The sequence below is a fragment of the Leptodactylus fuscus genome, chromosome 9 (assembly GCF_031893055.1).
Source record: "Leptodactylus fuscus isolate aLepFus1 chromosome 9, aLepFus1.hap2, whole genome shotgun sequence".
In the NCBI taxonomy this organism is placed as follows: domain Eukaryota; kingdom Metazoa; phylum Chordata; class Amphibia; order Anura; family Leptodactylidae; genus Leptodactylus; species Leptodactylus fuscus.
In genome coordinates this window covers 42,286,075-42,405,188 of record NC_134273.1, presented here as the reverse complement: position 1 = coordinate 42,405,188, position 119,114 = coordinate 42,286,075, and the positions used below count along the sequence as shown (strand labels likewise).

The following is a 119,114-nucleotide window of genomic DNA, read 5'->3' as shown; positions in this document are numbered from 1 at the left end:
TGAATGGTTCTCTGTAAAGGGTCATATTTGGTTAAATTGAAAGTTGTCCTCCTTGATATAAAAGAGGACCTTTCGCCAACTACAAAAAGTCCAGCTCTTTACATCACTTTATCAGCACTACTCCACTAATTCTGGCACAGTTAGAGTTTTCTCTCTAGTCTTTACCATTCCCGAGCAACAAGTGCTGTTAGTTTTGGGGCTTGATATGCTATTTAGTCTCTGGTTATAAGGAGGGCAGTATCAGGCAGGGGCATACCAGGGGTGTGATTTTGAGCTCTGACATTGGCTGCCTCTGGTTCGAGCTCTAAATCTCTAAATCACTATCATAAATCCTGAACAAACTGGGTACACGTATGTAGAAGAGAAAATAGACAGCGGGAGACCCTCAAATTCTGTCAGACTAGCTTATGGGCTCCTTAAATATAGATTTGTCCCAAAGACTTATTTGCATAGATATACGTGCGGAGTTCCCAGATGTATGGATAACAGGTCAGTAGACTTTAGTACTTGCAGACTTGGAGCTTCAGAGGAAAACACTCTCTGAGGAGAATCTTGAGCACAGAGGAAAAGACATCTCTGGTTGAAGTGCCCTGATGCTTGTCTCCCATTTTCAACTCCACATGTGTAGATCTTTTCACACAGTGAACAACAGGGTTTCCAACACTCTCCAGAGAGGGCTGTAACTCCCCTCCTCCTCCAGGCCAATCAAGGGAGCTTGATTGGTTCTGAAGGTCACCTGATCATACTGGACACTCCTTTACATTAGCACACTAGGATGATGGAATCACAGACATAAATTACAATGGAAAGTATGGGCAGGTGCAGTTCACAAAACATCCACAAGATGGTGCATTAATAGACCCCCATGTGTGCTGGCTCTTGTGAAATTGAAATATATGTTAACTATATAGGAAGGAATGGGGAGATACCTCTTTACCTTATGTGCAAATGTCCATACCATCTCGGTCTGGAAGGACTATTAAAGGGAATGGGATGAGCAGTACCGGGACATTACACTGTCAATATGAGCAACTAACCTGCCCAATTGGGGAACAGTTTAGAAAAGAAAATTACTGAGCCTCATGCCATATACTTTAATCTTTGCCCAACTGACGGACACGCTACATGGCAAATATTTTTGCAGGTATTATAAACGTGTTTCATACGATCATTGTAAAATGGAAAAAAAATTGTCCATTATGGCTAATTATTGTCTGAAGTCAGCTTTAGAGCAATTGTACCTGGTAGTGCAGCTCAGCCCATTCACATGAGCCCCTGTATTGAGATGATCATTGGCTGGCCTAGTCAAAAGATAGGCCTTTAAATTTTCAAGATTTGTCCGGACTGTACACACTCTCCTCAATCTTCATCACCCAGTAGTTACACTTTTTATATAACATGAGCAAAATAACAGGATAACTACCTGTGATACATGCACAGCTTCATGAGGCCCTGCACTAGCTATAACCATATAACATGCATCTACATGCGGTATACCTTGCTTGTTAATCCCTAGCACATTACATTATATTACTATACAATTCAGCTGTGACCTAATGGCCATTACATTGAAAGCCTCTAGTTTCGTAATAAAATTTTTTTTTTTATTACTCTATTTTTTTTTAATAAGACTAATACCATGAACAGTGAAGTGAGGCTATGACATGCCCTCAAAAAAGGGAAATTGAAATGGCAATAGCTACAGAGAATAGTAACAATAAATAATGTATTCCTCCCCATGTCGCTACCTGTATTCACAGTATGAATGAATTACATCAAAGGAATAGGATGTCGGCCATGTAATAATTACAGAGAGTCCCTCGCTATGTAATGGAAACAATCATATTGCAACGTTTGAACAGTCAAAGGTCTCATAGAAATGAACAAGCTCTGGCCATCTTTCAATTTATTTCGAATGGTAAGCGTCACCGCATTCCTCGCTCTGCTATGCTAGCTGGTAAGGTGGAGGGGGTCTGGCGGTCCCACATTTGCTCCACTATTATTGGTCAGCCCACTTACGCTGTATTCCGTTTTGGGTGTCGGCCTATACTAAGTGGTGGAGATAGAAAAGCTCTGTCTAGCTCCTATCCATTCTAACACATTTTTGTGGGTCCTTCCACCCCCTTATCCCTTGGCCTTCCACCCTTCTTTTAGGACCTATTTGTTTCACTAGAGCTCTCTGGATTACCTGTCACAAACTTTTTCCACTTGCTTCTCGCCACTCCTCCATGGCCTTCTTTCTCTATAACCCTCTCCTCCTGGGGAGTCTGGGGCCTGATATGGTATGGCCCTGGAGCAGACTGGGTTTGTTTCGACCTGATTGACCCATCAACCTTGGAGCTCATGCCCTTTGACTTCTCCACATCTAATTTGCAGTTGCCGACCTCTGAATAGCTTCACCATAGGCAGATATCTCTCTTCATTACCACTCTGTTTGGGGCCTCAAGGGCTTCATTTCTGACATTTACCGTATTCTTTCCTCCCAATAGAGATGGGCACACCTTGTCCACAGATACATGGTCTGGTGGACTGAGGCTTTGGGTCGGTAAATTTCCCTAGCACTTGGTAGATCATATGGTCCCGAGTAGCCAAGTCCTTGACATGCATAATGTCCCGGGAGACTCAGTACAAGTTACTTATGTTTCGGTACCATAGCCCAGTCTTATTACACACTCTGAATCCTATCCCTAGGACCTGCTTGGGATGCCTCACCAAGGAGGGTACATTGTTTCACATTTTATGGATCTGCTCTTTGATTCAGCCTTTTTAGGCAGAAGTTAAAGCACTAATACATAGTAAAAACCTTTTTCTAAATTCATCACTCCAGAGCCTCAGTCTCTAAGCTTTTCTTAGAGAAGGTTCTACAAAAAAATGTACTTAGGCCAGCAGCCATTTGTAGCAGCTGTGTGGCTGGAGAGAGCCGATGTGTGCAGCACAGTGCCATTTTGGCCCACAATTTTGCATGAGGTTGCTCATATGTGAAATCCTCAAAGATCAGCGCAGGATAAAAGACTATGACTGACCACTGCAGCTGCAACATCCTTGGAGAAAGTCCTGACCCTTAGGGAAATAAGAGCATATTGAACAGGTGTCCTCACAGCATAGCCACCACTTACAGGTACAGGCCCCTTCCCATGCATTTTGGGAAAAAGGTAAGTGAATAAGTGGGTATTCTAATCTATAGCAAAGTTGGTCCCACCTCTGCGACTTGTCTATTTTCAAAACAGGGGATCTAGACCCTTGTCTTGTGACAATGACGTCCCAGATGTGCTCGAGTGGAGAAAAATCCGAAGACAGGCCATGGCAGTACATTTAGGCCACACAGGCTGCTCACAGTAGCATAAGTAACATGCAGACTCATGTTGTCCTGTTGAAATGGTCATACCACTGGTTCTACAACCAAATCAAGGCAATGCCAAGCTGTTAGTTTACCAGAAATGAAGACTAGAGATGTCCAGCTACAGTACATTATGCCACTATACCATAATCATTGTAGGACTGATGTGACGTTCCCTTTTCAAGTCCTCTTCATGGCAATGGCCACGTGGTCTCAATACCAATTTCTAGCTATCATTGTGTTCGAGACGAAAATGGGACTCATCACTGAAGAAGATAGACCTCCATTGCCACCTTGTTGTGCTCCATGATAGCCTATAAGAGCGGTAACGTAAGGCCAATGGAACATCTATGGTTAAACATCTGGCTTGTTGCTGTGAACACGCTCTCTGATGGTTTGTCTCTTTTGAACTCAAGGTTTTTATTGAAGATTTTACAATGGGAAAATAAAACAGACAAATACAAGCAACAGGGCGAGCACATGACCTGTGAGCATAAAGACACACAATGCAACACCAGAATAGAACAATCATAACACATAACCAACAGAGAGAGCAGTATAAAGCCTGATGGTTTGTCTTGATGCTATTTGCACCTTTCTCTTGGGATGTCCATTTTCACTTGCAGTGCAGAATTAATTACTATGCGCCATTCTTCCAATCAGATGATCCGTTCTGCACAGGTTCACCTCTATGTATCTTTCACTGTCACTCTAGCTCATTTTTGTTCTTTTAACCACGAGGAAATGCAACATTGAACATTGCTGAAATTTCAGCCTAGGTGTGTAGTGATCTGCCAGAGTGATAAACCAAGGCCTTCCAGTTCAAGGATTCTGCCTGTCTCTGTTTTTGACAAGCAGTGATAACTGACCTGTTGACAAATAGGAGGAATCACGCAATCACCCAATCTGCAAATGAGCAGTATGAAACATAGGCAGCTCCTTTTCTCCAAACCCTTACACCCCTCCTTCATCCCTTCTTTGAGTGAGGGCCATGGAACTAAGAGCGGGTTCACACCTACGCCCGGTCTCTGCTTTGCAGGTTTCCGTCTTCAGCCCGAGAAACTGGATAGGAGATTGAAACCGGCAGTCAGTTTTCAAACCCATTCAGGGCTCGTTCACATCTGCGCCCGGGACTCCATTCTGCAGGTTTCCGTTTCCTGCACAAAACAGGGGCAGGAGACGGAAACCTGCTGGCATCTTTCAATCCCATTCTTTTGAATGGGATTGAAAAGTCTCCGGCTGTGTGTGCTGGTGAGCGTTTTATGCGCTCCACGGCGAAACCGTTTTTTTTTTAAACCGCACACAGAGTCGGCCATGCAGTACTCTGTGTCCAGTTTTTTTAAAAAAAAACGTTTTTGCTGCGGAGAGCATAAAACACTTGCCGGCACTCATGGCCAGACTTGGCATGACAGGTTTCCGTCTTCTGCATGCATAAGACATAAACCTGAAAATGGAGTTCAGGCGCTGGTGTGAACGCAACGTCACTTGAATGCCCCCTCCACGGTTAAAGTTTTTTTTTTTTTTAACTAGATACAAAGTCAGACATGCAGGACTTGTGTCCGGTTTAAAAAAAAAAAAAAAACGCTTTCGCCGCAGAGACCAGAAGACGCTCACGGGCAGACACTGAGTGCCGGTTTCTATTTCCTGTCCAGTTTCTCGGGCAGAAGATGGAAACCCACAAAGTGGAGGCCGGGCGCTGGTGTGAACCCGCCCTAAGCTGAAATCTTGCTTGGTCCTGTTGTTGAGAGAAGCCGAGAGGGTAGGGAAGGTATGTTACTAGTATGAAACATCGCAATTTGGAGCAACAGAGACACTCGGCGCTCCAGGCTGCTCATCTGCATATTGTAAAAGTTCTCTAGCCTCAGTCAAGCGAATCTGCATGCGGTTTAGAGCAGATGTCGGTGTTACATATAGTTATGGAAACATCAGCTGTATGATACCTTGTTGCAGCTTGTGTGCACTATGTTTGAGACCGTCTCACGGCTTTGCCCTGCCTATACACAGTCACACACAAGAATGACAACTGTTGTTACGGCGTGGTGATGTGGGCAGACGTTTCCGCGTGGTAAAATGACGTCATCAAAGTGAGTCCAGAACCCTGAAGGCGGCGCATGCGCTCTTACTCTGCCTACCCTGCGATATTCCATACATGTGAGTACTGAAGGCTGAGTGTTCTCTGCGATTCTTCAGAGCCGTGTAATGTGTGTATGAGACCGAAAGGCTCTGCGACTGGCCGGACTCGTGTAATTTTATACCGAGGACTGTGAGACATGAGGTGTATGGAGAGATATGAGGTGTATGGAGGGATACGAGCTGCTGGGGTTACTAGGGGATGTTACAGCTCCTCATAGTCTCCAATGTGCGGCTTTCTTTTTCCTATAGAGCTGGACTCTGGTTGCAATAAACAACTTCAGAGTGTTCATAAATCTCCCAAAATGTTCTTTTCACAGCCTATAGATTTATATATAAAGCCATGGGGGATCCATCCCTATAGGGCCGCTGTATACAAGTGCCATACAAGGAAACACATCTGGCGTTTTCACCTGAAGAAAGCAATAGAAGTGAATGGGAGGCAAAAACTGCGTGTTTTTTTCAGCTCATTCACATTACGGGAGGGGAAAACAGCCTGGCTTCTTTTTTTTTTTAAAGCTGTTTTTATAAAAAAAAAAAAAAAGCTTGGCAAAATCCAAAAAAAACTTACTAATTAGGAACCTTTTTTTTTTCTGGTCCCAAAATAAGCCACACGTTATTTACGTGTGAACTAACCCTTATTGTTTTAGTATTATTATTATATTTTTTTTTTCTTCATCTCCTTTTTCTTTTTTTCTGTGTGCATAGCTGTGGGCTTGTTTCTTGCAGGACATGTTGTATTTTGAATGTTGCATTTTAATGAACCAAATGGAGAAATAGGAATTTTTAATTTATGGCCAGTCCTTTGGATAGACAATAAATATCTGATTGATGGAGGCCGGTAGGCAGCACCAATACGGATCAGCTCTATGGAGTCATGTATGACACTCCTACTATGCAATGCATGGAGCCAGGAGTAGTTGGCTACATACCCTGCATAGTGGGTGGGTGCCATTACTGTATCTCAGATCCCATTGAAGTCAATGGACTATTTTACTCTTTCCTATGGGAGTATTGGTACATTGAAATTAAACATTTGTCATATCTATTTCTTCTCCTGACATTTGCTGTAGGGAGACAGTTGGATGTAAACAGATGCATTAGATTGTTGGCTAGTCCAGCGGAAATAGTAGGCTCTTCCAACTTTATTTCAATGTGTGTGTCAAGCCTCAGCGTATACCAACTTCCAATGGAAAACTGAGTGATGAGACATGTAAAGGTCCTCCTTGGTGTCTGAGCCAGGGTAGAAGCCATTCTGCAAACAGTTTCATTCCTTATGGATTTAGGACATCTATGTATTCTACGTGGTGGCCAATGAGATGCTGTGGCTGTTCAGGGGATAATATTATCCCCTGAGAATAATCATCTGTTTTATAGGGTTAACAACTGGACCCTCTGTGGCTGCAGTTTGAAAGGAGTTTACTCTAATAATACTATTGTCCGTTGGGCTGAGGCCCAACATTGCAGAAACGGGGTTTGGGTTTTTTTTTGTGGATTTTGTTGCAGTTTTTTGAGTCAAAGCCAGGAGTGGATCGAGCAGAAGGTGTAAGTATTTTTTATAGACTTCCCATTCCTTTTGTAGCCATTATTGGCTTTGGCTCAAGCTCAGCCTTAAAGGGAGTCTGCCAGCTGCAAAATGGTTATAAATCTAGCCCCAGTACCTACTAGAGGTAATTGTGAAGTTTCCAAATATGTCTGTTATTCACCTTTTATTCATATGCAGATGAGAGAAAAGTGCTTTAGGGAAGTGCCTTAGTTCACCTGCGCTTTGGTCTCCGCTCTAGATTCCTGGGCAAAACGCATTTCTCCACATTCATATATTTAATAAAGTTGTGATGTACATGAAAAAAGCTGAATAACAGAAGCGTATTTTTCCTTTTTTTTGTTTTTCTGTGTATTTTTATGTATATGTTTTGCTTTTGTAGTTGGTCTGACGAAGCAATAAAAGTTCCTTAAAAAATACAATGGGGAAGAGGAAACAGAAGAAATCTGTGCTTGCCAAAAGAGAGCTTGTATTTGATGAGGAGAAGAGAAAGTGAGTGGCACCAACACACAACAGGGGGAATTTATGTGTACTTTTTTTTTTTTTTTTCTGGAGGCAATATATCAGAACCAATCATATGTTACCTATAATGGTATAAAGAAAAATTACAACCCTGCCCTGCATGAGCAAATAATTTACACAGCACACATAAATAACGTTGTGGATGTCAAAATTTAGCAACAGAAAGATTTTTTTTAAAATTTTAAAGTTTCAAAATTCTGTGGTGTTAAGAGGAAAAAAATGTATATAATTTTGGTGTGACCATAATTTTACTGACCCACAGAACATAGCTAAAATGTTATTTACCGTATATACTCGAGTATAAGCCGAGTTTTTCAGCACAGTTTTTGTGCTGAAAAAGTGCTCCTCGGCTTATACTCGGGTCATTACGGTAATTTTCTGCTAGCAGGCCAGGATAGCAGACCCCGCCCCCCCCCCCCCTCCATCACACGCCGGGTGACGTGGCCACGTAAGCTCAGGCCCGCACCGACGTGTGACTGCTTCCCGGCGTGCTAGCAGAAGTACTGCAGAGCGGTTGCCATAGAAACCAGCACCTCCGCTGTAATGCTTACAACAGAGATGCTGAAGCTTATGCCTGCGATCTCTGATTGTAGGCATAAGCTTCGGCATCTCCGCTGTAAGCGTTACAGCGGAGGTGCCCTCCGGAGATGTCCTCCCCCCTTAGGCCTGCCCCATACCTTTAAAGATGCAGGCCGGCTCCTGCGCAGCGAGCTCGCAGTAGCCGACCTGTTCCGACGACAGCCGGGAGCCTAATGAAGGTTCCCAGGCCTGTCATCGCTATATTACTATTACGGCTGGTCTATGATCAGCCGTAATAGTAATGTAGAGAATCTCCCATAGACGGCAATACACTTGTATTGCCGTCTATGGGACTTGCAATCAAATGACTGCAGGTTCAAATCCCCCAGGGGGGGCTAAAAAAATTGTAAAAAAAAAAAAGTTTAAAAAAAAATATATATAATAAAAAATTAAATAAATAAAAGTTCTAAATCACTCCTTTCCCTATAATTCATATAAAGGCGGGTTCACACCAGCACCTGATCTCAGTTATGCAGGTTTCCGTTTTCTGTCGGGAGAGGACAGAAACCGACATTCAGTGTCTGTTGGTGAGCGTCTTCTGCTGCCCATGGCGAAACCGTTATGCATAACGGAGATTGGGCACTAGTGTGAACCTGCCCTCAAAGTAGAAAATGACTGTGAAACACATACACATTAGATATCCCTGTGTCTGAAAGTGCCCGGTCTACTGAATATAGGGATCTGCAGTGCTTCTATTCCGTCGGGAAGGGGTTAATAGGAGCACTGCAGATACGCTATATTCAGCCAGGCTGAATTCCAACTGGGGGTAAAAAACCCAGTCCTCAAGCTCAGGGAAGGGGCAGACAGACAACCAAAACACCCCCTCCCCTTCCCCAGTATCTACTGCGCCCAAGAACTCGGCCATTTTAATTTTTTAAATTTTCCAGTAGCTGCTGCATTCCCCCCCCTAGGCTTATACTCGAGTCAATAAGTTTTCCCAGTTTTTTGTGGTAAAATTAGGGGGGTCGGCTTATATTCGGGTCGGCTTATACTCGAGTATATACGGTATACTACATGGTGAGTGCTGCATATACAAAGCCCACTATAAAATAGTGCAGGTGTTTGTTTTTTTATTTCCCATTTCCACACCATCCTAAATGGGTTTTTTTTCTAGTGTAATACATTGTACAGAACATTAAATTGTGCCATTAGGAATTACAATTTGTTTCTTGAAAAATAACTCTTCATATGATTTTGTGAACATGCTTATAGATGGCAGAGAGTATAAAATAAAACCATTGATGTCGTATTATTGATGTAGCAGGGAGGGGTTACATCGAGATGTTAATTTTTACACTATGAACCTTGTGAAGTGAGAGTGTACAAAAAAAATCATAATGTATCTTGCTGTCTGTCCGTTGTGAATCCGGCAAAATTGCAGAAAACCAGATTGGGAACGATTTGCAAATGATCCGTTTAAAAACCCATTCACTTCAATGGGTTTTTAAAGCAATCCGCAGGTGTTCGTTTGCAGCTTCTCCACCATGAATCCACTTTTTTTTTTTTTTTTTTTTTTTTTTTGACTAACACAAAGTCAGGCATGCAGTTTCGACGGATTCACGAAAGATGGACAGCAGGCGCATGTGTGAACGCCCCCTAAGCTGCAAGTCATGCCCACTTTTGACTCCACTATTACAAAGTGGTGTGGGTGGCGAATGGTGGTTAAAAGTTAAATGAATTCCATAGTATATAACACACAATTTGGAGATAAGAGTGTCAATATGTTGATAAATATGGGTCCATATGTTTACAAACCAGTAATGAACGATACATTGATGAGGATTTAATGGACATATCCATCAGGAGGATCCATGAGGGAGGAGATTCCTACTGGTTGGAAGAGGAGTGACACAGCCATGTGCTACTATAGATAGCAATGATTATCCCAATTGTACCATATGATAACAGTAATGATAGAATAAGACAATGCATATTTGCCTGTACTGTTCTCTATTATATGATAATATATTCTATAACTGGACAGTGAACGTGTTGCATTTTTTAACACGGTGAAGATAACATTGTCAGTAAAGCATGTGTGACTATATCAGGTAACCTTTACACATTTCATTTGTCTACTGTAGAGAATATTTGACTGGATTTCACAAACGCAAATTACAAAGGAGAAAAGCTGCCGTGGAAGAGATCAAACGCAAAATTAAAGAAGAGCAAAAGAAAATGAGAGACGAGGTACAAGGGGCACCAGCTCTATAACTGTTTATTATTGACTCACCACAATTCATTGTATCATGTCTACAGACCTGAAACTGGTCTAGGGTTTCCTGGAATACAGCAGCATAGCTTTCATACCAGGAAAGACAAATACATTTTAGCCTGCATTTTTTCACACTATGTTATGTTATCAGTTGTACATTTCTGAGAATTCCAGTCATCTGTCAGAAACCTGGGGAGTGACTTTCAAGTCACAAACATGCAACTGATTTACTAAAACAATCGATCATGTTTTAGTGCTTAACAGTCTTCAACATTTGATACATACTGGGGTTCTTCACTAGCTGTGCTTTATTCTTTTATATCCTAAGGGAATTATTGGGGGCTATGCAGCATACAATAATAAAGGTGGTGCACAGTGGAATGTTATACATTATCTAATAGGCCTCATTGTGTCCCTAAGGAAATGCTGGGAGGTCATCACTGGAGCCTGTAGACCTGTACATCAAAACCAGAAACGCATTTTTGTTCCAGAAATGTAAATTTCTTCCCCCATGAACATCAGTTCCTTTTTTATTTCCTTTTATAGAGGCACAAAGAATACATGAAAATGCTGAAGGAGAGAGAAGAGGCTTTAGGTAATGAGATTGTAAGATTGCAATGAAAGTCCGCCTGGTTGTATTTGCTCTGCAGCATGTAATAGAAACTTAGTAACAAGTAGACTCCCATCTTTCATCACAACGCATTGCCATGATGATATTGCGGAGTGGCAGCATTCCTGACCAACATAGTGGGGCCTATGGAGCACTGATTAGATTCCTAGGTCACATTTGAGTCATCTAAACAGTTAACAGCTATGATCAGTGCTGGCACCAATCACGACACTTGACATTGGGTGCCTGATGTATAACACAGCCAGCATGTGTCGGCCTCCTGAACCCTCTCCATACTACCTAAACAACACCATGATGTAATACACAGTCCAGTCATATTAATGTGACCACCGCCTACTTTTGACGTCAACAATAAATAGCCAATCGCAGAAGGCACGTGTCATCAGCCATCTGGGTACACTCATCATTGTGGAAGGCACGCTGAATCAACACAAGTATGCATCTATTCCTGCGGACCATGTTCACCCCTACATGTGAATTGTTTTTCCTCAGGATGATGGCATCTACCAGCAGGACATTACGACATGTCATAAAGCTCGCAGTGTACGTGCGTGGTTCGAGGAGCACCAGGATGAGTTTACCGTACTCCCTTGGCCAGCAGATTCCCAGAACTGGAACCCAATCGAGAATCTGTGGGACCACCTCGATTGGGTTGTCTACGCCATGGATGCTCAACTGCGTAACCTAGCGCAGCTGGCCACGGCACTGGAGCCAGCATGGCTCAACATCCCAGTGAACATCATTACAACATCCCCTCTCTTCCTGCACGTCTCACAGCGTTCCTCTCTGCGAAAGGTGGTTATTCTGGATTTTGACAGGTGGTCACATTAATGTGACTGGACTGTGTAGTACATCATGTGTCATTAATGTGACACAAAAAAATCCAATGAGAAAAGCTGCGTAAGCGTTCTGTTAACCCTTGGTGTGTCATTTGTTGTAGCTCACATTTTTTAAGTGTGCAGGTAATAGTACTGAGCTAATAGATTTAAATAAAAATAAAGATTTTTGTAAATTACCTCATTTTATTTATGTATTTTCATAGAGGAAGCAGATGAAATAGAGCGTCTCTGTACATCTACAACTGAATCCGTCATTTTTGATCATCCCAACCACACTGTAACTGTGACAACCATCAGTGACCTGGATCTTTCTGGAGTGGGACTCCTACCTCCTGGTACCTTTGAGGTATGGTTATATGAAGTTCAGTTCATGTCAATGCATTCAATCTATAAACATAAATAATGACAGCCCCACCTAAGGCCTTATTCACATGACTGTGAAAAATGGCCGTTTTAAAAACAGTGAGTAAGTGTTTCTATTCACCTGTCCATTTTTTGGACAGAATGTTTTTACAAGTCCATCAAAAAAACCTGACATGTTCTATCTTGAATTTCCACGTTTTATCATTTACCGTATATACTCGAGTATAAGCCGACCCGAATATAAGCCGACCCCCCTAATTTTAGAACAAAAAACTGGGAAATCTTATTGACTCGAGTATAAGCCTAGGGGGGAATTAGTAGGTTAAATGTTATATATATATATATATATATATATATATATATATATATATATATATATATATATATATATATTTCTTAGACCCCCTAGGGGTCTTGAAACCTAGGGGATCTGATCACGGGCACCGATGGGATGGGTAGGGTGGCCGGAGTTTTTGGTTGCTGGGGAAGGAAGAGGGGGTGTTTTGGTTGTCTGTCTGCCCCTTCCCTGAGCTTGAGGACTGGACTTTTTTTTCCCCCACTTGGAATTCAGCCTGGATGAATATAGGTGATCTGCAGTGCTCCTATTAACCCCTTCCTTACGGAATAGGAGTACTGCAGATCCCCTATATTCAGCCTGGCTGTAGTCAGGCTGAATGCCAATTGGGGAGAAAAAAAAAAAACAGTCTCAGGAAAGGGGTAGTTAGCAAACCCCACCCCCAAACCAACCTACCCCCCCAACACATACTGCACCCCAAAACCCCATCAACTTTTTTTTTTTCATTTTTCAAAAAGGAGAAGCGTGACGGTACTTACCGTTACTTCTCCTATCCGTCCAGTCAGTACAGTAACCCAAGCAACCACAAGCTCCTCCCACGCTTGGATGGGATCCTATCAGCGTGCGAGGGGTGTGGTTGCCTAGGTTGCACTGTCGGCCAGTGGCAGTCTGGAGCCGGCGGTGAGCGGAGGAGGAGCCAAGCAGCGGGCCAGGTAAGCCTGCATTCCCCACCCCCCCTCTCCCCCGTACACAGCTTACCGGTATGTATTCCGTCCGGGGGAGTCTGCATGAGGACCCCCCCGGACGGAACACAATTGCAGCGCTGCTTTAAAGCACACGCATCTCATAGACACTTAAAGTCTATGGGGTCTTTATGTGCTTTAACAGAACTGCGCGTGCAGCTGCCATTTCAGAGCAGCACGCGCAGTGAGTTGAAGCAGGCAGTGCGCTGCAAGCACAACGGGACCAGGTAAGCCTGCAATCCCCCCCCTTCCCCGCACACAGCTTACCGGTATGTATTCCGTCCGGGGGAGTCCGCATGAGGACCCCCCCCCCCCCCGGACGGAACACAATTGCAGCGCTGCTTTAAAGCACACAGACCTCATAGACACTTATAGTCTATGGGGTCCTTATGTGCTTCAACAAAACTGTGCGTGCAGCTGCCATTTTAGAGCAGCACGCGCACTGAGCTGAAGCGGGCTGTGCGCTGCAAGCACAACAGACCCCATTATAGTCTATGGGGTCCGTGAGCTTTAACTAAACAGCACGTCTGAAGTCACGGAGCGCCACCGGAGTCACGGAGCCATGTAGACACCACTTGGCGGCCCGGGAGACAGTCTCTCCTTGACTCCATGACTCCTGCTCCCTGACTCCTGCTCCTTGACCCGAGTATAAGCCGAGGTGGACTTTTTCAGCTCAAAAACCGGGCTGAAAAACTCGGCTTATACTCGAGTATATACGGTGTTCTCCAGCAGGGCACAAATTTCTGAAGAGCTTAGATTAGGTTTAAAAAAAGAAAAAAAAAAAAAGGATTCTTGACACACAGGTAACGCTAATTCAGCCAATCGGTGGCCACGTTGGTGACCCACCTGAGATAGTGGTTGGATTTACAGGCATTTCCTATGTGTTGAGATGGGAACAGACAGTAGAGACCACCATGGTCCCCATACGTTTTGGAACAAGAGTGACTAGGGATTGTTGGGTGACTGAATTTTTTTTATTTTTAACACACTCTGAGCTCTTTGGAAAAAGGTTTTCATCACTTTCCCTGTCAGTGCCAACGTAATTGGAGCAGATCTTAGCTGTATCTGACAGCTAAGACCCTGCTCCATAACCCCCCATTGGAGGGAGCTCCGATGGGGGAGGTTTAATCCCTTCAGTTCCGTGCATCGCTTGACTTCCTGTTACAGACTGGAGACACGTGCAGTGTGTCTCCAGGCTGTAACATTGATTCAGCAGTGAAATCATTGCTGATTGAAGTGTCACATATAAAAGTGAAAAAAAAGAAAGATAAATCAAGTGTTTGAAAAAAATGAATAAAGTTATAAAGCCCCAAAAATTCCCTTTTTTCTATCGAAAATGAATTATATAAAAAAAAAACCTAAAAATTAATAAAAACAATGCATATTTGGTATTGTCGCGTCCGTAACAATCTGTACAATGAAACTGAAATAATATTTAATGTACACGGTGAATGTCGGGGAAAAAAAATGGAAAATACCCGCCGGAAGTAGTGATTTTTCGCCATTTCACCTTAGAAAATATGCTATAAAAAGTGATCAAAACCTCATACCTACCCCACAACAGTGCCAATAAAAAGCACAGGTTGCCCCGCAAAAAATAAGCTCTTAACCAACACTTTCAACCAAAAAATAAAAATGTTACACCTCTCAGAAGATGGCAATGCAAAAATCACTGATTTATGTCCTCAAATGTGTTTTTGCTCTGCAGAATTAGTTACGCATAAAAAAATACTATAAATGAGGTATCGCCGTAATCGTACCGACCCGCAGAATAAAGGTCACATGTTACTTATACTGTACGCTGCATGGCGAAAAATTAAAAAGGTAAAACTCAATGCCAGGATTGATTTTTATTTTTTTTTTAAATCCAGCAAAAAAAGTTAATAAAATGTATTCAATAAGTTGTAGGCACCCAAAAATGGTATAATTACAAAATGCATCGCATTCCGCAAACAACAAGCCCTTATATGGCCGCGTCACCAGAAAAATAAAGAAAATATAGCACCTAGTATGTGAAGCCAAAAACCCAAAATCGCCAAATTATTAGAACACGACTAGCTGCGTCAGGAAGGGAATATATAAGCTGTGTGAGGGGATATCAGGGAACACCCCAAAGTTACAGCTTATGAGGGAACAGACACCAGTAGTGACCCCCAAAGTGACCCCCAGAGTGACTCCCCCAATCAAAGGAGCTACTGGGACATAGTGGGGAATTTGGTGTTTGCTATGTCCTCCGCACAGCTTATATATTCCCTCTTCACCATCCGCTGTGCAGTCACGTCTGGGATACTAATACTCACTACACCCCCTGATAAATTCTTTGAGGGGTGCAGTTTTCAAAATGGGGCCACTCTTTTGGGGAATCCACTTTTCTGGTACCTTACAGGCTCTACAAACATGACATGGTGTCCAGATACCAAACATCTGAATCTGTACTCCAAAGTCGCATTGCGCTCCTTCCCTTCTGCGCCCTGCTGTGTGCCCAAACTGCAGTTTATGACACATGTATGACACTGGTGTACCCGTTATATCGGACATAATGTCATATGTGGGTATAAACTGATATTAGGGCACAGCCGGACACAGAAGGGAAGAAGGTTATTTGGTTTTTGGAGCACAAACAGTTTGGTTTTTGGATGCCACGACGCCAGTAAAGTGGAATCCCCTGATATGTGACCTTATTTTGGAAAATACACCCCTGAAGGATTTATCCAGGGGTACAGAGAACATTTTTAACCCCCAAGTGTTGCTATAACTTATTATCCATAAATGAGTACAAAGCTGATTGTAGAAAGTGAAAATGACAATTTTTCCAGGAATACGTAATTTCAGTCTGTAATATGTTGTGCCCAACTTGTATGAGATGAAAGTTCTAAAAGCTGTTGTGCCCGGGAAACCCACTTAACAGTTTTTGGAGTCTCTGCTGACATAAGTTTGGCACAAGATATCGGACGCTGAAATGGCAAATCTCTGGAAAATTTTCATTTTTAAATTCTCATTATCAGCTGCGATTTCATTTCTGGAAACTAAATAAATGCAACACTCAAGGGTTAAAAATGCTCGCTAAGCCACTTGATAAATCCTATCAGCGGGCTTGTGTCCAAAATGGCGTGACATGTCTGCGGATTCCACATTATTGGCAATTCAAGGGTTTTGCAAAAGTGGCATGGTGTCCTAAAACCAAACTGTGCTCCAAAATAGCGCTCCTTCCCTTCTGTGTCTGGCTGTGCCCAAACACCCATTTCTACCCACATATGGCATTAAGTCTGTTATCAGCTTTTGGAGTGCAGATTTAGATTGTTGATGTTTGGACACCATGTCACATTTGCAGCGACCCTAAAATTGCCCTTACAAAATGGGGTCACTTCTTGGGGAATTCCAGTTTACTGTCAACTCCGGGCTCTGCAAAAACATCATGGCGCCCAGAAAGTCCCTGTAACTCTGTACCCCAAAAGCTAAAAAGCGCAGTGCTCCTTCCCTTCTGAGCCTTGCTGTGTGCCCAAGCAGCAGTTTACACCCACATCTATAATTTTTTGCCCCTCGGGATGGCCCCTTAATAGTTTTAGGAGTGCAGGTCTCTGACAACACAAAGTGGGGGCAATGTATTGGGCACCGAAATGGCAGATTTCTTTAAAAATTTCAATTTTCATTTTGTACATTAATTTTTGGGAAGCATTTTTAGGCTCAAAATGATAATACGCCTTGATAAATTCCTTGATGGGTGTAGCTTCTAAAATGGGGTCACTTTTGAGGGGTTTGCATTGTATTGATACTTTAGGGGCCCTGCAAATGTGACATGGCACCTGAAAACTATTCCAGCAACATCTGCCCTCCAAAATCCAAATAACACTCTTTCCATTCTGAGCCCCACCATGTCCCCATACAGCAGATTATGGCCACATATGGGGTATTGCCGTGTTCAGGTGAAATTGTGTAACAAACTGTGTGGTTTTGTTTTTTTTTTCTCCTTTAACCCCTTGTGAAAATGAAAACTTTGGGGATAAAGAGACATTTTAGTCATTTTTAACCTACACTTCCCAAGGTTATTAAAATCTGTGAAACGGCTATAGGGTCAAAATGCTCACTATACCCCTCAATGAATACCTCAAGGGTCTAGTTTATAAAATGGGGTCATTTATGGGGGGTTTCAAATGTTTTGGTAACTCAAATCTTGTTTCAATGTGCAATGGGCCTGACATATTTTGAAACAAAAATTGTGTCTTGAAATCCAGTTGGTGCTCCCATTTTTTTGGGCCCTACCGTGCGTCCGTACATAGGATTAAGGCCACAAAGTGTACATTTTTGAACACAGGAGAAATGGGGTCATCTATTTTGGGGTGTTTTTCTTCATTTTCATGCGTTATGGGGAAAAAAAACTGCCTATAAAATGACACTTTTGTATAAAAAATATGACATTTTTTTGTTTGACGCAATTTTTCTCAAAACCTATGGGGTCAAAATACTCTCTATATCCCTCAATGAATACCTTAAGGGGTCTAGTTTATAAAATGGTGTTATATTTGGGGGTTTTCAATTGCTTTGGCAACTCAAATCTTGTTTGAAATGGCAATGGGCCTAAAATATCTGCAAGCAAAATTTGTGTTTTGAAATTTTTGGCACTCCCTACCTCTTGGGCTGTAATGTATGTGCGTACATCGGACTAAGGCCACTAAGGTACTTTTTTAACACGGGAGAAGTGGGGTGATATATTTTGGGGTGTGTTTCTTCTTTTTGATGTGATGTGTGCAAAAAAACCTGCTTTTAAAATGACACATATTTGAAGAAAATGAAAAAAAAATGTTTTTTCGTAATTTGTAATAATTCTTGCAAAACAATATTTGTTTGATCAAAATGCTCACTAAACCCCTCAAAGATACCTGAAGGGGTCTAGTTTTCCAAAGTGGGTCATTTATTGGGAGGTTCTATCATTATACCACCTATTCATGTCTGCAAACATGGCTTGGTACAGGAAAAAATCACATACTCAAAATTTGGAAATTATTTTCTGATAAAGTCACACATGGCAAATTTCCAAAAATTTGGTTTGGTCATTAAGGTCCAAAGCAGGCCGGTCACTAAGGGGTTAAAACAGAAGGTGTTCAACACTGACTACTATCAGTTATCTTAACAGGACAATGAATCCTCATTTTAGAGTAGTTGGAAGAAATGTAAAAAATATTCTTTTCTGCTGCAAATGGCCCCCAGTATATCTGGTATATCTATATATCCAGAACTGCTAGTGCAGGGATACTCAGCTACATTGCGCTGATGGGCCAGAGCAATGGGAATGTGGAGATATGCGTCTCGGATATCGATTGATGCAAAGAATTAGCCTGGCTCCATAGAGGCGACCACAGAACGCAGAGACTCCATACGAAAATTTCGGACTCGAACAAACCTGTTGAGAGATTTCAGGTCCAGAATGGGATGGAGAGAACCATCCTTCTTTGGAACAGTAGACAGTTTGGAGTAAAACCCCTAGAAATGTTGAGAAAAAGGCACGGGCACAATCACCCCTTGCTGCAGAAGTCTGGAGATCGCTTCGAGAACAGCGGTCGTCCGAACGGGGGAAGAAGGTAAAGAAGAACGAAAAACCTTCCTTCTGGGAGAGCGGAAAACTATGGAGTAACCGGTCGAGACCACCTCCCAAACCCAGGTATCGCCGACCCAGGCGAGCTATATGTCCTGGAAAGCAAGCAAACCCCCCCCCACCCCCCCCCACCCAAGAATTCCCGGATGGGAGAAGACCTTCATGCAGAAGGGGCCTTGGCAACCCCAGACCTGGAAGGCTTAGAGCGGGGATGCCAGGCAGGTCTGGGCTTGAAGGAGGGCTTCTTGGAGCGTGACTCCCGAGGAGATTGCCCTCTGAAGCGGGACGAGGAGTCCTAAAAAAACGAAACCACTGGGAATGGCCAGAGGAAGAGGCAGGCTGACGCCTTGAACGCCTCTAAGGAAGCAGGAAACTTTTACCTCCCGTAGCCTCAGAAATAAGCTTCTCCAAATCTTTCCCAAAAAGATGGCCCTGCTCCCCATGAGAGAAAGGTAAGGCAACCACCACCTTCTTAGAAGCAGGTTCAGCGTTCCAGGAACGAATCCAAACTGTGCAACGCCTAGCCACAACATTACCAGCAGCCTTTGGCAAGCTGCTTCAAGGAAGCATCACATAGGTACTTAGAGGCATTAATTATCTGCTCCACCAGGAGCTAACTCATCAGCAAGACTAGCCCTCAGCTGTCCGCCCCAGGCGATGCAAGCCTTGCTAACCCAGGACAGAGCAAAAGAGGATCACTGGAATCTCCAGCCTCCGATGCAGCAAACAGACCAACAGGGGACTGGGTGACTGTGAGGCGCTCTGTAATAGAGCGCTTGTGGCCGCACGGGTTATGACTAGTGTGGCATATACACTGACAACCCCCTGCCCCTGAAAAAGAAAAGAAAAATGATGCAAGACAGAAAGACCTGACACAGGTCGTGACTGCCTCCTACGACAGGGTATAGGGTATAGCCTGTGTGGGCAGAGCCAACTACCTTCGTTTCCTAGTGTCCGCCTCCTAGTGACCAGGTCTATACCTAAGGTGCTGTGTCCCCCAGTGAAATAGGCGAGAAATATATTTTACAGGTTAGGAGACTCAATTCAGTTCACTTGCTGGGTTATTGAGCCTTTTCCTTTTAGTTTTTCTTCTGGATGTTATGTTTCATTTTTAATTTCCTTTATAATAGCCTACATATTTTCCAGATTTATAATTGTGTAATTTTAATCCCCATTTCAACTTTAACACTTCCATAAACATTGGTATACAATGCCTGGATTATTATTAATTGGAGATGCGCCTGAATTCCCATTTCCTGTAATATGGGAAATTCCAACCAGCGAGGCCCCAGCGTAAGAGCCAGGAAGTCCTCAAAATAGTCATTCCTTGTTACTTATGTATGGAAAAGTACTTCATGTATTACTCGGCTGTGTTAATGCATCCATGTCACCTGTGTTCAATTCAACATTTTAGTAGAGCAGATTAAGGCTGGAATCACACATGCAGTTTTTCTGCTACTTCAGATACTGTATTTTTTTGAACCAAGTCGAGGCATGGCTCTATAAGGAAAGAAAAGTATAGTGGTGTCCATACACATAGGATTAAAGTCAGCCATTGTTTGGTAAAATGATCCCATGTACGACTGATGCCTGCATTACTGCTGACAGTTATCTTAAGTGTATGGCTGACTTTAAAAGGGCCTTAGACCTTAAAGGGATTATCAACTTTCGAATACTGATGGCGTATCCTTAGGATAGATCTTCAATAATAGATGAATAGGTGAGGTTCTGACACCCAGAACCTTTGAAGATCAGCTGCTCCGTGAAAGTGCGGCTCCTGGTAATATTTACATACCAAGAGCTATACTGCCTACTTGCCACAAAGTAGCAACAACTTTAGGTACTACATAGATGTTAGTGGGGCAACTCTTTTAATCCACTGTTTTTGGGAAGCCGAAGTACAAAAACAAGTATTTGGCATGTGATTTTTTTTTTTTTTTTAATTTATATTTTTATCTTTCTGTTAAGGCAGAGAATAATAGGTACAGAAAGATGTAGAGCCTAGAAATGCCATTGGTCGCTGTGACAATAAGTCTGCACCCTGGTCCTCTTCCACTTTGTAACAGCTCAGGTGCCATGGTCACAAGTTACAATCTCCAGTGCCCTCTTCATACGTCTTTGAGCATTGTATCATTCATGTATGTCAAACATTGTTCATCAAAAACTGTATACATGATTCAAGTCGGGAAGTGATCTTTTTGTGGATGGAGAACTCTTGTTATATAATCCTAAAAACTTAAAAGAAAACATAGAGGGATGTTGTGTATTCTTATTTTTGATCAGTTCTTCTGTCTTACAGAAGGAAAATGAGGAAAAGAATGAAGAGGAAGAGTCTAAAACTATGTATTCTCTTCCAAAAAAAGCCAATGAACCACTGCTTTCAAAGAGGTAAATACTTTCCAAGGATGTAGATATGTCACATGTTTACATGTATCGGCCAATAAAACATATAGGATACTTGGGTATACTTGGGCCATTTCAAAGCAAGTAACCAATTGGTGTGAAATCTATGAGGATAATTCTTAATAATGTATTTGTGGCACCTAAAGCCATGCAGCCAATTGTTATGACTATACAGTTTTTGGGTGAAACAGCAGTTTTACATCATTTCCCTAATATATACTGTTGCCAGGCTTGCATTCTTTATGCGCATATGGGGTATACTTTAAAGAGGAGCTTCCACGTCCTCAAGCACATGCGGTTTTATATACCGCTAGAAAGCTGATAGTGTGCTGAATTCAGTGCACTGTTGGATTTCAAGTTATGCATCCCAGGGCTAGAGATAGCAGTGTCATTAAAACGGCACGATCTCTGCTCACTGTCAGAAGGGCGTTCCTGACAGTCCAGCTGGGATGTGCGTTACGCCCTCCTCCCAGACTGTAGTCTAACTGGGCTGTGAGGACACCCCGGCCTCCCGCCTTCCTGACCGTACTTGTCCATAGCCCTGTACTGTCAGAGGGGAGGAGCGCCCTTCCTGCCTGTACTCCATAGACTAGTACTGGGGGAGGGGCGTTCATCACAGATCAGTGTCATTCCTGGGTGGTAAGGAACACTCCCTCTGACAGTACAGGGCTGTAGATAAGTACTGTCAGGGGGTATTCATCACAGCCCAGCTAGACTGTCAGGAACGCCCTTCTGACAGTGGGCTGAGAACGGTAATGGCACAGAACGGGAAAGTCGACAGTGGAATTCAGCATACTATATGCTTTCTATCAGTATATAAAACCGCATGTGCCCGAGGACATGAAAGGTCCTTTTTAATAACTTCAGCAACACCAAATCCCACTTCCCTATCTTCACCAGAAGGTATTTTTTGTGCCTTTGTACAGACAAAATACCGCCTGCTGAAAATAGTTTTGTGTATTTTTCAGAAGAGTTTGGATTGTTGGCAGATCTTTCTGATGGAATTACTGGAATTCTTATGCTAAATGCTCCTAGTGTCTTATCAAGATGCATGACTGCCCTCTGTAGGCAGGAAGTTGTAATGATTTACTGTGCTAAGTTGGTTTGAATTCTATGTTAGGGTAAATTTAGACATGGTGACACTCTGGAGCACAGAATATTTTCAGACCCTATTAAAGTGAATATTAGAACCCAAGAAACTAGTAGGCCTTGGGCCAGCAACCATGATACTATCAAGAACAAAGAAAATGGCAGTAAAATGTGGTTAATATGTAGTCACAATTATTATTTACACTCAAGCTCTGCATAATCTACAAATTATATTACACATTATGTAATGACATTACATTTCACTTGGAGGTGCTATATGGGTATATAGGATGGAATCCAGAAGCTTTAGCTAGTTATCCAGGGAGTGTGTAAACACTTACTAACTCCGGGGTTATCTATGTAGCAATCCTAGGTGCCTCAGGCGGGTTACGACCCTGGGTCATGTGATCGGAACCAGCATCTGGTCTCGAAGTCGTTCCACTTTCTCTCCTGTGTTCACAAGTGGTTACCTGTACTGTAGGGCTGGCTCTACTATAATAATGGCCTAGTCTGCCAGCCCCCATAGCACAGCATACCTGTGATCATGCAAGCGCAGGTGGAGCAACTTGAGGGCCAAGGACTAATTCTGATCTGGCCCAAAGTTGGAACCAGCATGAAATCTATAGGTTCGGCACATAAAGGACCCTGGACATAGTAAGTATTGACACGCTCCCTAGATAACTCTTAGTAGTCTACGGCCCAGTTCACATCTGCGTTCGAGTTTCCATTTGGGGAGTCCGCTTGGGGACCTCCAAACGGATTCCTATACGCATTAAAAAAGCGGTTATCTTCAGGAAACCTGCGGACTTCATAGACTGTAATGGGGTCCGTATGGTTTTCGCAAGAAACATGCAGAGAGAAAAATGCTGCTTGCACTGCCGACTCCCCGAACAGAAACCCGTACGCAGATGTGAATAGGGCCTTAGGTAGCTAATAAAACACTGTAAAAATTTTATTTTATTTTTTCCTCAATGTTTTCAACTGAGTTTTTGCTGCATTTTCCTCTGCGTGTTTTCTTCCCCTATTAAATCTATAGGGGAAACACTCGGAAGCCTTTTCCTCAGATTTTTTTTTACCCCATGCACTATGTGGACGGGATGAAATCTCATTCACTTTGTTGGTACTGTTAAACAGAATTTTTTTTCTGTATTGTTGGGTTTCCACAATATGGAGCCTTAGTTAAGGGCCCATATTACAGAAAGGCAGAGTTTTTGTTGCAGATTTTGCTACTTTGGCTTTTTTTTAAAAAAAAAAAGTTAGGAGCGGCTTGAAAAGATATGGGAAATATAAAGGAAACTCTTAGACATTTCCCTTCTGTTAAGGCCATTCCTGATTTTGTCTCAAAAAAATGCAGCAAAATCTGCAACAAAAGATTCATCTGGGTAAGGGATCAGTGTCCGTTCACTTGAACGGGGGTCCCGGGTTTTTTTTTTGTCTCCATGGAGTGACTGTCGCTCTTGTGCTACATTCACCCCTATGGGACTGAAGAAATTGGCTGGGTACAACACTTGGCTACCTCTGGCAATCCATACCTTTATTCTAACTTATTAATAGAATTATTTTAACATACTTTGTCTCCACAGGATCTGTAGTCTTACCAAGTCACTCCACGCTCGCAATCAACAGAAATCCAAAAAGCGCCCACAAAAGGTACAAGACAAGAAGCAAACTGCAGTCAAAATAACTGGACGTACAAGCAAAGCTCAGCGTAGGCGGCAGACTGGCAGAACGGGAAGGAATAAAGAGTAGCCTGTATATCCAAATCAGCCACCTGCAGACTTTATACTACATGTGCCTTTATTGTGTCAGAATTTCCAGATGACTTGATAATATTGAATTTGAGACATTTTACATTGCAACCTGGACAACACTGCAATGATGTCAGTAATTTGTGGGGACATGATGGAATATGTGACTTATTTTAGTGTTTTGTATGTGCATCAGAGAATATAATGGTAAAGCTTTTATATACTGTTTAAGCTCTGCTGTTCCTTTCTTCTATTTCTTCGTCGCTGTTTTCAATGTGTTCGCTGTTCTGTAACCAATGATGGATAAGTGGGAGGTGACCTGTTGTTTAAAAGGCCCCCTGGGAGCTGGGAACAAAATGTGTATGACAGGAGAGGCCGCTCCAGACTCACTATGCAGGTAACCGATCAGGGAATATTATATCATAGAGTTATGTGTAGAGGTCAGGGAATGATGTATGTGCGCTCATGTTACATTATGTTCATATCTTTGGAGACATTTATATATTCAGGGATTGCATCTGGCACATACGGTGGAGATAACATTACTGGTGGCATGGATAATTCAATAGATGTAAACATGACCCTGGCTATGAATGCCTTCTGCTACTTTTTTACAGGGATGTCACCTTTGTCATTCATTTTATTGCCATTTGTATACAGGGAAAATTATTTATCAATTTCTACAGTTCATATAAGGAAAAGAATTTTAATCTTTTTTTTAATGGTTGGATATACATATGTAATTTTTTAGTTTTTTTTCATTTGCTTCTATACAGTCCAGTTGATGCATGAAGATAATACATTTATTTTGTGCATTTGTTTTCAGATTTCTTTTAGTTAAGTGATTTGACATTGCGCCTTTGTGCGGTTGAATGATGCCATTACACTTGTTCTTGGGGATTGTCGCATTGATCATGCTCTCAGATCTGCGGACACCATGTTGTAGTGCTAAGCAGATTGGTACATAGGATTGTGGGAAAAGATTTAGTATAACTTGCCTTTTTTCACCTAATTCCCTCCTCTTTCTACACTTAAGGCTTCATGCACAGGACTACACTCAGTATACGGGTCAGTAAGAACCGCACGGATGACACATTTTGGTATCTGTTATCATCCATGATTTTCCCTGACCCACACATTGAATTGAATGGACTGGGCCACTGCGACTTTTCAATACGGCCTGGATCCAGCCAGAAAACCTACAACAGTCTGTCTGGGCCCATAGGAATGAATGTGACCATACTTTGATCCGCAAAAAGGATGATTGTGTACATGAGGCCTTAGAATCAAGTCTATGGTCCTATTCATTGACTTATCGTCTCTGAATAAAACTGTTCTAGACTCCTAAACATAGAAAGGAGGAATCTTTTTCCATAAACCTTTATATCAATCCACTTGGCATGTCCTGCTCTACAACATGATGCCTGCAGGTTGCACTGCATTTCCAAAATAACAGATTCCTTTGTAAGATGTGTCCATACTTCGGAGAATTATCTTTATGATATGTATGTTGTCCTTGGAAATATACATTTATATCTCTAACCAAAGATTGTTCTGAGATATGAGGCTTTTAAAGGGATTTTCCCACGAATATAACCATACTAGCTGGTACCCGCGACTTCGTCTGCGGTGATTGTAGAAGTGGGTAAGCAGGTGCGGGTAAGGTTTTCGTACTGTGTATAAGGTATGGGATATGAAATGTAACTTTGTATCTTGTTTTTTCTGTAATTCTGAGAATACGTGAGACTTCTGTGTTGAACATAATTTGTATTTCTGCTGCTATACAGTGTTGGTATAATCTGTACATAGTGTCTTTGGGACAGATGTATTTCAAGTGAATATACTTCGATATACGACATTGTATGATTTGTTATTTTCCGCCAGTACATGTAAGTTTTGGGCACAGGATACTCTTGAGCAAGCAACATAAAGTCTGTCCCTGTGCATGACAGTTTAGTAACTCCATGTGCCTCTTATTAATAGCAATTAACCCCATCATGTTCCTCACATTAACCCCTTGTGTAAGAGGTACTGATATGTGAGAGACTTGGAGGTAATAATTAAGTATCTTCATTATTGAGGTCTTTTATTAGTAACCTTTATATGAGGCACACAGGGGTTAATATGAGGGACATGATGGGGTTTATTCCTATTAATGTGAGGCACACAGGGGTTAATATGAGGGACATGATGAGGTTTATTCCTATTAATGTGAGGCACACAGGGGTTAATATGAGGGACATGATGGGGTTTATTCCTATTAATATGAGGCACACAGGGGTTAATATGGGGTTTATTCCTATTAATATGAGGCACACAGGGGTTAATATGAGGGACATGATGGGGTTTATTCCTATTAATGTGAGGCACATGGAGTTACTAAGACTAAACTAATAACCCCAAATGCCTGACATTAATGAGAACAGTAATCCTATGTACCTGTGTGTTTTTCAGTTTCACTTTGCTAGCAGCTTTCTCTCCTCCTCGAGGAATCTTTGCAGGATGCAGACCACTATAGCAGGCAGGCAGAGACTTGAGCGATTAAGCTCCACCCCCTGGGTTTCCTGCACCCCTCTCAAAGGGGAGTGTCCTTATGCCTCAGCTCTAGCAGAGCACTGAAGGGACCTCATTCATTTAACTCTTGCAAGTCCTGTGCTGCTGGTGTGCCAGTGAAATATGGCAGGAGTGCCACTCTTGGCACGTGTGCCAAGGGTTGCAGACCTCTGCTGTAGAGGGTAATATGAATTTTGTGGCTTGCTATGGTCCAAAGTGTGTGAGATTGCAGAGATAGTGATGTGAGTTTGGGTTTTGTGGGGGTCCTGGGAAAAACGTATGTGCGCTATTGTGACGAAAAGTAGCCTATTGCGCTATCCAGTGTAGTAACTATGTTTATGGAAAATTTCAGCCAAATCGGTGGAGCGGGTTTTGCGTGATTGAGGAACAAACATCCAAACACACAAACCCACAAACATCACAAACTTTCACTATAATATTAATAGGATTTAAATCTGTACACAAAAACTTTAAACATTTTTAAAAGATACAAATAATTGAGAACATTTTGCAGAGTTTTTCTAGCTTTCGAGTGGGACTTCTAGCAATTGTCAAAACCCAGCGCTGATGTTAGTGTAGTATCCCTGTTTAATAATCTAGTCATAATAAGGACATTGGGGCTGATCATAGAAAGTTTCTGCATTCATAGTCCTATCCACTGGCAACTGATCAAGACAAAAGACTGTCACCACTAAGATGGTTAGAGAAAATCTTTAAAACTCTGCAAAATGTTTATTTTTGTCTACAGATTTAAAAATGGTAATGTCAATGGAGAAGCCCACTACTCGGCATTCATTGAAAGTGATTGTTGCCAAATTTTCTTGGAAAAATAAAATAGTATAGAAAAAAGGTTTTGTCAAGAATTTCTTGCCTGTCACTTGAGATAAAGCAGTACCACAGTATGCACAAGCTCCAGCAAATCTGCTGCCAGTGTAAATGGGCCTTAAGGGGTACCTAAACTCTTTCTCTCTCTCTCTCTCTCTCTCTCTCTCTCTCTCTCTCTCTCTCTCTCTCTCTCTCTCTCTCTCTCTCTCTCTCTCTCTCTCTCTCTCTCTCTCTCTCTCTCTCTCTCTCTCTCTCTCTCTCTCTCTCTATATATATATATATTCATGATTCACTGGTGCAGGTGATAATAGTAAACTTTAGTAATAGATTTTGTTCATTATAAATGAGATCAGTATTCTGGTGTTGACACACACAGATACACAGAGCTGGGGAGGGGAGCAGGAGAAGATGGCGGACAAGGCTGCAGCATGAATGTCAGGGTCTTACCTCTCCACAGAAATAGATGGTAATTCTGTTCATAACCCAGTTCTGTGAGGACTGACTTTCAAGCTATAGCCATGTCTGTTATCTGTCTGCTGTATTCCTTCCCCCTCCATCGTAGCTCCTTCAGACACCGGATTGGTGGTGGTGCTGACATTGCCCATCAATAGGCCACCTAGGCTAGCCATTAGGCTGGTTCTATACGTAGCTATTTTCACTGCAACTCCTCGGTAGACACATCCCTTATGTACGTTCTTTACTAAAGAAAATCCATTCATCAGCTACCAGAAAAAAAAGGAGTTCAAGTCCTAAATACTTCAGTTTCTTCATCAGATAGGTAACAACATGAGCAAACCATTTACAGCCAAAAACATCAGTGACTTCTTGGTGTTACTGCCTGGACACATACTAGCTGTATTGTACATACATGGAGTGTTTATAATATTGGGGAAGTTGAGAAATCTCTACATACTTTGCAGATGAGTACCTCTCACATTCTTCCTGTACATGAGGGTGCTTTGGCTTTGTGCAGCCTTCGAATTGTGAGAGGTGTAATATCATGTCTAATGACTTCTATGGAGAATGCCTTCAGTTTGACAGGGAGGTTTTTGTGTGGTGGATTTTGTATGACTATTAGACAAAATTGTGACATACTCCAGGAAATGCCTACAGAGCTATTGTACATAGAGGAGAGTAACAATACAGCACTGGGTGGGGCAGCATATGGAGGACCTATGGCTGTATAGGGACTTCACGTAAGGTGTTTGAAAATTCTATAGTTAATATTCAATCCTTCTAAATTATTGAAAGTGTTAGCCGTGGCAAACAACGTGAAGGCAGTCCTAATGTTTTGGAATATAAAAGCTGTGGTGGATTTGTCACTGATTCTAGTACAGGGGTCAGCACTCCAGTTGCTGTGAAACTACAACTCCCAGCATGCTCCATTCACTTTCATGGGACTAACAAGAACAGCAGAGCAAGTATGCATGCTGAGAGTTGTAGTTTTACAACAGCTGAAGTGCCAAAGGTTGCTTACCCCTGCTCTAGTAAGAGTGTACACTGTCAAAATGTTAGGATTAGATTGCGTTGCATGTAGATCTTGTAGTTTTGTAGACTGCAGTGACATCATTGAAGGGGTTGCCCACTTTCAGAAAATAAGTGTTATTGTTTGTATAAATAAAAGTTGTACAATTTTCCAATATTCTTATAATAATATACTATAACCAATTCCTCGAGGTTTTCTAGATCTCTGCTCACTGTACTTCTTTGTATACTTCCATTGATGGGCACACATGACAATGGAAAGTGTAGCAGGAAGACGGGACCTTCTAGTATCCTAGATAACTATACTGCTAGGAGTCCAGGTCAGATTTACCATCCTGCAGCGTATGCCAACACACGGTATGAATGCAACCGTAGGAATTGTTCTCTAGTATGTTTTTCTTCATGAAGGTAACTGGCCAGTATTGGACATACTGCTGATTCTTTCATCCCACAACATTCTCTAGACCCTCCTTGCTTTGTGCTCCGTTGTGTCACTGGTATCACTTGTTGCAGTGGGACGGCACTAAAAATACAGCTGAGCTCAGGATTTTTTCTTTTTTGGCAGTGCCTGACTAGACAATATAGGAAAGCGTATCCGGGTGCTTTTGCCGCGTATGTGTCCAGGAAATGGCGCTTTGGAACAGAAGAGTACAGATGACATCAGGCCACACTACAGGGATTTCCCAATGAATAATTTATTATGCAACTACACTAATTAATTGGGAAAAGCCAAACATCCACCTTCTTGACCCCCTTGCTGTTAGGATGGAGCCCAGCTTTATAGCGCACAACCTAATGCAGCATGTTCCTCTAAATATTCCTGGAATTACTAGAATGCTTTAGATTTTTGCAATGACTCGTTCAGAATGTTTGTATAAGAAAGGAGGGAGGGTTCTGTTCTGGGAAGCGTAAAATTTCACCTACAAGACTGCATATGATATATGGACATGTACAGCAAACAACGGACCACCATAGACCACGTCTCACCTTTTATGTTTTTGTATGAATAATTAAACTGAAATCAATGGGGAGAATTTATTAAGGCGGGCGATCCTTGTGCCAGTCTCAATTTATTCCCCACCAAGTAATTCTAGCACATGCAGATGGTTGCAGACTTACACAAGTCAGGGGTCAGATTTGTGGTATAAGCCATGCCAGTTTCATAACGTGAGCTATAGTAAGTTATGGTTGGGTATCCCTGCCGTGGCCCAACCAGACCCCACTTCACTCATGCCTTTAAAAAAAGCAGTGAGTGGCTCTCTTGTGCCACAGTGCGCCAAGCTGAAGCGCATATTTGGCCACTTTCAAGGCACAAATATGTCTATGCTCTTTATGGAAAGAACAGACACATTGAATTCAGTTTTAATTTCTCTACAGTGGCAACCAGGCTGTAAAATGGACAAAGTAACACTTTTTTAGGAACATTTTTGAGCAAACAGTTGTGCTCCATAAATACGCAACTTCTGTACTGTAAAAATTTCCTAGTAACTTTAATAAATCTCAATGCTTTCTTGCAAATACAGACTATAGTAACTTGTTCCCAGAGATAAAAATGATTCTGCAAATAAAAAGCCGACGGGTATTACTGACAGATCTGTCTGCCCTGCTCCAGTAAATATAGATTAGCACTGTATTACCGGTCAGATACAGGTTAATAATCCAGCGCCACCTCTTTAGCTGGCAATCCTCTCCCCCTTCTTAAGTTCATCTGTCTCTTTTCTGCCCTTTTATTTATTCATTAGTCTGCTTACAGTCACATTATCTGCCTGTCACCAAATCGGTCACATTACTGCTACCTGTTGTGTGCCTGCTGCTAATCCGAGGGGTCCATCTGTTATTGGAAGCATCAATAAGCGGTATGACAGGGGCTGGAGGCAGGTAGGGTGGGGGGAAGAGAGGTATTACTCGTACTGTATTGTCGTAATGATACCTAGGGTAATGCTAAGATATCAGAACTGTCAGATGGTAAAAGACAGGCTACAACCTAGGGTTAGTGTGGGAAACAGGTTAAAACTTTAAAACTGAAGATTCAACACTCGAAATGTCCAAAAATTAATGCGATGATGGAAAATATTGATGTTATATCAGAGTAGTTCTGTTATAGATAATAAGAATTGGTGCTAGATACATAATGCAGGAGCGTCACATATTACCCTATATACAGTATTATCCTCATGTATGTGTAGGTGCCAGCTCCAGTTATATCCATGTCCCATTATGTTTGGTTGGGGCCCCCTAGGGAATCGACTTTTATAGACTCCAATAAATATAGCTACATTACACGTTTGGTGGGGCGAGTTTATGACCGTGGTAAGCTATTTTATTGTACAACAGTCTTCAAATATGTCATTTTTCATATATTTCACAATTGAGTTATTTTAACCCATTACCGGACTATAGTAAAGTACATGTAGTGTGATGATCAATTTATTTCTATATGTCAGGGTCATATCAAAGTACATCAATTGAGGCGTCAATTACTCTTATTTGTACCCACTTCAAGAGTAAGGTTGGGTTCATACTTGCATTTTTTGCGGTATGTTTATATACTGTCTTTTATCATATCCAAAATGGAAAGCCGTGTAACCCCATCTGTAGACTATAACATTGTGAGCCCTCTATATAGGAGTGGTTAAAAAAATAGAAATATATTTCCTATATACTTTCACTCACTTTAAGATTCATCTCTGAAGTAAAGGCTCCAAAAAATGCATCAAGATGGCGTGTGAGAAAGAACCTGGAGATTAAGACTAAAGCCCCACGTTGCCAAAATGCAGCTTATATATTGCTGCAGTTTTTGGAGCCAAGAATGGCTGCAAAAGGAATGGGAAATATCTAGGAAGTTCTTACACGTCTACCTTCTGCTCAATCCACTATTGGCTTTGGCTAAAAAAAAAAAAAAAAATGCAGCACTTTTCTGCAACGTGCGTCCCCCACATTGTGCAGAGCATTTTTAGATGCGGTTCACTATGTGGGGCCTTAGCTTTAGGTTAAATTGACATGGGACACATATGCTGCTGATTATTTCCGCAGCAAATCCCTTTAATCAGCACAAAAATTTGCAGCAACAAACTAACAGCAAGGCTCCAAAGGCTGGGTTCACATCTGCGTCAGTGGAGAAAAAAAAAATTTGCACAGAGGACTTTTTTCTCCTCCACTTTCATTTTCAAAACAACGAACGGAACCCATTACAATCAATGGGGTCTGCTGGGCTCTGAGTGTAACTGCTGTTTTAGTGGTCCACCTCTCTGTTTTTTGGGGTCCCCGACAGATCCCCTGAGCTGGCGCCAGTGTGAACCCTAGCGTAAGAAGAATAAAAAAACAATTCCTGGATTGCAGATCTGCAGGTAATCCATGGCAATATCTGCAGTTCTACATTCCCTACAGATCTGATGGAACATTTTGTGTTCCCTTTGTGAATATTCTTCAACAGAATCCAACAAACAAATCTGCAGGTTGTGTTAGTGGGTAAAATCCCATCCGCTGGCCTTTATTATATTCTGCAAAAATCCCCAGAAAAAATCTGGGTCCTGTGTGAATTTACTCTTATTGACTTCAAGGTGAGGTCTTCTAGGTATTCTGTGTGAGGTAAAAAACAATTCAGCATTTCAAGGTAAATTATCATTATTATAGTAATTATATGATTATGGGATAATGTCATATTTGCAGAACACAATGGCGTAGAATTTGTGCTTACAAGTTAGCTGACAAACCACATATTTTACGGTTTCACATTGGGATACTGTTTTTTTTATAGTTAGGCTGCAGATCGGTGAGTTTTAGCCCTGTTTCTATGCACAGGGCACCTCTATTCATGTTCTTACATCAATGGAGCTTGGTTGGGGTAAAGCCATATAGGAATCCCTCTAGTGATTGGAGGGACCCAAGCGATGTAATATCATATACAATCTATCCTGTGGAAAGGTGATACATATACTTCATAGGAATATCCCTCTCATATATTTAGTCCTCAAAACTAGAACAAAATAGTTTGGCTTTATACAGGAACTTCTATATGAAGACCTATATAAGCAGATGGTCCTCATGGTCAGGGGACGCTACACCTCTCACTAAGAGCCACTGACTATCCCTGTACACTGTAACAGGTTATTAGATATGTAATGTATAAATATAATGTTCATTTTTCTTTATTTCATAACAAGTTCATAAACCAAATAATGCTGGTACTTGTAGCTCAGTAGAGACAGCATTCCTATAGATTGGGTTTATTAGACGTCAATATAGCTGGCGTCCTGGGACAAAAAGTAAGACATGGTGGTCCCAGTTTACTATTATGGTTATGACGAGACACTGGTATAAACATGGAGCAACTAGTTTGGACTGAAATTTTTCAACATGATAGATTTGTGGGTGTAGAGCTTGGCTTAAAGGGGTATTAGGAGCATTTGGCTATCTCTGGTGGTCCCATTTACATGAATAAAGCAGCGCTCGTCAGAACTGGGATGCGAAGCTCCCTGGTCCTCATGAAGAGTGGGGATCCCAGTAGTGGGACCTACCAATCATCAAGTTGCCCCTCAGTCAGGGCCAGTATTTTTAACAAAAAAAAAGATATTGTACGCCCTGAACATTTTCATTCATAAACCAAAAAATCTGCTGTAATAGAATGATGTGACTGATGTCGCCTTCTGCTTGTACACAGGGCCCTGCAGACCTCTCTGAGCTCCATGCTCTGTATTTTGATGTTATTGCTTCTTCAGACACTTGTGATCCCACCAACCCTTTGTGCATTGTATCACCTGAATGTGAACTATACACTTGGGAAGAGAACAGGAATGCAGAGGACAGGTGAGTAATAGCAGAGCAAGCTGCTCAGTACGGTCATTGTACAAGTCATTAAAAGGAGAAGCCCTCCTTATCATTTATGCATTAGTATATTATACCTGTATTATGTCCATGGATTCTGTGTGTGTTGTTCAGACTGCTGAAATATTCTACATACCTGGGGCATGTATTACATTTATGTAAGATAAAATAGGTTTACACCAAAGTCTGAAGACTTGGGATACCTGTGAGGTCAAACATCATGAGCCAGAAAATCCAAACTCAACTTTTTCCTGACATTCAATTATCTGAGATATGTAGCATCCAGATACAGATGTTAAATCACTGGAAACAATAGTGATGACTTTTGTAGGGGTTAGAGGTAACCTGGAAAGGACTGCTTTAAATTTGTAAAATAAGAAGCAAGATTTTCTTGGATTTTCATCATCTATACAATCTAGTTGGACATCACTTCCACAATTCCTAGACCAAGGGCTCATGCACATGAAGATAATACGCCTTACTATAGCTTTGGATTGTATGGAGCTGTATGAATAGTGAGGAGGCCTAATGCATTATGATAGTCTATGAAAATTCAAGTTATTGATCTCAACAATAACCAAGGTACTCTATAAGGTGAATTTCACAGACTATTATAGATTAGATGTCTTCCTTGTAAAGACAAATTCACAGACTCAAATCTTGAAGACACTAATATAGAATATGTATAAAACGTCACTTTTATTCATAACATTAAAAAATAATAAATATGAATGAAAGGAGTGGTCACAGTGAGATACGTCACACATCACCATCCACGGGAAAGCTGTATAAAGACCAAGTCAAGTCCCTTTGATTATTGCCAGTGGGAGGAGGAAGGGAATAAAGGGGTATTCAACCCTATGAGACTAGATGTCATATCCCTCAAACTGAAAGACCTCACTCCCTACACCACAAGGACATCTCAAAAACCACTCTAGGTGTGGAAGCCAGCATATGTATTCACCTGTATAATAATGTACTATAGAGAAACATAAGCACTTACCCTGAGGATACTGGCCTACTGCCACACCAACAGGGATCCGTATCTAATGTATCTCTAAGCAGGTGAAAACAAATCCAACACCTGAATGGTTCACAGAGACATGGCGCTAAATAGACTGTCCATGTAACTACACATAAACGCCCTACGCATTTTTTTCTCATAAAGCATCATCAGGGCCTTTTGTAGAAAGATACTTCCATTGGCATGAATTGCCCCAAATAACCAGATGTACAGAAAATCATGTAGTGTGACCCCAGCGCCACCGGTCTGGTGTTAGCAGTAAAGAGCACTGACTACTACCCACCCTATAAAGGACAGGCCTCTCCTACTCCCCAGTACAACAGCCAATCATCGTTATCTATCCATCGCTCATCCGAGCATGCCCATTAGATACCGCAACTTGTCTTTGACAGAACCAATAGCGCGGCTCCTACATGCAGCCAATGGCCTTGCATGTAGGAGCAGAGATTTCAGCTCTGGCTGCTTAATACACACATCACAGAGATTCCAACCGCGTCATCACGGTTAGAAAAACCAACCCAACCCAAGCAGAGAAGAGAGAGACGCCAAAAAGAAAGTCTCAGGGGTCAAGGCCAAACAGGACAGGGCCCGAGAGAGATGGTAAACAGAGGACCCTAAGGTGCCAGGATCTAGAGATACTTTTAATGTTGAATGATTACTAAAGCCTAGGCTAATGAGCGAATGGGAGGAAGTACAGGATCAAATATACCCTATGAAATCAAGCTGTTCTTTGAGGCCATGGGGCTGTAAGGTATCTAACCTATAAATTCATTGGACCTCTTTACGTAAAATAAAGTTCTCCTAGTACCCCCTCGCGGTGATGGTCTCACCCACTCAATGACCTGAAACTTAAGTCCTGAAATGTCACCTGCATGACAACGTGTGAAATGCCTGGCCACCGAGGTGTTGCATTCGTTCAGAATATCACAAACGTGATCTCTAACCCTCCTGGGATGCCTCCTCGCCTTGCCGACATAGCCCAAAGGGCATGGATAACTCAGGAAGTAAACCACCCCCATCATGGCACAGTTTGCAAAATCACAACACCGGTAAATTGCAGTAGAAGTGGTAGTAAAAGTTTTTGATAGATCAATGAATTCATATGCTTTACACCCCCACATTTGAAGGTACCAGCCATCTTCCCTTTGCCAAGCCATGTCTCAATAGCCACTGTTGGCTGTAAAAAGCTGTGAACCAAACGATCTTTTAAGTTCTTCCCCCTCCTATAAGTTACCAGGGGTTTATGGCCCCAAAACACAACCAAATTTTGTGTCTGGGCCATAGAAGAGGTCCACAAATTATGAAGCATGTCCTATTTTTGTTCGCACAGACAGGTCTTTTTGTGGATCGGTAATTGTTGATGACTCTGACACGTTTTTTGCAGATTTGTAGACAGTAAAGCCACTAGGCCCTTGTGCATGTAGCCTAACTCTGCCTCTGTAAGTCCTGTGCCCATGTAAAGCATTGTCATTTTCGTAGGGTGCATTCACACGGAGGAAAATGGCGCTGAATTTGGTGTGGAATCTGCATCAGATTCAGTGATGAAAAAAAAGCCTCCCATTGACCTCAATGGGTTCTGCTAGTACAACTGAAATTCTGCTAGCAGAAAAGGGAACTCAATGAAGTCAATGGGAGGCTATTTTTTCAGCACTGAATCTGATGCAGATTCCACACCAAATTCAGTGCCATTTTCCTCTGTGTGAATGCACCCTTAATCCACCTCTGTACATGACGCAGCCCTCGAGTCACACAGCCCTATAAGTCCATTTATGTCATATCCCTGTAGCTAACTCTGCAAATGAAGGAACAGTGTTAAATGTACATGATAGTGCAAAAACAAATGTAAATGCACATTATACATCCCAAGGTGTATGCTCTATTTACCCCTTGCAGTGATAGGGTATATACTCATTTAACCCCTTACAGAGTCATTATACAGTGCTCATAGTCTTCAGTGGGGCTTTATTGCTCCTCTCACATCACATGTGAATCATATAACATGTTCTAGAAATAATTGGATAACTCCATACAGTCCTTAGATAATATACTATATGAGAACAACATCTATGTATCAAATCTAATATTTATTTTTCAATTTCAGATGGAGGGAAAAAATTTCTGTTACTCATGTGACTTGCACAGACATCCGAGATGAAATCAGTTCTACGGTAAAATTTTCATTTCATAGATATATGTTATTTAATAATAAAATGTTTTAAATAAAAAAATTTAGAATTGTATGCCTTATCTGATTGGATGGAGTTGGGGACAACAGCCGGCCCACACCAATCAGGTGTACAGGGCCAATTCTGATTAATTGTGTACTATGTACAACAAGGGCTGGAAGCCATTGGCTCCATACCTTGTATAATGGCAGGGTGCAGGTACTGCAGCGCAGCTCCCATTGACATCAGTGTGAGCTGAGCTGTAGTATCGGCACTCAGAATACATTAGAATACCAAATAAGAATTGTTTTAGGGGTAAGGCCACATTGTCCATCAGACACACATAGCCAAAACCGTACTTACCTGGCTAATGGCAGCATAGTAATGCACATAATAACAACCAAAATTTTGAGGACAGTGAGCTCAGTTTTGGCTGTATGAAGCACTAAACCATGTGGTTTTTCCCTAATTGTCACAACTTACCTGTGTGTGTGCCCTACCTTCTAATGCAGGGTGACACACCATGTCCACAAGCCCATAGCAACTCAAGAAAGTTCCATAAATATAAAAATTGTCTAATGTATTCCAGTGGCCTAAAGACACCAAATCTCAAATCAACAGAATACATCTAGAATGGTAGTAGCTCTGTAGATTTGTAGAATGAATGAATGAATGAATATTATTACATGATGATATCCTGTAAACAATGGCCTGTATCTCTAAAGAAAGTACCTGGCATCTTGTTGAAAGCATTCCAATAATAAGTCAAGATGGAGTTAAAGTAAAGGACAGTTTCTAGCCACTTGAAAAAAAAAATATAATAAATAGTCCCCTGAGGATAAGCAGAAAAACTTGTAAGCCAATGGCTGGTCAGGTAATGGAGGGGTGTACATCTCACCCAGACTACTAAGGTGGGTGAAATGAGAAAACTCCAGAAAGAACATTTCTCAGCAGATAACTATTGTCTGCTGAGGGTTATTTCAGAGTTCCAGTTACTGGGCTGGATTTTTAGGAATGGCAGGTAGGTTGGTAGTGGGACCTGTCATTCCACCAACCTCCAGTCCACACTTTGGGGATGTTCCGGCAGTGACTCAGCTGCAGAGAGTCTGCTCATCAAGGGAGGCATAAGAAGTCAGCTCCAGCAGCAGACAGTGGCAGAGCTTGGCTGGAGAGCTAAAGAAAGAGGTCATATTTTTGGAGCTGTGTCCTGAATGATTCTACTGGCTTTTGGATTTCTGTAATTCTAGATGAGGTAACCTATTCTATGTTTAGTTAGAGCCTAGCCGGGCAGGTATTTATTTTTGTATTGTTTCCTTTTTTTGCTGCACTATATTTTTTGAGTGAAAATAAAACTCTACCGTTGTTTTGGACTAAAGAATCTGGACTTTTGTGTCTATGCCACCCCACCTAGCAACCCCAGACCCTGACAAACTATATGAGTAGTGTAGAAGATAGGGTTTGACTGGGACTAAAAAGTGGAGTTGGCACACCAAATACCTCAGGATTTAACCCCTTTTACCAACAGCAATTAAGCCCTTTCTACCTCTACCCCATTGGCAGAACCATTTGACCCCTTCCCACCCATCCCTCATGGGCGACAGCATTTAACCCTAAACCACTCTTCCCCACTGGCAGTAGAACTTTCTTTATTCCCACCCCACCCAGACCATCAGGAGTGATCTACAGTCTCTGACCATTAGTACAGACTTGGTAGATGCTAGAATAGCGTAGATAAAATACAACACTGTCTGGAATGCAATCCAGACATCAAATAGGTGGTTCTAGCTTATCTAGCTCACATTATGAAGGAGCTGTACATCATGTGACCATAATGTTATCACAGGTCCTTCAACCTGTGCACCTTGTCAGAAATCAGGCACATTCTCCAGCAGCGCAGGAGCACATACAAAATGCTAGTCTTGATATATCCCCCTGAGCGTTTTGACAGAAGATATGCCTCCATCGGTAATGTATGCTTTGATGGAAGATAAGCCTCCATCAGAGGTGTCTGGCAATGCTTGCTTCCCTCTCCCTGCTGAGAACAGACGTACATGCACTCATTCCAAGTCAAGAGGAATAGCACTTGGCCACATGAGAGTTTGGCTCTCTATCAATGTGTAGGGTCAGCTTTAATTATATCACAATGTACAATACAGTTTTATAATCATGACAAATATATATTTTTTTGTCTTCTTCAGGGTTGGGGACTGAAAAATATCTATGAAGAAGTGTCTGGAATTTTTGAAGCCGAAGGCGAGATGCAGTTTTCAGGAAATCATGGGATCCTCCCTACCAGGTCCCAGCAAAAAAGCAATGCTGCTGTCCAAAGAAGCTTCACACCTGTCACTGCTGTGAAAGAACCACATAAGAGTCCCTCCTCTGTAAAGTCCCAGCAAAGGAGTAATTCACCTGCAAGGTCCCAGCAAAGGAGTAATTCACCTGCAAGGTCTCAGCAGAGAAGTTCCTCTCCTGCAAACCTCCTGAGGAGAGGTTCCTCTCCTGTACCATCAGTACAAAGAAGTTTTTCCCCTGTAAGATGCCAGCAAAGAAGTTCTTCTCCTGGGAGACTCCATCAGAGAAGTTCTTCTCCTGTGTGGTCACAGCAAAGAAGTTCTTCTCCTGTACGATCCCAACTAAGAAGTTCTTCTCCTGCACGATCCCAGCTAAGAAGTTCTTCTCCTGTAAGACCCAATCAGAGAAGTTCTTCTCCTGTGTGGTCACAGCAGAGTTCTTCTCCTATACGATCCCAGCTAAGAAGTTCTTCTCCTGCACGATCCCAGCTAAGAAGTTCTTCTCCTGTAAGACCCAATCAGAGAAGTTCTTCTCCTGTGTGGTCGCAGCAGAGTTCTTCTCCTATACGATCCCAGCTAAGAAGCTCTTCTCCTGTAAGACTTAATCAGAGAAGTTCTTCGCCTGTACAATCCCAGCTAAGAAGTTCTTCTCCTGTAAGACTTCATCAAAGAAGTTCTTCCCCTGCAAGATCTCAGCAGAGCAGCTCTTCTACTGTACGGTCTTTGCAACGAAATTCTGTCCCATTAAAAACAGAGAACAAAGAATCTTTCCATTTAAGATCACTGCAGAAAAAAAATTCTCCCACTGAGTCTTATTCAAGGACCCCCACATATGTAAAGGAACAGCAAAAATTTGCTTCTCCTGTCAGAATACAGCAAAGAAACTCCTCTCCTGCAAGAACACAAAATGCCTCCAATTTGAGAACACAACAGAGGAGCATATCTCCTGCTAGAACACCACTTAGGTCTACCTCACCAGCTAGGACGCCACCAAGAAGCATATCACCTGCCAGGTCACAGCAAGGAATTTCCTCAACTTTCAGAGAGCATCAGAAAAATATGTCATCAGCAAATCTTAATCGAAACATCTCACCCTCCCAGCCACACCAAAGGAGTATAGCTGATATGGGCCACACTGGGAATGTCAGTAGACGATCTTCAGTACCAAGAACAGGTGATTTTGCATGTTTTTTGTTTTTTTTAACTTTTTAAAGAAATATTGTATTGCCAATAAGTGGCTGTTCACATCATGTTTTGATCATCCAGTTTAACTGATCAGCTTTACAAATGCTAAAAACTGATGACCATCCCCTTACAAGAGTCAAATTTAAATAAAAAGGGATCAACTTCTGTTGGACAGAAAAGCAGGATATAAAAACAGATAAAAACTTCTAGATCTCTAATGGGGTCCCTACCCAACTTGAGAATAGTGGTATATTTTATTAGCAGAGAGTCCTTTGGGGCCTCCTTAGGGTACATGGCCCAGTTACAACTGCTACTGCTGCACTCCCAATAACTACACTCATGCCTCTTACTAGTTTGGTTGTAAGGGACAACACAAAATATTTCTAAGGCTAAAGCTGGCCATACACTTTAAATAGCTGTCAGCCAAATTCCAGGCATCCCTCCCAACTCCCCCCCATACAAATGACAACTTGGCTGTGGCAGCAGCTTATCTCCTTTGAGAACAAAGTAGCAAGAAAGGGTCTTGTTGTACCCAACAGCCAGAGGAAAGTCACTACACGACCAACACATTGGATGGTCAACTACTCCTTCAAAAATCAGTGGTTTCAGTGAATACTCATCCAGTGTGTTTGGCTACCTTTCCTTATGATTTGTGGTTGTTGTCTATTAATAACTACAACAAGCCCATGACCTGTCGTAGAGTTCAAGATCCACACATCATTCTGGAAAGGGGCACTCTGCTCTCTATGTCCACTTTTGGGTTCAAGGAAGATGGAACCTGGCCCAAAAATTCTGTGTTTACATAGTGCAGATTGATGCAGTTGTTTTGTGTATTTTTTGCCAAATCGAGAATTGATTACCTAAAAGGGAAAATGTTTTCCCCTTTACATTCATCCTTCCTCTACCCTTTGTTCCTCATGTTGGCATATAAAAGTTGTAGCACATGGGTTTTTTGTGTTGGCCACATCCCTTCTGTGAACAAGACGGCTTGATGGGGTGTGTTGGTGGGAAGGCCATAAACAACCCCAAATTTATTACCATTTTTGGAAAAAAACTGGTGTAACTGATTCTGGAAATTTACCCAACTATGAGCTGGAATAGATTGTCAAAAATGAGGTGGTCCCTTCGTCAGAGCAGGGGATTTGAAGACTGGTGTCTTCATATATCTACCCCACTGTCTCCTATTTTTACAGAATTTTTGTGAAATTTGTGGAATACACAAGACAAAATGGGACCTACCAATGTTCCTATTTTCATGGGACTTCCTGACTGTCTCCAAAGACTTTTGTTGGAGGAAAAAAGATTTAAACATATTGGGGTAGATTTATTAAGACTGGCGTACCATACACCTGTCTTAATAGAGGGCCCAACAGGGGAGGGGACAAGTGATTTATGTAGGGGCTACAGCCTCTTCATAAATCAGTTTTATGCCCATGTGCCTATACCAGTGGTTCTCAACCTTTCTAATGTCGTGACCCCGCAATACAGTTCCTCATGTTGCGGTGACCCCAAACCAAAAAATAATTTTGGTGGCTACTTCATAACTGTAATTTAGCTACAGTTATGATTCAGAATGTAAATACCTGATATGCATTATGTATTCTCATTGCTACAAATCAAACATAATTTAAACATAGGCATACCTCCCAACTTTTGAAGACCAGAAAGAGGGACAGAATGTGCGGCGCGCTTAGCACGCCGGGGCAAATTTAGCTCTGCCCACTTTTATGTTGACTCCACCCATTCTCATTAATTTTTCATATGCTCCCACACAGTATACTCCTCCTACAGTCACCAGTAAATTATATGTCCCCCCTCCATCTCTCCCCCAGTTTCATATAACCTCTTCTGCCCCCAGTTTCATGTCCTCCCCCTACATCTTGGTCCCCAGTTTCATGTTCCCCCATCTCTGCCCCAAGTTTCATGTCCCCCCGTCTCTGCCCACAGTTTCATGCCGTTCTGCCCCACCTTCATCTGCCCCAGTGTCATGCCATTCTCCCCCCACTTTATCTGCCCCAGTGTCATGCCATTCTCCCCCACTTCATCTGCCCCAGTGTCATGCCATTCTCCCCCAATTTATCTGCCCCAGTGTCATGCCATTCTCCCCCACTTCATCTGCCCCAGTGTCATGCCGTTCTCCCCCCCTTCATCTGCATATGAGGCGGAGGCATCCCTGTCCCAGACTTTCCCCTTCCACTGTGCCCACGTTTTCACTTGTGGTGCCTGTTTGGCACAAGAAAGAGCCTTGTACCATGTGTGTGCTATGATATCATCCCTCTACACCAGAAAACTAGCATAGAGGGATTGATACATTTCCCCCACTGTATTTTAATAGGCCCCATCCTTGGTCACTGAGGAGATCAGTTGCCTTCTGACTTATTCTTCTCTTCCTATTGAAATAAACAAGCAGGCTGTGTCAAACAAGTCAGTAGAAATATCTGTCTGCCAAACCAATGTTGCAGTTGTATTAGTGTATAGTTATTGCATGTATGTGGCCAGGTTTACTGTAAGTTTAGATAGTTTCACACATCCTTTATCAGATTATTACTCCACCCATGTGCTGGAAACCGCTGCATTACTTGTGTACAGTGTTATCTTGTAAAATATTCTAACACGACCTCCAATGACAGTCATACTGAGAAGTAGCATATTGTATTCAGACTCTTATCATACTGAAGAAGCCCCTGAGCTAGAACAGCGATGGACCTCTTAAAAACGCCCCTTTATGTCTCTCTAATAGTTCACCAGTTATGGTTAGCTGTGAAGTTCCTTATCTTTTACTTTTAAATTTACGGACCTAGTACAATGCTATCCCACTATATGGATGTCTGTTTTCTCTCTTCCTTTTAACAGTGTGTTAAATCCATGCTACAACATAACAAGTTGTGGTTTAGCGGAATTGGTAGTGTCTAACCTGCTGCAAAATCCAGTAGCAGTGAAGTGTATGGGATTTAAAGTAATTCTATCATTGGAATCCTTTTTTAACTAAGCATATGTTGGAATAGCCTTAAGAAAGGCTATTGCTCTCTTACCTTTATTATTCTGATCCTTCCGCCATTCCTGAGAAATTTCTTCTTTCTTCCATATGTAAATGAGTTTTCAGACAGCACTGGGGGCATTCCCTGTGCTCAAACAGGGTCCCCTGAAAACTTTCCAATGCCACCTCCATCTTCTTCTCCATCTCTTAATCCAAAAGCACCGATTGCGCATGTCCGTCGGCCATTTTCTTGTGGCCTCTCCCGTTCTCCACAGGAAAAGATATGCGCAGTTGGCGCTTTTGGATGAAGATGCGACAGTGACACGGAAGCAGAAGCGGCGAAAAAGACAGAAGAGTCACTGGATAGAATCCCTTTAAACAAATCTCATCCACACACCGGGGGAAAGTTTGGAAACCACAGCATGTTACTTATTGCTACGGATTTGTAGTAGTTTTGAAGATTGTAAACCACTGTAGTTGCTCTAACCGCAGAGGTTAAACTCACGGCAAAAAACAGATGGATTTTGCTGCAGATGGGGCCGCTATAAGAAATACAATGTAGATATTCGCCCTTCCATAAAATGCATAACTATTCATTTATTTGACCTCTGCTTATTTAATAAGGATTTCTACCCAAAGAGCAAAAAGATAAACATAAATAATTTTTGCTCTAACTTTTTAGGTTTTAAATACTTGTGGGAGATCACAGTAAGCAATACCGCAACGCACAGATTGAGTTGAAGTCTTTTTATTGCAAAGAATTTTTAATGAGCCCCTAGTCATTCCCTTAGTGCTATGGTATTAATACTACATTTTATGCAGCTGCTTGAGGGCAACTGGTCTAATGAAAGCCTGAAATGGGATTTAATGAAGTCTTCAAAAACATTTCTGGGTTTCCACATTTCTGCCTTATGTCTCTTAATAAAACCAATGATAGAACAGATTGTTGTTTTCTGGTCTTCAGACACCATGATGAAAACCAGGAAGACCCCATTATAATCAGTATGACCCAATTTGAACCAATGTGGCCATGTGGTTACTTATATTTTCTGCCCTGGAACGGAAGTACCGTATATACTTGAGTATAAGCCAAGTTTTTCAGCACAGTTTCTGTGCTGAAAAAGCCCCCCTCGGGTTATACTCAAGTCTATGACCTGCTGCAATAATAATGTATGGAATCTCCCATAAAATGGTGAAAAAAAAAAAAAGAGGCTTTAAAAAAATATCATAAAAAATAAAATAAATAAAAGTTCTAAATCACTCCTTTCCCTAGAATATATATAAAAGTAGAAAATTACTGGTCTCCTGAATATAGGGTATCTGCAGTGCTCCTGTTCCGTCGGGAAGGGGTTAATAGGATCACCACAGATACGCTATATTCAGCCAGGCTGAATTCCAAGTGGGGGTTAAAAAACAGTCCTCAAGCTCAGGGAAGGGGCAGACAGACAACCAAAACACCCCCTCCCCTTCCCCACCACCCAGCAACTACTGCACCCAAAAACTCTGGCCATTTTAATTTTTTTAATTTTCCAGTAGATGCTACATTTCCCCCCGTCGGCTCGAGTCAATAAGTTTTCCCAGTTTTTTTGTGGTAAAATTAGGGGGGTCGGCTTATATTTGGGTCGAGTATATACGGTAAATCTTCATGAAAGTAGCTATCTATCCTTATGTCCTGCATCTATCTTTAAGCCCTGCACAGCCCGTGTTGGGTGGAGAATTAATAGAGTAGTAGCACATGTGCTGCTGTCTCTCTATATTTCTATTACAGTAATGGAAAGAGCCAAGCTATCATCCATTTTCATTAATGTTTTTAATTTACTGTATTTTCAGTTAGTGCAGAATCCATTGATAAACACTCTCCTCAGAAAGAATATGTGGACGTCTCTCGTTACGGTGCGAATAAAGTTGCTCAGTCATCTCGTGCAGGTCAAGATCCGCCAAACCTTGGCGTCAGTCGTAGGCTTACATCTTCCACTAGTTCAATTGATTCGGAATGTAGTCAACGAGCAAGTCGAGCCCACTATACCACACTTGCTGACATACCAAGAGCAAAGCGCCTGAAACCTGATTTGGCAACGCTTCATATGAAACTAAGGATGCGAAGTCCTGGGAAAGCAGAAGTTGAAAGGATATTTGGTCAGGAAAGGAGGTGGGTAAGACTTTATCAGCTAAGTGCAGCTATTGTTTTAGCTTTCATCTACTTTGGTCCAAAATTCTGTCCAAATTTATTTCATAACCTATTTCATACCTTTAAATTGATGAAGGTTCAGCTTTTTGAAGTAGAGCTTCAAATACCCTGCTTTCATTTAAACGTATAGAGTGAGCGATTTATGGGTGAAACACATGCAAGTATACCCTAAATTGTACATTGTTCTAGTCTTAAAAAGGGGTTGTCTAGGAATTCAGTGAGGAGGCCAGGGAAGGTGAAAACTAAAAAAAAAACCTAAAAAATCCATACTCACCTGTCCCCGATGCTGCAGTGTTCCCCACCATTGGTGCTCCAGACTTGTTCCAGCAGAAGTTTTCGCCACACGTGACTGCTAAGGCCAATCAACAGCCTAAGGAAAGTAGCCAAGACGTCACCGGTGACGTAGGTGAATAATGTCCCCGGTCCTACTGTTAGGGTAAGTTCAAGATGGGGTTTTTTGGACGTATCCGCCTCAAAATCCTGACCAAAAAGATGGCTCCCATTGAAATCAATGGGAGCCGGTCAGTTCTTTTTTTCCGGGAGCCGTTTGTTCTGGCTCCCGGAAAAAGAAGCGACATGCTAATTCTTTCAGGCGGATTCGCCTCGCAACATCTGCCTGAAGACACTCCCTCCCGACTAGGTCCATTCATTTGCATTACATCGGCATCCAGTCGCAGCTACCCGTAGTTTGGTCTGGAACCAGAGGCGGCCTCTGCCTCGGGTTCTGTACCAAAAAACTCTGTGTAAACTTACCCTTAGACTGCTGATTGTCCTCAGTGGTCATGTGCAGTAAGGACTTGGTAAGGACTTCTACCTGTAAGAACCATTAATGGATATTCTGGATTTTTAGATGGTCATAGCAAAGAGAGTGCGAAGAAGACTCACATCTGGCTCTGGTTTTCAAGATTATTAGCAAGTTCTGTATGAAATTCTTAGAATTTCTGAATTATAGAATGTCAGTTGAAAGGGATTTTACTGTAACAAAAATGTAGATAGCACTAATACCATTTCTAATGTTTTGCTGTGATTTTGGCATGGTTCTCAGGACAGCAGATGCCCTTGAAGCGTTTCAGGCACTGGAGGCCGGGCTAATAGATAGCCTTTCTGGAAAATATTCATTGATGGAGCAACGACGAGCTCGACGACAGTCAACTCCTTGCCTATATCCAGAGGTGAGAAATCTTTGGTCATAGTTACTAATACTATGACATTCATTGTAATATTTGACTAGACTAAACTTTGCAAGTTTATCAGTAACTACTTGACGATAAATTTGGCAAATCTTTAGATTTACTTAGCTTAGTTTTTAATTTTAAAAAAATGGACCAAAATTGTGGTGCACAATACTGCACTTTAAGCCACTTCTTTTTCTAGTAAGCTGCACCCTTTTCCGCTAAGCCACACCTCTTTTGGTCAAAACAACAAAAAACGTCTTAAAAATGAATAAATGTGGTGGGGGTCCCTGCAGTCAAATCCTCCTCTCCTTCCCCCATGACCACAGTTTGCCCCCAATCTTGTGGACCATGATGTTGATGACTGATCTTTAGAATAGTTCGTCAATATAAGATAATTGGGGATACGACTTCAGATGGGTGAGCAGTGCTTCATTTTTTTAGGCCAGTGACCTTATGTTTACTGGTCACATGGCCTTGCTGTAGTTCAGCCCCATTCAAGTAACGCTGGGTTCACACCTGCGTTCTTCTTTCCGTTCTATGGTTTCCGTCTTCTGCATGCCAGAAGACGGAAACCATAGACCGGGTCCGGCCGTGCGCGGCGGTGAGCGTTTTGCGCTCTCCGCCGCGAAACCGGATTTTTTTATCCGGACACAGAGTACTGCATGCCCGACTCTGTGTCCGGATTATAAAACCCGGTTTCGCGGCGGAGAGCGCAAAACGCTCACTGCTGCGCACGGCCGGACAGCTTTCTCACCCATTCAAATGAATGGGTGAGAAAGTCTCCTGCAGGCTTCCGTCTCCTGCATCTGTTTTATGCAGGAAACGGAAACCTGCAATAAGGACAGTGAACGCAGATGTGAACGAGCCCTAAATGAAACTGAGCTGCAATACTGAGGACAGTCATTACATAATGTATGGCACTGTGCTTGGTATGCAGCCAGTAGGAAGAAACGCTTATCTGAAAGGCATGTGCCTTCAAACAGTTGATCAATGGGGGTCGCAGATCTGACATTGATGCCCTATCCTAAGGATTAGTAGCATAGTGCCAGAAAACCCCCTTCCTGTTGAAAAATATAACTAATACACATTGGCTATTTACAGGAATCAGTACGTTTGCGCCAGGAATTACAAATGAGAAGAGCCAGTCTTCATCCACCGCCAAGGACTGATATGGTATGGAGCAACCATATTCATACAGAGGCATATGTTTTTTCTATTTTTTTGGCATACTTAATTCTTGTTTTGAAGTCATTTACTCTATACTAAGGAGTGATACGAGCGAGATTTTATACACTGCCATACAGACTCCATACACTTGTGAATAAGCCCACAGGTACAAGCCTGCAGGTACAATGTTTGCTTAGCGGCTTTTGGTCAGCAGAAAAAAAACTTCCCTGAAATACATCTAGCCCATGCTCCAGCATCTAAAAAATTTTACTATTATAGCAGAAATATAATAATACATTGCACATTACAGTTACATAATAAAGAATATGATGTCAAGTTTACTTCTGTAGCTAAAACAAAGTGCTCAAATAAAAATAAAAAATAATGCTAAAAAAAATTGTCATAAAGAGTAAAAGAAAATATACAAAATTGTTATGTGTACAAGTGTAACAAGATATCACACACAACAACACAATAATGGAAATTTAATATGAATTAACTGCATATGTACCCTACAATGTTTCCGAAAAACTTCAATGGATCTAGAAAAAACAAGGTCTCCTATAGAGATGAGCGAGTAGTATTCGATGGAGTAGGTATTCGTTCGAATACTACGGTATGGTATTCGAAATACTCGTACTCGGTCGAATACCACATGGTAAACGCAGTAAAGATTTGATTCCCCTCCCACCTTCGCTAGCGCTTTTTTTACACCAATAACTATGCAGGGGAGGTGGGACAGGAACTAGGACAACATAGGCTTTGGAAAAAAAAAATGTATACAGTCATTGGCTGGCTAAATCAGTAGCAGCAGTAATAATAATAATAATAATAATAATAATAAATAATACAGTGACTTGGGCATGTTAGATGCCCCCAGACATGCTTCCCCTGCTGTCCCAGTTGCATTCCAGAGGTGTTGGCATCATTTCCTGAGGTGTCATAGTGGACTTGGTGACTCCAATTGGTCGAATTTTGGTTTCCCTGAAACGAGCATGTTTTTCCAATAGACTATAATGGGATTCAATATTCGAATGATAAGTCGAATATTGAGGTCTACTTGAATCGAATTTCGAATATTTCACTACTCGCTCATCTCTAGTCTCCTATGGCAGAAGAAAGATATGGTAGACAATGCCAGGAGGCAAAAATGAGAAAAACACCCTCTGGTTCTTATCGCCAAACTAGGGGTTTATTAGTGTTATAGAGAACTGCTTAAAGGGACTTATTGTTGATATCAGGTCTAAACATTTTTTTTACAATTTTTTTTGGTGAAGTTGTTTGTTATTTTCCATATTATTACCGAAATAATGTTATTTAACAAAAATCTAAAAAGTCCTGCAATTTCAACTTTTGTCAGTAAGCGTATTGACTTTTATGGGAGAATGTTCTAGGTATGCTGTGTGACCTCTACAAAGGTCATTGCACAGAGGGGATAGTAGATAAGCTGTGAAATCACCTATACTTACTGTGGTGGGGGAGGGGGGGATTCTGTGTCTTGTCTACATACATATGATAAAAACTGAAAAAGAACAACCAAAATAACAAAAAATGGCCCCAGAACCAATTAGAACATCAACCAAAAATAACCCAGAGCACAAAAATATAATGGCTGCCATGAGTAAGGGACAAAGGTCCCGAAACGCGTAGGCCTTTGGGTCAGAATGCCGCATATACACACACTGTGAGTTTGTTTATTCATTTTTTGACTTCCCTTTTTGGTGCATTTTTTCAGTTTTTTTCACTGTTTTAAATAATGTGGAACATGTTTTCCTGAATAAAAGTTAAATTTTATGGATTCATACCCTCTGTGCTGAAACTTTTTTCTATTTCATATTATGTCATTGCACTGTCCCTTGTAGCGTCATATTCATTACTATAATTACATGAGTGGACACAGGGGGCGCTGTATTCACCCTCCTGTGATATACCAGTAGTCATCAGACTAGTTTTGTGTCACTGAGAACATGCTGATGATCTGGCTAAAGGTTGTTTAGTGACTTCAAAGACAGACAGACAGGAAATGAGTGACAGTGATAAGGATGTAGGTGCTCAGAGACTAGTACAAAGCACTCACAGACTGGAGACATCAGAGCTGTTTATGGAGCCACCTCAGACTAGAGGTCATCCATGACTATTGTCTCAAGGTATTAAGTGCAATAAACAGAATTTCTTCTCGCATAGCTCGTTGGTTTGGCCACAATCATTTCCCTTAACACAAATTGTAGTATAATACTTCAGCACATCAAAATTCAATGTATGAAAAACTTTATTCCATAATCTTCATATAAAAAAATTAAACACATAGCCAATCAAAATATAGAGCATCTGGATATTCGATGTCAAAGTCTGAACGTTTCGGTCTCAAGGAGCTTCATCTGCATGACATCCGATGTGACATATCATATGGAGCAAAAGCACGGTCAAAAACGTTCAGACTTTGACATTGAATATCCAGATGCTCTTCTGGCAGTTGGACATCCAGTCATCAAAATGCGATCCTATGTCTTCTGGTGACCATATACCTTCAATGTCTGTTAGTAGTTGACAGTTTGGCGACAGGTATTATTCTCAAATATCCCCACTCTGTCTTCCCCATAGACATACACAATGGGTTCAGCCATGTGTTGTTAAGGATGCTGATATTGTTAATGTGTCTCCTCACACAGGGTTTCAGTGGTTCAAAAGCAGCAGGTGTGAGGAGTCGGGACCCCTCCCCATTCCGTGCAGGTGCTCAGGTAAGCCTACACAAAGCTTGCCTCTATTATTGAGTAAAGTAATATGTACAGTATATATAGAACAAATAAAAATAACTACTATGATAATAAAAGTATCTGGCATTATAGGAATGTTTATCTACAAACAACATTCTGTCTCCTTTAGGGAAGAACTACATTCCAAGAGCCTGAGTGGATCAACCGGGATAAAATACTAAGACCTGTAGGAGCACAAGATAAGGTTTGTGAGTGCTCATGGGAAGAGGGGTGTCCCAAGGAGCTGAGGTTATTGCCAGGGAAAATATTCAGAGCGGGTTTGCTGGCTTTACCTTTTTATTCTTCTTCTGAGCCTTAATATGTCACATTGCTTGCTGCCATCCACTTCATTTCCAGGGATATGTACACTATACACTATACACGCTGCTTCTTCTTTTGCCTTACTGGCAGTCATCCTCCATGTAGCCTCTTCTCTCACTCTACTATATCAACCCAACTACTTCCTATCCTGAAACGATTTCCAAACATTAATAATACACAAGGTATTTGGAACAATCTTCCATAAAAGCTGCATATAGAATATAGCTATATAGAAGACAGAAACTACAAGGAAGACTTATGAAGACTGTCCGGTCTCCATATTTCCTGCACTGGCGGAGAATGTGTATAATTTCTGAGGAGTCGCATACACACTGAAATCCATACCAGCAGACAGATAGTGTAGATTTCAGGATCCATTTATATTCATAACCCCATAATCCCAGCAGACAGATAGTGTAGATTTCAGGATCCATTTATATTCATAACCCCATAATCCCACAATCCCACATGATATGATGCCATCTCAGACTAACTCTATATGTCCAAGCACCATCCACATGTTAAAGGACACGACTGTTGACGGCTCATAAAGTCTTGTTTGTGTAATGACAGTAACCTCTATTACAAAATTGTCTGATCTCTGCATAAGCAATGCCGCCCCTGCTACCTCTTGTGTCACCCCCTCTACCTCATAGATTGTAAGCTCTTGCGAGCAGGGCCCTCAGTCCCATTGTGTGAAATGACTTTCTTTGTAATGTATCTTTCTGTCTGTACTTGAACCCTACTAATTGTACAGCGCTGCGGAATATGTGGGCGCTATATAAATAAAATGTATTATTATTATTATTATTATTATTATTATTATTATAAACCTGCCCCTTACAGGAGAGTGGTGAGGGTGGTGCAGAGGAGAAGAAAGTTGCAATTCTTTGTGCATAGCCTCAGATTGCACAAAAATTGGGACTTTTGTAATGCCTTGTACACAGAGGCATAACGTGAAGCGCCTGGATCCCAATGGAAAGTTTGTAATGAGGCCTTCACTTACCATGAGCTATCTATAATATTGGAGTCATCTTATGTTGTAGAGAGGCCTTTCATCCCTTGAAACTCTCCAGGGCCCAATACCCATTGCACCCCCTATAGCTACACCTCTGCTTGCACACCATAAAACTGGCATACAACACAAAATACATTTCTCCCAATATGTTGCTGACCATAGGGCAGACAAGTTCAAATGAATGACCAACAACTATGGATCACTGGAATGATGTTTATGGATAGTGACCACATTGGAAGAAATGAGGAAAGAAGAATCTTACATGTAGTACATGTAGTATTAAAAAGAGAAGTAAAGATTTTATGTTCTCTGTTAATACACAGTAATACTCAAAGGTAGCCAGAGACCTGCCCTCTCCATGCAATCCATCTCAATGTGTCTGCTGCTTGAGACAGACTGCACTTAACAACAAGCAACAAACAGTATTTTAGGGTAAAAGTAGATGCTGAATGGCCAGCAATTTGAAGCAATATTTCGGGTAACCTGCATATTTATCATAACACTTGGAAACTTTGAGGTTTTAGTCTCCATATTCATTTTGAAAGACAAGATAATAAGGATCATTTAGAAAACAACACATGACACACAATAAGAGCTTTCATACAGGACACGGATTGCAGGCCTTCACACAATGTAGCTCTGTATTTGGTGATGTAGTAACTACTGTGAATCATAGCTACACTGTATGACTTACAGGTCCGTCGGCCTTCCCCAGTACATGTTTTCTGCTTGTGCTTATATGATTCAGCCCTGTTTATTGTATGTATGATGAATAGAACACTAAGAACAATTCCAGAAAATTATACAAATATTTTACATTTTTGGTATAGAAAGAAGAAAGGTTGGACAGAAACACCGAGCTAGCCTGGAAAAATCGTGAGACCTTCCTAAAATCGGTGAGACAATATAGGTGTGTATATGTGTAGAAGGCTCTCTTGGCTATAGTCATGTTTGTCTAACAATATGAGCTTGACATTACGCAGGGAATTCTGTATGCCAGTCTCAATAAAGTCTCTGGCTGGTGTGAGGTGTGCCAGAATTATACAGAGGCAGAGCCCTCTCTGTTGGCACACGCACTGTCACCCTGATCGCTGACTATGGGGAATCTGGTACAGGATTCCCTGTTAGTGAGCAATCGCTGCTTTCACCGCAGCATGTGACCTCTGTCTCGACGCAGGTGTACAGTGTTGGCATTTTGAAATAATTTAGTGGGTTTTTGGTTACAGTTTTGGCTCTCGGTCTCTTAAAGGTTCGCCATCATGTGATAGTGGTATAACCACTAAATCTAACTATGATGACTGCATGCAGCCTATGTCACTGGATGTTGTGTGAGAAGGATGAAACCTACTGAAACAATCATGAGGAAGACATTTTTTTTAACTAGTAGCTATTCTATAGAAGGCCCTTAGCATTATCAACCCCTGTAGCCTTGAATTCCTACTAACAGGGAACAATCAGGTATTTTGTATGGCAAATTGAATTCCCTCATTGCAGAGAAATACCTGCAGTAGAAATGCTGCAATTTCCAAAACTGTTGTGTTTTTGTAAATCATAGTCAATTATACCTACAGAAATTATGACGGTTTCCGTATAGGTGGAATAGAAGCAGAAAGTTTGCAGAGGAAAACTTGCTGCGGGGAAAAGTCGCCTTTTTTCCTGCAGGGCTTTTTGGCTGTGGCCCGCTACATGTGGGCTTAGCCTGAAGGTGTTGCCCCAGTGAAACCCCATAGATCACATACTCATCTACCATACTATTTTTCAGAGTAAAATCTCCAGGTAATTGGAAATTACCTGGAGATACAAGCAGGGCGGGCTCCAGGTTTTTATGGGCCCTTGGGCGACAGAGCCTCAGTGGGCCCCTTTGTGGAGGAGGCGGGGGAGTCGGGACACTGCACATCGCAGATGAAGCGAGTGACGTCACGCAGGAGTGTGGCGTCATCAACGCCATACCTCCCAACTTTTGAAGAGCAGAAAGAGGGATAAAATGTGCGGCTCTGTGGGCTCCGGCACTTGCCCGACTATGCCATGCGCTGACGCCGGCCCTGCATACAAGGACAGAGTCACAAGAATAGCGATCTCAGAGTCCTCTGTCTAAAAGGAGCAGTTGTGCACATGCCTGACCACCAGTCCATCTGTTTGTGCTAGACATATAGAGGGTTGTACTTGACAATCTCCAAAAGTGCGAAAGGAAGCTAGACTAGAGGGAGCTGACCACAAGCCGGTGTCTGCTGTTTGATTGGCAAAAATGGCATGGAAATGTGCAGTAGTTTGTAAAATAGGAAAAGATGTTTATATTGTTGTACATTTATACATTCTGTTTTGTGAATTTTCCTTTAACATGCAAACAGAAACCTACAATTTAAGAATATATACAATTTCCATTCCATTATAGACACCTTTACCGGTAGAAGCTTCACATGAGCATCCAAGTTCTACACACTTTGACCGTCGGAGCAGAGAGGTAAAAACATTTTTCTGCCAAATTCTGCACAGCGTGAATTTCTGGTATCAGCTGGAGACCAATTGTTTGCATGTAACTGATAACTGTCTGGATGATATGCAATTTTTAGCCAGCTTAGTAAGATCCATTACATGAAGACAGCAACTACAAGATTTTTGTCAAGTGATGTCATCTCTATGACAACTCAATTATTTTATTTAGGCTTAAAGTTTTTTTTCCAGGACTTTGTGTTACCTATAGAATTATCCATCAAAACATGAACACTGCAGATCGCACACACAGGACTTCCCGAGTAAACAGAATGAAGGGGTAGGGGCACCAGCTGGAGTGTCGTAGCCCCTCCACTGCATTACTGTCCCAGCAGTGCACATGAGCCTGAATGTCTTGAGCTGTAGCACCAGAAACAGCTGCACAAGCATGGAGGTCGCTGTGTTTGGAAATGTGGTAAAGGGACACCACTGATCACATCGTGATAATATCGTTCTATTTATAAGTGTAAAATCCTCAGGCAATTTGGAAAGTTGCACATATAAGAGCAGAAAGTTATAAAGCCTAAATAGAATGACATATATACATAAGTCAATCAGAGGTAGGACTAGTTTGGTACAGAAGGAAAGCATATTATCAAAATAAAGAAGGATAACATAGAAGTGACACTGTGCCTGCAGAAGAGGAAGGTCAAACTTGGTCTTTATTCTTTGCTGCAAGACCCCCTCGAGAAGTATGAACCTTACAAATCTGAGTAGAATGGAAGTTGGGCACCTTTGTTGGGCTGTTTTAATATACTGGTGGCCCATTGAAAAGAATTCATAAATCCCCCCCCCACTTAGAAATGCCCATTCATTTATTTTTGTGCCCCCCCCCCCATGCAGTATAATGTCCCTAAAGTCATCCTAATATAGTATGTCCCCGCATTATGTTCCCTCCAGTTGCACTCATAATGTCCTATCCATCGACCACCACAATATGTTCCCGTCCAAGTGCACTCACAGTGTAACGTCCATCTACAGCTACCCCCAGTTTAATGTCCCCCTCCTACTACTACCCTTAGCTTAATACACCCTTCCAGCTGCCCCCACAGTGTAATATCCCGTTTTAACTGCTCCCACAGTATAATGTTCACCACCAACTGCTCCCACAGTATAATTTCCTCCTCCAGTTGCCCCCACAGTATAACTTCCCCCTCCAGCTTCCACCTGTTTAATGTCCCCCACCAATTTTTACCACAGTATAATGTCCCCATCCAGCTGTCCCCCACAGTTTAAAGTCCCCCTGCTGTTGTCTCCAATATTCAATGTTCCTCTTCTACCAAAACCCCCCCACTAATACTCACCTCTCCTTGCTCCTCTGCTGTTTCTGGTCTAGAGTTTGCAGAGCAGAGCAGGCATGATGTAAGTGACATCATCACATAACGCCTGCAGCTCCCAGATGAGGGTTGAATGATGAAGCAGGGGGCGGATGGCCCAGGCCTCACCATTGTCCTCAACACATTGGTGTCCTCCACCGTTGTCACTGTGGTTAAAGTGGCCCAGGTCCAGGGCTGTGTATGTTTTCTTTTGACATAACCTCAAAATTCAGGGAAAACTCAGAAGTAATAAATGTGCAATTCCTGTCCCACTCTAATCTCTTGAGGCAGTCAGCGGGATGTGTATATTTGGACCAGCCAAGGAAGACAGATGGAAAGAGCAAGCCATAAAAGAAGCATGGAAGAGTACTGCAAAGGACATCCTTTCATGTACACTTAGTAACAACCCGTGACTCTTCTGAAACAGTTTCGTTTGTGTTTAGTTTGTGGTTTCATGGGTGTAACATAGCAGAAAACGTAGCAGCTGCTATACAATACAGCCCAACAGCTAAAGGATTTATTTTAGAGTCTAATGGCTGATTGTATATCTGTCACCTTATTGCACTGTCTAGTCTATATTAGTTTAGCTTACGCCAGAAAAACGGGGCAAATTTTGGCACGTTTGTCGCAAAGTGTTGCAATTTAGGCCATGCCCACTTTCCATTAAGCCACACCTCTTTAACACAAAGCCATGCTTCTTTTTATTACAAATAAAAACATCTAAAAAGTGTCTAAAATCACTTGACAAATGTGGCATGAAGCATGTTATACAGTGCGGAAGGTGCAGCACGAGACCTTCAGAGTACTATAGAAGTGATCAGACTGTTGCTGCTAGAGGGACAAATTAAAAAATGTCAGTCATGCTTAAAAAATATTTTTTCCATTATTTTATGTTTTAAGTTATTATTTGTTTTTTGTTATAAAAACCCCAAACAGATTACTGTAAATCTGTCTGGCCCAAAATGACTCCCAAGCCAATAATAGTGTTGTGTCCGGCTCTTTTAATAGGAGCAGAAGCATACCTTACCATACAAAATCCTGGGAAACCCCTTTAAATCCCTTTGGTTTTTTTGGTGACTTTTTTGTAAAACCAAAATTGTTCCAATAAAACAGCATATTTTATAAATAATTATATTATAATGTTTTCTTCACAGAGTCATCAAACGACTATCTCAAGAACATCTTCAGAGACAACATTCGGCCACTCAGGCAGCTCACAATATCCAAAGCTTGAGAGGTCACAGAAGTCAGAACAACAGAATAAACCATCAGCTACTACTAATCCAGAGTCATATTATACTGGATCTAACCACCATACACAGCAGCGCCCATCGTATGGCTCTCTTTTAGAGAATGAGCAGCTGTATACCCAAACCAACTCTATACAAGAGACAAGAAATGTAGGATGGTCCCAATACAAGCCTGCGGGGCCACTTTCTTGCCACACACCAGAACCACAGAAACAACAGTTTTTGGGTTTTTCCGAAATTGAAAGTTTACCTGTTAAAACTGAAACAAAAGCAAGTGCAACACAAACGGATCGGGAAATGTCAGTAAATAATGCTGTACCACGAGTAGAATACCCCCAGGAATTGAGTAATATAAAATCCCAGGATCAGTCCTCATTGTCAGATACAAAACTAAGTGTAAGAGAGCCTTCACTCCTTCTACAGGAACATGACAATAAGTCATATGCTCCACCAGAAACTATGAAAAGGGAACCCCAAAGGATACAAACACCCTCCTCAAATGCTGGCAGTTCCCCAAAACCATATGCTCATTCTGCGGAATCCAATCATTGCAATCTGAAGGACCTACAAAAATCCACCGCACCTGAAATCCCCCATAATGACCTTATAGGTTCACCTATTAAGACATCTTCTAGCACAGAATCTTTAGTATTTGACAAACCTGAATCTCAGCACGCTAACACTGAAAAATCACAGACAAAAGGAATTACAGAAGGAAACATTAGAGAGAGTCCCTATGAAGACAGTAAAGTACAACAATCACACCCACCAACAAGCTCTTCTCCAGACCAAGAACCAAAATACCATCCCGGTAGGTCTCTGTATAAGCCAGCAGGTCCTCTTTCTTGTTACAGGCCAGAGCCGAATAACCAGATACTTGTGGAATGGTACAGTGGTACTGAGAGTCCATTGTCCAAAGTCGTGCTGAAGCCAACCAGAAGCATCATGGATACATCAATGAATGTTACATCAGACACTGCACAACAAAGTGGAAACGATAACACACAAGGTGTGGAGACACAAAAAGAATCTAGATCTCCTAATATCTTAGGTGTGAATCAATGTCCACCAGAAACTAGAAGTAGGCCTCAAACTCCATCGCAACAAATGGAACCTGTAAATAGCTTTCAGAGAGGTGATTGGAGGCCTTCTTCCCCAGAACACATTTCAAATGGCCTGAAGGGGTTAAACTTAGAAGATGCTTCTGAGATGCTCCATAATCAACTTGTGATTCCACGTGCTAAGACACCCTATGTCAGTGATGACCCATCACTACTACAAAAGTCACCGACTAAAGGGATTACACACGTTCTGCACTGTGAATATTCCTCTGTTGGTAGTCATGCTGTAGAATATGAAGAGTCCTGTGACACTGACATGTACCTGACCACCATGGCAGATCACATAAAGGTATGTGTCACTGTTTTTGTAAGGGAGTCTATCACCCCCGCGTTAAACTACTGCCATAGTGCTGTAGAGGCTGTGAATACAATTCAGACCATACATCTGTAGCCTTTCTGATCCAGGGATGCATCTAAAAAGCAGCTTTATTCTTTATGTAAATGAGGTCCATGGAGTTTTGCAATCGCCGAATATTGTGATTCTAGTACTGAGCAGTGGAAGCTGAGCTAGCAAGGAAAGGCACAGTGTTGTGCAAGCGTGCGGCGCATGTGCAGGATTTCCACTCGGTTCTCCATGATGTCATCGTATGTGGAAAATCAACTTCCATTCCCCACCTTCCAAAAGCCATAACTTTTATATTTTTCTGTTCACAGAGATCTATGAGGGCTTATTTTTTTAGGGACAGATACTGCATAGTGGTGCCATATGATTTACTGAGAATGTGATTTACACATTCAGAATGTGGGTGAATCAGGAAAATATGCATTTGCTTTATTTTCCAAAGGCTTTTATTTTTTGGTGCAGCTAAAATGACATGACTTGTATTCTGCAGGTCGCTATTATTACAGCGATAACAAATATATATAATTTTTGTTATGATGTCATAATTTAACAAAAATCTAAAACTTAGAGAAAAAATTTGCCTTATTCTAACATCTGCAACTTTTTATGGGGCTGCATATTGCAGCAAGGCCAGATGTACTTATTATTTATAACGTTCTGGAGAATGTCTGAGGTTTCTGTTGCTTTTTATTCACGTTTTTGGAAGGCAAAACAGTGAAATTACCGAGGTGCGGCCATTTTGAGTCTTTCCTGCTATGTTCACCATATCAGAAAAAAAAGTTACTGCCCTGTAAGCTGATGCCGCCATCTACAACACATGACTACTGAGATCGTTAATGGTGATAGCAGTGATATGAACATTTTTTTTTTTTACTTTTTAGTTTATTTTTACCTTTTTTTCCTGTTAAACCTACTCCAGGAATAAAGGAAACTGTGACTGTGGTTCTTATACTGTGTACAGCCAGCTATACTTCTAGTGAGACTTGTCTTCTCTAAGTATCTGGGACAGGACGTACCTGTTTGACGGCTCCCAGTCAACCTCATCCCTCTCAGAACCATCCCTCTCCTATCATATCACTGTACAGACATGGGCTGGAGTGAATCTATCTATAGGCCATGATAATATGATTTTGTATTAGTGGCCAATTGTTTATCCATCTGTCTTCACAGTTATTTAGTTTTCTGACCTTTTAAAGTGCAGATCTACACTGAAACATCTGACAAGTCATTGAGACGCGAAAGAAGGTGTCTTCAGTGGGATTCTGTAGATCTTTGAGTCATCAGCCACCAACAACTATTAGAAATGTCTGGCTAGTTTTGTTCTAGCTGCTCCTCTGCCTTTATCGACATACGTAAAAGTGACACTAAAAGATCACTATTTATCTCGGCATTGTCTGCCATGTTTACGGTGGATTCCCACTACCATTATGCAATATCCATTGCTCTTTTCCATCACAGGATGAAAGCAACGTACATTAACTGACAGATGCATACAGCGCCCCCTCTGTCGGGTGTCCATCTGAACACACCCCAATGTAAACAACATGATGGGCGCTTTTACGTCAAGTTTTTTTTTACGGGTTTGTTTAACTTCTCTTACTGGTGGAAGACCTATGGGACACCTTCCTTAGACTACGTGCACAGCAACGTGTGTATGTGCGGGGTCCCTAGTAAAATGGCACCCGGGTGATATCCATGTACTGTCCGTGCCTCCATGGACCCATTGATTTCCTTCAGTAAGCTCAAGTTGAAAAATGGACAAATAGGAGCCATCCTGAGGAACAGTTGTGTGTGGGACATTTGTATGCATGTAGCCTTACCCCTTGCTCACATCTGCGTTGGTATTCCGTCTGGGGGAGTCCGCATGGGACCCCACCCCCCGAATGGAACACCAAACGCAATTGCAGGTACTGTGCAGTAAAAGCACACGAACCGCATAGACTATAATGGGGTCTGTGTGCTTGCCGCCAGATCTCATGCGGACAGGAAAGTAGTTCACCGTCTACTTTCCTGTCCGCATGATTCGTGCAGGCAGCGCGTGGCAAACACACGGACCCCATGATAGTCTATGGGGTCCGTGTGCTTTTACTGCACAGCGCTTGCAATTGCGTTTAGTATTCTGTTGGGGAGGGGGGGGGGGGTCACCATGCAGACTCCCCGAACGGATTACCAAATGAAACTAAGGGTTACCAAATGAATGAAGGGTTAGGCTCTAAGTTCACCAAGACAAGCAAATATTCTTACTTGACTTTAAAAAATGTGCAAATTACTTGAATAGTTGTGAGCCAGTGTGGACTACAACTCCCAGCATCTCCTGCTTCACTTGTGGCTAACCATGAGGTCTGGAGGCCATACTCTTAGACGAGGGCTAAACAGTAACTTTGGCCACGATTCCCATTGTGTGAACAAAGATCGCATGGTCACCCTGTAAGGCTGGGGTCACATCTGTGTCGGTGTCTCAGCACACAATCAGTTTCCGTGATCAGTAGAAAGATTATAAGGGGTCGTTTATAAATCCTATTGATTTCTTGGGCTTTTTATAATTATTTCAATGGGTTTTTGTGCGTTTTCACAGCGGAGAGGCTGCATACGGACACCAGCGGTTTGCTTTAAAAACCCATTGAAATGAATGAGTTATTAATATGATTCCGACAAGTGGACTCCAAGCTTATCGGTGGACTCACAGCAGGCAGACAACAGTGCAAGTGTGAACGCACCGCTAAATGGACACAGAGGCGTTTTTTAATGCATATGTAAAAAATATGGTTTATGGTATGCGTGGTGTAACCGTTTGGCTGGTCTTACACGACCATAGTTTTAGACTGCAAATGGTCCGCAAGTGTGGGTTTTAAATTGCGGACCCAGTGTTTTCTATGCGGCCTCTTACACCACCGTAGATTTTGTCCGTGGTGTGGGGTGCCCTAACCGTGGTCCGGACAGTATACTGCATGTCCATAATGGCTGTGTTTTTACGGCACGGTCTGTCCCATACAAGTGTATGGGCGCGTGCATTTTTACGGATATAAACTGAACATAGTTCAGTGTATATCCGCAATTGAGGTTGTCAACATTGCGATTGGCGGTGTGTGTTGTTTTTTGCGGATCCGCAAAACAATGCACTGCGGTTGGACACGGACGTCTGCGGAATGATTTTTTTTAGTGAAATTTGTGTTGCAGATCTGCAAATTGCGGACTGCAAACACCACTATGGTTGTGTAATACCAGCCTAAGTGTCCGTTTTTTTGCCTTGGATACGAACATAGAGTAATTTAAGTCACAGCATCTTTAGGGTCACAATTCAATTACATAGACCAAGAGTTGCAGGGCGATCTGGCGATCGTTGGTCGTGCGACAAGAGTTGTGACCACTTCGCCATCTAGCCTGTGTTACACCAAGCAATGCACTGCCACCTGCTGTAGATTGCTGGGAGTTGTAGTACCACAGAGCCCTGCTCTTCCTGTGCTACAGTATGAGGTGCAGCAGCCCCGGCACAGTGTGCTAGTTCCTGCAGTGTCAGTGTAAACTTCCTCTGTGACTTCTCCTCCCTCCTCCGCTTCCCCCGCCCTGCCGGGACCTCCTTCCTCACTCGGGTACTTTTCCTGTCCCCTCCCAGGAAGTTTGTGAAAAAAAAAAAAACGAAAAAAATTATAGGAAACCCAGAAGGGAAAAGGTTACAAAAAGTAAGAAGTTGGGAGTTTTCAGTGGAGCCATAAGAAGAGGCGGGAGTCGTGTCGGGAAGTGGCGGCTACAGGACGGAGACGCCGGGGAGTGAGGCGGAGACATGACGGTGAGGCGGCCGCAGCATTACCTGGGTGACACCGGCCATGTACCGGGGCATGGGGCAGGGCTGCGGGGGCTCCCGGCACTCAGGGCCGGTCTATGGGCGGGTGTGTCACCTACACTGGCCGCTGTATTACCGCACGTCCTGTCAGGAGGACATTTTACCTCTTGGCTTCTTAGTTTGTCCGAATCAAAGTCTTAAAACTTTGTCCTGTGTATGGGACAGCTGGGTGGCATGGCCTGCAGGTGTGTCAGTGTGCCACCCAGCTGCCTCACAGCTCTGACCAGCAAGTCCGGCTAGTTACATAGTAATGTGTGAGATGTTGTGTAAGCCTCTGTTCACACTTCCATCAGATTTGCAGAAAACATTGCAGCATGCCATGATGATCATGAGGGCCTCCATTATTAGACAATGGGATCTGGTGACACTGGTGAGATCTGCCGGATCATCAGTCTGACACTTCCTTATTTCTGCCTTTCTGCACCAGTTGAAAAACGTGATGGAAGTGTGAACAGAGCCTTACAGTCTGTAGCAGTAGTCGTGTCTCATGGTGGGACTATTTGTGGTCAGCCATCAATTTCAGAAACTCATCATATATGCGCTGGGTGTCCACCCGACGCACCGCCATCACAAACTGCCAGACAGGACAGTCCATGCTAGTCAGTGGGGCTCCTCGGGGTCCATTTGTGTCTGTCCTTCCCATCCATTGCTCTTATGTGTCCTGCACTGGACCAGAACAAGGGATGTGAATGTGGCGTCAGGTTATGATCGGGTTTCCTTCATGGAGTAGAGAAAGGAGGGAATAAACCGAGTGCGGTATGTGTCATGTCGCGGGTATCGGCAGCGCTTGATGGGTCCTTTGGCCTTATTGTGGGTCCGTCATTTTCTCAGTAAGCATAGGCTAGCATGGGGCTGGATATGGCAGGACTTCTAACCAAGTCGCAAATATGAGCACAAATAATGGCAACATGAACGTTGTAACAAGCCTTTGCCACTCAATGACCTTGTTCATACTGAATGGCTGTTCTGTTAGAGGACAGGAGAAATGGCGCTCGTGTACCTGCACTGACAGAACCTGATAGATTCCATTATAAGTCAGTGGGGTCCATTGAGCATCGGTGCCCATTTTCTAGTACATATAACAGTATATTGCAGTTACTTGACACCCAAACCACGATGTAGGTGTCGGTGTTTATTTTCAGAGGTTACATGTGTGGTCTGACACCACAGAAAGCTGAATAAACTTTCACTGTCGTGTTTCAGACCATTTTAGGTTTCTCTGGTGTCGCTCAGTGGTCTGTATCCTGTATCTTCAGCAGTTATGGAACTACAACTCCCAGCATATTGGAAAGTTACAATAGACACTACAGGTTGTAGGTACAGAAGATGTCAGTCATTCGGATGCATCCTGCTCTAGCACTGACAGTGTGCATTGGCCTCTAGCCTATAATATGTTGTGGAGATTGCTGTATTTTTATTTTTTACTTTATTTATTCCAAGTATGTTGGAGTAACAGGTCAACCTCCTTGGGGGGTCTTCAGCAGGACGTGACCAGGTGCTGGCCGCTTCCAATGCCAAAGCCAGCTCTTTGTTGTGGGTTTTGGGAGTCCTTGTATTAAAAGGGTTGTGTGCGATGAGGGAACCCCTGTACACAGACCTGAAAAGAACTGGCCACAAAGAGTCAGCTGGGCAGTCAGAGACCATGTCGGCATCCAACTTCTTGGGATTATAAAGCATTCTTTCATCGTTCTACCTCCTGAATTGTTATGAAGTTTATGCTACTGGCCTGAGACAATATTGGAGTCATTCTACTGAAGGAGCGCCTGATATCTTAAGAAGCCTCTGAAGTAGTGATCAGTCGGCATCCACCATGGATTGCTAGATCCCTATGACTCAAGTTCACTTCTTTGACTATAAGTTTAGCCACATGCTGCCTCTATGCTACCTTTGGTTCTGTCAGGAGCTGGAGGGGTTAACACTCAACTTCAGGCAGCTTTTCTTTTTTTTTGTCCAAACAATTGCAGATCTCTCACCACCTGGACCCCACTATAGTAATATAGTAGTAAACTTCTTCTAAGATATCTTGTCTTTGATATCTATCTAAGATATTGTGGCAGATCCTCTGAGCTGGCTATTGGTGTTCTTATAGAGTTATTAGGGGTAATTTACTAGTTCCTCTACGTCAGTAAGCTGTCATAGATGGGAGTCGTTGTGGTGCAAGTTTGGTCCTTTTTCTACAATATTATACAGCCTGATTCTACACGCTGATCAACCTAGATGGGCCAGAGCAACAAATTTACAGTAACAGGTGAAAATGGCGTTTGTTACGTTCCTGACTGGCGTAGATTTTATTTGTGACACATGGGACCTTCTGTAGTGTATCTGAGTTATTAAAGGGCTTGTCCAGGAATTACAGCTTTTTGGTGAAAATAAAACAAACCATACTCTCCTGTCCCAAGTAATCCAGTGTCTGAGGCCACTGTCTGGTCTAGCGACTTTCCAGGGCTTGTTCTGGCAGGCGTTCTCGCTGTATGTGCCTGCTGAAGCCTATGGGCAGTCTAAGGAAAAGACCCGGGATGTCACTCACATGTCCTCTGTGACGTCCCAGTTATTTAGGCCGCTGATTGGCCTCGGTGGTAACATGCAACAAGGACTTCCGTCTGAATAAGCCCTGGGTGGCCGCTGGACTAGACAGCGGCCTGGGACACCAGATTGCCAAGGACAGGTGAGTAAGGTTTTGTTTTTTTAAATCTTCTCAGGCCTTCTGGAAGAAGCTGTCATTCCTGGACAATCCCTTTAAGCTTCTTAATAATTTAGGTGCATTTTGCACCAGCAGGAGAATTAATAGAGTCTGGCATGTGAAGTGACTGATATAATGGGTAAGCATGTGCCCAATATTGGACCAATGGAGCAGCTGTTTATTAAATCGCTACCATAAATTTATATTTTTAGTGGCCTGGTGACACAAACTTCCATAGATAACGCGCCCTTACATGTTAGATGCATATTACAGTTGTATACCTGATGGGTTATAAGTCAGTGGAGTCCATTGGGCATCTGCTAATGTGCATTAGATCAGGGATAGGGAACCTTCGGCACTCCAGCTGCTGTGAAACTACAACTCCCAGCATGCTCCATTCACTTCCATGGGAGTTCCAAGAACAGCAGAGCAAGTATGCATGCTGGGAGTTGTAGTTTTGCAACAGCTGGAGAACCGTACGTTCCCTACCCCTGCATTAGATGATAATCGCCAGCACTGGATGGCCCTTTAACATGTATGGACACTTTCCCACTATCACAAAGAGCAAGTGAGGGACGGCTCGGGCTTTGCAAGATCAATCCTTTTGTTGTTGGGAAATATACAGCCACCAGAGGAGTTGTTATGTAGGAATACGTACCAAGCCCAGCGAGCATATGTATAAGTGGCTGGAAACGATGACGAGCGTTCGATCGACCACAACCTAATGTGTATAACTTTAGGCACCTGCACGGAAGTGTTAATGTTTTTGATGTTGTGTTTCTACCTGTAAGCCCAACAGGCGGTACATCAGTGTTTAGTGACATGAATTATTGATCTGAATAATTATGTGAAATTAGAAGATCATTAATAGTAAAGTGAGGTTTCCTGTGTACAGCTCCTATACAGACCACAATGTAATTCTCCAGTCCTGGACTCTTTCTTGCGTTTCTTCCCCAGTTTGTGTTGGCGAGAATCAGAGGATGGTTAGAAAGAAATCTGCCTGTAGGTTCAGACTACACATTTTGTTGTCTGTTACCATGGAGACGCATAGAAGCTGTAGAAACAAAACAGTAGGAATTTTTTAATCAAAAATTAAAGTTGAAAGAATTAAAATAAATTTGTGAGGCTGGACACGGCCTTTACTCCCCCACATCGTCCAGGACACAATGCCGTACACGTTACTACTTGTTCTGTAATCCCAGCCCATGTATTACAGAATAATTCTACCGTACATATGTCATTCTTGGTTTTCATGTCGGTTTTCCTATGTTGGCCCATCCTTCATGTTTTGTATTTGCTGTCACCCCGGGCGTCTTCCATTGTTTTTGGTTCTCATCTGTCCCTTTATAAGTAAGTTTCTTTTACTCCGTTCTTCTTTCTCTTCCTTCTCTCTACAGATGTTTCTTTGTGAATCACGCTTATCCTGTACAAGGTGTATGTTAGTGACTTGTTATATATAGTGTGTTATGTGGTCTATTTTGTTCCTATTGCTTGTTTTCCTGTTGTGGTACTTGGTGCTTATTCAGACATGGCTTTACTAACCTCTTCTGTGATTGTTGTACTGGGACTCAAGTGTCATTACTTTGGAACGCAAAGTACAACTCCTTATATTCATTAAAAGAGGTTGTATCATGAACAAGACTTATCCTTTATCTTTAGGATAGGGGCTTAAGTCTGACTGGCGGGGCGTGACTGCTGGAGTGATAATAAAGCTAGCGTCCCCGTGTGTGAATACAGTGTTAGTGCACATGTCCATTCATCCCTATGGGACTTCCAAAGAGAGGTGGAGAACAGCACACGTCTATCTCTGCCAGGCCCATAGGGAGGAATGGAGTGATAGAGCAAAGGTGTAACTGCTGGCTCAGTCAAAAGGGAGGGCTCTGACGCCCCTTTCATCAAAGTGGTTGGACCCCCACTGATCAGACATAGACATGTGTTCATGGTACAGCCCTGTACTGAAATTTTTTTTTATTTTGTATTACAATGTTATTTTTTCACTGCATATTTATCACTATAGACATCCCAGTTAAATCTTAGAAAAAATAGTTCTACATTTCTTATTACCATTGATACATGAGCCCTGTAGTATATAATGTTGTATTAACCAGCTGCATGCTGATATCTCCTTTTTTGCTATCGCCTCATTCAATGTCCCCCTGCATCCCAGTGGGGTATTGGGTTTCTGAAATCCTTATGCTCTCTATGGGGCAGTCTCACTTTACGCCAGTCTCTCATGTGGTATTCGCAGAGTGAAACAGAATCTGTCATATCCTTCGGATGTCACTCTGCCCCCCTTTGCCCTCGATCAACGGGACTGTGGCCAGGAGGCGGGTGTCACTCGCGTCTCTTCTCATTGAGACAACAGCTTTGTAACTGGAGAAGGAACGGGTTGGAGAGGGGGACAGAACTAAATGTCAGATAAGACTCTCGTGTCCTACAGATACGGTAGAAAAAAATAGAAAATTAGTCATCTGAATGTATAGATAGAACTCCTCAGGATGTTTAGGATATGGAGTAGTTACAAGAGACAGCCGGAGATGAGCAGCAGGAGAGCAATATAACCCAGAGAGATCGGAGACCTGTCCTTGGCATAGTGACAGATACCAGATTTCTTATAGTACACAGCTTGTGGCCTGATGCTACCATGACTGAAGAACTACGTCCCAAGGAGAACTAAGCATGAATTAAGACAATAAGGTGGTGAGCCGTGCCCATGTTGCCCAGTAATGCATCTTCTGCCTCCGCAGAGAGAGGTGCCAGCTCAGGCCTAGAGGTATGAAGTCTTTGTCAGGCATGGACACCTGTTATGTCCCCAGTGTTTATATGACTGTGTTATGCTACCCTGTTATGTTCGGTCTGTGCTGGTTGTATCTTTGCTTTATGGTGTTTTATCGCCTGTTCTGATCTTTGTGTGACTGAACGTTCACTTGTAGTCTCTCTGTTTTCTATCAACAGCCCGACCTGCTGAACTTCAAGAAGGGATGGATGTCCTTGCTCGATGGAAATGGAGAGGTGAGTCTTATATGTATGTGCTATGACTCTTATCATTTGGTCAATAGTAGTCTTGTGTATATATTGTTGTACATTTGGTAGAGTCCAGCCTCTGTAGACAGTAAGTGTATGTAAGCATTGTGTATACCGTACAGTTGGAGAATATTTATTGTTTGATGTTATGTTTGCTGTATCCCTGGAGCCACCATTTTCCATTAGCAGTTTACAAAGGCCTTGCCCGCAGCGATCGCCTGTGTTGTTCAGATGAATTGGTTATTAGTCCATAAAGAACCACATCAGTATTACAGCAGTGCTGTATAGAGTACTTGTCACTAGACTTGTTCAGACTGTCTGCTTTCTTGTTTAGAAAGGTGTATGAAGTGTAGAATAAATGAAAAGTTACTGAGGATGTTGATGTGTCTTTTTGCTTTTCTCATAGTGGAAAAAGCATTGGTTTGTTCTGACAGATTCCAGCCTCAGGTATTACAGAGACTCCAATGCTGAAGAGGTAAGGGTCAGAATGTTATTTTCCTTATATGATGTATGGTATGAATTTAAAGGGGTTCTCCTATCTCAACCTTGTGTGGATGTGATCAGAATACCCTTCTCTGTGTAGTATCAGGAGAACCTGATGGGCTGAGCGGGCTAATCTACAATGTTACTGTAACTCCCCTAGAAGTACAGAAAGCATGTATCACAGCAAACTACTGTTTATGTAAGTCCTGAGGTATGCAGAAAGAGCAAAACTCTCTGGTACTCTGTTTTTATGTTAGATTCACTTCTGTGGGAGTTACAGCAATAATGCAAGACAGGCAGTTTGGCTTTTCTGTACTTCCAGCCATCTCAGGTCATTGTAGGATTCCTATCATAGCCATGAAAGGCTGACATGAGAATATCCCTTTAATGAAATGGTCGCATTTCATATAATCTTTCTAGTTTATTCACTTGACATGCACTGTAGCATAGACTGTTACAAAGGAATATTTTTTTTATGTTAGACGGTTTACTAAATGTTTTAGATCGACCAATGTCTCCCAACCAGTGTTCCTGGAGACTCTGGGATTTCTTAACCTTTGATATGGGGTTCACCATAACACAGCCAGTATATGACCCAGAATATAGCTCAGCTGAACCATTTATGAATGGCGCCAGGCTGCAGTTTCCTGGAAACCAATTTGCCAGAAAAACCACGAAGGTGACTCTGTCTACTCGCCTTTTTTTTTTTTCTTTTTTTTTTTTTTTGCCCTCTCGGGGTGTTTGGAGGTCTGACCTCATGGCATATCCTAGCAGTGCCATCACTCCTTAAGATGGGAATACCTATTTAGGTGTTAAGAAAAACTTGTCAACTGATCAACTTTAGAGAGGCCTACATACTTAAGGCTCGTTCACATCTGTGCCTGGTCTCCGTTCTGCAGGTTTCCGTTTCCTGCACAAAACAGGGCAGGAGACGGAAACCTGCAGGCATCTTTCCAAACCCATTCATTTGAATGGATTTGAAAAGTGTTCGGCCGTGAGCACTGGTGAGCGTTTTATGCTCTCCGCGGCGAAACTGTGTTTGTTTTTTTTTTAAACCGGACACAGAGTCGGACATACAGTAATCTGTGTCCGATTTAAAAAAAAAAAAAAAAAAAAAAACTCTCACCGGCGCTCACAGCCGGACTTGGCATGACAGGTTTCCGTCTTCTGCATGGAGAAGACGGAAACCTGAGAACGGAGTCCAGAAGCTGGTGTGAACCCAGCATTAGTAGTTCTGCTGTTATGGGCAAGTTGCTAAACTGTATCTTTTTAGGAGAAAAAATTTTGGTCTGTACATACACACCTGCAGAAGGGTCCTGTGTGTGTGATATCACACACATATACATAAACATTTTATTCAAAATGTATTGATTTACAATATGTTTACTGGTAAAGGCTTCCTTTGTTATCTTACCACATAGTGAATGCTCATACATGGATCAGTTAGTGTGGCTGGCCCTGTACTACAAAATTTCATTTGTATATACTGCTGCCTTGCCTCCAGGTACTACAGATTCCTTCCACGCTCCAAAGACCTACGGTAATTTAGATTGTGAGCCCTACCTGGGATAGTGAATAATAACCGTGTATGTAAAGTGCTGCAGAATGTCTTGGCGCTATGTAAGCAAGCAAAATAATGACTAAATACAGTAAATGCTCTTTGTAGTATTATCTTTACAGCTTTATTTTCCAGCAGAATTACTGATAGGAATTTCACTTGCTTCCTACATTAGCATGTTCTTTGTCCTGAGGCTCTCTGGAGTTTGCCTCACCCATGAGAAATACTAATTATATTACATGCCAAGGAAAAACTACAAATAAAACTACTACAAAGCAGCCATACACTTAAATTGATGTTGGCCAAACACATGTTTAGTCAACAGCTGTCTTGCCCAATTTTCCTGTACACATGCACTCTCAGCTCAGCTAAGCACTGAATGTATTCTGAAAGAGGGGAGAAGGGTAAAAGCCTCTGCCGGACGCTTCTGGAAGTGGCTTCCTGATAACAAAAGGATTGGGGGAATTTGAGACCCATATGCCTGGTCCATATTTTCATGTACAGGAGGAGACCCCATACACATTAGTTGGTTGCTTGGGCCTGTTGAAATTGCCAAGATTGTCTGATATGAATCTGTTTGCATTACGTATGAGCCTATCATCGGTGGTATATGTTTAAAAGTTTCCCAGTATATACCTCCGACTGAAGGCTCTATGTATTTGGATAATTTGTTGGATGTGTGTTTTGTTTTTGTTTTTTTTGTTTTTTTCCTTATGATGGCCTTCTGTATAGTAAAGTGCTCTTTGATGTCATGGCATATTAGAGCATATAGATCTGCAGAATAGCATACACAATAGCTTGTACATTAGGCCCAAAGGCTAGAAATTCCTCCTCTGTCTGTGCTGGTAGCTAATACTGCCCTGGGAGTATTATGCTTGCTCAGCCGTTTTGTCAGCTAAGCTCTGATCCCATACAGCCATGTTCTCTAACCATCAGTTCGGGATACACATGTGCCTCTTAACACCCAATATGTAGGTTTTGTACCGTTAGTCACTGCCAATGCTAATTTTCTAAATATGTCAACACAATATTGGCAGAAGGCTAGAACTCTTATCACTGGCACTTATCTACAGGCTGCAGGGAAAAAGGTAAATACCCGGTGGGCCCCGTATCACCTCTCCTTGCGTGAATGAGGCACGGCACTGTCCATATAATACATTAGGTATAATATTTAAAAGGGTTATCTGTTTCCACAATTGATGGCTAGATCAGCAATATTTGATCTGTAGGGGTGAGCCGTGTTGCTCTCTCTACGTTGTTGCTCATTTGAGGGACATAATCTGCCTTGAAATCAGTGGCAGGTTCTGCATGTGAATGAGCCCTAAGACTTTAAAAAGGACAAACCGTGCACATTCCATAAGTAACTAAAAATAACACCTGTGCAGTGCAAAAAATGGTTGAAATTCACAAAAAAAAATAAGAAAAATAGCACATGCGGTTTTTTTTTCAGCTTTACAGACCTCAAACATTAAATGTAAATGCATCCACACTCAGGAATTCTTTGTTTATTAGGGCTGTGTGTCTATAAGGAGGATTATCTTTTGCGGTATTGCGTAAGTACGAAGACTTTGAGACTATGGGAATGAGGTGCTGCAGCAGATTCAGTGTCTTCCCCTGTACAATGATGCCCTTATTCAAGTAAATGAGGTTGGCTAGAGTTTCTGACATAGTTAGGAATACAGATGAGCAGGAAAAAACAGGATCCTTCCGACCCCCTCCCATCAGAAAATACTTGGCATGTTCTAGCCACCAATTTATGATATGGGCATACCTCTTTATTAGTATGTATATATAGTCTGCTGTATACTACAATGTTCTGAGTGAATGCATTTGAGGATTAGTAAGAGCAAGTTTGAATTTTTTTTCTTTTTCTTTTCTTCTCCTTAGGCAGATGAATTAGATGGGGAGATTGATCTCCGAACTTGTACCGACGTGCCTGAATATGCTGTTCAGAGGAATTATGGCTTCCAGATTCATGTGAGTTTACTAAGAATGATCTACAGGAGTCAGTTGTTCACATTATGTCATTGTTTTACATTACTTTGTCTTGCATTCAACTGTTGCTACGTTTTTCCATTTCCAGTCAGCAGTATCAACTATTGTATAGTGTCCTGCCCCTTTTACAGCAGTGATCCTGTAGGGCCCAATTCTCTAAGCTGTCATGACATTGTAAGAGAGCCTTCACACGGAGTTTACGCTCGCTCATTCTGAACGTAAAAATCGTTCAGAGTGAGTGGCGTAAAAAATAGATCCCATTGACTTCAATGGGTGCCGGCATACGCATGTATCACATTGAAAGCAATAGGTAAAAAAAAGCCTCCCATATAGTGCTGAGCTGAAACTAACATTTATATTATAGTCCCTGCCTTGCATCTTGCTGCTGATCACTCCAACCTCAATACAAACGGATCCTAAAATATCGCTCTCTCTTCACTCCCTCACTGCTAGCAACATAGGTTGGGCCAAGCTGTGCAGAGATAGGAGGTGTTCAAGCCGGCTGTAGTGAGCAATTTATCACTAAGTGGTTAGAAGGAAGGCAGGGACAGTAGAATCACTGTTAGTTAGGTGTACCTTTAAAGGGGTTGTCAGGGATAAAAACTAATCCCTACACTAATCTAAACACCCTCAACTCTGTCTACTTTATAAATAACATAACTTATCAAAAATGTATATTTACCCATATCCCTGGGGCAGTCACGAGACCGCCCCAGGGACATTTGCTGGTTATCTGGTGACGATCCGTTTCTGGAAATGGAACATCACTACTCTTCCCCCCCCCCCCCATCCATTTCATCATAGTTGCCTCTATTCCTTCCAGATGGCTCCTCCTTTTTTTTTTTTTTTTTGACTGTCGACACGCACTATAGCCCCAGTGCCGCTCGGTGCTCTGAAGCTGATGATCCACCTCTACTGTGCAGCTCCCACGCTTGCGCAGTAGAGGTGAATTGTCCGCTACAGAGCAGTGCTGGGTCAATAGCGTGCTGGCAGAATCGGAAAAGGAGGAGCTGTCCCGCAGGAGTGAGCCTGGAAGGAAGAGATGTAAGTATAATTGGGTCGGGGGTGAGTGTATATATGTGTGTATATAAACAGAAAACAAAATTACCTTTTTACTCTCCTAGACAAATGAAGGTGTGTTCACACTTTCCGCCATGACGTCTGGTATAAGGCGAAACTGGATCGAAGCACTGAGAAAAAATGTCCATCCGGTTTCCATCCCTGATGTGACCAAGTAAGTCTGTGTTGCATCAAATATATACGTGTGACTATAGGGACTGATGCAGAAGCTGTATCATTCCCGCCCCCCCCCCCCCCCCCCCGCCGCCCATCATCATTTGCCATTCACAGTACAGCTGGCATCTTATTTGGCATCTTAAGTACCTCAAATGATATGTAGTGTGTTGACTAACTGTGTTCTTATGATGAGTGTTGCTATCATCCTTCAAAAACTAAGGGGGCGTTCACACTACCGTCGGTGTCCGACATGTAGTGTCCGCTCAAAATCTGTCACGGACACTAGGAGCGGACACTAGATGTGTCCGTGACACCTGTCATTCACTTGAATGGGCATCTGGTGCGTTCTTTTGCACTCCGTGCCCGTCCTTCCCTGTCCGCAAGAGAAGATGTCCGACTTCTCAAGCGGACAGAAAAACCCTGCATGCAGGGTTCCTCTGTCCACTTGAGAAGTCGGACGTCTTCTCTTGCGGACAGAGAAGGACGGGCACGGAGTGCAAAAGAACGCACCCGATGCCCATTCAAGTGATTGACAGGTGTCACAGACACATCTAGTGTCCGCTCCTAGTGTCCGTGACAGATTTTGAGCGGACACTACATGTCGGACACCGACGGTAGTGTGAACGCTCCCTAACTCATCTTCCTTACACACGTTAAGTCCTTAAAAGGGTTGGCCACTTTCAGACCAATATTGAGAAACAAATGTTATTGTTTGTACAATAAAAAGATGTACAATTTTCCAATCTACTTTCTGTATCAATTCCTCACAGTTTTCTAGATCTCGGCTTGCTGTCATTCATTCTGTTATTTCTAGTGGATAAAACTCTGATCATGGTCATGTGATTTACGGTCCATAGTCATGTGATGAGCACACAGGTGCACTGCTGATTACCAGGCAGATGTCTGATTACTGTGCTGTGACTATAACGAGCGGCACCTGTGTACTCATCACATGACCATGGACCGTAAATCACATGACCATGGTCAGTTTTTTCCACTAGCGGTAACAGAATGAATGACAGTGAGCCGAAATCTGGAAAACTGTGAGGAATTTATACAGAAAGTATATTGGAAAATTGGAAACTTTTTATTATACAAACCATAACATCTTTCTCTCAATATTGGTCTGAAAGAGGACAGCCCCTTTAAGTCAAGGAATAGAGAGCTAATGGGGGAAAAAGTCAAGCTCTCTAAGTCCCAACCCGTCCCCTCAGTCTTGTTAACGTCACAGCAACTGCTGGACTAGGTCAGAGAGATTTCATTCACAGAGAAAGCGTGTTGAGACATGGAGCGTTTGACTTCTTCTGTTAGCTCTCCATCATCTTAAATTGAGTAAGAATTTATCTAAAGAAGTTTATTTTGTTGGAGGATGGCTGCAGCGCATGGGCATTATAAGGACGTAACTGAACAACATGTGACATGCTATATGAGGTACTGGTGGAGGTCTGGGAGGTTAAATCAAGCTGACAGGTTCCCTTTAAAACCTAACACACATTCTTTACTTGCCAAAGGGGTTGTTGCTGGTGGTCCTATTGCTAGGTCATCTAGTGATCAGGGGAATGGCGGACTGCAAGTTCTCCCGCTTTCTCCCTATGACTGAGCAGGTGGGTCATTTGTCTGACCAGCGTTCCATTCACTGTTATGGAGAGTCTGCCATTCTCCTGACCACTGGGTGACCCAGCAGTCGGACCCCTAGCAATGTAAGTGTCTGTAATGAGACAATCCCTTTAATGACCTACTTCCTGTTCAAGTTGAACTCAATGATGAAACGGTATACAGTAAGCTTCCATACTCCCTGTAGTGTCTGATGCCGGTATCTGACATATTTTATTTAAATTCTCATCTATGTAGAATATTCAGAGCTCTGAATGAAACAAAATGGAGCTTTGTTTAACTCCAGTCTCTGCTGTTTAAACCCCCCCAGGGAGTTCCCTCTGTCACCCAATCAGCCAATGATTTCCTCTGACAGCCTGGTGCCTAAAAGTGGCCCTCCGTTGTACCTGAATAAAGCTGTTAGGTATCCTATTAGGGCCCACCAGAGGCCCTTGGTCAGGCACCTGTACATAGCCCATCAATTAAGTGTGAATTATGCAGTAGCTTGAGTATTCCTCTTTTTTTTTTTTTTTTTTTTTTTTTTAGACTATCGGAGAGCAATAAGGAGAATGCATTTGTTCCCACACGGCAGAATCAGAGGCCAGATGAACTCCGGCTTAGTTCAGAAGTCAGAACGAGAAAAGTGGAGCTGGCAGGATCTCGACAAGGTTCGTTTGATTATGTGGAGTTGTCTCCATTGTCTCCAGGAGAGGAGAGGGATCAGAGATCGGAGGAGCGTAGACGCTGGTTTGAAGCTCCCCCTGGAGGAGACTCTTCTTCTACACGCCGTATCACACAGACCTCACTCACAGAGGAGCAAAAACAACGTCTCAGTGAGGACATTGAGGCAAAATGGAAGGAACTGGAGAGGTTACCCTTGCGAGAGACAAAACAGACATCCCTGACTTGTTTGCTTGGTGGAAGCAGAAGTAAAACAGGGGGAGAGAACACAGCAGCACTTGAGAAACAGGTATATACTGAGCGGTTATCTATTCTGTTTCTACATTTGTGGAATTTTGTAGGTTGCATTGGGTAACACAGTAACACATCACATTAAGGAAGTGACATGCTTAAAGAGGATATGTCACCAGTTCTGAAAAGCCTTATGACCTAAATCTTCTGATGGGCGCTGTCACCAATTTTGGTGTTTTGGTTATCCAAGTCTGTTGAGCCATTACAAAGATATAAGCACTTTTTTGTTTTGTGTAGATGCAAATTTGGGTCTACTAGCCAAGTGGGTGGTAACACTGCATGACATCTAGCACACACAGTGACCCTACCCCGGGGGAAACCACAGTGTTACCAATCACTTGGCTAGTGTTCCCTAACTTGTAGCAACACCAAAAGGTCTTATATCTTTGGAATGGCTGAACAGATTTGGATAAATAAGACCGTGCCTGTCACATGATGTATGTCATTGGGCTTTTCAAACCTGTTGACAGGTTCTCTTAAGATGAAACTGCTAAAAATTTACATTCTCAGGTCACCACTAATTTATTAAGTACACAACATATTAAAGTATTAGTTTTCTCTTGCTAGTTTCCTTGTGTATCTTTTACCTGCGCCTCCTCCAGGATTGCCTGCTAGTGTCTGATTTGTACCTGTCTGTATCCATAATCCTCTAATCTGTATCCTTTCTATGCATGGCAAGCGTGGCTAATAAATCTTGGAACAGGCAAAACCAACCTGAAGACTTGGTTGGACAAACTCTGGACTGTGCGTTTCTTACATGTAGGGATAGGGATCGGTTGCTACTTAGGGTACGAATGCAGACTGTGCAAGTAAAGGTATGAACAGGAGTGAAGTTGGAGCACTAGATTGTCTGTTTTAATCCAGGAGAACCCCATTGATCCTGAGGCACCTACAGGGCCAAATGAATGAAATGAACACGTGTGTCTGTATCCTGACAAGGCAAGAGTTTGATGGAATTTGCAGCAGATACAGAAGTCTGATTGTATTTTTACCTTGTATTTGCATCTATTTATGTGAACATTTTAATAATGTTATCAAGTTTGAAACTAAAATTTTCTTATCTGTGCTAGTTTAGGGATTTTGACTGTTTTGTCGCATTAAAAAGCTTTGTCCAATAGAATAAGTGATATATTTTGATCACTGGGGCTTCTCACTAGAACAGGGGTCCTGAGGAGTCTTCCTTTCTCCCTTAATGCTAAGGCCCCTAGCAGAAATGCAGCATTTTTTTTGTTGCAGATTTTGCTGTTTTTTTTTTTTTTTTTTTTTTAAGCCAAAGTCAAGAATAGATTTAAAAGAAGGGAAAAGTCTAAGAACATCCTTTATATTTCCATTTCTTACTAAGCCACTCCTGACTTTGGCTCAAAAAAGTGTGTTTTTGTAATGTTGGGCCTTTAACCCTTCAATGAGAGCATCGAGTCCCACCCACTCACCGCCTGGCTGCGGTCAAGCTGAAGTGGAGCGTGAGAGGTCCTGCTTACTTTACTTCATTGGAAAATCCCTTTAATATAGTTATGCAGTGGGGTGTAATAAGGGAGTTGTGATCTCCATTCTAGTGAATGCGGTGGGGAGGAGGGGGGGGCTCAGAGGTCTGGCCCAAGTAACCAGACATTTATCATCTACCCTTTGCACAATCTAAGGGTGCATTCACACTGAATAAACGCTAGCTTATTTTGTAGAGTAAAATTACACTTGTAAAAAAAATATAATTGAAGTCAATGGGATAGCAAAATTTACAAGTGTAATTTTACTCTACAAAATAAGCTAGCGTTTACTCAGTGTGAATGCACCCTAATGGCCTCATTTCACACATGTCAAATCCTGTTTTACAGTTACCATGAGGGATACTTTACATAGTGGGTCACTTATTACTTTTGGTGTGTGTAGTTTTTTATATCACTAGAATTAATGTCCCTGTATTGCTCATATTTAGATACAGAGTTTAAAGATGCAGCTGGAGAAGGCTAAGAAGGAAATAGAGTCTCAGAAGGGAGGAGGTGGGGGGGCTTTACCCCATGGTTATATATCTCAGGTAAGTTAAAAATGAATGTATCATAGTACTATAGCAATACTCGTTCTCTAAGAGTATTTTCAGAGTTTTTTGTAGGTGGTTTTTGAGGCAGAATTCGCCTAAAAGCAAAACTCCTTCCAACTCTCCCATTCATTTTAATGGGAGTCACTGGTAGATATTTTCCTTTTATTTGATTTTTCAGGGAAAAAAAAGAAACTTCATGACCTATATTCAGGCTTTGGTGTTTTTTACAAAAAAAAACACTAGTATGTGTTTTGTTTTTGTTTTTTTTCCTGCTCCTGATTTCAGTGGGCCTTTTAACGAGAATCTGCCTGAAGATGGGTCTTGACGCTTCTTCTTTTCTCTAGCCAAAAAAAAAAATCAGCTACAGAAGAAAAAAGAAAACTGCCTGACTCTCATTGAAATGGATGGGAAAGTTGGGAGTTTGTGAAAGAGACTTTTATTAATGCCCCAATAGATAACCATCACGTTATCAATATAGGACATGAGGTGTAACACTTTTTCTTTCTTACACCACATCCTGGCTGCTGTAATATACATTATTATTTTGGGCACATCCACGATGACTTGTCATAGTAAACACAATACAGTAGTTGATGAATTTGGTGCGTTATATTTTCCAGGTTTATTTGATCAATGTGCTGGCTTTTGAGATACCCATCAAAAAAGGTTTCTGACAAGTGGAGTCTAGTGAGAGTTTCCTTCCTATGTATATATAAAAAAAAAGTCTGCCAAAGGAAAAGAAACAAAGCGGGCACAGTACTCCCACTGATAACTGAGAAAGTGTTTTGACTTTTCTGGAATCCGTGTGAAAATAGAAGTGTAATATTGATGAACCTTTTTCCATCAACCATGCTGAACAGTTAGGGTGCAATCACACTGAGTATATGCTGACTGATTCTGAACGTTAAAACACGTTCAGAATCAGCGCGTACAAAGCAGATCTCATTCATTTCAATGGGAGCCGACATACGAGCACTCCCCATTGAAATTAATGGGCTGCTTTTTTCCCCCTATTGGTTTCAATGTGATTCGCGCGTAATACATTGAAACCAATAGGGAAAAAAGCAGCCCCTAAGCCGGCTCCCATTGAAATGAATGAGATCTGCTTTGTACGCGCTAATTCTGAATGCGTTTTAATGTTCAGAATTAGTCAGCGTATACTCAGTGTGAATGCACCCTTACACTGAGACTAGTCCTACTGATAATAGTGCCACCTGGTGGCTTAAATAAGAATAAAACTGTAAGAAATGTGTAGCGTGCATTTAACCGCTCACAAGAAACTAATCTATGTAGCTTACCTCTTTATTGCTTTGTTCTAGTTTCTAATAAAGCCCAGACTGACTGACTGAGTGTGTGTGCCTATAATAAATATACATTTCATTAATCTTACACTCATAGTTGCAATCTCTTTTTATCTATTGATCGATTATATTCTTGAAATATTATCAATTGTTAGCAATGAGGTTCAACAAGGTAGCTGCAGGCATATGTCCTATTTTATTATCTTTTATTCTGTATTACAGGAGGCGTGTGAGCTCAGTCTCTCTCAGATGGAGAGCTCGCACAAGCAGCTTTTGTCTGAACTCCAGAGACACCATGAATGGGAGATCCAGAGACTGCGGCAGGAGAAGGATCAGCTGTTAGCAGAGGAGGCTGCAGCTACAGCGTCTGGTAAGGGAGAAAGAGCCTTTACAAGGTTTATTCCCATCTGAGACCTTTTATGTTGCATCCAGAGGATATGTCCTAAATAACAGGTGTGGGGGCAATATCTAGGATCCACCCCTTGACCCCCACACCATTACCACATATGCATGGCTCTCCTCATTCACTTCTATGTAAGTGATAGAAGTAACTTAGCAAGGTTGCTGAAACCCTGAACTCACAACTGATGTCTTGTGTGTGTTGGTAAAATATTAAAGTGATGTTATTCTAAATTGTAATATTGACATGTGTATTTTTTCCTTTTGCTTTTCCACAGTGATTGAAGCCATACGTGCTGCTCACAAGGAAGAGTTACAAAGAGAAGTGGAGAAGGCCCGGACATTCCAACATGGTGGCTCCTCAGGGAACGAGATGCTAAGGCGGCAGCACCAGTAGGCGTCTTTTTTTGTTTTTGTTTTCCTAATACTCTTTGTTGCAAACATTTACATCATTCTTTATCAAAGTGGTAATAGTTCTGTTGTTGATAGGGAACCTGGGTGATGTGCTGCCAACAGTTGAGCATCTTTTATGCTGCATAAAGCTATGGTCACATCTGTTAGAGTTTCCCTTTGGAGACTCCATCGCAGTTTGTGTCGAAAAACGCCAGACGTAAAAAGTGCTGCAAGTCCAACTTTTTCAAACGGCCGTTCCAGTTTAAATTGAACAGAGTCCTGACAATCCTATGTTAGTTAATGGGGTTTGTCAGGCTCGGTATGTGGCCATTGGTTTAGTGGTCTGCCTATTCGTTGTTCTGATCCTCCTCCAGACCAGAACTTTAGGTAGGCCAATGCTAGTGTGAATCTAGTGTTGTTGTCGGTCAGTTAGTAGTATAGATACACAGCAAACTATAATCTGCCTGCAATATAAGGCTTTAACTCTTCCTCTTGCATAAAGCATACCAAGTATGCATGGTGATGTATCAAGATTGCATATGGGTTGCTAAGGGTTTTTTACTGTTGTTTTTCTGAGCAGATCTGATATGGAAGCTTTGAGAAGGGAGCTGCAGACTTTATCAGAACGTTACTCACAGAAGTGCTTAGAGATTGGAGCATTGAACCAGGGTGCAGCTGAGCGGGACAAAGAACTGCAAAGATATCAGCAAGAAGTAAAAGAACTGCTGAGGCAGAATCAGGCAAGCATAACCATTATTCAAAAGGAGCTCCTGGCCCATATAATACATGTACTTAGCTTAGCAAACACACTTCTGCTTTAATGGGTAGAAAGACCCCTGCTAGTGGCTTATCTCCCCTGAGAACAAAAAGCTTGAGCATGTCGAAGTATAACAATTCGATCCTTCTTTTCCCTTACAACTGCCAACTGATGAGAGCCTGAAGGCCCCCCATACACATCTGATGGTTGAGCACTTCCACTACACTTATTGGATTCATCTGATGTTAACCTAACTTACAAAATTGCTTTAGGCTCATTTAATGATTTATTATATAGGAGAAACATTTGTAATGTGAGAAAATGAGTATGAGAACATAAGTTTGTGTGCAGGCATAAGTATGTGCCCCTTGGACCCAGTACAGGTGGTGGGTGACAGAAGGACACTGTCCGTGGTGAGTTCCATGCTGGGGAATAACTCCCATCCCATGTATGAGACCATGATCGCACTGGGCAGTACTGTCAGTGACCAACTGCTTCACCCCAAGGGTGCATTCACACTACGGATACACTGACTGATTCTGAACGTTAAAACACGTTCAGAATCAGCGCATATAAAGCAGATCCCATTCATTTCAATGGGGAGCCAGCATACGAGCGCTCCCATTGAAGTGAATGAGAAGCGCTCGCGTGTACGGCTCGCTCGGCTCATTCCGAAGAATGAGTGCTATCAAAGGTCCTCCAACCCCCCCACGCACACGCACACACATTCAGTTAGGCTGTGCATCCAACACCAAACTAAGCAGAGATCATTCCATACAGAGAACTGAAAGATCTTTAAGTAATGATATCCGTTCTATTACTTTATCTCTACCTTTTTATCTGTACCTACTGTCACTGTAATGCCTCTACCTTGGGCTTTTGTATTGATATTTTGTATTTTGTTTTTAAATTAGATAATTTCTATTAACAAATTTTTCTTTACATAAATTCAAACAATTGACAAAACAGCAATACAACAACAATTCAAAGTAAATATGGAGACACAATCCGACATAAAAGGGAGGGGGGGGGGAAGTCCTGAACATCTTTTGATTCACAGCAAATAGCGCTCAGGGAAACAGACAAAGTAGAAGTGGGAGATCTGTCTCTAATCAGAGACTGGGAGGGAAGACCAGGTGTATCCAACCACGCTCCCCAAATTTTTTCAAATTTAGTTTGGGCCTTTCTATGAGTATATACTTCCCTCTCCAGCCTAATAGTATTATTAACTCTAGATATCAATCCCGCCAGGAAGGAGGGCTCTGGTCCGACCAATGGTAAGCAATCGATTTTCTTGCCTGGTACAATACCCTAGACAACCCTATAAATCAGTGATGGCGAACCTATGGCACGCGTGCCAGAGAGGGCACGCAGAGCCCTCCATGCTGGCACGCGTGCGGTCGCCCGGATCGCTCACCAACAGGGAATCCGGTACAGGATTCCCCGTTGATGAGCGATCACTGCCTTCAGTTGTATGTGCAAATGCACATACAGCTGAAAGCTGTCAGGGTAGGCCGCGGATCGCGCGACCGCGGCCTACACTGGCTGCAGAGTTTGACCTCTGCCCCGACGCGGGCGCGATGACGTCATCAGCGCCGCCAGTGACAAGAAGGTGGATGCCGGCGGCTCTTCAGGGGTGAGTATGAGAGTGGCTCACTGTGTATATGATGTTGGGGGGAGCGCTTATAATACTTGGTGGGGTGTATGATACTGGGGGGGAGTGTATAATACTGGGGGGGCTTATAATACTGGGGGGAGTGTATAATACTGAGGGGGCTTATAATACTGGGGGGAGTGTATAATACTGGGTGGGGTGTATAATACTGGGGGGAGTGTATAATACTGGGGGGAGTGTATAATACTGAGGGGGCTTATAATACTGGGGGGAGTGTATAATACTGGGGGGCTTATAATACTGGGGTGGCTTATAATACTGGGGGGTGTACTAAAGAGCATATAATACTGGGGGGGGGGGCTATTTATAAGCACACAATACTGTGTGTGGATGCCACTGTGGAGCATATAATCCTGTGGGGGGGGGGACACCTACTGCGGAGCATATAACACTGGGGGGCTACTGTGGTACTGTGGAGAATATAATATTGTGTGGTGGGCCCACTGCAGAGCATATAATACTGTCTGGGGTCCCCTCACTATTTATATCACACAGTATCTGTTTTATAGCAGACGTGATATTAGTACAGGATGTAAGAATATTACACGGTAACTATAAAACAGATCCTGTGCGATGTAAATAGTGAAAATTAATTGTTCAAAGTACCAAATGCCGAGACCTTTACATTTCAGTACAACGTTGTTTGTATTATTGAAAGCTCTGTAAAGCCCCACATGACTGTAATTTTTGGTCAGTAACTGTCCGCAATTGTGGATCCGCATAGTATTAAGTCTATATTGTCGTGTTGGCACTCCGTGAAAATTTTGTGGGTTTTGGGTTGCAGTTTGGGCACTCGGTCTCTAAAAGGTTCGCCATCACTGCTATAAATTCTGGACTTTCCGGGTCCACACCCTCCCCCAAATGACCTGGGAGGCAAACTAACGGTGAGCGCAGACGGGCGATATTTTGTATTATTATTGTATTCTCCATGTTGCTGTAACACCATATATAATTTTTTTTTTTTTTCCCTAGGATTTAAACAGCCGACTTTCAGAAGAAATTGGAAAATTGCGGTCCTTTATGGCTGGCAATGGGCCAAGTGAGGGGCGGTTACAAGCAGGAGAGAAAAACAGTGCTGAGCTGGAGGTAAATAAGACATTAGAGTACATTGTAGGGTGAAGTTTTTATCTTCAACATTGCTTTACATGTTTCTGTGTATGCTACAGTTTCACCATAGTAATAGGTGTGTGTTTTACAACTTTTCCTATAATTTCTTAAGTGTGGAGGTTTTTGTTTTGTTTTTTGGGGGTGGGGGGGGGGGTTAGTTATTAATGAGAATTTAGAGGAATTTCTACAGGTGTTTCATGTTCACTCTAGGGTGAGATTGTGTAACTTAGTGCTTGTACTTTGATGTGTGGGCAGTCAGGTTTCAGCAATCATTTGCCAGGACAGCCAATGAAAGTAATTTTCTTTGATTTCACAGAAAACCTATAAACTTGTAGAACAGTGTAGAGTCTAGTTCTTTAAAAAGCAATTACAAAGGATACATTTTTTTTTCTATGAAAAAAAACTTGCAGTGTTGAAGCTTTCCTTACTGATACCAAGCAGGTCTGTACTAGTTGCTACCTTGTAGTCCCTTTTTATACTGGGCAATGAGTCCTTGGCCAGTCACCTGATATAGCGGTCACCGCTGCGGGCATTTTCTGTATGTAACATTACATTACATTCTGAGCTACCATCCTGAAATCCTGGCAACCCCCTTGACCACTACGCAGAGTATAAAGCAGTCTGTTTCTTGGTCTGGTGGGGTGGAAGGGAGTGGGTGTTGAGGGAAGGGGTACCAATCTGATACTGGTGACATATACTAAATATACACTCACTGGCCACTTTATTAGGTACACCATTCTAGTAACGGGTTGGACCCCCTTTTGCCTTCAGAACTGCCTCAATTCTTCGTGGCATAGATTCAACAAGGTGCTGGAAGCATTCCTCAGAGATTTTGGTCCATATTGACATGATGGCATCACACAGTTGCCGCAGATTTGTCGGCTGCACATCCATGATGCGAATCTCCCGTTCCACCACATCCCAAAGATGCTCTATTGGATTGAGATCTGGTCACTGTGGAGGCCATTGGAGTACAGTGAACTCATTGTCATGTTCAAGAAACCAGTCTGAGATGATTCCAGCTTTATGACATGGCACATTATCCTGCTGAAAGTAGCCATCAGATGTTGGGTACATTGTGGTCATAAAGGGATGGACATGGTCAGCAACAATACTCAGGTAGGCTTTACCAAGGGGCCCAAAGAGTGCCAAGAAAATATTCCCCACACCATGACACCACCACCACCAGCCTGAACCGTTGATACAAGGCAGGATGGATCCATGCTTTCATGTTGTTGACGCCAAATTCTGACCCTACCATCCGAATGTCGCAGCAGAAATCGAGACTCATCAGACCAGGCAACGTTTTTCCAATCTTCAATTGTCCAATTTCGATGAGCTTGTGCAAATTGTAGCCTCAGTTTCCTGTTCTTAGCTGAAAGGAGTGGCACCCGGTGTGGTCTTCTGCTGCTGTAGCCCATCTGCCTCAAAGTTCGACGTACTGTGCGTTCAGAGATGCTCTTCTGGCTACCTTGGTTGTAACGGGTGGCTATTTGAGTCACTGTTGCCTTTCTATCAGCTCGAACCAGTCTGGCCATTCTCCTCTGACCTCTGGCATCAACAACGCATTTCCGCCCACAGAACTGCCGCTCACTGGATGTTTTTTCTTTTTCGGACCATTCTCTGTAAACCCTAGAGATGGTTGTGCATGAAAATCCCAGTAGATCAGCAGTTTCTGAAATACTCAGACCAGCCCTTCTGGCACCAACAACCATGCCACGTTCAAAGGCACTCAAATCACCTTTCTTCCCCATACTGATGCTCGGTTTGAACTGCAGGAGATTGTCTTGACCATGTCTACATGCCTAAATGCACTGAGTTGCCGCCATGTGATTGGCTGATTAGAAATTAAGTGTTAACGAGCAGTTGGACAGGTGTACCTAATAAAGTGACCGGTGAGTGTAGGTCATTAATGTCTTTTAGACTAGAAAACCATTTTAATGCAAATGTCCTGATGCTAATGTTGACTCCTTTCACATGCATTTGCATAGCTTACAATATGTAAAAATAACTTCCATTAACACTTTACTGTCACACGTTTAGATAGAAGTGCTGACATACTAGAGATCTCATTATGTTTACTGAGAGGTGTTGATGTACTGGTCTCCGTTTGTACATAAATACGTATTTACCTGTAAAAAGCATAGAAAAGCATTAAAATGGATAGTCTTTATAACATCTGCTATTCAGAATAGAAGCACTGCACTTTGCCACTGTTCAATATTTCAAGAACATTTCTCAACATGGGCTACTTGATAAATGTGCATTTTCTACTACTTTAGGTTTTATTGCGGGTGAAAGAGAATGAGTTGCAGTATTTAAGAAAAGAAGTCTCCTGTCTGCGGGAGGATCTCCAAAACATGCAGAAGGTAAGACTTTCCACGTTGCATATAGATTTATGTTCTCATACAAATAACCTATCCAATTTGAGATGGGTTAAAAAAATAATTTTCTCCGCAATCTACTATAATGTAACATGACCACAAAAATTTGCAAAGTAACGTGCAGTATCGAACATACAATCTGTGTTTTTGGGAATAAGACCATTATTAAACTTTGTTGAGTACCTGTAGTATATGAAAAATAATCCATATTCTTTATCCATGAATGTAACAGTGGGACTTGATGAATAACGGCACTCTGAAGTTATACTATTTACTGCAATTATGACAGAAGTCTGCAGTCAACTGCATTCATGTCAATGGGAATGTTGAAGGTAGCGAAGTTCGGTGCTCCCTTTGAAATGAACGGAGCTATGCACGTGCTGCTCAGCCACTGCTCCAAGAGAACAGGGACTTTTTATCCCTTGTTGTGAATGTTCAGCAGTCAGGGGATAGCTTGCTTTTGGGGGAAATCCTCTTTGACACTCAATTGTAGGTTTGTTTTTTTTTTTTTTTTTTTTGTTTTTTTTGCAGTTTTGGCTCAGTGGTTATCACTGCAGCCTTGCAGCGCTGGAGTCCTGGGTTCAAATCCCGCCCAGGACAACATCTGCAAGGAGTTTGTATGTTCTCCCCGTGTTTGTGTGGGTTTCCTCTGGGTACTCTGGTTTCCTCCCACACATCAAAGACATACTGATAGGGAATTTAGATTGTGAGCCCTATATGGGACAGTGACTGTCAATGTCTGTAAAGCGCTGCGGAATATGATGGCGCTATACAAGTAAGCAAAATAAATAAATAATTTTGTTTAATTATAATTTTGTGAATATCCAAATGTTGCTGTAGATTTCCAGTCATTACTTATTTGATTGTTTGTTAGGCTGGGGCTAAAAGTAGATTGTAGCCTAAGCCCACATATTTCTGCCACCGTTCCAGTGTTGCTGGAATACCTGCCCGGCTAGGCTCTAACTAAACATAGAATAGGTTACCTCACCTAGGATAACAGAACAGTGTTGCTGCTGGAGCAACTTCTTAAGCCTCCTTGACGAGGAGACTCTCTGCAGCTGAGTCTCTGCCAGAACATCCCCAAAGTGTGGACTGGACTGGAGGGGGGTGGAATGATGGGTCCCACTACCAAACCTACCTGTCATTCCTAAAGATCCAGCCCAGTACTGAGCATTTACCAAAATGCTCAGCAGATGAAAGTTGTCTGCTGAGAACAAACATTCCTGCAGTTTTCTGATCTCACCCACCTGAGTAGTCTGGGTGAGATGTACATCCCCCCAATTACCTGACCAGCCATTTGCTTACAGTGCTCATATGTTAGTAGATCTGAAATTTAGTAATTTCCTGTATGCACAGTGCTTACAGGCACAGTCTTACGATGTTGTTCTGCAGATGAGTTTGTCGAAAGCAGCAACAGGAAGTGCAGTCATTTAGTTTGTCACCTTTCAGGGTTTTTTTTTTTTTTCTCAGAAATTGATGGTAAAACTGTCACTGTTATTGAACAACTTTATAGTTATATGTTGGCTTCTAAGAAACTTATTCAAATGGTCAATACATTTCATAGATCATTTGATTCTGGATCAAAATATCCACTTTTTTTTTTTTTTTTTTCTTTTCTTTTTTTTAACTGTTGTTGCTCATTTATCTCTAAACTTCCTATCACTAGGTGTCTCCTTTTAGGGCCTCTCATCTCACAAATTTTGAACGCTTCCAAGTACCTTTGCGATGCCTCTCTGGAAGTAGCTTAGTGTTCTGCCAAAGAGGCAGCCAACTCAGTGGAAATCCGCCATACTGTTTGGATCCGTTTGTGGAATGCTGAATCTGCCTCTAAGAAGGCAATCATGGGCCTTTTCTCAGGCCTAGAGAAACTCCTCTCTGAATCTAGTGGGCTCCCCCCGGCTACCTACCTTACAGGTATTCTAAGAGCCAGACATTTTCTAAGTTTTTGCTTCTTTTGTAATTCCACCTCTCGCTCCAGAGGACAGTCTTTCTGGAACTATGGCTCCAAGGAGGTCTTCTTCAAGACCAGACCTGCCTTCCTGCCCTCTAGGCTTTCCTCTTCCAAGCTCTTCTCTGTATGAAGGTCTTCCCCCTACTCTGGAGTCCTCGGGTGGGTGGGGGATGGCTGCTCTTCCTACAGGAGATTTGGTTTGATAGTGTCGATGATGCCTTGGTCCGAGAGGTGGTGTCGACTGGCTACTCCTTCAAGCTCTCCTCCCTTTTTTTTATTTTTTTTATCCACTTTGCTTTATTCCTCTGCTCGAGTGGTCTCCTTTCTACAGGCTGTCTCCGCTCTACAATGGCAGGGCATCTTTATCCTCATCCCTGGTTAGAGCATTTCCAGGGCTTTTTATTCCAACCTGTTTACCATCTCCAAGAAGGAATTCTCTCTCTTTGCCCCATCCTGGACCTGAACGGTCTCAATCGGTTTGTCTGTGGCCACTGTTTCTGCATGGAGTCCCTGCAGTCAGTGGTGGCATTCCTGGAGACTGGGAAATACCTGCCATCTATCGACATTCATGACACCTACCTTCAGATTCACATTGTCCTGTGCCATCAGTGTTTTTTCTTTGTTTCACTGTGGATTCGTGTACTTTTCAATTTGTCATGCTCCCCTTTGGGCTGGCCTCCGCCTCCCGGGAATCCCTCATATCTATCCTCTGCTCCAGTGGAGTCACGTGATTCCATACTTGCACAACCTCCTAATGAAACCCTCCTCCAATATGGACAATCTGACTAACTTACGGATTACTTTGGACCTCCTTTGCTGCTTCGGCTGACTCTTCAATGTGGAAAATTCCTTTCTCATGCCTTCTCGGTGTATGGAATTCCGAAGCATGATGCTCAGTAGACTCCAGGGCAAGATTCTTCTCCCGGAGTCCAAGATCCTTGCCTTCGAGTTTCCTGCTTTTGTAGGAACTTTGGTGTTCACTTTGGTTCTGCATGCAGGCATTATGGATCATGGTTTTGACCGTGAAAGCCATCTCTTATGCTCCATTTCACTTGTGTCCTCTTCACTTGGCGATTCTGACCCTTTTGGACAACTCTCCATTCATGTTTGACCACTTGATCTCCCTGGGAACCTCTTCGGTGTCTCTCATCCCCAGGGATTTCCCAGTCGAAAGCCCTTTCTTCTCCTCTGTTGGCAGGTGATTTCCACCAATGCCAGTCTTTCCAGTTGGGGAGCAGTCTTTAGTGCTTTGACTGTTCAGGTCTTGTGGTCCACAGCAGAGACCTCCCTCCAGATAAATTTCCTGGAACTGAGAGCAACTATTTTATCAGAGTCCAGACCAACTTGAACCATATGGGTGGGACCCAGGAGCTGAGTGACTATTAAAGAAGACTCCTACTTCTTTGGGCAGAGCGCCATGTCCTGGGTCTGTCGGTGTTCCACATTTCGGGTATGGACAACTGGGTGTTGGACTACTTAAGCTGAGAAAGGTCGACCCGGGAAAATGGTCGCTTCACCAGCAGATCTTTCTCCAGTTGTGCTCCCGGTGGGGCAAGCCAGAAGTGGACCTCTTTGCCTCCTGCCTGTACCATACATTTCTCCACTACGTGACCAGGTCCCAGAGATCTCTCTTCTCCTTCTATTCTAGAAGAATGTCTACCTAGTAGCCATTGATTCAGTCCGCAGGGTCTTAAACCTGGCTGCCCTGTCCTGGAAGTCTCCTCTTCTTGTTCTCCACCAGTCTTTCTTGCTTAAGGAAAAGACAAGGACATCCTATTACCATCTTTCTGCCAGGACCCCAAGCACCCGTATGAACGCTCTCTTTAATGTCTGGATGTGGTCTGGACGATTTGGTCCATTTTTCTCTCATGGACCTCTTCTGTCTGCTAGTTTTCCCTGAGGGCCCTTGACTTGCACTGGCTGCTTCCAAGGCGTCCATCTCCAGATGGATTCGGTCTGCTATCAGGGAGGCCTATAGGCTCAAATTTAGGCTGCTGCCTCTCCATGTGTCTGCTCATGCCATGAGCTATTGAAGCCTCCTGGGCTGTCTGGCATCAGGCTTCTGCCACCTAGATGCACCTGGGCCTCTATCGACACTTTCACCAAGTTCCATCAGATCTGTTCTGTGGCCTCTGCTGTGCTAGTTTGGGTCGTAAGGTTCTGCAAGCATCTGTGCGGTAGATTGTTCGCATGGCTGTGTCATTCTCACCCTCTGGGACTGCTTTAGGACATCTCATGGTGCTGTATTCCCCAATGACCTAAGCGAGATAAATGGATTTTTGTTCTCACCGTAAAGTCCTCTTTGTATTGTATTCACTGGGGGACACAGATTCTACCCTTTTTCCTTATTGTTCCTGCCCTGAGCTGTTTTGACTCTTCTTTTGGTTCAAGACATGGTTATTGTTGGTTCCAGGTTCTGTGGTGGTCTTTTTTTTTTTTTTTTTTTCTCCCTTTGTTTCTCTGTCTGCTACTGCCGCGGTACAAATTTGCTACTATAGTCTGTGGAGAATTTATAGCCCAGAGGCAGATACTACATTTTTGGATATTCCTAGTGGCCATGTCTATACTCATGATGTTGTCCCCCAATGAATACAAAGACAAAAGGATTTTGCAGTGAGTACAAAAATCCTTTTATTTTTGTGTATAAAACAGAATTACCAAACTCTCATGTTACTTCTGATTTGCTATTATGTTTCCAGTGTTAAGTTTTAGGTGAAAATATAATCCTTAAAGGGGTATTCCCTTAACCCTTGTTCACCAACCAGAGGTAACGGACTGCTTATCTCAACCCTTATCAGCCAAATTCAATTAAACCAGAATCAGAAATGCTGGAGCTCTCACCTCCCCCCCTCCCCTATCTGAGGAGCTCCATTACTTGTCAGACATACACAGCTCAGAGCTGCTGCTGAGCACTCATCCCCTCCCCCCTCTGAGAGCAGGGAGCTATGTCACTTGGGAACTATATAAGGAAAATGTTCGTTCTCGTATCTTGTTAGCCAGTGTTAAAAAAAAAAAAAAAAAAAAAAACTTGATAGTCTTCAGTAGTTGATACCTTTTTAATGGCTAACTAATAATGATGACCGATTCCAATGTTTAGGAACTCTCTGCTCAGATAAGCCCAGTAGTCAATAGTAGTAGTAGTAATAGAAACTGAGTGTAAACAATGAAGTGAATAAATTAAGATAGTGGCCAAACAAAGCATTTTTCATAAAGCAATGTATTTAGGAAATGTCTTAAATCCACATAAACTAGCAGTATAAATAGGATGCTTTTCATGGGACAACCCCTTTAAATTAAATGATCATGAACTATGTCACCAATACATATTATTATTATTATTATTATTATTATTATTATTATTATTATTATTTATTATAATATATAATTTTTTTTTTATTTCTTTGATGGAAAACAGATTCTAACATATTTCATCTTCCACTCCTAGGACAAGCGATATGCATCAGAAAAATACAAAGATATTTATGTAGAGCTTAATAACATCAAATCTCGGTCAGAGCGAGAGATTGACCAGTTGAAAGAACACTTACGACTTGCGATGGCAGCTCTACGAGAAGAGGCTGCAATGCGCAACAGCGTAGGAGAGTAACGGTGAGAAATGTGCAAATTTACTTTTATGTTACCAGATAAAGGGCTGTTCTCTAGAAGTGTATTTATTGACAAACACTTGAGGCATAGGCCACCGGTTAGGCATACAGTGACATATGTTGTCCATAGGGTCACATTGTTTAACAAAAACATTAACACTGGATGCCTTTGATTAAAGGGGTTATATGGGACTTTTAGGTTCTGGACGAACCCTGTTCGGGGTTTGAGCAAAGTGCATTACAGTTTACCCAGCTAAGTCCCAGCAGAATGCAGAAGGAGCAGTCACTTTAAATGGTTTGACTTTGAAGCCATGATCTTGGTCTTGTTTTAAAGCTAAGAATCTTGGCTTTAGAACCTGGCCAAGATCATGCCTGCAGACTTGGCGATATTGCTGGTTAAAGTGGAGCTGCATATACTGTTTCATTTTAACCGATGTGCAGGAGCCCACACGCAGGGAGAGAAGAATGATGATTTTACTCGTGTCCCTGTCACTTCAAATAACCACAGGGAAGGGAATATCATAGACTTTTCTGATCACCGACCTCCCCCCAATCAATCAATCAATCGAAAAGCATACTTAACATACTAATTTTAATTTTAAGGGTAGTTATGGCATTTATTTTATATGATAAACGCCATAAATCGTAACCTTCAGATTAACATTCAGCCAGAATTTGTTTTTCTGTTCTCTTCGCCTTTCAAAAATAAAATGTATCAATTTCAGGGCGGTTTTTGCAATTTTAATGTGACTAGGAGTTAATGACCTTTCCTTTTCCAAGGGGGTCTGACACCCAAAACCATCATGGATGAACTGTTGAAAGCAGCAGCAGTACTCAGGGGTTTCATAGGCCATGAGCTGTGATGTTCGTCGGTCACATGGCCTGATCGCATCGCAGTCCTATTAAAGTAAATCATTTAAGATGTTGAGTACAGCTACTGTACAAATGTGTGGACTTCTGCTCCCGAAGTACTGGATAGGATGCAGCGCTCATCTGAACTCTGCAGTCTCTTCAAACAGCTGATCCCTGCAGATGGCCGAACGAAGGATGAGCCATAAATTATTTTAATCTGGAAAACTTTTTTAGGCTAAAGCCCCACATAGCGAAACACTGGGGGGCGGGGGAATGCAGTTAAAATGTGGTGTGTGTTGTGTGTTTTTGTTTTGTTTCTTTCCCCTCCCATATTACATATAAAGGAAAAGGCTTATAATTCTCCAGATAAAAGTGAATATGATGGGTTTTGGGTTTTGTTTTTTTGTGTGTGTGTTTTGTTGGTTTTTTTTTTTTTGGTTTTTTTTTGCAATGTGTGAATGAAATTAAAGAAATGTCACTCACTTTGGTGGTACTGTAAAACACAATTTTTTATTCATTTTTTTTTTTCCCCACTGCATTTCTGCAACGTGGAGCTCTGGCATTAAAAAAGTTTCCCATGAAAGACTTTTCTGGCATATCTGTCCCTATGTCTTAAATTAACTCCTGCCCAGCCTTTTGCTCCAGCTCTGACTTGATGTGACTTCGCTAAAAAAAAAAAAACTGTCATTAATTTGTCAGACTTGAAATAACAGTGTACCACGGAAAAAGAACAGGCCAAGGAAAGAATTATCAAACTAGTATATATCTATAAAATATAAGTATATGAACAACAGTGTAGCCTTATGAGTAACACGGGTTCTGTAACTGCTATAGAAATGAATGAGAGTTCACTGTTCAACACTGTTTATTTACCTCCCATTGAACTCTGGGAACTATGAGAGTTACGGAAACAGTGTAGCTCAGAGGGCAACGCTGTTTTTGTAGGCACAACCATTGAGGGTAGTCTTTTTCGGTGAATTTATGTTCAGCTAACAGTTTGGAGGGTTCATTTTAGAGATGAGTGCAGGTTCCAAACGTGGGACTCTCAGACATTTGTTGTATATCCTATGAGTATGCCATAAATGTATTTAAATAGCACAGTACATAAAATAAAACAGCCCAAACACATACTGGCCTATACTGACCAGATGAATTCCAAAGGCACACACTGATTTGGCATCAAAGTTGGGGCCCTGGGGTTTCTTTTCTTATAAGCTTCCAGTGTATACATCCTGTAAATGTAGCCTAAGCCATGATAGTTATGTTTGTGTGTGCATATAACTTGATGATCGTGGGCACCAATACTAAATCTGTTATAGGGTTCCCAACCATTGCATGCCATTTATAGTACTGGTGCCTTGTTATTTGGCAAAGGCTCTGTTAAGCTTCCTTGGTGCCAGGGCTAGGGTGCGACCTCCTAGGCCTCTTTCCTAGGTTTCCAATCTTCTTTATATATATAAATATATACACAAACTGCATGTTACCTTCTTGTGTAACATTTCTTTCAATATGACTGACCTTTCCTTATTTGTATGTTTTATACTCTCTGCAGGTTAATACACTGCCTTTGTTATCACAGAGATGGATCTCGCACACATGCCGACAATGTGACATCACTTCACCTTGCGCCACACAACTGCTCTGTTTTATATGTGAATCACTTAATTTTATAAGACACATTTATTATTATTGTTATTATGTTATTATAGGGGATTCTTCCAAGTTTCCCAGACAGTGACACAAGGTCATATAAAGCTCAAACTGAGGTGTCCACAGGTCTGAAGCTTTCTAACATATCCTACCTTTTACTGTTACGTATGGGGAAATGACTGTATTTAAAGTTTGTCTATGTGGATATTTGAGCAGAGAGGATACACGTTCTGGGGTGGTGGTGGGAACAGGCAAGGTTGAGCTGTGATATTGTAAGTGCACTGAATGTGAACACTGCCAGGAAGCCAAGAGGCTTATACCAAGTGGTCAGCGGTTTTACATCACAGGGACTAAAAGAATAGATGTGTATAATAGTTTTTTTTATATATAGGGAAAAGCTTTGTACAGATGTGCATTGTAAGGTTTGGAGCAGTATATTGTTGCTGAATGTAGTGGAGTGATCAGGATGTGTGCGGAGTTTATTGTAGTTCATGTTTGTGGACACTGAATGATTTTCGAAAGGAGAAATTCGGTGCTAGATGCCTGGACCAGCAATGTAAAGGTGTGACACATAATGGCATTAGTAAGTATGGTGGACGCTCACAGCTATAGAAAAACGCATATGCAGTAAGCATTAAATAATCGACTCTTCTCCCCAAAAATCTTTGCTTCTTCTTAACAAGATTCTTCATGTGTTGTACAGTATTATGGTGGTATTTAAAAAACCCCACCAATATTGACTCTTGTAGGCTATGGGGGGAGCAGATTCTAAACATACCGGGGGTGATGAGCCTTGTGGTGACCATTGGCATCCCTGATTGTACAGTGCCCAGGGCTATCTGTATTGAATGCTCTTGAGCCACCTCTCTCATAGGATACTCTGGAGGTAATACTACATTGTCATGACCATTACCCCAGGAATGTTTACACTGCCGTCCCTCCATGCTTTGTACATCACTATCATGAGTTTTAAAGAAGAGTTTGATTACTTTTTTTTTTTAATTTTTTTTTTAACCCCTGCAAAGGCTTAAAATGACAAACTCTCCATACTCTTCTTTATTTTTGGTTAGGGATCCAGTGGCCTGTCTCAGTTTGGGTTCCCAATCTTTGATGATCATCTGCCCACATGTTGGCACATCAACCAATCAGTGGCCAAGGGCGATGCTCCGTTTAAGTAAAACCTCACTGCTTGGTCTCTGGCCGTATTCTTTACAAGCAGGTCAAAGTCATCAACGCCCGGGACTTAAACAGACACTCCACTGGATCCTCGGCCAAACAGAGGGGCAAGTATGTAGAGTTTAAGACTCTGCAGGGTTAATAAAGGAACTGCGACAACTTTTTTAAAGAGCTCAGAACTATTGACAGATCCCTTTCAAGATGGCCCACAAGCATTGGGATCTGATCAGCAGTTTGGGCATCCATACATGAGCAGGCTAGTCGCATCCAGCAGAACACCAGCCATCCATTACCAAATGACCCTGGCACATGGACGTCATTGTAATCTCCTTGTTTATTAAAGGGGAAGACGGAGTTACAAATATTCTATGAGATCAAATGTTAAATCAGGATGTAAAAAATCTATTCACACCTCATTGACTTTAGCCTATCCATTCACCATGCTTTGTGCCTTATTGATCCTAGTAAATGAATATGAACGCGACTGCAATGCATTAAACATCTGTAAAAGAATGACATCCTGCATTATCGCTTACTTATAGGTCACATAGACACAGAATATATGTATATAATGCAGAAGACTAGGCACCATATAGATGGCTCTTAGATTGTAGCTTTTATTTTCCAGCTGGCTATAATGGTATGGACCACGGTTTCGATCTATCCCAGTTTTAAACTAAAACTGATGTCCAACATTGGGTCTGCCAGTAATAAATATATATATATATATATATATATATATATATATATATAATTATTGCATAATATTTCATGTTAGTGCATTTTGCTGGTTATACAGCTGCTCAAAACCAAAGGTCCTGATTAAAATTTCAGATCTTTACAACTATGCGTGACCTAAGTCATCACTGCAGCACCTTAGAGCAGTTACACAGGGTTCTGTCTTATGAGTAGCAGACTTGCAATCAGTACCTGCAGCTTGATACTACTGAGTGGTGGGAGGACGCTTACATAGGTATTCTCATAAGACATCATGACATATTGCTAGATTATGTCATCACCTCAAGATCGATGGTTGTCTGACCTCTGGGAACATCGACCATTGACCTAAACAAAGCTGCTCCATGTATTTCTATACCTGGTGTCATTCATGTGAAAGGGGCTGTGTTGCAATGTCCTGCACAGCAAATGGATGGCAAAAAGGGTAAAGGAGCTTCTTCATCATCATTTAGATCGGCCCCTTAACTCTGAGGATTGCAGTTCGAGCCCCATTAGTTAGAGGGGTTAATCAGGATAAGAAAACATGGCTGTTTTCCTTAAGAAAGAGCTCAAGAAATAACATTACATAGGTTGGCCACATGGCCATGCTATAGCTCGGTCCCATTCAAATGAGTGATACAGAGCCTCAGCATGGTCGGTGGACGTGATGTCACTTCCTGAGAAGTGGATTTGAAGGAAAGCAGCCATGTGGATAAACCCTGTGAGAGGCGATTGTTACCATAACAAATTTAGGCATTTATTTATATGAACTTTTCCTTATTTTTTTTCTTTTCTTTTTACATTTAAGCAGTTTAACAGGACAATCTCGCAGATTAATATCTGACTGCTGAAACCCACCAGCAATCACAAGAATGAGGGTCCCATGTGTGAATGGAGCCATAATTCGCATATATTACCACTGCTCCATTCACTTCTACAAGACCCATAGCGCAATGTATGTAGCCATCTCCATCAGTCCCATAGAATAGAGCATTGGTCAGTGGTGTACATCACTTATGAGTTCACCCAGGTTGTGGTGGGTTTTTATTTTCGGGTCCTCCAGTGATCAGAGTCTTATTCCCTATCTTGTAGATATTTGTGTGTAGCTGTAATACAGAATATCTAATGTTCCCTCATCTGTCAATGTCTCATTAAGGCTGGTCTTACATGGCCGTAATGTAAGTCCGCAATTGAGGGTTTTCAATTGCGGACACATTATATTCAATGTGGCCTCTTACACCACCGGATATTTTATCCGTGGTGTGGCCGGGCCGCAACTGTGATCTGCAATTTATAGGACATGTCCGTAATGGCCGTGAATTGCGGCACTGCACGGACTCGCCCATAGAACTCTATGGGCGAGTGCGGCAGGACATGGACATCTGCGGAGCCTATGTTGCCAATCAGCAACTTGCGGAACGTACATTCAATATGGTTGTGTAAGACCAGCGTAAGGGAGTTTTTCTCTACACTTTGAATTGACATCAGACTTGCAGATTAGCTTTTTCTATAACGGACATGTGCTTTGTATTTTAGCTTTTGGTTTTACAAATGGTCACAATGAGGTGCTGCATTTGCTGGACAGACGTGCCACAATCTATAGATCACCAGTGAAGCTGGAGAACAGTTACTTGCTGAACTACTGTTTGTTTCCTTAGGGTGGGTTCACACCATCAGATGAGAGGAACAGACTTAAGTCCAAAATGCAAAATAGAATGACTCAAGCAGTCATAGCCCCCTCAATTTGCACTGTAAAGTAGGAAAAAAAAAATGGCGGAAGATTTATTTGCATGCAGGAGTTTTTATTCCACTCAAACTAAACAAACGTGATGGAAGAAATTCTTTTTTTTTTTTTTTTTTTTTTTTTTACAGTGAATTCAGATGGAGTGGGCTCTGTGTGTATCAGTCACGCTGTTGCTGGTTATATCCAGATGAGTGCAGCAGACTATGACAGTAGTGTGAACCAGCCCCTACAACTTTCTTCTTGTAAACAATGGTGTTGACTTTTGATGAGCATTTCTTGGAGAACAGGATGACCAATATGGTGCTTAAAAATGTCTGGCTGTACTGTATAATCTTACTTTGTCTAGAGCTGACAATGTAATACTCCAGCTGAGTGAGTGAGTGTGTGTGTACATACGTGTGTCTGTGTGTGTGTTTACAGTATATATGTTTGTCCACCAGCTCCTGTGCTATTTTAGGTATTGCTGTTCAGCAAAGGATGTATAGGCCTGTAGCCGGCCATCAGTCAGCGTCATACGTCACCAAACCCACACAACCAAAACAAAAATTCCTAGCCATACCTTGTACTTCACCATTTTCTTTTTTGTATTCTACAAACATGGCAATAATGTTTCTTATACCAGAAAGTTTTATATGTAGTCTCTTGTGAAGCAGCAAGGAAACTGTTAATGTGTTTTCCTCATCTTGGCCCTTGTCTTCACCTTCCAAGATTGCACTGGATTAGGAATAAGATGTCTTAATTGCTTTTCTCTTGGATGACTGACTATACTGCTGTTGTGCCTTAGTAAAAGGCTGGCGTTGGCTTTTATGGCTTGTGATATCCCAGGATTGATAGCCATAAAAGTTATTACTCGGCTCTATACCGCAAACCTACATCCCCAAATGTTTTAACACTTGTCACTCCGTTTTAATAAAGCTTTTATCTATTTTATTCATCTGGAGTTGGTGCTTGTGTTTCATGTCTTGTCTTTAACATTTTGCATTCTTATAGGTATTTGTGAACTACAGTACCCATAATGCCATAGTGAATCACAGCAAATATTACATAGTCACCTGATTATAAAGATCTTAAGTAGATGACCTTCTTAAGTGTATAATCCTTTCCTGAATGAGTCGGTGGGAAGGGAAGAAGCTTGCAGTAAAGCAGAATGAAGACGAAAAATCCCTAATAAATACAATCTCCTGTACAATACACGATATAAAACATAGTGACCTACAAATATACGTGCTTGGCTTGCTTTTTAGGAGGTCTTATGGTTAGAGCACAGGAAGCTTTATTTCTTGTATAATGAAACATTTAGCAATTTTCCAATATATCAGAATTGCTGCCAGCAGACCATAAAAAGTAGATACTAAGAGGACCTTTACATTTTACTTCCAGTATACAATAGGTATGGGAAATATCTAGGAAGCTCTTACACTTCTCAATTCACTCCTGGCTTCTAAAAAATACAGCAAAATCTGCACAACATAGGTCCTCAGCCTAAGACTACACTGTCAAGAGTACTAGTGTGAATACAAGTTGCAGAAGAAATGGAAGCCCTGCAGAAGGAGGCATGATCGGTTACAAAAGGACACATTTTGGATAAAATTGGGCCCCAAGTGAGTTGTTTTTATGAGTTCCTGAATGTGAAGGGGGCTTTCCTAATTTGTTGATGGGTGGGGCAAAAAAGGGGGGGTAAAGTTTATGGGCATTATTTATCATCTGTCCCTTTTTATCTGCCTTAAGATATGTGTACTTTGCCCCTTTTATGTTAAACTATGCAGTTGTCCCTTTTTAATATTTTCTGGCTACCTTTTTTGCACTGCCCATGTATGTGCTTTCATATTTTTAATTTTTTTTCCTGTTTTTCTAAAAATTACAAGTCATAAATACAGTAAAAGTGATCTCCATTTAGGCCCTTTCTGGTAGGGAGGCACAAATGCTCCATAAATAAAATGCAGGGCAGAAAACAACCACAAGAAGGCGCACCCATCAAAATCGTACAGCCATTTATACATTCATATAAAGGGGCAGTAGAAAAATGCTGAATACTGCCCTGTGGAGCGTCTTATTCCCTTATATACTTCTATTACCTGAATGGATTCTTGTATAAATAAGTGATATACCGTACATTAATACTCATTTTCCTTGGGTATTTAACAAATTGTGTTCTGAAAAGTATCCCGAGCTCAGATGGCTTTGGTATATTTTCCTGTTGATTTCAGTACTAGTGTACTGGATGATCCCCAATTTAAAGAGCTGTCTGTAGGTTACTCAGTGGCGGTACAATCCTCTGTAGAATAGTGGATGTCGTATTTGGTTATTGGACAAGAAATTAATAAGGGTAAACCATCGAAGGTTGTGGAAACGCAATGGAAAAAAAATTACTACAAAGTGAATGAGATTTTGGTTAATCTCATCCACACACTTTGGGGGGGAAAAAGCTGCAGAAAAATTGTGTTCTCAAATAAGCATAGCCTTTTATAATCTGTTGTGGATTCACAAACATTTTCCTTGTATATTTAATAGAGAAGCAAAAATTATTGCAAAATGCAACATTGCCGCCTGTCCTATTATACCTATATGGGAATTGGTAGCGTTTCTGGTTATGTGGCGATGGCATTAGCCAGAATCCTATCCATTTTGCAGGTAATGTAAAATGGCACACACCAGTGGGAAAATAATGGGTTGAACTGTCCATTTTTTGTCAGTTCATAATTTTCTGTTAGTTCATAATTTTCTGTCATCTTGTCTGTCTTGCCTCCGTTTTTATGGGTGCCATTCATAATGTTTGCCATCCCAAGAACGAGGTGATTTGGGGTGATGATCTAATTACAATGATGGCCTGGGAGCCTATTGAAGGATCCCAGGCTTGTCATTTAAGGTAGTTCTATTGCAGGCTACTCTATACATTTTGCATATTATTCAAGAAATCTTAGAAGTCTAAAAATAAAATGAAATTCAAATTTTAAAACACTGCCTTTGCCAAACTTAGATATAAAAAAAAAAAAAAAAAACTAACCCTTTAAAGGGATTCTACCATTAAAAAGCTTTTTTCTGTGGCTAACACGTTGGAATAGCCTTTAGAAAGGCTATTCGCTTCTTACCTTTGGATGGGATCTCCACCACGCCGTTCCTTAGTAATACCGGTTTTTACCGGTATGTAAATTAGTTCTCTGGCAGCGATGGTGGAGGGATCTCATCACTCAGACACAATTTTTTCTGGGTACTACGTCGGAATAGCCTTAAAAAGGGCTATTCTTCTCCTACCTTGTGTCGTCTTCTCCACGCCACCGTTCGCCTACAATCCCGGTTCTTGTCGGTATGCAAATTAGCTCTCTTGCAGCACTGGGGGCGGGCCCCAGCGCTCAGACAGCACTGGGGGCGTCCCCAATGCTGCCAGAGAACTCTCTCCAGCAGCGTCATCTTCAGCCTCTTCTTCCGGCGGTGGCTTGTAACTTCTAGGCCTTGGACCTTGGGCAAAGCAGACTGCGCAAGCCCACAGGTCACGAGAAAATGGCTGCTTACAATGCTTTGCCATTTTCTTGTGGCCTGTGGGCATGCGCAGCCATGTCATTTGGTTGCACACTGAACTGCATAAAAACAAAACCCATAAGAAAATGGCACATATGCAGTTTTATTTCTAAGTCTACCCCATTCAGATTTTTTTTTTTTCCAGCTTACCAGTACATTGTATGGAATACTAAAAGATACTATTACAAAGTACAACTTGTCCCACAAAAACTAAGCCCTCACTATGGTCTGTGAACATAAAAATAAAAATTTGTATGGCAATTGGGAGTAAAAAACAAAAATCGAAAAATGGTTGCGATGGGAAAGGTTTAATGCGACAAAACCAGACATGTTTTCTAGTTTATCTGGAAGGGCCAGCAAATACATTATTTATATTTAACTATATGTCCTACATTTGTGTTACCACTAGGCAGAATTTTTGTTTCCCTTTATATGTATAATCCACCGACACCACAGAGTGAAAAAAAGGTGTACTTCATGCCCTGACCACCATGTCATAATTAAACATATGACGCCACAAAGTGAAATTTGATCATTGAATTTCCAATAACATTGGGGTAATTTATCAAGTCTTAGGGGGCATTCACACGAAGTAACGCCGGGCGTGTATCACAGCTGTACACGCCGGCGTTACGGCAGACTGCCGAACACTTCCCATTCACTTCAATGGGAGCGCTCGTAACAGCGGTGTTTACGAGCTCTCCCATTAAAGTGAATGGGAAGTGTTCGGTAGCCTGCCGTATCGCCGGTGTGTACAGCTGTGATACACGCCCGGCGTTACTCCGTGTGAATGCCCCCTTACTCTCCAGAATTCTATGGTGTGAATTATGCAATTTTATTTTTTATTTAAATTTTAGGCCCCTTGCTCGCTTCCTGAAAGTGGTCATAGTTATTCTGTCAAATGTGATTATATAGTTTTGGCACTGATATCTCTGGCACTAGGGCACATAACGCCAAAGCTGACAGTGTGTTGAATTCAGTGCACTATCAGCTTTCTATTGGTATATAATACCGCCAGTGTCTTATGATAAATCTTTCCCATTATATAAATTAGGGAATGGCACTGCCTGTGATGTAAATTACCTTTAAGTGCAGAATATAGAGATTTATGAAACTGTCTAAAAGAAAGACTCTTTGTTGTGTATAGCAACCGATCTTATAGTGCTCTTGAAATATGATGGATGCCCTGAGATAATGTTTCTTTTACTGTTCTGTGTTATATGTTTGTGTACATAGTGATACATCCATCAATGGAAGGCTCTATACACTATACACTCATTCTACTGCATTGTCTACCCTCCATGTGCCTTCTAGTGTCACACATTTGCTGAAATTCCTACACAACACATATCCAGCACTGTCATTGTATTCCCCAGCATGTAATTTCTGTGATGAACTTTTCCTTACAATTTAGATCACATGCATGCTATTTATAGTTAATAAATAATGGTTTGCACAGAGCAGCTAGGTTGATCGCTATGGTAAATCACCCTCTTGAAAATGGAAACCCTTGTTCACTTGTATGTAACCCTGAGAAAACATCTATTTTGGTGAAACTGGGGCATATTTGCTAATGTGTATGTGCCCAGCACAGGGGTGGGCAATTAATTTTCCCATGGGACTGCAAAAGAAATTGAAACTATGATAGAGGACCGTGCCATGGCAAATTTAGCTCCACCCACTTCTATATTGCTTACACCCATTCCCAATCATCTTTCCATGTGCCCCCACAAAGTATAATCCTCCTACAGTCACCCGTACATTATATTTCTCCACATTATAATGTCCCCTCCAACTGCCCCACAGTATTAAGTCCCTCTCCTGGTGCCCCAACTCTGAAAACTAGAGGGACCATGAAACTGGAGCAGCTGGAGGGGGACATTAAACAGTGGGGGTAGTTGGCAATAAATTAATGACAGCTGGAGCGGGACATGAAACTGGGGGCACCTAGAGGCAGACAGGTCCCCCTCCAGCTACCTCCACGGTTTAATGCCCCCTCCAGTTGTGCCCAGTTTAACGTCCCTCCAGTTTAAGTGCCCCCTTCGTATACCCCCGCTTTCATGTCCCCCCTCCATTTCTCCCTCAGTTTCGTATCCCCCTTCATCTGCCCCATTTCATGTCCTCCCTCCATCTCTCCCCCAGTTTCATGTCTCCCCCTCCATCTGCCATCTCTGCCTTAGTATAACATTCAACTTCCATCTCTGCCCCTAGGTTACTGAGACACAGACAGACACACATACTCTCTCCACCCTGCATCTCACATTCCCCTCTCAGTACCTTAGAACACACACCACATATCTCCATTTTCTTGCATTGTCCTGCCGGCACTAAGACACGCCTCCCTAGACACACCTCCCTAGTCAAGCTATGTGGGCCAGACTGAATCAGTCAGAGAGCCGGATATGGCCCGTGGGCCGTGCTTTGCCCAGGTCTGGCCTAGAACATGGCTTAAAATGCAACAAATTTGACGCCTGGCCAATGCAAAATTTGCTTCCAGGTTTATGCAATTTTTTTTAAACTAGTTTGTCAAAGAAGTGTGACTTAGATGAAAAGACGTAAGGAATCATGGAAAAAGGGCTCTTGAAATGCAACATTTTGTGCCAAAATTTAGTTGTAATGTTGCATGATCCAATGTTACAATAAGCTTACATAAGGGGACAGGCGACACTCATGATCCCACAGGTGATGTTCCCACTCGCTTTCTGTCCTCCAGTTCTTCGCAAAATGGTAGACTGCTTTCTAGGATGTCAAGGACCAGACAGAAACAATATGAAGGCGAACCAACAAATTCTCAAAAAGTTGCAAACTCTTGTATAGTAATTCCTCACTCTGGTGTAACCTACACGTCAGACCACAGCCTGCTCAGGGTCATACCATGGGAAGCACCACATAAATCCTCCCACAAGCACAACCACAGTTCGGCCTCTCCCCTGTCAAGAGAAGACAGCAACCAACAAGACCTTATATTACTAAAAGATGAAACCATTACTTCCAAACACAGGTACAATGAGTGTACATAGCTAAACAGGGGTTGGTAACCTGTCTTGGGTAGGAACACAGCACACACGTGGACAAAATTGTTGGTATACCTTGTTTAATGAAAGAAAAACCCACAATGGTCGCAGAAATAACTTGAATCTGACAAAAGTAATAATGAATAAAAATTCTATGAAGATGAACAAATGAAAGTCTGACATTGCTTTTCACTTCAGCAGAATAAAAAAACAAACAAAAAAAAAAACTCATGAAACAGGCCTGGACAGAAATGATGGTTCCCGTAACTTAATGTTTTGTTGCACAACCTTGTAAGGCAATCGCTGCAATCAGACGATTCCTGTAACTGTCAATGAGACTTCTGCACCTCTCAGCGGGTATTCTGGCCCACTCCTCATGAGCAAACTGCTCCAGTTGTTTCGGGTTTGAAGGGTGCCTTTTCCAGACGGCATGTTCCAGCTCCTTCCAAAGATGCTCAATAGGATTTAGGCCAGGGCTCATAGAAGGCCACTTCAAAATGTTTTCCACTTAGCCATTCTTGGATGTTTTTAGTTGTGTGTCTTGGATCATTACCCGTTGCAAAACCCATGACCTGTGACTGAGATCAAGCTTTCTGACACTGGGCAGCACATTTCGCTCTAGAATCCCTTGATAGTCTTGAGATTTCATTGTACCCTGCACAGATTCAAGCCACCCTGTGCTAGATGCAGCAAAGCAGCCCCAGAACATAACAGAGCCTCCTCCATGTGTCCCAGTAGGTACAGTGTTCTTTTCAAGATATGCTTTATTTTTCCATCTGTGAACATACAGCTGATGTGCCTTGCCAAAAAGTTTGATATTTGTCTTATCTGTCCATAGGGCATGCTCCCAGGAGCTTTGTGGCTTGTATACTAATTTTTATTCATTATTACTTTTATCAGATTCAAGTTATTTCTGTGACCATTGTGGGTTTTTCTTTCATTAAACGAGGGGTACCAACAATTTTGTCCACGTGTGTATATGGCCATAAATAGTCACCCACATAAGCTTGTTAAGTAGGGAGGGTAGCCTTCACCCGTCTTTACTTCCTCTGGATCTCGCTAATTCTCTTCTGGGTGCCAGTCCTGCCTATCTCCAGCTGCTTCCTGCAGGAACACAAACAACAGCGTCTTGCTGTCAGCTTCCTCTCTGGAGTTTTGGACAGGGATGGCTGTGGTAAAGATCCTCTTCAACCATTTTTGTGGGTCACACTCCAGCACCATTTAGGTTTACATCCTCACAATAAGTATTACAGTGTATTATGCCTGTGAATTTAAAAAAAAGTTGGTAGGCAAGATGGCAGCCATGGGGGTCTGATTGGGGTGTCTGTCCACTTTTCTTAGAAAATGCACCAATTTTCTTAGATGGTGCGTTTTCCATTGATAGTGGCATCTGAGGGGTTTAAAGGCTGCAACTGGTGTTCATACCGACAATGGTCATCGTACCATGGACTGGAAATGTATTAATGGTATATTAAAAAAAAAAATTTAATCTGAAGTTTGCCAGTGATGAGGTGACATAAAGAAAAATATCTAATATGGTCTGAATTATGGAAGAGCAATCAATGCACACACCATAAATTTTGCACAACTACCTCCATTTTTGCTGTAACAAATAATTATCCAAATCGTTTCCAGAAAGTTGTGAGAAAAAGGGACAAAAATTGTAAATATGTTTAGTGCAGTTTTGGGAATGTATTAAATATTTCACACCAATCCATGATAAATGTGTCTAAAATGAAATGCACCAACTTATGAAAGTGGCAAATTCAATGTACGCTAGGTTCACACCTGCGTTTGGATTTCCATTCATGGGGTCCGCTTGGGAATCCCACAAATGGAAACCTAATCTGCTTTAAAAAAGCGGCTAACCTAAAATCCCATAGACTATAATAGGGTCTGCCGGGTTTCCACCCGAAAAATGCAGAGAGAAGAGTACTGCGTTTGTTAAGTGGACCGATGGACGGAATACCCAAATGGGCAACGCGCGCAGGTGTGAATCCAGCCTTAGTAAGCATGGATTATTAGATTTAAACGTAACTAAAAATAATGGAGCACATTTGTGAAACCTCAACTGGTGTCAAGAAAGATGCAATTTTTGGGGTGCATGCTAACTTTGCACCAATTGCACATTCTTATAATTTTTCCATGGTCAAAGCGCCTTGAAAAAAAAAAGTGGGTGTGTTATGGGTGGAGTCATGTGGAAAGGGGGCGTGACCTTCATGGCCCAATATATTTAACAGAGAAATGGCATAAGTAAACACCTAAATCTGTTCCAGATTCTGACTTGAGTAGATGTCAGTTTCTGACACATGTAAATCCTAACGTTACTTAATTTGCAAGAGATATGTGCCCCTCAATAATTGTGCATATGATGCTAGTGGACAACATATAAAACACTGAACTTAATGAAAGTCCCCAAATATTTATTTGCCAAGATAATTTACACTGTTAGATATAGCGCCCCCTAGTTTTTCTAATGCACCCCCCCATACATTGCACATTTTCCCATGTCATATGTGAAGCATGGGATGTACCCTAATAAAGGTGGTACATGACGCTGGCATATATTCCTAAATAGCATTTCACCCCTCCCTCCCCCAACTAAGCTAGAACATGTCAATAAAAAAAAGGTTACTCTAGTTTTACACCTGTGCTTGGGTTTCCGTTCTTAAAAAACCCTAATCTATTTAAAAAGCAGTTACCTGCGGACCCCATAGACTATATTGGGATATGCTGGGTTTCCATTTTTCATGCACAAAACCTATACTGTATATCGCAATAAACACATAGCTGGAGGGTTATCAGTACTGCCCTAGGGAGCTGGCGTAAATGGCAAACCTGCGCTAAATTTATCTGGAAGGCGCGAGTGACATGGTAAATTTGATGCAAATTACAAACATGACCGGAGTACATTTTCAATAATAAATCATATCATGAAAGAAAAAAAAAAACAAAACCCTTTTTTTTGTTTAAAGTAAACATGGCACATTTTGAACCCCCCCCTTAACCTCACCCCTTTTCCTAGACACCCTCTAGTATTGTTATAGTAGGTGTACAGACTACAGAGACACTGGCATGACTGGATTTTGCTTTCTGATGCCATTGGTTTAGTACATCCCATTATAGTCTATGTTACATAAGTAGTCACTTAAATTATTTATTTTTTGACAGGAAATCCTCAGAAATTACTGCATGGTGTGTTACTGTGTGGAAGTAATATTACACTGGATACACTCTTGCATTTTTGGTACCATTCATGTAATAAAAATAACCTCATTCTAATATTCACAGCCTGTAATAAATGTAACAATCCTAAGAATAAGAAGAATAAAGGCTACAGGTATGTAGACAGGAAGGACTATGTGCTGGGAGAGCCATGTGATGGAGATTAAGGAGATGCAAGTGATCCCTGCTGCAGAAACAGGGAATAGATGGCATTTCTGCAAATTCTTTCTGTCCACACAAGAAGTAGCAGCAGTCTTGCACCTTGCAGCCACAGTATATATGTATACCCAGGCTCCTGTTTGATCAGCTCAGGTGACTTCACTGTCTTGAACTTGTCTTGTTTGTTTTCAATGGAGAAGGGAGATGAAAAAATAGTAGCAACTCCCTCCAGCAAGATGGCGATCCGAGCTGCAAGACAATTTGAAAGGTTTGACATCCTTAAAATCGGCTTAATCCCTTTGTGTTTAGTCATGGACCAGGGAGGCTGAGATTAAACACCACACATCCCCTGTCTATGTGTTGTCAGATCTATTGCCCTAATCCCCCGCCATAATCGTGCCAGGCACTCCATATACATGTGCACTGCAGTGCCAAACACGCAGGGGTATCTACCTGGCACTGCAACCCCCAGACCCACGTGTGGTATGTACACTGGGGGCACAGGTGGTAAAGCTGCAAGAGAGGATCTCATTATGTGCCTGCGATTTGGTAACATTACTGTTATGTGGGCAAATGCCCCCCAAATATGGTTTATAACAATACTAATGTATTAAGATTTATGGGTGCAAAAATGTGGATTGCAAAAATATCTCCCCTCCAGACCAAGTCACTTTATGGGGGTTCATATCCCAGAAAACACCAGTAATGGGGAGCACATAAAACAGTAACACACCACCACATGCATTGATTTTATTGCAAATAGGTGAAATGTCACAAAACCCCCCTAAATTACAGTCACATTTTGCGACATTTTGCAGATTTTTTAGGGTGATGTTATGTCCCTGGTAAGTGTCAGCAGCAGCTGCAAGTCACAGCAAGTGTTACATATGTATACATAGAGTTGTGCTTTGTCTCCTGTTACCAGCATGGAGTGGGGTACACAGGCAATATTTTAGGGAGGGGGGTATTAAGGTCCAGTTCATGGTGGGTTTCACCTGCCCTGTTCCCCCTTTCCCCCTGGTTTCTGGTCTCCAGTACAGTAATGGCTGCTTTCACACATTACAAAAGTCAGCTGGAAAGTTTTGCCAAGAAGCTATAAAACGTGGATAGGAAAGGTGCACAGTGGAGATTTTTGGGGTGCAGGTCTGATATATCTTGGGGGGCACCCCATGCTGTTGCTATGTCCCCCAGGAGGGCTCCAGACCCTCCCACCTCTCCCTGATGGACATACTGTGCTCTCAGGTCTGTGTGTTAGTTGGGGTTGCTTTTGCCCCCCTCAGTATGGAAAGGGGAGAAGCCAGTAGACATTTTATGAACCTCACTCATGGCTCAGGGTTACACCTACACCCTGCCAGAGTCTCACGCCCAACGGGCCCCCAGGGTCTGCTCCACAGGGGCCAGAAAGGACGAAATGCGTGTAATTCCTGCAACACCATGGCAGTTTTCGGGGTTCTCCCGCAGGCTGTGCAGTGTCCCGGGACTGGGAGACATGGGGGGCCGAGAGACCAAAGACTGGGCTCACGGGACCTACGGCTGGGAGAATGGCAGAGCCTCCGGGGGCTCAGAGAATGGAAGGTTTGTGTTCGGGAAGAAACACAGATAGTAGCAGAGCGGCGCCATGTCTGCCTCTTCCCGCCCGCAGCCGCCAGTCTTCAACTCGGTCCGACCCCAGCAAATAAAAGGCGGGAACCGGCGGGAGGGGCCAGTAGAGGGAGGGAAGGTGCTGAGGAGAGAGCGCCTGTGACTGTCACCGAGCAGCCGAGAGACAGCAAACAAACACAGCTGAGGGGAGAGCACTCTCAGGGAGGACGGAGCAGAGCTGGGAAAGACGGCAACCAAAAAAAAAATTCTCCGACTGACATACCTTACCCGGGGGGAGAAGAATCTGAGACTGACTGACAGGTGGAAGGAAACTCTGAGGACACTGACTAGTCTGCACAAAGAACAACCAAATCCGGACACATCCAATTACTCCTTTATTTTTTCGGGCTGAACTTTTTGGAGAAAGGGCTGTGAGGAAAGTGTCAGAAGTGCCGAATAAGCCCAATTTCTGCTCTTCTGCCTACAGTCTTGAGGATATCTTGTAAACATCTTGCCCTGTTGCTACCAGAGCTCCGAGGAGAGAGACGGCTGGCAACAACAATAACAAGTTTCTCATTGCATAAAGTTTGCCTTTTGAGACACCTGTAAAGATGGCAGAAAACTCGTCTGCTGCCCCAGCAGCCAAGCCCAAGAGATCCAGGACAACCAAGAAGTCAACTGACCACCCCAAGTACTCGGACATGATCCTGGCAGCCGTCCAAGCAGAAAAAAGCAGGTCCGGCTCCTCACGTCAGTCCATCCAGAAGTACATCAAAAACCATTACAAAGTGGGGGAGAATGCCGACTCCCAGATCAAACTGTCCATCAAGAGGCTGGTGACCTCCGGCACCCTCAAACAAACCAAGGGTGTGGGTGCCTCTGGGTCCTTCAGATTGGCCAAGGCAGATGAGCCTAAGAAGCCAGCTAAGAAATCCAAGAAAGAAGTCAAAAAAGTGGCTTCTCCCAAGAAGGCAGCAGCAAAGCCTAAGAAAGCTGCCAAGTCTCCAGCCAAAGCCAAGAAGCCCAAAGCTCCTGAGAAGAAGACAAAGAAGGTGGCCAAGAAGAAAGCAGCTCCTTCACCTAAGAAAGTCAAGAAAACAAAGACTGTGAAAGCCAAACCTGTCAAGGCATCTAAGGTGAAGAAAGCCAAGCCTGCCAAACCCAAGGCTAAGTCCAGCCCAAAGAAGTCTACACGGAAGAAGTGAACGCAGCTGGACAGCTCCTAAGAAGTCCTGTACATAGTTTTATAACCTTTAACTTTTTCTCCTCCAGTGCAACTTTCTTAAGATGATCCGCTTCCCTGTAATTCCTAAGGACAATACCTTTATTTATGTAATTTTTTTTTTTTTTTTTCCGGGGTTTTTTGTGTGGGGGGAGGGGTGGAAGTCAGAATTTGATGGCATTACCTTTGTTTTATCTGCACTAATTTTATACATTTAATTTATAGGTTGTAGTCGGTAACTGGTGATACACAATCCGATCAGTAGACATTTGCCACTTCCGATGGTGACGTGTAGGCTTTATTCATATTATATTTTTGTGCTTTTTATACATTAGATTTGCTTTGGTGACATTGCTGGAATAATAGCCATATCATATAATACTCATCTGTTCTGTGGAACCACTTTAATGGAGTTTTCTCACAAGCAGCGCTTGCTTGTAGGATACGAGACAGGTGTCTGGTACCTGGACATCAAGTAATCACAAAAAGGGGTCCTGTGTAAATGGAGCACTAGTGTAAATGCACTACCACCACTACAGTTACTTTTTTGAGACTGGTGGAGAACGCTGACAACAGTTCTCCTTCAGGCTCATAGAAGGGGATACGGAAATTGGGGACTCCTGTTTTTGAGATCATTGGTGTCTGACTGGTCAAACACTCATCTTTCCTATCCTATCTATTGTTAATGAGAAAACCCCTTTAAGAATCCTTTTAATTTCTATAGTTTTGCTAAAGTAAGTTTAATGCATGATGTTAGTCCCATCCACCAGATCAGTACATTATAATATGTAGTGAGAGATTTGGGATCTGGTAGATCTTTTACACAATCGCTATGTCAGTATTGTTCTCCCCGTCCGTTACCGTCTATACTGGATTTCTAGTGAGTGCTGTAGCCCCGGCAGTACTGATAACTGATCCTGGATCTTGGCTCTGTCTACACCGTGCTGTACTATATTATTAGACGTGGAATCATTGCAGATGAAAATAATCCATGTTATGTCTGTTTCTTATTCGTTGCCAGCATTGACTACATACAGAACAATTGCACTTTTCCAGTTTCATCTAAACTCTAAACCAGATCACGTTCCGTCAATGAACACTCACTAGAGAAATTAGTCTTGTTTTTGGCATGCTATGCCAGATCTTTTCGTCGATACGTGATTTATTAATTATGGACTTGATGGATGGGAAGATTATTTTGTCCTTAGCATTAAAAACTTTGATTTCTGATGCTGTGTGTTTTCTTTGTAGTTTAGCAATGACACAATCCTAAACTTTGTATTCATAAATTTCAAAATAAAATGACATGAACTGTTCTCTGTCTCTTGTGTTATTATATTATACCATATTTTATTATACTATGTAATATATTGTAATTCAAACATGAAGCATAAGCAGAATGACATATGATATTTGGCAGGTTGGTTCACATGTGGTGTATTTTTATCCGCTGTAGAATCTTCTTTTCTTGCATGCAGTTTTGGATGCAGACTGCTGTGGATATTGCTCTTTTGTATTACATCTCCACTCTTTATATGCATCCAAATCCTCATGTAAATGTGAATTTTGTGGCACATTTTTCTGTGGCATAAAATTATGCCAGGTGTGAACCCGCCCTTACTCTAAAGGTCTGGAACTAAATAATCTGGAAGCTGATATGGTCATAACCATTAAGGAGTGCATGGTGGTAAAACAAAGGGATTTGTAGATAAAATGTATATACGTAAAAAAAACACCATAGTCTGGTACTTGTCACTTTTTGTTAGGAGGAATATACTGAATTTACTGAGTATACATTTATCTTGCCAGATATAATGAATAATACTTCCACACAACTTTTTTTTTTTTATAATTTACTAAAATGTCTGGGTCTGTTGATAACACCTTAAGGCCCCGTTCCCACGGAGTAACGCTGCGCTCATTTAGACACATAAACACGTGTCAGAGCGCGGCGCTTCAAAACAGATCCCATTGACTTCATTGGGTGCCAGCTTTAGCGCGCTACCCATTGAAATCAATGGGTTATAAAGCCTCCCATTAAAGTCAATGGGATCTGTTTTAAAGTGCCTCACTCTGACATGTGTTTACGTGTCTAAATGAGCGGCGCGTTAGTGTGAGAATGGGGCCTAATACATGTAAGACCCTATTCACATCTGCGTTTGGGTTTCCATTCGGGGAGTCCGCTTGGGTAGCCCCGAACAGAAACCTATCCGCATAATAAGGAAACCCGCAGACCCCACCGACTATAATGGGGTATTTGTGGTTTTCGCATGAAAAATGGAGAGAGAAAAGTGCTGCTTGCGGGACTTTTGTCTGTGCATATGTCATGTGGTTAGGGGAACGGAATGACCTGAACACAGATGTGAACTGGGCCTAAGGGTGCATTCACATTGTGTATGAGCCAGAAAAGCTCCTGCTGTAAAATTCAGACATATCCATAGTCCCCCAATGGATCCCTACAGAATGCTGAGATGCCTTTTTTAATTCTCTGTATAAAATAGCATAGTTGACTATTCGATAAAGAGGCATTCAATAAAAATAGTAATAAAAGGTTAGTGCACACTATATATATATTTTTACCATAGGCGGCATATTCCCTGTATGCAGAATGGCATCTGTCAGAGGTACAGAGAGGAAATCCTGATGATAGACTCCTCGGGCTCCATATAACCATAACATTACATCAACATAACATCTTACCTTCCATTCTGTTGTTTCCCCTTATCCTTCATATTTAAAAAATAATAATAAAATTGTAATTGGCCACGTTCACATGTTGGTCTGTCTTTTGGTCAGTATTTGTCAGCCAAAACTTGGAGTGGAAGATGATAAGAGAATATATGATGGAAGATTTCTATATCTTGTTTTGTACCCACTCCTGGTGTTTGGCTTATAGCCACGTAAAGCAGTATGAGGCTGAATTCAGGCTGTGTGTTGGTGCGGCTCAAAGTAACATTGTAGTAAAAGAACAGCTCTCGGAAATGAACACAATTTCTAAACAAATGGGGGGGGGGTGCTTCAGTTTTCAAATGTAAAGTTCGGCTGAAGGCCCACGTGGTGTAAACATCTGCAGGAGTTTCCCCTCCTGGCATAGGGATTTTAGGCCGGCAGCGTGTCATTGATATGGGGAATAGACTACTCACTCTGCATTTGCTGGAGTTTTCAGCTTTTTTGGGCGTACCACAGTATCCATGCGCTACAAATGTCAGAGAGATTTATAAAAATCTTCCTTAGACCGAGGCCCCATGTGGTGTAAATGCTAAAGCAAAAACCCTACGTAGCGGGCCGCCGTGAAAGAGCGCTGTACACAGAAAGAAAGCCTATAGAGGTTTTCTCTGTGGACTTTCTGCTTCAATTATACCTATAGAGGAACCGCCAGTGTTTCCGTAGGTATAATGCCATGTTTTTGCAAATTGCAGCATATCCACTGTGGGTATTTTTCTGCAATGTGTGAATGGGATTCATTTGGCAGGGACTGCAAAACGCCGTGTTTTTTGTCATGGTGTTTACGCTATGTGAGGCCTGAGTTTAAGGAAGATATTTCTACATCTGTAGCGGGGGATGCTGTGGTATGCACAAGGCAGCTGAAAACTACAGCAAATCCACAGTGAGTAGTCTACTCTCCTTATACATGACATGCTGCAGGCTTAACATTCCTATGGCAGGTTGGAAATCGCTGCAGAAGTTTAAAAAAAAAAAAGCATTGGATGTTCATTTTACCTGTGAAAACACTGAATTTATCCAATAGCTCTATATAGGGTGGAGAAGGTGAAAAGTGACAAGCACCACCAAAAAGGAGTGAAACACGCTAACTTTTTTGCTGTGTTTTTTCCTACTGGATTTTCACTAAGTGTGGCCTTAGCCTACAGCTGGAATCTCACATACAATTTTTGCTGCAGTTATTTTAAAGCCAAATTCAGAACTAGATCCAGCAAAAGGAGAACTATACGTTTTTCCTATAAATTTACCATTCTTCTAATCCACTCCTGGCTTTGGCTCAAACACAGCATGCTGGATTCCAGCCTATAGGCCAGGTCCAGATGGGTGTAAGGCTGGTGTCACATAGGCAGTTTTATGGCAGGTTTTTTTTTTAGCCAAAGCCAGAAGTGGATTCTAAAGGAACAGTAAATGTAAAGAAAGAACTTGTACACTTCCTTCCTGCTGGATCCACTTCTGGTTGTACCTCACAAACCTGTATGACACCGGCCTTATATGGCTGCATTGTAGTGTCTGATGTACGCCTGCGTCACGTTTCAGGGGTTTTTATGCTTGCATTAACCAATGGGGCAGATTTCGAAAGGGTCTATCATGTCCTCTAACATGGGAAGAAGAAAAACAGAGATGGACTGCACATCCCAATATCATACATTGATCTATGGTTCTCAGCTAAATCTACAAAAATGAATACAACTTTCTCAGTACACCTATTGCTCAAGGTATATAAGCCCACTAGCCACTTCACAGCGACCTCTAATGCCCTCTTCACATCTGCTTTTGTCTTCCATCCGTAAGGAGTCCGTATGGAGACCCCCAAATAGAAAACAAACGCAATTGCAAGCGCTGTGCTGTAAAATCACATGGACCCCATAAACTATAATGGGGTCCTGCGTTTGTATTCCGTTTGGGTGTGGGGGGGTCTCCATGTGGACTCCTTCCGGATGGAATACAAAAGCAGATGTGAACCAACCCTAACATTGTCTGTGTTATATACCACTGCCAATAACTGCTCCACGTGCAGAGACATCTGAAAACCGGACCGGAAAACGCGTGAGAAGTTTTTTGCCATTTGAAGCATTTCCTGAAGTGTTTTTTGAGGCGTTTTTCGAGGAGTTTCCAGATCCGTTTCCTCTTGGGATATGGTCATGAATTATATTTTAAAAAACCGCCTGGCGTTTCCTGATCAGGTTTTTTGCCCAAAACGCTTCGGGTTCCGCTTCAGGTTTCTGACCAAAAACGTTAGCAGGAAAAACCGACTCACATTGACTTGCATCGAAGCCGCAAGCCAGAAAATGCTCAGGTGTCAAAAACGAATGAACATCTTGCTTCTTTTTTGCCGCTAGCGGAAAAGAGCGTTTTTGGTTCATGGTTTGGAGGCGGATTTCTGCCAAAACCCTGACCAAAAAACTCTGTGTGAACTTATCCTTAGTTTCAGCACAGTATAGAGGGGACAGCTTCACAGCTCGGTGTCATTGCTGGGTGGTGACAGAATAAGGCTGCGTTCACATGTAGTTTTTTGGTCAGAAAACTGACTCAAATTCCTCCTCCTAAAAACGCCTCACTGTACGGTGAGGCGTCTTTTGGAGGAGGAATTTGAGTTAGTTTCCTGACCAAATTCCTGACCAAAAAACTCTGTGTGAACGCAGCCTAATAGAGAAGTGTAGTGTGTACATGTATTAAAGAGGACCTTTCATGTCCTCAAGCACATGCGGTGAGGAACGTCCCCCCTACTCCTGACAGTAGTCGTCCATAGACAAGTACTGGGGGGGAAGGGCGTTCCTCACCGCGCCGCCTCATCGCTGGGCAGTAAGGAACGCTCCCTCTCACAGAACAGCACAATAGACAATACTGCAAGGAGGGGCGTTCCTGACAGATTTAAGAAATGCCCTTCTGACACTGAAGAGCTACGGTAACGGCACTGGTAGCTCTTCAGCGGGGGCGTAGAACGGGAATGCTGATAGTGAGCTGAATTCAGTGCACTGTCAGCTTTCTAGCGGTGTATTACACCGCATGTGGCCAGGGGACATGAAAGGTCCTCTTTAAGGTGTAAATTGTAGCTCCCAGCTGGTGTACGTCTAAGTTTTTTGTCAGTGTGCTATACATTTTCTTAATGTATCTATTCTTTTCTCTGACCCCATGCACACACTTTAGGTCCGGTCTCATGCACTTCTTCGGAGTGCCCTGCTGGGGGAGTAGCATACCAGCCAGAGATAGGAATAGACTTGACAGGCTGATCAGAAGGGCCAGCTCTGTCCTGGGGAGCCCCCTGGACACAGTACTTGGTGATTTCATGCTGGAGAACAACTCCCATCCCATGTATGAGACCGTGATAGCACTGGGCAATACTGTCAGTGACCGACGGCTTCACCCCAAGTGTGAGAAGGAGCTATCAGAGGTCCTTCCATCCAACCGCGATCAGGCTGTATAATCAACATCAGGCTAAATGGAGATCACTCCGCACAGAGAACTAAATGATCCTGAGTCTTTCTTTTCTTCTTAGTTGCTATGATTCCTAGTATCTTTTCTATCTGCTATGAGCTTGTATGTGTTCTTTCTTGTAATATATTACTGTATTATCCATGCTGCTGTAATACACTATAATTACCACATGCTGGGGCTATTAAAGGATTATCTTATCTTATCATGTAATGTATGGGTCTGTGGAAAGCACATGTAGCTTTAATGTTTTTTTATGCTATAATTATTATCATTTTATGTGTTTTGCGAAAGAACAAGACGGCATATAGTAGGTATATGAGCAGTGTAAACCATCTATAGTATATACACAGAGAGCATGTAGCTACGTTACTAAATGAATAACACTACGTAACTCACTTTAATCTTAATGGTCTCTTTTTCACGGCCATTTTGCTCCAAAGGGGCGGCCGGATCTCTTATACACGGAGGGATCTGTGAAAACAGACAAGAATAGAGCATGACTGATATTTTGATGGTCCATGGCAAATTATGGTTCATGACAATATCAGTCATATGAATAGCCTCCATTTACAGGTAATAAATGAATGTGGCCATGTGATGGATGTTACTATAGGGGTAAAGCCTCATTCATACATCTGCAATCTGCATGCGATCTCTGGGATATCCTCGTACAGCTCTCCGCCCTGGTAGTTTGTGGGTGCGTGCTTTCCGTGGTTGATCTGATCAACTTTTTAATAAATTCCAACACGTTACCATGGCTGTGGCTCCGTGAAAAGTGGACTGCATATGAATGGTATCTGTGTGCTATCTGTGTTTTTCACAGACCTATAGACTTTGATGGGGCTCTGTGGTCTGCCAACTGGACCAAAATAGAGCATGTCTCTTCATGTGCCCATTATAAGAAATGGCATTGATGTGAAGCACCTGACAGCTCACTTCTATAGACTTGTGCCATCAGTGGAAGCGTTCCTCACCACCCAACGATGACCTGTGAGGACGGGCCCCCTGACATTGCAGTGATATCAGTACCAAAGCTAACAGCATAGATTTTTCTGCAACCGGGGCAGATACCGCAAAGACTGACAATGAGTTTAGTTGCAGTGGTATAGTACACTCATGCATTTTACAGTCCCAGCATAGGGGATGGGATTCTTGCTAATCCCAGCCACACATTGCAGAAAATAATCCGCATCGATTATTGCGTTTTTGCAAATTACAACATGTTGATTATATCTACAGGAACTACGGCGGTTTCCCTATAGGTATAATTCAAGCAGAAATTCCGCAGAGGAAAACGCCTTATTATCGCTTTTTTTTCCGCAGTGCTTTTTGGCTGTGACCCTTTATGTGGAGCCTTAGCCTTAAGGGGTTATTGACTTTCATAAATACAGTAAACCATAACTGCTGCTATGACAGAGACAGTGAGTGAGCACTGCAGCTCTGGGCATGGTAACAATAACAGGATCCATAGTCATGTGAAAACAGGCGAGTGCCAACAGTCAGATCCCCTCCCAATCTGGGGGCCCCGGTTTTAAAGGTAGCATCCCAGAGGCCACCATCACAAAGGATTATGGGTGATGATGAGCTATGACAAAGGTGCATGGAATTAGAGATTATGATAATTAGTTTTGCTGACTGACAGCAGTCTGGACTGGGAAGGGTTAAGATGAATAATAAGGGTTTGGCAGGGCAATTAAAACCTAGTAATGACGAGGTTTCTGCAGTGTGTGATATATACTTAGCATTCCATCATCATTACCTGCAACATTCTAGGCTTTAATAGTGTCACCCTTTGTCAAATAAACTAGTAATATGGCGCACATGTATTTGCTGTGTCTGACATCAGGTATGTGGGCACATTTGTAAAAAATAATGTTGTCTTGCCTCTATATCTGTACTGAAATTGGAGCTGTTTTTGACAAATGTTATTTGTCAACAAGCCTGTTGCAGAAGTATATACTGTAGCATTGAAAGTACTGCGCTCACCAGATCCATTTAGATCCCTTTACATAGGGCATCTAATCTAATGAATGCAATGGGGTACAGTTATCACAGACCCCCTCCATTCTGTATCCATGTTATTCATTAGGTTGAATAGTTGCTAGCTATTCTTTCTTTACTCTTTACCCCTTGTTCCAATGTATTGTTGCCACCATATCGTGACTCTCGTCTTATGATAAGTTTTTTTTGAATGTCTAAGTGAAGCCTGACAGATAGTCAGAATGCTATAGATAGCAGATAGACAGCTATTATTGTACACATTATTGTACATGTCATACACCAGTGAGAGTTGCTCGTGCTGTTCACAAGAGTGGGAACTTACCCTATGACATCCATATTCCCGAAAGGGGCTTATAAAATAAGTTTCTTATGCAAAGGGGTGTTTTGGGTTCCAAAGGTAATTTCACACTAACTAATTTTGCCAAAAAACTTTATTTGTAATTTACTTACAGAAGTGACCCCTGTTCTGTCCTTTTACCTGGGGAGCACTGTAGTCTGAGTCTCCTCAGTACTGCCCTACCAAAGGGATGGTGTATTAGGGTCCATTCACATGGAAGAAATTGGTGAGGAATTTGGTGTGGAATTTCAGTGCTGAAAAAAAAGCCTCCCATTGACTT

At 42.2% G+C, this 119,114-nt stretch overlaps 4 protein-coding genes across 4 annotated transcripts; all 4 read left to right on the top strand.

The window, feature by feature from the left end:
- Positions 1-5,469: 5,469 nt before the first annotated feature.
- On the top strand, positions 5,470-24,720 carry NOL12 (nucleolar protein 12). The gene is made up of 7 exons (XM_075287748.1): positions 5,470-5,488; positions 7,393-7,502; positions 10,196-10,301; positions 10,873-10,921; positions 12,000-12,142; positions 21,087-21,175; positions 23,863-24,720. The coding sequence occupies exons 2-7, from the start codon at positions 7,432-7,434 to the stop codon at positions 24,026-24,028; spliced, it is 624 nt and encodes a 207-aa protein (XP_075143849.1). The 5' UTR covers positions 5,470-5,488; positions 7,393-7,431; the 3' UTR covers positions 24,029-24,720.
- Positions 24,721-31,191: 6,471 nt separating this feature from the next.
- LOC142217840 (uncharacterized) lies at positions 31,192-40,147 on the top strand. Its single transcript, XM_075286160.1, has 7 exons — positions 31,192-31,200; positions 31,335-31,399; positions 32,324-32,450; positions 33,551-33,696; positions 36,840-36,906; positions 39,102-39,908; positions 40,064-40,147. Exons 1-7 carry the CDS (start codon positions 31,192-31,194, stop codon positions 40,145-40,147), a joined length of 1,305 nt encoding a protein of 434 aa, XP_075142261.1.
- TRIOBP (TRIO and F-actin binding protein) lies at positions 39,814-95,875 on the top strand. The gene is made up of 22 exons (XM_075286797.1): positions 39,814-40,368; positions 45,187-45,505; positions 46,590-46,716; positions 47,821-47,892; positions 50,556-50,624; positions 50,770-50,844; positions 52,809-52,874; positions 54,371-54,439; positions 56,939-58,444; positions 67,975-68,031; positions 68,450-68,518; positions 71,972-72,061; positions 73,204-73,313; positions 75,455-75,878; positions 77,811-77,909; positions 79,436-79,583; positions 79,891-80,005; positions 80,586-80,745; positions 83,410-83,523; positions 85,827-85,913; positions 91,325-91,488; positions 93,889-95,875. The coding sequence occupies exons 1-21, from the start codon at positions 40,254-40,256 to the stop codon at positions 91,484-91,486; spliced, it is 4,053 nt and encodes a 1,350-aa protein (XP_075142898.1). The 5' UTR covers positions 39,814-40,253; the 3' UTR covers positions 91,487-91,488; positions 93,889-95,875.
- A 13,371-nt stretch (positions 95,876-109,246) lies between these two features.
- Positions 109,247-111,656, top strand: H1-0 (H1.0 linker histone). The gene has a single exon (XM_075286888.1). It carries the CDS (start codon positions 109,730-109,732, stop codon positions 110,321-110,323), a length of 594 nt encoding a protein of 197 aa, XP_075142989.1. The 5' UTR covers positions 109,247-109,729; the 3' UTR covers positions 110,324-111,656.
- The last annotated feature ends 7,458 nt before the right edge of the window (positions 111,657-119,114 follow it).

Bases quoted from the DNA above. Each gene is read 5' to 3' on its own strand.
- TRIOBP (XM_075286797.1), top strand. From the start codon at position 40,254: ATGTCATCAGCAAATCTTAATCGAAACATCTCACCCTCCCAGCCACAC. The intron at 50,625-50,769 runs GTAAGCCTACAC...TGTCTCCTTTAG, and splicing joins CATTCCGTGCAGGTGCTCAG to GGAAGAACTACATTCCAAGA. The intron at 68,519-71,971 runs GTAAGGGTCAGA...TCTTCTCCTTAG, and splicing joins GAGACTCCAATGCTGAAGAG to GCAGATGAATTAGATGGGGA.
- LOC142217840 (XM_075286160.1), top strand. The intron at 33,697-36,839 runs GTGAGTAATAGC...TTTCAATTTCAG, and splicing joins AACAGGAATGCAGAGGACAG to ATGGAGGGAAAAAATTTCTG. The intron at 36,907-39,101 runs GTAAAATTTTCA...TGTCTTCTTCAG, and splicing joins GAGATGAAATCAGTTCTACG to GGTTGGGGACTGAAAAATAT.
- NOL12 (XM_075287748.1), top strand. From the start codon at position 7,432: ATGGGGAAGAGGAAACAGAAGAAATCTGTGCTTGCCAAAAGAGAGCTT. The intron at 7,503-10,195 runs GTGAGTGGCACC...TGTCTACTGTAG, and splicing joins TTTGATGAGGAGAAGAGAAA to AGAATATTTGACTGGATTTC. The intron at 10,302-10,872 runs GTACAAGGGGCA...TTCCTTTTATAG, and splicing joins AAAAGAAAATGAGAGACGAG to AGGCACAAAGAATACATGAA.
- H1-0 (XM_075286888.1), top strand. From the start codon at position 109,730: ATGGCAGAAAACTCGTCTGCTGCCCCAGCAGCCAAGCCCAAGAGATCC.